The 139,076-nt window shown below is 58.5% G+C and overlaps 2 protein-coding genes across 6 annotated transcripts; both read left to right on the plus strand.

Moving 5' to 3' along the window:
* The first annotated feature begins 29,883 nt into the window (after positions 1 to 29,883).
* PMEPA1 (prostate transmembrane protein, androgen induced 1) lies at positions 29,884 to 96,744 on the plus strand. 4 transcript variants are annotated; one of them, XM_076010847.1, is made up of 4 exons: positions 29,884 to 30,034; positions 90,608 to 90,762; positions 94,801 to 94,854; positions 95,238 to 96,744. In XM_076010847.1, the coding sequence occupies exons 1-4, from the start codon at positions 30,031 to 30,033 to the stop codon at positions 95,781 to 95,783; spliced, it is 759 nt and encodes a 252-aa protein (XP_075866962.1). In that variant the 5' UTR covers positions 29,884 to 30,030; the 3' UTR covers positions 95,784 to 96,744. The 4 variants fall into 4 exon arrangements, with proteins under 4 accessions (XP_075866962.1, XP_012625921.1, XP_012625924.1 ...); XM_012770467.3 differs by lacking the exon at positions 29,884 to 30,034 and adding an exon at positions 30,456 to 31,004; XM_012770470.3 differs by lacking the exon at positions 29,884 to 30,034 and adding an exon at positions 67,687 to 67,973.
* Positions 96,745 to 117,691: 20,947 nt separating this feature from the next.
* On the plus strand, positions 117,692 to 132,475 carry ZBP1 (Z-DNA binding protein 1). Of its 2 annotated transcripts, none has more exons than XM_020281938.2 (8): positions 117,692 to 117,965; positions 121,055 to 121,279; positions 121,866 to 121,931; positions 122,314 to 122,487; positions 123,642 to 123,842; positions 125,236 to 125,427; positions 126,335 to 126,556; positions 130,172 to 132,475. In XM_020281938.2, the coding sequence occupies exons 1-8, from the start codon at positions 117,932 to 117,934 to the stop codon at positions 130,447 to 130,449; spliced, it is 1,392 nt and encodes a 463-aa protein (XP_020137527.2). In that variant the 5' UTR covers positions 117,692 to 117,931; the 3' UTR covers positions 130,450 to 132,475. The 2 variants fall into 2 exon arrangements, with proteins under 2 accessions (XP_020137527.2, XP_075866963.1); XM_076010848.1 differs by having other exon boundaries at positions 117,693 to 117,965; positions 126,335 to 126,535.
* The last annotated feature ends 6,601 nt before the right edge of the window (positions 132,476 to 139,076 follow it).

Below are 139,076 nucleotides of genomic sequence, written 5' to 3' on the forward strand. Positions count from 1 at the left end.
TGCATTAGGAGTAAACAGGCCCGGCTGGGGGGGAGGGGGAGAGGTCACTCACAGGCCAGGCTGCCTCCGGCCCCTCGGGGATTACGCTGGCCTCCTGGTCTACCCAGAGCCTCGCCAGGGAGGGTGACACCCCGCCGGCAGCGCTGCGGCAGACCCTGAGGGGCTCTGGGCTTTGGGGTGGTCTGAAGGGGCCTGGGAGAGCAGAGAGCACGAGCCCAGCGGACCAAGGCACGAGGGCCTCAGGGTCCCCACCCGGAGTCTCAATCCGCACCTCCCCCCTGGGCACCCTCCCAAGAGAGGGAGCTTCCAACCCCGAAGGACAGCAAAACAGTTCCCTTCACACAGACACCCATTTACCCACGCCTGCGTTCATTTGATCAGCTATTCAATGATCACTGAGTGCCTACTGCATCCCAGGGAGGGTTCTAGGAGCTGCGGATACTAAGCGATGATGGCACTGCCCAGGGCCCTCGCCCCGAGAAGTCGGGATAGACTGTCACTGCCCCCTGGGCGCAGGGCGTTGCAGAGAAAACAAAGGCCTTCCTGAGCAAGTACACACTGTCCGTAGCCCCTCTCATCCGCACCGCAGCCCGGCGCTGGGGTAGTGGACACGCTCCCCACCCCGCGTGGAGAGCGGGCGCTGGCCCGGGCGCCCGGCTGGCACGCACAGGGCGGGTCCGACCCAGTAACAGCGATGGCCTCCCCGCCTCTACCGTGCACAGAGCCCCATCATCTCAGGGAGTCCAGAACCGCGCTGCCAGGCCCTCCTTGGATGTGCCCTTGCAATTAAAGAAACCGAGGCACAGAAAGAAACTAGCCCTGCTCTAACGCTGAGTGCTTGCCCAGTTCCAAACACGGCGGGGGACTTTTATTGGATCTGTGCCATCTGGGGAGGCACAGATATCTAAGATAGATGAGGAAGCCGAGGAGGCAGAGAGAGCCCGTTTTCTCGGGCGTGCAGCCGATACAGCCGCGCAGGGTGCCAGGCTCAGGGAGGCTCCAGGTTTGGTTCGATGCTCTGCTGCCCTGAAGCGCTTAACTGTCCAACAACGGGCTGCACATTTGCGTTCTGCGCGGGTCCTGCTCACAGCGATCGGGAACGTGAAGCAGAGCCAGACCCGAGCGCAGCAGCCAGGGCGCTGAGCCTCCGGGCCCCGCTGCCGCTGCCTGGGTTTCGGCGCCCAGAGCGGCCACGCGCGGACCCGTAGGGGCCTGAGCCACATTCTTGTTGCTTCAAGGACCAAGTTCCTCTCTCTGCACAGCCTGAAATGCGCTCCTTTAGAATGCGCACAAACCTTTCCCTGGCCTTTCTACTGAATTTTCCCAAGCTGGGCACAGCAACTCCTCTGTTCCAGAAGGCTCCAGAAGGCTCCGTCCAGCCTTCCAGCCAATCCCCCGCTCATTCTTTGGGCAAAGAAGAGTGAGGAGGCCTAATTGGGAGCAGTTTATGATAGGTGGGAATATCACTAAGGTACTTAAGAGGTTATTAACACCTTTTATGAACCTCATTGTTTAAAAGCCTGCCATGCTTAATCATTCTAGCGCCATTAAATCAGTATGAACAACAACCCCACTCTGCAGTGTGATAATGCTCATGAAATGCAGTGTCTTGGGAAGTCGAGGCAGAGTGGGCTAGCTCTCCGCTCTCCTGCAAACGTTTGTCCTCGGCTTGGCAGCCCCCAACTGAAGGAGGAAGCCTGCCCCACCACCCTGCGGCTCAGAATCTGCCCCCACCCTGCTTCCCAGCCTCCCCCGGTACTAGAGCCCTTCTTGCCCCGTGACCTTCCTGAGGAGGCGCATAGGAGCCCTCGTGTAAGGACACCCCTAGGAGGTGGGAGAGGCGTGTAGGGAGGACACAGGATAGAAATTATGCTGATCAAGTCATGTTTCGAGCTTTTCCACGCTTGTCAAACAATACAGACATTTGTAAAGTAAAAAGTGTTCATCTCTCTCTCCCATAGTCTGCAAAGACGCCTGGGCTCCAATCCCCGCTCTGCTACTTGAAAGCTGTGTGACCTTGGGCAAGTGAGTTCACCTCTCTGCGCCTTCATTTTCTCACCTGTGAAAAGGGTATCAGTCTCGTAAAATTAACGGAGAAAATCTGCGCCTTTGGCATCGTGTCTCGCGCCTAGTCAATGTAAAGCAAAGTCTACTACCTCTTAAATTCCAGAGGTGACATTACTGGCAGATCGGGGCGTGTTCGTGCAGACATTTGTTCACCTATAAAACACATCTGCGTGCACGTTTCTATGGCTTTGTCTCTCGCTGTCCTTCACAAACTGAGATCGTCCCATCTGTGCTGCTGCGCGTCCCCTCTCCCCTGCTGGTGTCTTCCCCACATGGCGGCAGGTCATGGAGAAGGTTCCACCTCGGTGTTTATTGACGTAGCCCAGGGATCAGCCAAATTCTTCTGAAAAGGGTCAAAAAGTAAATGTTTTCGCTTTGCGGGCCACATGGTCTCCGTCAAAACTATTCATCTCCATCATTGTAGCTTGCGGCAGCCCTAGACAACATGTAAACAAATGGGCGTGTCTGTGTGCCAATAAAACTTTATGTACAAAAACAGGCAGGGGGCCAGACTCGGGTGTAGCTGAGCCCTGTTCCGGCCCCACCCCTGGGAACGGCTCCTGGGCATCCACTGTGACTTGTGCTGCTACCCAGGGCCCCCTTAGTAGGCATTTAGGCTGTCTCCCAGGTTTGAGTTTCCCAACCACACTAGTGGGCCTCCTGCCCAGATCTCTGGGCACTTGTGCCAGGGGGGGACTCGTTTCTCCCCCTGGGGTTGCTGGGCAGGGGGAGGCGCCCCCACCTGAAACAGAGGCCTGTGCAGAGCAAAGGCTGAAGGGGACATCGAGGGATCAATTGCTCCTGCTCTGTTGTTTTCTGGACAAAGGCAGAGGCCATTCTAGAAACGCGACCTCCTCAAGGTCACGGCCAGAGATGGTGGGGAGTGAGGACGCATGGGGGGAAGCCCAGCCTTGGGCCCACGGACACAGCCGCCTTCCCGGGGCTCTCGCCCAGATAACCTTAACCGACGAACAGTCCTACAAGACAGGCGCTGGTGTCGTGTGTGTTGTGGATAAAGGGACAGACGTTCAGAGTGGTGACATCGGAACACACAAGTCACAGCCCACGGCTGGATCTGGCCCACAGGCCAGTCCCATCTCCATATGGTTTATGTTATTTACGTTTTTAACTGGTCGACAGAATTTAAACATCAGGACATTTCACACAAAAATCAGGACTTCAGCTTCTCTTGAATGCTGAGCAGCTCAGCAAGGGTGGCTTACGCCCTTAACGGGCACAGGCTGAGGCCTCGGACCATCCGCAGTGGAGGAGGCACTCTGCACTTACCAGCCCCACGCACTTGGCGAGCTACTAATCTCTCCGTGCCTCGGTCTCCCCGACAATCAAGTGGGCATGCCAAGAGCACATGTTTCCTCCTTGCTCACGCCGCTCCGGAAAGGGCCTCCTTCCAGTTTCCCAAACTCACCAAGGTCTCACCCACCCCAGGGCCTTTGCACATGCCAGAATACTCCCAGCACCTCAGCTCCTTTCCAGAAGTGACCCCTTCTCCTCTTGTCTTTCTCAGGGGTCTCGTCCTTCCAAATGGCGCCATGATCTGCAGTTATCGCTCATCTTTGTTCGCTCCTTTATTGCCTGTCGCTGCCTCGGCCAGCCTCCCCTGCCCCAGGGAGCCCTCAGCCACTGCACACCTCATCCTCCTGTGAAGAGGCAGAGCCAGGGTTTGAGTGTGGTCCCACTGACCCCAGGGATTCTTTCCCCTCCCTCCGGGTCCCCGGTGTCATGGTGGAGCCGGGGGCTCTGGGGCCCCACGGCTGTGTCCGGTTCCCGGCCCCACCTGCTCCAAGCCTCGGCACTGACCTGTCTGTACGGCAGCTCCTCCACCTGTGAACGGGGCAGCAGTGCCCGCCCCACTTGTGTAAGGACCCAGTGACCTCATCAAGGGCTCAGAGCGGCGCCTCGTGCATCCTCACGCTACCACAACTCTCCACTTCCCGGCAGGTACCAAGGTCCCCAGGGCACCTTCCCAGCAGGAAATCCGAACTGGCTGTCCCGGGCGCTGCCTGGCACCCGCCCTGCATGTCCTGAGCGCGCCCCGGCTCCCTGACTCTTCCCGGCAGCTCCGAGAGGGACATTCGGTCGTTATGCCCATTTTAGAGATGAAGAGACTGAGGCACGAGGACGCTAAGGAATGTGCCCCAGATAAATCCGGTGGTGCAGAGAAGAGCCAGACGCACCCCACGCCCTCGGCCCTAGAACCACCACGGGCTTCGTGGCAGGGACCACCCCGTGCGCACCCTTCGATGCCGCAGGTCCGCCTTCAGGACTTGATCCCAGGGCGATGCACGGGGATGTTCTCTGCGGCCCTGCTGACACGGTGACGAGAGACCAGAAACAGCCTGAGCGTCCACCGCAGGGCACGGCTCGGAGCGCGCGAGCCGCAGCCACACTCCGCCGCGCCGCGAGAGTGACGGCGCATCCACGCTCATTAGCATGGAAAGCTGCGATAGTTAAGTGGGAAAAAAGCAATCCACTAAACAGCATTCATAGTGTGATTCTATTTTTGCTTCCATATAAATTTAAATATACACACACACACACACACATATACCGTGTGTGCAAATATGCATAGGCATGAGGCTGGGGAGACGCAGGGCAGCGTTTGCAGGCGTGCTTCTCGGCAGTAGGCGCCTGGATCCCTTCCACGTTCTCTCCCTATACTTTTCTGTTTTCTCTATTTTTGCCTTGAGCATGCATTGCTTTTATAATTGGGGGCGGGCGAAGATGTAAAAAACAATCTCGCTATTTTCATTTTGAAAGATGTGCAACTTGCTTGCTGTACTTCAGGATAAACCGCAGGACCTTTCTAGGCCCGCAGGGAGAAACCAAACCCGTTTTGCCCCTGCTGCGCGGCACTCCGGAGCACGGGCGAGCCTGTTTATGCAGCCGTTCCCCCACGGGCCGTCAGGCTGGACGAGGCCACACCAGAAGAGCTTGGGAGCTGTCCCCCCCATTCCGTGAGGCAAGGGGGTGCGGCAGAGGGGAGGGAGGAGAGAGGCGGGTGTGTGGGAGGCTCAGGCCTCACCGCGGGGCCTGAATTCGGGGAGCGAGACCCCGCGGCCCGCAAGCTCGGTCCAGCGGACGCTGCCTGTCCACCTGGCCCTAACCCCCAGGGCTCTGTGTCTTCACAAGCCCTCCAGGTGACTCCAAGGCACACTGGGGTTCAGAACCACTGACGTAAACAACTGCTTGTGACTTTCTGTCTCTTCCATGCGACAGTTATCTTACCCAGATGCACGTTTGTTAAAATCACCTGGCGTATTCGTTATACCCGAAACTCCACAGCTCAAACCAGCGAACACCCGTTATCCCATGGTGTCTGTGGGCCAGGAGCTCAGGAGTGGCTCCATTGGGTGGCTCTGGCTCTCAGCCTCTCCTGGGGTCACGGTCAAGACGGCAGTCTTCCGAAGGCTCGGCCAGGACGGAGGATCCACCTCCAAGATGCCCCACTTGCACGGCCGATGGCAGCCGGCCCCGGTTCCTTGCCGTGTGGGCTGCTCCACAGGCGTAGTTGACTGTTCTTGCAAAATATCATCTGGCTTCCCCAGAGCACGTGATCCCGGAGGGAGCAAGGCAGAAGCCCCCGAGCCTTTCGTGACTTGAGTCTCAGAGGGGACACACCATCACTTCCACCGTGTTCTATTCCTTAGAAGGGAGGAGCCAAGTCCAGCCCACACTCGCAGGGCGGTGGTCGGGGGGATTCAGGTCTAGCCCTTGAAGGGAGCCATATCCAGGGACCTATGGATTTATTTCGAAAGCCATCACCACTGGGGAATCCTAACACTATCAACGCCCCAATTCCAACCTAAACTCCCCTAGACCAGCAGGGAATTTGTCAGAAATCCACTCGAGACCTGCTGAATCGGAATCCGATCTGAACAAGATGCCCCAGGGGTTCACGTGCTCACTGAGGTTGGAGAAGTGGCTTCCCCAGACCACGCAGGAACCCTCGGAGGCGGGGCCTGGAGCTCAGCGCCGCGAGAACCGCGCAGGTGCGTGCCAGCGTCAGCCACCGCCACCCTGCGGGTCCTCCGCATCTTGTGTTTACCGCGGTCTCCTGGTGCCTGGGGAGGGCCTGGCGCATAGGAAGAGCTTGGCACAGAGTCCCTTTTACTGCCCACCTTCACCCATACTGAAAATAAAACCGCGTTTATATGTGTTTATTTCTGTTGTTAAGGAAAAAAATCACCCAGTGCATCCTTGGCCGGCGTTTCCTCTTTGCAGTTAACTTGCAAGAAACACCGGGCTTCCTGGGGTCTCTCGACAGCCAGGGAACCCACCAGTGGGGTGACCCCGGGCAGTCGCTCCACAGTGCCTGGAGCAGGTTCGTGGGGCTCTTGTGCGTTCTGAGCGCTCCCCCCCGGGCTGAGCGCCCTGCCTGGACTGGCGCCCGGAATCCACAACCCGTCTTAGGAGACGGGCCCTGTTACTCTCTCCGCTTTACGGACAGGACGACTGAGACTCAAACAGGCGAAACGACTTGCCCAAGTCAGGCAGAGAAGTCTGGCTCAGAGGCCCGTGCACTTTCGGGGGGCCTCGAAGGGTGGAGAGGGGTCTACTCAGAAAGAAGGGAAAATGACAGTCCTGGCAGGAGTGACTTCCTGGGCAAACAGACCTTCACGTGGCCCCTTTCTCCTGGTGGTCACTTTCTTGGATAGTCCCCTCCCCTTGACTGTGGCTGGGACTCGTGACTTTCTGTGGACCAACGGGACATGCCGACGCGGATGCCTGTGGCTCCCGCCATGTCACAATGCAAGCCTGCTTCCCGCCAGGGGCTCCAGCGCCTCCCTCTCCTTATTGGCTTCGGGAGAAACAAACTCCAACCACAAAGAAACAAATTCTGCCAACAACCCGCGGGAGCTTGGACGCCGACTCCTTCCCAGTCCCACAGCTTGATTTCAGGAGAGACCACAGCCCCAGCCGATACCTGGGCTTCAGCCTGCTGAGATCTGGAGCAGAGAGCTCAGCTAAGCCACGCCCAGACTCCTGGCCCCGATAACAAACTGCGAGGCAATAAACACGTGTTGCTGTAAGCTGCTAAGTGTATGGTCATTAGTTCCACGGCAATAGACAGCTAATACGAACCCATTCAATCATTGCTCCAGCTCAGCTCCATGAGATAGGGTTGCCAGACTTCGCAAATAAAAACATAGGATGCCTAGTTAAGTTTGTATCTTATTAAACAAGAAATGATTTTTTTAGCTTAAGTATGTCCCTCGCAATATTTGTCACATATTTATGCTGATGAGTTATGTGCTGTTTATCTGAAATTCAGATTTAACTTGGTGTTCTGCAGGGTGTCTGGAAACACTGCAGCCCTGGTGGAAAAGACGCTCTGGGAGGTCAGAGGGCAGAACCCACCCCCGCTGTCCGCTGACAAGGCCTCGTGCAGCAAACCCAGGCTGCCGCCCGCAACCGACTCTGCAGGGCCGATGTGGTGAGGACAAACACCGCTTCCCACGCGTCTTCTTTTGGAATTCCTGATTTTCAGCACCACGCACGGTCTCCCAGCCGAAGCCCCCTGCATTTTGGGTCTCCTGGGCCAGAAGGTACCCCAAAGCCTCCGGGGCTCCCAGCCAAGAACGACGTCAGGCTCGATGCTGTCCTGCCGCACGCAAACCAGCCCAGCCCTCTGCACAGCTCGGGGAGCTCTGTGACCCGGCCGGCCTCGGCACCCCGTTCCAGAGGTCAGCACGACACGTCTTATCCCTCAAGGAGATTGTGGCCCAGACGGGGACAAGGAGGCAGAGAATAAGAAAGAAGGAAGGAGGGAAGGACTGAGGGAGGCAGGGAGAGAGGGAAGGGGAAACGGGACCCGACAGTGAGGACCCAGTCTGCCCACACTGCGCTGAGGCGGAGCACTGCGCTGAGACGGAGCACTACACTGCATTGCGCTGAGGCGGAGCACTGCGCTGAGGCGGAGCACTGCGCTTGCGGGAGGAGCACTGCGCTTGCGGGAGGAGCACTGCGCTGAGGCAGAGCACTGCATTGCGCTGAGGCGGAGCACTGTGCTGAGGTGGAGCACTGCGCTTGTGGGAGGAGCACTCCGCTTGCGGGAGGAGCACTGCGCTTGCAGGAGGAGCACTGCGCTTACTCTGAGGCGGAGCACTGCGCTGCGCTTACGGGAGGAGCCCACGTCCAGCCTGCAGATGGGCAGAAGCTTCCTGGAGGAGGGGACGGGTAAGCTGAGGCCCGCGGGATGAGAAGAACGTGGCTGGGTTGGCGACAAGGCAACATAACAGGCAGGGTGACAGGCTTTCCTAGTCTACATTACTGTTACTATCAGAAACAAAAAGAAAACCTTGTTTATGCCTCTGAGAGATGACAGGGTTTGCCCAGTCCAGCCTCCCTGTTTCACAGACGAGAAACTGTGGTCCAGAAAGGTGGTCATGGCAGCTCCAGTGGCGCAATCGGTTAGCGCACGGTACTTATACAGAAAGGTGGTCATTAAGCGTCTGTAAAAGCTCTGTAAGGCGTTGCGATTACGGTTTTGCTGTCCGTACCGCGCCATGGAGGCATACGGGGAAGGGCACGCTGGGTTACGTTCGCCTGCATTCCCTCGAAAGCGTGCAGAAGAGCGAAGGAGAGACGAAGCAAGAAGGCGGAGGGCGTCACAGCCGTCGGCCGCACGCCTGCGTCAGGCACTGTGGAGCGCCGACCCCGCGGGTCGGCGTGGACAGGGGGCTGCGGGCAGGGTGTCATCAGGATCCAAAGCCACACAGACACCGGAGACTACAGCCCGCAGTGGGGTGCGTTTCCGTGGGTGCTTTGGGCGTCGGTGTGACCTGACTCGAGGTCCACGAGGGTTTAAGCCGCAGTGCGAATGGGACCCGGCAGCTGAAAGCATCCCCGGGAAGAGGGCCAGAGGACCGGTGCCGGCGCCCAGGCTGTGCCCAGGGAGGGAGGACACCAGAGTGAGTGTCGGCACAGGGAGGACAATGCTGAGCTGGAGGTGCCCGCCGGACTTTCAAGGGTGGGTGTGAGCTGGAGAACAGGTGGGTTCACCAACCCATGGCGTGCCAAGGCTGCTGGGCATCCTGCCTGCTGGCATGCACCCCCAGGGCAAGAGCACTTCCGTTCTCTCGAGGACCCGCCCAGCACCATCAGCACGCTCCGTCCACAGGGTTCAGGTGGGTCTGACTCTCCATCCTGCCACAGCGGTGGGCTATGACCTAAGCCTGGCCAATCACAGTGCTTCACCCACATAGCCACAGTGATTGGTTCAGGGATGAGCATGTGACTCAAACCAGCCAATGAACACCAGCCCTGGGATTTTTTGCTGTAATTATTCGAAAGAAGCTCTCTTGTTTTGTACCTAGGTGTGTGTGTGTGTGTGTGTGTGTGTGTGTGTAAGATGGGCTTATGTGTTTATGGCAAGAGGACAGGGCTCTACATGGCCTTGGCTGGCACAGCTCTCCTCAGCCCCTCCACATAGTTCTCTGAATAACTATAAGAAGCAACATCCAGGACAGCCCATGCGATGCCTTCATTTCACCTAGATCAGGACATCCTGCAGTGCATGAGTGCAGCAATCCCAGTGGCACCCAGGCGTAAAACACAGGGTAGGGTGCTTGTGGGGTCCCTCAGCTACGTGTGATGCAGGACAAACGCAGACAAGACTCCATCTGCCTGGGCAGTTTTCTATTTTTTTTATTATTATTTTTTTGGCATATTATGGGGGTACAGATTTTAAGGTTTCAATAAATGCCCTTTCTCCCCTCCCCCCACAAGTCTGAGTTTGCAGCATGACCATCCCCCAGATGGTGCGCATCTCTGAGGGACCGGCTCGCCATGGATCCCAGGCTTCTGTTTGTTCCTGCCGCCTGTCTGAGTGACAAATCTGCTTTGCCTGGCGTGGGAGCGTTCTGTCCCGCCAGGCTCAGCCCAGAGGTGAGGGGCCTTTGCGCTTACGCTCTGCCGCTCAAGAATATCAGCTCCTCGAGGGAAGGGACTTTGGCTGTTTCACCCACTGCTCCAGCTCCAGCTTCCAGGCGCCTGGTGCAGCAGAGCGGCTCACCGCTCAATGACTGCGGAAACAAACGATGAGGTCAGGCTCTGACGGCGGGGACTTGGGCTGTGATTCCAACCCTGTCCCTCTTCCAGCCATGTGACCCTGGGTGACCAAGTTAACGTTGCCGTGCCTCAGCTTCTGCGTCTGGACTATGGGGTGATAGTGGCACCCACCGTAGGCTGTTCAGGGGGTGAAGTAGAAGGGAGGAGATGGGGTGTGCAGTTGAGTCGGGGGAGAGTCCGGGTGGGGAGGAGAGAGTGTTCAGCCGTGTCATAAAAAGCTTCCTTCCTGCAGGACTGCCCGGGGAGGGGGAGAGGCACACAGGGCTCAGCGTGGAATCTTGGAAACTCCCCGTTAGGAGTCTTGGGTGGTTCTTGACGACACCGGGGCTCACTGTGGGGCAGACGCTATCAGATTACCCTAGAAGGACCCTTTGATTATGCAAAATTCAAGCATAGACCTTATTCTAGAACAGACAAGTCCCAAGGGATGTGGCTGTCTGCGCTCAAACCAAGGTATGAGCTCGTCTTTGCTGCAAACGTAAGGGGACCCTGGAGCGGGGCGACAACACGGCTCGGCTGTTCCACACGCCCATGCCGGCTTCCACGTGGGAGGAGAAGGGACATACAGGGACCTGAGCAAAGGCTGCTGAAGTCCCCAGGTATAAATGGCGACCATGGGGCTAGGATGGTGGCGGAGCTGGAGAGTGACGGGGCGTGACGAGGCGTTTAAGAAGAATATCCAGTAAAACTGACCCTCTGCACACCCAGGGACCGGCAGCTCCACCAGCCCAGAAGAAAGGAAAACACAGACGCACAAAGCCACGCACGGCGCCGTTCACGTGAGCCTCACTCACCATGGCCAATGCTGGGCACGGCCCAAGTGTGGCCGGCAGGGGCACGGTGATGCATGGTGGTGACTCACGTGGCGGAACGATGCCCAGCAGCGAGAAGGGACACACGACCAGGACACCCAACAGGGTGAACTTCCCAGTCGCAGCATTGAGCCAAAGGAGCCAGACACAAAAAGAGAAGGTGCCGCATGACCCGTTCATGTGAGCCGTCAGCTTGATCCGCGTGTTGGAAAACAGAGTGGGGGCTGCCTCTGAACGGACGGGGTGTCTGGGCGCTGGTCATGTGCTAGTCACACAGACGGGTGTTCCCTTCATGAAAACCCACTCGTCTGGTCCACGTTTCACGTACTTTTCTGTAGGTGCATGACACTGCAATAAATAATCACGTTGTAAAACATAAAAGAGGTCGCTCTATCAACAGGTGGACGAGAAAGCAAGCCGGGGCACGTCCACACAACAGAATACTACTCAGGAATAAAAAGCTATGAACTGCCGATACACACAATAACATGCACAAATCTCAAAATAATTACGTTCAGGAAAGCAGCCAGACCCAAAAAAGTACATACTGTATGATTCCATTTATATATGAAACTCTAGGAAACACGAAGTCATTTATAGTGACAGAGAAGATCGGTGGTTGCTCGGAGGAGAGGGGGCGGGAGAGAGGGATCACGGGGGTGACTGGGATGTTCAGTGTCTTGGTTACGATGACGGCTTCGCAGTGTGCACACGGATCGAAACTCACCAAAGTGTACACTGTAAATACGTGCGGTTTGTTACATGGCAGCAATGCCTCAACGAAGCTATTTTTCAAACATAGGTAGAACTCCAGGACTTGCCAATAAGTGGGATGGAGGGGAGGGAGGGACCCGGGAGGGAGGGGAGGCCTCGTGGACCCAGGACGAGAGGGAGAGGTGGGGCCTTTTGTCACAGCCTTGTTCACTGCTTCCCTGTGGTTACTTGTAGACCGTCTCCCCTCCCCGCCTCGGCGCCAACTCCTGAAGGCAGAGCCCAGGCCTGTGCCCAGGCATCACTGTCCCCTGGTGGGGACACGGCAGGGCACAAGAGATTCCATGCCGTGGTGCTGGCCCCCGTGAGAAGTGGCTCTTCCCAAACATGCGCTTAGATTGCAGGCCACCACCGCCCACTCTTAGGGGTACGCTTGTTTCTCAGTCCAGTGGTCAGTTGCCCACGGGAGAGAGCCAGGACAAACAGCGGGACAAAGTAGGGGAAGAACCAGGTGGCTGAAAAGGGGCCCAGCTTGCATCCCAGAGGCTGCGGAGTGTGGCCTAAAGAAGGCACGTCAGGCCATGCCACGCGCTGCCACACGCTGCCTTAGCGCCCGGGCACCCTGGCAAGGTCAGCACTGACATTGGACCCATTTAACAGATGAAGAAACTGAGGCATGATGGTGAAGAACCCGGGCTCCAGAGCAGCTGTTCCCAGTGGGGAGCTCTTTCGCCCCCTAATTAGAACTGGCAGATTTAGCAAATAAAAATAAATGACACCCAGTTAAACTTGAACTTCAGTAAACAACCAATCATTCTTTGGTATAAGTGTGTCCCAAACATTGCGCGGGACGTTCTCATGCTACACGTATGTGTATATTTGGGACACGCTTACACTAACATGTGATTCATGGTTTATCTGAAATTCCTATCTAGTTGGGTGTCCCGCATTTTATCAGGCAACCGTGACCCCAGCAGACGTGTGGTGACATCTGGAGACATTTTTGATTGTCACATCTGGGGGTGCGGGGGCAGGGTGCTACTGGCGCGGGGGAGGTCCAGGCCAGGACGCTGCCACACAGAGCGGCCCCGCGACAGAGGGTTAGGTCGCCCCAAGTGCCAGCGACGGCGACGTCAGCGCCAGGGTCTGCAGCCAGGCCTCAGGGCTTGAGATTCGCGCCCTGCCCCGGCCGGGGAGAGGCGGCAGCGGGCCGGCAGCCGGGCCTCACGCGTAGGCCGCCCGGAGCTCCGGGCGCGGGAGAGAGCGCGCGCATGCGCACGCGCGCGCGTACCGGCCCAGGCACGTGGTCGGGCGCCGCGCACGCGCGTGTCCCAGGGGTGCGCTCGTCAGGGAAGTGTGTAAAGCGACACGCGGGGACCTAAAAATAATTAAATAAGTAACTAAAGAGGCCCAAATTAGCCGTCTGATGGTTTTAGCATGGAGATTTGGTACAGCTTGCTCCAAGCATCCTGGTTTCCTTGGATACGTTGGCCACGCATTAGCTGCCTCGGGCCAAAAATAAAAGACTTGCGAGAAGGAAGCCACAGGGCGGCCCGCCATTTTGCACGCCAGCCGCCCGGGCTCCCTGCGGAGGGGCGCGCTTCGCCCGCCCTGCAAGCCCGCGCAGGCGGGAGAGCACAGGACGCGGGCCGGGTGGTTCCGGACCGAATCCTGGCAGCTGTGGGCACGTCACCTGGCCTCACGCTGGGAAGCGCGGGCTCCTCTGTGCAGCGACGGGGAAGCCCCCTCCCGCAGGGTGGCACGTTGGTGGTGTGGGGCGCAGAGCCAGTGTCTGGTACCTGGGCCGCTCCTGAGCCCACCGGAGCAGACGGGCACGGACGGCCAGGGCCCGGCGCGGGCGAGAGGCACCTGAGACCGCGAGCTGCGGCTGGCAGGCCGGGGAGACGCATCCTGCGCCCGCGCCCACCTGCGCCCGCGCCCACCTGCGCCCGCGCCCACCTGCGCCCGCGCCCACCTGCGCCCGCGCCCACCTGCGCCCGCGCCCACCTGCGCCCGCGCCCACCTGCGCCCGCACCCACCCGCGCCCGCACCCACCCGGCCGGGGCCAAGCGAGAAAGAAGACCTTCGGCCCGGCCTGCGCCGTCTCCCTGCCCACGCCCCGACTCCATTCCCTCCTGCCCACAAGCATGACGGCCGCAGGCGTGGGCTCCGGGCTCCCCGGGAGGAGCCTGGCGCTGGTCTCCCCGTGGCCCTCAGGTGCCCCGACAGCGACAAAGAGTCCTAAGCCATGGCCAGCGCCCAGGGTCGTGCCCTCAGCCCTGGGTGCCCATCGGAATCTTCTGGGAGCTCTTACGGCCTCCATGCACAGGCTGCAGCCTTCACCAATCAAATCGGAGTCTCTGAGGCTCCCAGGTGACCCCAAGGTGCAGCCCAGGCTAGACGGTTGGTCTAGACCAGGGGCTGGCAGGCCTTTTCTTAAAGGGCCAGAGAGTAAATATTTTAGGCTGCGTGGCTGAAAGGTCTCTGTCACTAGTCACCACTGCCACTGTAGCTCGAAAGCCACCACAGACAATCTGTGAACAAACGGGCATGTTTGTGTTCCAATAAAACTGTTTTCAGCACTGGGACAGTCACCTGACAAATCGAGTATGTACATCGACATTTTCTTATATTTTTGTTGCTGTTATTACCAGAAATATAAGCGCGTGGCATCTTCATTTATCGCCATAGCCGTCCACCTTTTTGCTTCTTTTTGCACAAACACACTTGTGTCTCCCTCGCTCTTAGTTTCTCTCCCCCGGGTCGGTTTCTGACACTTCCAAGCCCACCCTCAGGTTGCACCAGCTCAATGCCTGCGTCCCCCGTGTGCCAGGAAGTGGGACTCTCATGCTCACCTCACCCCGGCTTCCCAGTGGCTGCCACAGGCGGGTCCTCGCAATGCTCCACTCCCCCAACGGGCTAAGAAAGCTGGAGCCACTCACCTTGTTTACGGGGCTGACAGGTGGCAGAGCTGTGTGGCTCACCCCACCTGGGCTGGTGTCCCGGGAACCTGGGACGTTGAGAAGCGGCTCCCATGTGTCCAGGACGCACCAACTAGTGTGATTTTTCAGAAGGAGGCGGCAGGAGAACACCAAAGGGTAGTAATTTTTAAACTGCCAACCAAGAACATTATTCAAGTCACTTTCTGCAACCAACATCATTTCATGTGAGTGCTCTGTAATATCAACAAAATGGAAATGATATTCATCTTTGCGGAAAGCCCGCATCGTCACATTGGCCTAATTCCACAGTGGCCTGGTAGAACTGTCATCCCAGACCAGAGGCGTCCCCACCCCTGAGCAAACTGGCTTCTCTGAGCCTCAGTGCTCTCATCTGCAAAATGGACATACAAGTAACCCGCTCAGGGTTGCCCAGTGAGTTGACAAACACGTAACTAGCACCTCCCTGGCACCTGGGCTGTGCCGGCCTCAGGAAGTTGCTAGCAGGTGAACCAAGACAAAGTACCTGAAGCTCTCACCATGGGCCTGGCCCAGGGCCAGCTCCCCCACCGGCCGTCAGCACCCTTGGTGTCCTTGCTGCTGCGGTTCTTATTCTTCCTTCCCCTCGTTTTCCTTCCACCCCGGCTGGGCCTTCTGATTCCAAATCCAAGTCCGTCCATTAATGAGCAAGAGTTTTAAAGTTTTAAAATTCAACAACCTGGATTCCAGTCCTGACTTCACCAACTGGGCGCGTGACTCGCCCTTCCTGGGCATCAGCCTGTACGTCTCTGTAACTCGGGGGCAACACTGAGGGCAACACTCGCAGGGTCCTCAGAAGAACCATGTGAAATAACCCAGGTACAGACCTGAGAGCGGAGCTCAGCACGCGGCGGGACTGGGACCGAGGCGCTGTCCCTATGGTGGTGGTGCTGCCCAGGTGAGCCAGCCCGCTGTCACTATGGTGCTGCCCAGGTGAGCCAGCCCGCTGTCCCTATGGTGGTAGCCGCTGCCCAGGTGAGCCAGCCCGCTGTCCCTATGATGGTGGCCGCTGCTGAGGTGAGCCAGCCCGCTGTCACTATGGCGGTGGTGCTGCCCAGGTGAGCCAGCCCGCTGTCCCTATGATGGTGGCCGCTGCCGAGGTGAGCCAGCCCGCTGTCACTATGGCGGTGGTGCTGCCCAGGTGAGCCAGCCCGCTGTCCCTATGGTGGTGGTGCTGCCCAGGTGAGCCAGCCCGCTGTCACTATGGTGGTGGTGCTGCCGAGGTGAGCCAGCCCGCTGTCACTATGGTGGTGGTGCTGCCCAGGTGAGCCAGCCCCCTGTCCCTGTGGTGGTGGCTGCTGCCCAGGTGAGCCAGCCCGCTGTCACTATGGTGGTGGCGCTGCCCAGGTGAGCCAGCCCGCTGTCACTATGGCGGTGGTGCTGCCCAGGTGAGCCAGCCCGCTGTCCCTATGGTGGTGGTGCTGCCCAGGTGAGCCAGCCCCCTGTCCCTATAGTGGTGGCGCTGCCCAGGTGAGCCAGCCCGCTGTCACTATGGTGGTGGTGCTGCCCAGGGGAGCCAGCCCATGCGACCGCAGGCGGCTCCACTCTTTCCCCAGCATGTCACAGTCTCCATGGACACCATCTGCCCTTCCCTCTCCCGCCCTCCAAGTCCATTTGGCCAAACCACTCCAGGGCCTAGAGGTGACAGGCTGTCTGTCCTTGGCCATGAGCACAGGGGCACTGGCCGTCCATGTGGGCTGACACAGTGTGGCTTCTGCACTGGCCAACTGAGACGTCCCCCTAAACAAAGGGAGCCCCTCCCCCTTACCCTCGTGGCACCAAAAAGGCCCCAAGCATCAATCCAAGAAAGCAAGTTGGCTGTTGGCTGGATCCAACAGAGAGACGTCGGAGCCTCTCCTCCAGCCGGTGAGGCTGTTCCCTGCCGCATGAAGCCCCACCGACCTTGGAGAGCTGCTTCCCATCCCCCACACTGCCTGTCCCGGTCACTTTGAAACCTGGGACGCCACCAAAAGGGGCCAAGGCAAACGGTGCTATAAACCGGGGTGTGATGAGCCGCAGCTGGCGACGGCCACACACTGGGCGGCCTCCTTGGGGGCCAGTCTGCCTCCACTCGGGGGAGGGCCCGTGTTCATCCGACAGTCAGCCTCCCCGAGGAGCCCGCCCTGCACTGGCTGCAAGCTGGGGTAACACAGCAAATGAGGCCGACGGGTCCCGGCCTTCCCTGGGGTTCCGGCTCAGTGAGGCAAAGGCGGTCAACAAGTAGTCAAAGGCACATGCTAAACACAGGTTCCTGCTGGTGACGCAAGGGAAAGAAGTGGGGGTGTGGGCAGGACATAACAGGGGCGGGGGAAGGCTCCAGGAGGCTGAGCCCTGAATGACGAGGCCAGGCCAGGCAGCAGGAGCGGCATGTGCAGAGGCCTGGCGTTGGGAGGCAGTGAGCCGCCCGTGGGCCCCTATGGCCGTGGGTCCCAGCCAGAGGGCACAGGAGGAGGCCAGGCTGGCCAGCAGGCAGGGCTGGCACGGCCAGACTGAGCACGCAGGGCGAGGGGCGTGGACTTGGACCGAAATGCCAGGGAGGCCTCCGGGCCGCAGCTGCCTCTCCCAGGGCTGGCTCTTCACCTGGCTGGCCCGGAGCCCCTTGGCTGGAGGAGGCCTTGTCTGTCTCGCAGACCGACCTCAGCCGACCCGGCCGGGCTGTCAGTGGGAGAAAGGTGATCTTCTTGTCCGGGGTCAACAGGTTTGGAATTTCAAATTGCTTTGTCGGGTTTTGGGTGAGGGGCGAGATTCACGATTCTGTCTGCAGTGGGTGTTGTTTTTCTGTTTTCCTCTGCTCGCAGAGGGTGAGTGAAGGGTCAGGGGGACACACGCTCCCTGAGGTCAGGGACAGTGTCTGTTTTGGGCATCACCAGATCGTCAGGGGCCAAACACTGAACGAATGGATGAATGAATGAGTGAAGGGTAAAATCCCGGTGGCCCCGTGGCTGTGCCGGGACTGTTGGAAGAAAACTTCCATTGCATTTCCCGGATTCTAAGACGCAATCGACGTGCCATTGATTCTGTAACAGCTTTTCCAGGAAAGAGAGCCTGGGCTGACCACGCACCTCCACCGTGACGCAGGCCCCTGGCAGCCACCGAAGAGTGACTCCTGGGGAGGGGTGGCATCGGGTTGAAGAGTGCACCCCCAGAATTCATGTCCATCTGGAGCCTACGAATGTGACCCTGTTTAGACACAGGGTCTTTGCAGATGTCATTTACTAACATGAGTCTTCCTGGATTTTAGTGTCCGTACAAAAAGGCCACATGAAGACGCAGAGACATGCAGAGGGAAGGCGGCCACGTGAGGACAGAGGCAGAGACTGGGGTGATGTGTGCACAGCGAGAAAGGCCGGGGCCCCCACAGCCACCAGAAGCAGGAGACAAGCGTGGAGACAAACTCCCCCCGCTGGAACCCCCAGAAAAACCCGCCTGTGACACCCTGGGCATGGACTTTGGGCCTCCTGAATGGGGAGAGAAGAAACTCCAGTTGCTTTAAGCCAGCCGGAGGTGGGAGCAGGGATCTGGGGTTTGCTTTTGCAGTTCTCTCGCCACTGCCCAGAACTGAGCGCGCCGACGCAGGGGCCTTGTGCACCAGACATTGGCAAAACCGGTCCCAAAACTCCTGCCTTCACGTCTGGGGCCGCTGTAGCAAACTCCCACACACTGGGGGCTTAAAACAACAGAAATTTATTCTACAACAGTTCTGGAGGCCAGAAGTCCAAAATCAGTATTGCAGTACCGAAATTAAAGTGTTCGCTGGGCCACACTCCCCCCGAAGCCCCCAGGGAAGGGTCCTTCCTGCCTCTTCCAGCTTTTGGGGGGCTGCTGGGGCTCCTGGCTTCTGGCTGCCTCACTCCAAGCCCTGGCTCTGTCTGCACGTGGCCTTCTCCTCTGCGTGTGCCGAACCTCCCTCCGCCTCCCTCTCATTTTACAGATGAGAAAACTGAGGCTTGGAGATTGCAACTTGTTTATCTGTAAAATGGGGTGATGATGGCAGCCTCCTAGGGCTGCTGGGCAGTTGACATGGAGCCTCTCCGGGTGCAAAGCCCCCAGCACAGGGCCTCCCTGCAGCTGGTGTGCACAAGGGTTGGGGGTTATTACTATTGTGCTTCTGAGATGCATTCTTTTCATATTTTAATCATTCAGGCATCAGGCTGCAGCCTACAATCACTATGTAACTTTAACATGGTCAAACATCTGTTCTGTTCCCTCCTCTCCTCCCCAAAGTTGTTTCTAAATAGAGCGTGTGACACCTCCCTGCTCGGTGCTCAGCTGGGAGAGATGAGCAAAAGAGCCGCCCACTAGGAAGGACTCATCCACAAGGAAGCCCCAGGGGCCTCTTCCCGCCTCGGGGTTCCCATCCACGGCACAGACAAAATCAGAGAACCCACACAACCCACACTCGTCAAGCCTGCAGGCGGCCTCCAGGAGTCTGGGAAGCTCTCGACGGTGGTCAGCAAAGAGCAGTAAATTCGAGTCTCGGCACCTGGCTCCCTTAGGTCAGTTGCAAAAGCCAAGGGTGACACCGGCCAGAATGGCTATGATTAATAAAAGTGGCAGGTCAAGTAAGGGTGTGAAGCGCCAGGAAGTCTCAGACAGCTGCCGGTGGGAGGAGTGTACGTTGGTACAGCCGCCTTGGAGGACTGTCCGGCAGTATCTACTAAAGCGGAACATAAGCCCACTCCTGGCGAAGTGCCCTGGAGAAATGGGGACATGTGTGTGACTGTTCACGACGGCCCCACCAGGAACAGGCGCACGCAGCTGGGAACAGCCCAAATGCCCATCCGTAGGAGAATCGACAGATCATGGTGCGTCCACACAAAGGAATGCTAAGGGGCGACAAAAAAGAACAAACCACTATTGCAACAGGAATAAATTCCCCGGACTTAATAGTGAATGAGAAAGACATAAGAGAACACATACTGTACCATTCTGTTTCTAGAAAGCCAAGAACAGGTGACACACCTGTGGGAACAGAAGCCAGAATGTCGGTCGCCTCTGGGACAGGTGGGCAGGACCCGGGAACTTGTGACGGAAATGTTCTTTGTCTTAATCTGGGTGGTGGTTACCCAGGTGTCAGCAACGTAAAAAGCCATCGAGCTACAGACTTTGGATTTGTGCACTTTACTCTCCATATATATTGCATCACAATAAAAAATAAGTCGAGGAGGGAGAGCCTGCAGCTGTGTGGGAGGTGGCAGGGCCAGTCCTGTGACCTGGAGTCCCACAGTGAGCTGCAGAGACAGAGCCCGCATCTGCAGGTGGCCCTCCTGGGCCTCGCTGGAAAATGCCCTCAGAAGGGGCCCTGCTCTCTGCCGTCACCATCTTGAAATTCTTAATGATTTCTGAACAAGGAGCCTACTCAGCGATGGCATCCACCACCAGAGTTCTCAGCTGTTCAAGCCACGCTCCATCAACAGTTCCCAGCTCCCGCCCTCCCTGGAGCAGTGGCGCCCACCATTCTGACTTCTGCTGCCGCAGATGTTTCACCTGTCCCCGACTTTCTAGAAACAGAATCGTGCAGCACCTGCTCTTTTGGGGCTTCGTTTTCAGTTTGCACTGGACACCACCAACCAGGCAGCAGGTCTTGCACGGAAGCGTGATCTTTAAGTCGGTCCTCTGTCTCTGAAGGAGTGTGGCATGGAAACAAGAGCATGTTTACGCTGCCAGGAGCAGGAAGTTACGGAAGCGACAAAGCAGGCAGACCTCAGCGTGATGTACGGAAGAATTCCTGCCAGTGACAATGGCTCTAAATGAGCTGCCTCCCAAAGAAAGAGCGCCCACTCTGTGCCAAGCGTTTAGCCTACATCATCTTACTCCCCACAACAACCCAAAGAAGAGGGAGGAGCTATTATATCCCCATTTTGCAGAGGAGGAAACTGAGGCTCAGCAGCTAGCATTAGCTTGCCCAGCATCACCCAGCTGGTCAGCAGTGATGCTGGGACTTGAACCCAGGTTTGACTAGCTCAGCCATGGCATCCACCACCACAGTTCTCAGATATTCCAGCTACAGGCTGTACAATACGAGGGGCTGGTGGAGGGTCTTTCAGCCTGGGAAGCACAGGACTTCAGATCCCAAGATGGAGATTCTGGCATTCCAAACACAGACAGGAGGCAAAGCAAGGAGTACCAGAGTGCTCACTGCACCAGCTGCGGAGGTGCCGGGCCCCACCTGGGGGCTCCCGTCATGGCTAGGCCAGGGGGCAAAGCTGCTTAGAGGCATTCAGGAGCAGGACACAGGAATGAAGCTGCACATGTGTGAGAACAGGGAGGGGTGGGGACTGTGGCAACTTATGTTAAAAAGCTTAGAAAATTTCCAACATCGTGTAGGCAAAACCACAAACCCTTCCGCAGGCTGCCCTTGCTGGTTTAGACTGCCAGCCCCATGAAGGCAGGGGTGGGTCTGCCACGCCCAGCACAGTTCCTGGCATGCAGTGTCCTGTTCACGGGACCTGTGGCTGCAGGGGCTGTCAGTCTGACAGCCCCTTCCTGATCACCACGCAGTGTGGCGGGTGGCAGGACCCCAGCTCACCGACGGCCTGATGCCTACTCCTCCCCTTCTCTCTCACTTCCCAACGGCACAGGCCTGACTTAGGAGAATTTGCTTGGAAGAGGAATGCTGAGAACGGGATACGCATTGGGATAGCGCAGAGGTTAAGAGCAAGGGCCCTGGAGGCAGACAGGCCTGAATGTGAATCAGGCCCCACCACCTCCTAGCCACAGGCCCTCAGAAAAGCGACCCAGTCTCCCTCTGCCTTGGTTTTGGCACCTACAGAATGGGAACCATGATAGTGCCAACCCTGTTTTTTTGCGAATATTAAATTAGGTAATACACGGAAAATGCCCAGAACCACATCTTACGCACAATACTTAATCAATACTAGCTGCTGTTCCATAGCGCATGGTAGCCACTTACCAAACACTTCCTGTGTGTTAAGCACCATGCTAAGAACTGGGCTTTGCAATAACTATTCAACAAGCATATACTGAACAGCAACTCTGGAAGCACATGGGTACCTCCACCCTGGAGCCTTGCAGCAGGGCAGGGCCAGGTGGGTGGCGTTGAGCATGTGCAGGCTGCCACGGAGACAGCAAGCGGAATTCCCGTCCCCTCGTGCTGCACCCCATCTCAATGCACCCCATGCTGTACCCCGTCCTTGCGGACCCTGCCTGGTTCATAGTAGCAGCTCCGTAAGTATCTGTGGACGGGGCAGATGCTCACAAAACCCTACTGATACAACCAGGCCTGGGAGGCTGAGTAACTTGCCTAAGATCCTGGCGGGTGCTGAAGCAACCATAGCCACACACACCCTTCTCCAGAAGAGATCCCGCTCCAGGGCTCAGCTGCAGCCCTGCAGGCTCTGGCCCTTTAAGTGCCGGGCTCCCCGCCCCGCCCAGCCGCCACCACGTGGATTTAAAACCCACGCAGCCGCCAGGCCCCGGCCCCTCTTCTGCCATTGGCCGAGGCTGCCAGCACTTGTGTCCAATAGAACTGGCTTCTTCCGGAATCCGAACTTGGGATTGGCCCGTCCTCTGTGTCATTTCGGGCTGCCCATGACGTCATCCGGTCTGGCACGCCCGCCTCCTCGTTGTCTTGACTGGTGTTAAAGGAGCCGCAAGAGAGAAGATAGGAGAGGCAGTTCAGAGGCGCTTTTAAGTAACCTTTTGAAAAAATGTAGAATTAATGTTCATCGGAGAGAATATAGCAAACACTACAAGAGAAAGGCACTGCATTTAATCCATTACACAAAGCTGACTGCTGTTAACATTTTGCCATACAACATTTCAGTCCTTTTTCTAATAATATAATTTTATTCGTATGAAGTTAGGATCAGTTCTGCAGCCTATTTTGAAATTGACTTTATAAAGGACTTTTTCTGTATCGTCAGATAATCTTTGAAAACAGGATTTGAACAGTTGCACTATCTTTGACCTTTATTTAACCATCTCCCCCCTTTTTTCTTAATTTCATTGCACTTTTGCTTTTACAAATGAAGAGAGGATCAACATACTTGTCCTTAAAGCTGTGTTCCAGTTCTCTGATTACTTCCTTAAATAATGTGGTAGAAATGGAGCCTCTGCATAAGGGTGCATGTACTTTAAGGGCTTAATCCCCATTGCAAAATTGTTTTGCATTCATTCATTCATTCATTCATTCATTCATTTAGTGAATGTTTATTGAGCACTTACACAGGGCAGTTGAGCTGTGGATACACAAGAAAAGGGGAGGAGACAGTGTTGCCCACGAGGCTGTCACAGATGTAATGCCAATGTTGTCACCTTTGAAGCCGGCTCTGGGACCCCCATCTCCAAACCCCATATCTGAGGACAGATTCGCCCAGCAGAAGAGCTCCCTGTGCAGATAGGACAGGACGGTATCTCCAGCCCTGGCACAGAGATGCAGATGAGGGCACAGAATGTGTTCCTGGTGCCACACTCGTGTGGGCACCGTGGGGGCCCCATTCCTCTGGATTCCAACAGTGCCTGCCTGGTGTCCTGGAGGCCTGGACATCTGCGCATGTGCTCCTAGGACCAGACACTGGGGATATGCAGGGCGCAGTCCAGCTGAGGTGACAGACATTGAACAAAGCAACTTTCAATCCCATTAAAAGTTAGAGTTGGGGCTAAGTTTCTCCAAAGGGGAGAAGTGGAAGGCAGCGTTCCATTGTATTTTGTATGGGACTGGGAGTCCCGGAGTGCAGAGCCTGCAGTAATAAGACTCCAGTAGACCCCACTTATCCAGGGGGAGGAGGTTCCCAGACGCCCAGTGGATGCCTGAGAACTTGGATAGCACCGAATCCTATATGCGCTATGCTATTTCCTATACATACATACTTATGATAAGGCTTAATTTATAAATTAGGCACAGTAAGAGATTAACAACAACTAACAATAAAATAGAACAATTATAACAGAATCCTGTAATGAAAGTTGCGGGAATGTGCTCTCTCTCCCTCTCTCGGTCTCCATGTCTTACTGTACCTAACTCATCTATTTTGGGCCACAGGTAACCAACACTTGGGAGGGCAAAGCCACCGCTAAGGGGGAGCTACTGTAATTAACTTTTTCCCAAGCCCGCCCCGTGCTGAGCGCACTGTGCGAGCTCCCAGTGAATTCTCCCAGTGGCTTTCGTGGGGGCTGAGCAGGGAAGAAATAAATGTTAGTAAGGAATTAAGGTAGTCAAAACTGTGATTTGTGTGTTCATGTGGGCAGATGCCACCCAAGCACCTTTCTGTCCTCTGTTTTAAAGATGAGGAGACTGGAGCCCAGAGTAGTCGACTAACTGTTCCAAACAAGGTCACGCAGCTGGAAGTGGTGGCGTGCGCTTGAGTGAACTCACGGTTTTCGGCCTGCCGAATTGGGCGTTGGGGCTGGGATCGGTGAATGAGAGAGCACCCCCACCCGAGAGGGAGCTCTGTGAGGCTGGGGCTGCCTCGCCACGGTCACCGTGGGTCCCTGGGCGGCTGCGGCGCTTGGCACACGGTACGGACTCGTCTCTGTGCCAGGCACTGGGACAGCACGGAGCCAGGCAGTCACAGCCCCCGCTGCGTCCTCCGACCAGCTCGGCCTTTGCCCCCACCCACCCTCCGACCTGCCTCCCTCACACCTCGTGGGGTGCCAGGGCCCGGGCTCGCCAGACTCCCTTTCATGCCAGGAGATTCACAGCTTTACATTATTAATTGCTCCTGACAACAGTAAAATGTGTTGTTCATGACAACAGAGACACAGAACATTTTTTTCTCGGGTATTTCTGGGCCATGAAATCAGCCTGAATGACAGACAGTTTTTTCTGGAAGTGCTTCAGACATGAGTTGAACATCTGGAACTTTCCAAACCCCTCTCAGGCTCAACCTGTGGTAGACAGGTCTGAAGACTAGGCTTATTAAGATAGCCAAAGGCCCTGTGGCACCCCACCAGCGGCAGCAGCTGGATCCTAGCTCAGCTCTGCCTTTCACCGGCATCTGGACCTCTGCCAAGTCATGTCCCTCTCTGGACCTCAGTTTACCCATCTGTCAGAAGCCAAGCTGGCTGTCATGCTCCCCTCTGCCCATCCCCCATCTCCCTGCCCGACTCCCAAAGCCCTGTCTTTTGGGTAGAACTCAGTTCCCTGCTGGAAATGAACACCGGACAGGAGAGGAGACTGAGGTGACTTCCTGGGTAGACAGGAGTATGTCACCTGGGGCCAGTTTAGCAGAGCTTCCTTGGCTTGCTGTTGAAGACCTCAACCATGTGACATTTGTCCAGCAGCTAAGCTCCTGTGTCACACCTAAACACACATGACACAACCAAGAAAACACAGTCAGATGGGCACGTTGCACACAAAACACACAATGCCCCCATAGCACAAAACTCACATAAACACCCCACACATTTACAGCACAACATGCACCCCCAAACCCATAACACGGACTACACACACACTGACACCACACATATACAAACACACCCTCACACACAGAATGAACAGGCATATGTACAGCCCAACCATATGTGCAACACACACACCCACAAACCCACAAACTACACACACACACACACACACACACTCATCATGCATCTTTATGGTTAAGCCTCTGGTGCTGGTTTTGGTACCAGGCAAGGACTTGCTGTTCTTGTTGGTAGGCACTTGCCCGGGTTACTGGCTTCCGGACTCTTGGTTGGCGGAGGGGCTGAGCAGGGAAGAAATAAATGTTAGTAAGGAATGAAGGTAGTCAAAACTGTGATTTGTGTGTTCATGTGGGCAGATGCCACCCAAGCATTCACTGCACAGAGGTTGCTGCACACCAGGCCCCGGCCAAGGCTCCGACGCAGCAGGAAACTAGCCAGACTGGCCTGTCCCCCAGGGCTGCCAACCAAGTGGAGGGCGTCTGCACTCACAAACGCTCGGGTTCCGGGGCTGCTGGTCACTGTGCTGAGGCCTTGGCACACTCCCCCCTCTTGCTGTGAAATGCTGTCCCTGCCTTGCTTAGTGGAGAGCAGAGGCAGGTTCGGGGCGGTGAAGCCACCTGCTGAGTCGCCCACAAGGACTTATGGAGCAGGTGGCTGGAGGGGCCCCTCTCACCACCCAGGCTCCAGCCGCACCCCTCTGCAGAAGTCAGCTGCCCTTCATTTCTGGAGATGAGGTTTTACGAACAAACACCACCGAGCACTGGGGCAAATGTGGGTCTTAGGAAGCCGAGGGGGCGGTGTTGCCTGAGTCCAGGATGCGTGGCCAGGGAGGCCCGGGGCAGATGGAGCAGGAGGGAGAAGGCTGCAGAAGGCACCACTTGCCAAGGCGGCCCAGGCACCTGCATTCACTTCTCGGCTCCACCTCCCTTTGTGGGTCCCGAGCCTCAGTGTCCCCACCTGTCAAATGGGAATAATATTGTCTTGGACCTCAGAGGGCCATTGTGGGGGTGCCTCGAGCTCATTCTGGCTGGCTGTAGGATCCCAGTGCATACTTGCTGAATGATTAAATTGAAGACTATGAGGTGGTGGGAACAGGGCCTGGCACACTCACAGTGCCCAATAAACATTAGCTCTTATTACTATTTAAAAGTAAAATAAGACAAACAACAACAACAAATCCAAAGATGCTTTGGGAACATTCACAGCCTCAGTGAACCACGGGAAGGACTGGAGGGAAACTGACTGGGCTGGAAGAGTTTCTCATCTGCAGATGGAGGCTGGGTCTGCAGGGGGAGGGGCCACACTGCCTCTGGGCGGCCCTCCCTGCCTCGTCCTAGCCCACTCTCCAGTTGGGCCCTTCGCTGGCTCAACCAGGCACTGCCCACCGTGCCCAGCCTTTGGCCAGTGGGCTCGGTCAGGACCTTGCCAGCCACCCTCAGCAGTGGCTGAAACTCACCCCTGGCTTCCACGGCATCACAGCGGGCAGCCTGCGCAGGCCTGGCACCGGAGCAGGACCCGCTACAGAATTTGCGGGGCCCCTTATTGAAAAATTACTAATTACTGTGAATTTCAAGATGGAAACAGCAGAGAATTAAGTGAAGCCCAAGGCCCTTCCAAGCGCGGGGCTGTTGGAGCAGGCAGGTCGCACCCCTCAAAGCCTCGGGGAGCAAAGCCTCCTTGTGGCTGGGACAAGACCTTTCCATGTCCCTCTGCAGGAGACCTGACCCACGGGCCCGAGTCCCTGAAGGGCCCCTCCCTGGCAGCTGCCTGTTTCACAACCTAAGTATTTCACACACCCGTTTCACAACCCGCGATGGTAGCCAGACTTCTGGGGACCGTGAGGGTCCCTTGGCTCCTCTTCCACCAATGTCTTTGGCCTTGGCACAGCTGTCCACCCCCCCGCCCCGCCTGGCACCCTCCCCGCTGTCCCTGACATGCCCACCCTTTGGACGCAAGTAGCCTCAAACCCTCTCTCTTTTATTTTCCCAGCTCTTGTCCCTCTCCAAGATGATCACTTGGACTCATTTGTTTGCACACATGTTGTCTGTCTCTCCTGCAAAAATATGAGCCCCAGGAGGGCAGGGGGCTGCCCCCAGCAAACACAGGTTGAGTACAATGTCACTTCCTGGGGAGGCCTCCCCATTGCACCCCACTCAGCATGGGCTCGCCGCCAGGCCTGGAACGATCTCCTGACCTTGCTCAGTTACAGGCTTGCGTGTGTGCCTACTGTCCCTTTGCCCCCAGCCATGTCACACGAGGGCAGGGAGTTTGTTTCTTCACTGTCCTGTGCCCAGTACTCAGGGCAGAGCCTGGGCACCGAATAGAAGCACAAAATTTGTTGAATGAATGAATGAACTTCCTCCCCTGACTGTGGCCTTCCTCCCGGGGACTCAGGCCTGCCAGGTAGTGGCGCCCCTCCTGCCCCCAGGGGCTCCTCTCCAGCAGAGCGAGCCCTCCCTCCTCAGCGCCTAGCACCCCGGGTGGAATCAGCAAGTCGTGAACTTTCCTGTGTGTGCCGTGTGCTGGGCCCAACAGGGGCCTGCCGCCCCGTGCCTGAACTCCCAGCACCACAGTGTCCGGCATATGTGGGGTTATAAGATCTAGCAAATAAAAACACAGGATGTCCAGTTAAATTTGAATTTCATTATAAGCAACACATGAATTTTTAGTGTAAGTATGTCCCAAATATTGCAAGGCATGTGCTTACACTAAATGTTAATTTGCGGTGTGCCTGAAATTCAGATTTAACCGGGATCCTGTGTTTTATCTGGCGGCCCTGGGCCCACGTGAAGCCCACTGTGGTGCAGGCGGTGCAGCTGAACCCCTGCCTAAGCAATCTTGTCCTTCCCTGCTGCCCACCTTGGCCAGGGCCCTGTTGGTGCCGAAATCGCCCATCCCCTCATCTGTAAAATGGAAAATAAAATGATAGCAGCTCCTCCCTCCCAGAGTTGCCATGAGGATTAAATAGCTTAGCAACTAATACGTGCTCAGCCCTCCTCGCGCACACTCTCAAGGCACCGACCTGGCATTCCTCTCAATCACAGCATGTGAAGGCGCCATTAGCGGCCCCATTTTGCAGAAGAGGAGACTGAGGTTGGAGAGGTGAAGGCACTCAGCCGAGGTCACACCACTGTGGCACGCTCATCTTCACATCCCACAGGCCTGACGCCCTGCATTAAGTCCCCAGGCAGAACCAACTTTGGAACTAGGCCGAGACCACTAAGCCAACCCCAGGTGACTCGGTTGGCACAGTGGGGTCACATAGCCACAGGGCCGCAGTCCATAAACAGTAGCTGCTGCTGTTGTCCCAGACAGATCAATGGGAGGTCAAGTGCTGTGGGGAGGTTTGTTTCTTTCTAATCCACTGAATTAACTGGTTATTTTTGCCTGTCGGCAGTTCCTCCCGGATTGTGTAAATGCTGCCTCATTTCCAAGACAATCACCAGTGCGGTTTCCCTGCCAGACTAGCCAGGTCTCCAGGAGAGACTTCCGGGAGGGCAGGGGCTGTGTCTGGCATTGCCTTTGCCCTGTCCCCTGCTCTGAGAACCTTTGTTGATTGGACGCAGGGGGATGACTGGAAGGAGGGGCGGCGGTGGTGGTCTCCTTTGGCCTAGGAAATGAGTGGGACCCTTGGTCATCTCCGGGCCCAGACAACATTTTCAGCGCCCCTCAAGAGCCGCCCCTGCCTCTTCTCCCAAGTTGCGAGGGCCAAATTGCAGCAAGATCTCCCTTGGTGAAGACATGCTGGGAACACTGCCCCTTCCCCAAGGCAGGGGCTGAGAATGCCCAGGTCAGAGCAGGGGCGCTGTCCCGTCCCTGGTGGGCCCTGGGTGCGGCCGCCCTCCTGGTCCTGGGCTGGGGCCCTGGCCCAGCGCTGGCTGTGGCTCTGAGTGAGCGTCTCCCAAGCAAATGATGGTCGGTACCTTTGAACCTCCTTCTGGGCTGGACACCATTGGGTTTCCCCATAAAGCCGGACCAGCCAACCATCCCTGAGCTTGAACCCTCCAGAAAAAGTGTCCCCAGCTTCCTGGGAGAGCTCTGGAGGCACCCCTGAGCCTGCCTGCCGCAGGGAGAGCACTGGCCCACTTCCTGTGCCGGCTTTGCCAGTTCTGCAGGAAGAATTTGCTCGGGTGTAGACAACTTCTTCCCCCAACTGCACCTTCACTCCCCAAATCCTAGCTTTTCCTCCTGGGTCCAATCTATTAAAAAGAAAATAATAATGATTTTGTAAAAGCTTTTTTTTCCCTCTGAATACACAGAAAGTCACAGCGCATCACTAAACCTCCAGGCATGACAGGAATACGTGGATATTTAAAGAACCAGAAATACCTGGGGGAGGGGGGACCCAGGTTGGAACTGGCGCTGCACCATGTGCCACCTTAGCAGGCCACTTCCCTGGCCAGCTTCCTGGTCTATAAAATGGGGATAATAATATTCTGCCTCACCGAGTTGGTGCCAGGTTGAGTTAATGTTTGGAAAGTTTCTGGCACAGGGCAGGCACTCCAGGGGTGCTTGTTAAATAAGTGGCGCTTTAGGAAAGGGCCTAAGAGGCGACACACCAAATTCTTGAGGGGTTGGAGTTGGGCCAGGGAGGGGAGGTCTCTTATGTAATATTTTAATACTTTTGAAATCAGGAGAATGTGTTCTTGTAGCACTCGTGTAATTAAAACTTAATGAAATGAAAGTAACGCGCCCCCCACCCCTTTGGAACTCCGGAGCCGCGCCCCCCCCACCCCGAGCCGGCGGCCCCTCGGGCAGCAGACAATGGGTGTGGATTCGCCCGCCCCGCCGGCTGGGGCAGCCACAATACACCGGTCGCGGACGTCCATTTACATGACAAGGGCTCCCGGGCGTGTCTACGCGAGTTCCAGTCTTTCCTAGCCGACCTCCTCGGGCTCCGGTTAAAGTGCGCCGGGGGCTCGAGGGGCTGCGGTCCTCGCGCTGCTGCGGGGCCGAAGGCGCGGAGTCTCCCGTGAAATCAGGCAATGGGTGAGTGACCTTGGGGGCTTCCCCCCCTTTCTCCAGTTTCCCTTCCCTGAGCCCCCGGGGACCTCCGGCTCCTAGGAAGATGGGCTGACCCCAAAAGCCTGGGTCAAGGACCCCAGGCGCGGGCGGCGGAGGGCGCACCGGCAACACGGGTGGGGCTGAGACCGAGCCCCCCTGCCCGGGACCCGGCTTGCGCGAGGCCGGCGTTGCAAGCTGACCCCCGCTGGGGAGGGGGCGCAGGGCCCGTCCTCCGTCGCTCCGGTCCCGGGTCTACGCGGGCCGCCTGGCTCTGGCCCTTTAAGAGCCCGCCCCGTTTCCCGTCACCCCGCCCCCCGGCCCGGGGAGGGGGTGCGGGGGAACCTCGGCGGGGATTGGCGCAGCGCGCGCCCCCTCCCCGGCCCCCGCGCGGTGGGAACTGGCAGCCCCGTCTAGCGCTGACGTCAGACCGTCTGCCTGCCTGCGACCGCGGTCTCGGAGCGAAACCCGATCTCCTTGGACTTGAATGAGGAGGAGGCGGCGGCGGCGGCGGCGGAGGCGCTCGGCTGGGGAGAGCTAGCGGCGGAGGCTCAGCCCGGCGGCCGCGCGCGCCCCGCTGCCAGCCCATTTTCCGGACGCCACCCGCGGGCACTGCCGACGCCCCCGGGGCAGCCGAGGGGCGGCCGGGGGGCGCAGAGGAGCGCGGCCCGGCGCACTGAGCCCCGCGGCGCCCCGGGAACTTGGCAGCGACCCGAGCCCGGAGAGCCGGGGCGCGCCTCCCCCGCCGCGCGCCTCCTGCATGCGGGGCCCGAGCTCCGGGCGCCGGCCGGAGCCCCCCCCGGCCGTCCCCGCGCCCTCCGCGCCCCGCGCCGCGCCGCCGCGCCGTCCATGCACCGCTTGATGGGGTTCAACAGCACCGCCGCCGCCGCCGCCGGGCAGCCCAATGTCTCCTGCACGTGCAACTGCAAACGCTCTTTGTTCCAGAGCATGGAGATCAGTGAGTGACCCCACGCCCCCTCCCCGGAAGCCCCGTTGGACTCGGACCCGGTGTCGGGGCGCAGCTGCGGGCAGGGGCCCCGGCCGTGCGCGCCCCTTCGGGCCGAACGCCCTGCGCTCCGACTGCGCCCGCCGCGCCCCGGGCGCGCCCTCCCGGCTCGCGGCAGCTGGCGGCCGGCCCGGCTTTGTCCCGCGGCGCTGCGAGCCTGGCACGGCCCCGCTGCCCGCGCCCCGCCCGCCCGGACTCGGACCCGGGGCCCAGCGGCTGCGCGGGCGCGGGAGGGCCGGGGCGAGCGGATCCGTGAAGTTTCAATTTTATTTCCCTAAGGGGCAGCGGCGATGGAGCAATTAGGCCGGCTCTTGATCAACTTTGGGCGGGGGGTGGGGCGCGTGAGACACTGTCTGGTCTGCGAGGTGTCTGGGCTCCGGGCGTGTGTGTCTGGAGTGTTCGTGGCGCTGTCTCGCTCTCTGCGAGTGGGTCTCCGTGCGTCTGAGGAGTGTGCGTGTCTGCGTGGCTCCGTCTGGGTCAGAGTCTCCGTCTTTCTCGGGGGTGTGCGAGTCTTCGACTCCGTGTCTCCCCCAGTCCGGGTCTGGGGCCGCTCTTGAGTGCGTGCCTGCCCCTGGGGGTCCGGTCTGGGTTCGGCCGGGTCTGGGGGCCGTTGGCGTCCAGGTGTCTGAATCCAGGGCTCAGCGCTGGTGCATCTGGCCCAACGTGGACCCCGAGTGTGTGTGTCACTGTGCCAGTGTCTGTGTCCCGACGCACCTATAAATAGCCTCTGTCTGGACAGCTTGGTTCTGTCTGGCCGGGACAGCGGTTACAGATGAGTCAAAGTTTGGGCTCTTTGTGCTCGGGACTGCCTTGCCCTGGAAGGGGCAGCGGACCAAGGGTGGGGAGCGGGGTTTTGAACCTGTGGCTGACGTCCACACCCTGTGCACCCAGAACTTGGGGCCAGTCTTGTCTCTACTTCCTTCATACACAGCTCACCCAGATGGACGTGTGGTTGGGTGGGAACTGAACCGCCACCCCTGGGTTCTGGCTTCTGGACTGTACCCTCTCCCAGCCCGCCTTTTTTGGGACATTTTGCCTCTTTGAGCTTCAGTTTCTCCATCCTCACCCCAAAGCACCCCAGCTGAAGGGGCGCACAGCCCTTCCCTGCTCAGGCTAGCCTTCCTCCAGCTGGGGCCAGGAGCCTAGGCAGCCACCTCCAAACCAGGGAACGAGGGCAGTTGCTGGGTGACTCATAAGCCAGTTTCCGCTGGCGGCTGCCACAGTTTGTGGCCCCTGAGCCTCCACAGTGAAGTGCGGGAGGTAAAAATAAGCAGCTGGCCGGGCTTTGGTGGTGGGTCCTTCTGTCCAGCTCCAGGCACTCCCTCCCACCCTGGAGCTGAAAGCCCTGCTCTCCCCCCACCGGGCCCCACCCCAGCCCAGCTGCCCTGCGCCAGGCCAGGCCAGCGAGGTGCCAGGAGAACCTGCCCAGAGCCAGAGTTTGCGGAACTGACTTGCCTTCTTCCCAAAGGCCCTTTGTGAGCTCTGGAGGCTAATGAGGTACACGAGGATATTATTAAAATATGTTTGCACATGTTTGGAGTCTCCCTGCTGCTGGCCGGATTGCTGCTTACGTGCCCTCAGTGCCGTCCTTTTCCCCCTTCACTCTGTAAAGCTGCCTTAGGGGACCTTCTGCCCAAGGGGTACACGTTGTTGTGTCACCCTTATTCTGAGGGCTGGGCATTGTGGAACATTTTGCTCTTCTCTTTATGTTCGGGACTTACTTTTTTTAATGCATCATTCTCATTTCTGTCCCTCTTGGGCTAATCAGCCCTTCATGATGTTTTGGCTGACACCAAGGCCTCTGTTTAAATTCCTTGTCTTCGCCCTGTGCACTTCCCCACCGATGGCATTTGAGTGGGACCCTTGAGGTTAGTGGCTGGAACTGGCCCTCTGGGTGCCCGGTTAGTCCCCTGCTCTGTGTATACACTACTTACTGGAAGGAAGCCACAAGACAGGAAGGGAGCCGGTCTTAAAAATGCAGGTACAGTGTAACAGTTTGTTGCAAGTGTTAATCAGATTTCCCTTAAAGACTGGGATGAGGAAGCCTGAAGTTCTGGGGTTTCCTGGAGTTTCTTTACACCAAAAGATAGGAAAGAAGGAGGGAAGGAAAAAGGAAGTAAGGAAAGAAACTGCTACTGGCTGCTGGATATTCCACCTGGTACGTGTTGGGAGTTGTTTGCAACTAGAACTCTGCATGCAGATGGGTTTGGAGGTGAGCCCGGGGCCATGTCCACACAGCTCCCCTTATATAACGCACTTTCTTTCTGCAAAAGGAGATTGACGACCCTGGGCCTCACTTTCCTCATCTGAAAAATGAGACCATGATATTTGAAATCTAAAATTCTAATCTTCCAAGATACGAAGTCTGGCTGGAGGCCTTCAGGCTGAACCTGGCCTCCTGCCCTCTGGTGCCAGCTCCCCTGTGTGGTCTTCAGTTGTCCAGATTTCAGCCCTGGGAGGAGCCTGGGCAAGCTTGGGGTTCGAGCCCTTGGTTTATAGTTGAGGGAGTCTGAGAAGGAGAGCTTTACCCGAAGTCCCCAATCCACACTGGCCCCAGGCCAGGGTTGCTTGTCCTAGACCACACTCGGTGGGCCCCCAGGGCAGGTCCACTTGGAACTTGAGGGCCGGAAGAAGCAATGGGCAGCACCCCATTGTACCTGGGAGGGTGGGAGCCTGGTGGAATAGCCTTGACTTTAAAAGACACTCCTAGGGCTCCATCTTTTCGGAGAGTCAAGGGATGAGGGTGCTGTCTGTTCCCCAGACATGCTACATGGGAAAATATGTCCTTGTTTTGAAAAGCTCCGGGCGGGTGGAGAGCGCGCTGTGCCTACTTTTGAGGAAAGGACTCCGCCCGGCCCATGGTTTTCCTGGCACTCTGCTTGACCTCCTGTCAGTTCTGCTGCGGCTCAGGAATTACCCATAGTCTTTCTCCTTAGGAGAAAGTTTGCCAGAAACTTTTTGGTGGGCAGAACCATGCTAGGTACGCTCTCGAGACAGACTGCGTGGCTGGGGGCCCTGGGAGGTGCTCCTGTCCCGGACCCACCTCGGGCAGTATCCACAGTCTGACTCCTCTTTTCCAACCTGTTCCTAACAAATATTCCAAAACATTCGAAACTCACAGGGCACCCAGTTTTCCATGGGTTTGTCTGGCACAGGCTCTTCACGGGTGACATTTGCTGAAATCTAGGGTATCTCATCCTCGGCACTGTGACGTTCTTTGTTGGGAGGGAGGGCATGGCTGTCCCGTGCACTGCAGGGTGTTAGCAGCATCCGGGGCCCCTACCCACTCGATGCCAATATCCTTCTCCCAGCCGTGACAGCCAGAAATGTCTCCAGGCTTTGTAAGCCGCCCCTGGCTGAGATCCACCGATTAATCAATTAGTGGTTTCTCAGAGGGGCTTGGGGGCCGGAGAGCAGCCCCTCAATTCCCTTAAGAAATCAGCCCCTATACAGGCCTGATTTGGGGCTCACTCTCCATGTTAGCTCCTGCTACTCATCCACTCAGCCTTTATTGAGCGCCTGTTGTGTGCCAGGAAGGGAAGATAGGGGCTCCCTCTTGAGATGAAGTTTCCAGTTTTCACCTTGGATTTGCATTTATAAGGAGTAGAGACTCTGGCATCGGTGAAAGCTGACGTTTCAGGATCCGTGTTCAAATATAGATGTCTGACACCTGCTATTTTCCCCCATGGGCCCTCTAAGCTGGGGCTTTTCACCCGCAGGTTTTCTGGTATCTGGGTTTCAGGTTGTGGTGCAGTAAGCGAGTTGAGTTCTGTGAGTGGAATCCTAGGTCGGACCGTTGGCCGCAGCGTCCCGGGAGGTCCGGGTTAACCCGGCTCACAGTGACCCAGGCGGTTGTCAAGATGCAAAATAAGTGATTGTTCCTGCACCGGCACACGCGACACACGACACGGGGGTGTTTGTGCACACACAGCTGCTACCTACCTCTGTCTGCCTTTCCTGCCAGCTTCTCCTTGGGCTCAGAATGTTTAAAACTTCTGGGCATGCAGGAAAGAAAAGGGGGAAAGTGCACATTCTCCCCTGTAAGTTGCGAAAAGGCGTGCACTGTCCTTTCGAGAGAGAAGGAAGGACGGTGCAGTGGTGCAGAGGGAGAGAGAGGCTGCCCAGGAGGCCAGGTGGAGGCTGGGGGGCCCACAGTGGGGGTGGGGGTAGGGGTGGGGTTCCCCAGGATGCCTGGCCTCTTGCTGGAGAGGCAAGGTGCATCTGCCTCCAGATAGCCCCAGCGCCTCGGGCTCAGGTGTGCCCAGACACCTGCCCCCACCTCCTCTCTCCTTCCAGCCCGGGGTCAGGGTGTTTAAATGTTTATGCTTTGGTCAATAGTTTAAAGGTAAGAAAACGTCCAAGGAGGGTGCTCAGGGTAGGGCCGAACCCAGAGGGTCTGCGTGGGTTTTTCTTTTCAGGTATTGTCACCCAAAGACAAAGTTTGCAGGCATCAGCGTCTGGGATCCTGCCCAGAGACAAGGAGCCCTTACAAATTGGATTTTGAAGGCTGTGCTGTTGCCAGCGTCGGGTTCTGTGTGGCGGGCGCACATGCTGAGAGGGGGAGATTGAAGCCGAGGGCCCGTTTTTTGCTTTCGAGAAGGTGTTGTGTAACGGAGCGTGGCTGGGGCACGTGTGGGGAGCCGCAGCCGGCACGCCTGCTCCTTGTGTGCCCTGAGAAGTGGCGGCACATGCGGCCCCTCGGGGGTGGGCTTGGGGCACCGGGTGTGCGTGCTGTCTGAAGGGGCCAGCGCCGCAGCCGGCCGCCATTGCCACGTGGGCCGCGTGGGGCCAGATCTTTCCGTCCTGAATGGCTAGATCTCGATGTAAAACGCCTGGGGTTTAAGGGCTGGCAATTCCCTTCTTTCCCCCTTTCACCAAGAGGCCTCAGAGAATCTGCCGCCAGGCCTGATCTGTCCCGGGGAGTGGCCTGCCCTGCTTGGGGTTAAGCACTGGGGCCCAAGGGTGGAGGTCCCAAGACGGGTTGGCTGTGCCCGTTTTGCTGTCACCCGGCGTGTCCGTGAAGTGGGCTGACAGTGGCTCTTGTGCCGAGGGTGTCGAGAGCATCCGGAGCGCGCCCTGTCGTGCGTGGTCTGGGGTGGCACACTGTGTGACACGGGAGGGGGTGACAGCAGTGGGGGTGCACTGGACGCGACCCTGTGTTCTGCCCGGCCCCCAGGTGGTCGCTCTCTGGCTCTTTGCCTGTGGGAAGACCCGCACCGGAAGAAGGTTCCCCTGTTCAGGGGCTGGTTTGGAGCGTTGGAATCACCCGGCCCATCTGGGGACCGTGACCCGGATTGTGGAAGTGGCCGAACGTTGTGTGATATCCCTGCCTCTGCCAGGCCCCCTGCGGACCCGGCTGGCAACAACCGGGGGCCCAGACAGTCCCCTGGGGCCTGCCAGCGGGGCTCCCCTAACCCACTGCCCGCCTGGGAGGACAGGCAGGGAGGGGGGCTGTGCGGCACAAAACTTGGGCCACGAAGTCCGTACCCCCTGACGTCCAGACACCCCACTGGGTCCGATTCGTGGGACAACCCGGGTGCAGAAAGCCCAGAGACTTGTGATGGTCTGAGGCTTTCAGTTTAGGAAATTTTTAAAATTTTAATTCCCAGTTTAAATTTTTAACAAGTGAGTGTACATGGAGGGCCAACCGTCAAAATAGTGAGGGTGGGGTGGGAGGGCCACGTCTCAGAGCTCTCCTGCCTGCCTGCGCCCCAGGGGGCCGCACCCTCCCTGCAGCCATGACAACTCGGGTACTGACAGCCAACCTCATTTTCCCCAGGTGACACTACAAAGCTGAACCCTGACACCTCAGGGGTCTCGCCAGGGTCTTGGCAGGCACTGGCAGAGTGTTTGTCACCAAGCTGGGGGAAAAATCCCAGAATGACTTGACAACCGGGGCGGGGAGGGTCTTCAGCACCCTGGGGTGGGCCCAGAAAATCTCGGGGCATCCCTAGGCGTGCTGAGAGCCGTGGAATGGCTTCTCTCTCCTGTTCCCAGGGCGACTGGTGGAGTTTTGCTTCCGCCCCTTTTCCTAGTTGGATGTAGAGAGATTATTATGTGCCAGGTACTAGTGACGCATTTTTCTAAATCTTCAAAACAACTCTGTGAGGGAGCTATTGCTGTCGCCAATTTGCAGATGCAAAAACGGGACCAGAGAGGGTAAGATACTTGCTCAAGGTCACACAGCCAGGAGAACCGCTGATGCTCAGGTGGGATTCAAACCCAAGCTCCCTGACCTTACAGCCCATGCTCCCAAGCTTCCTTCCCCGCAACACCCCACCAGCCAGCCCCTCAGCTCCAGAGTTTTCGTTGCAAGCCCATAGTGGACTGTGCCCTTAGGGAAGAGCACTGAGAAATGGGTCACCTCTCAGAGCAAGCAGTGGGGTCACCTGCTCGGATGGGACCCTGGCCTTGCCGGGCTGCCGTGTGGGGAGCGGGGTCTCTGTCTGCAGCTCTTCCCTGCGCCCCTGACGCCAGCACTGACAGATGCCGTGGCAGGAGCGTGGCTGGAGTGTGGCAGGTGGCCGGGGGTGCTGCTCAGGGACCAAGCCTAGACATGCCGGGGACCGTGGTGGACGGGGCACCCCTGGTGCTCAGGCACGCGGTGCATTTGTCATGCACCTGCTGCCCCGCCGGGTGCTCGGTGCGCAGGCCTGCCCCGAGAGCGGCCGAGCTCCCCCGGAGACAGAAGGGGGCGCAAGCTCATTTCGGGGTGGGGGCTGGGAGGAAGCACACGGAGGCCCCTCCAAAGCCTGAGTGGCCCGCGGCTTTGTCCTGTCACACTTGTCATGGTGGTCATTAAATATCTGTGTAATTAGTTGTGTCACGTCCGTTTACCCTCCGGCCACCAAGCGCCGAGAGTGTGGGGACCACGTTTGTTCTGTTCATGGTGTTCCCAGGCGCTCCGGAGAGGCACCTTTTATGCACTGGATGAGGTAAGGGGAGTGGGCTGGGCAGGCGGGCAGGTGAGCGGGCAGGCGGGCAGGTGAGCGGGCAGGAGGGCAGGTGAGCGGGCAGCCGGGCAGGTGAGCGGGCAGGAGGGCAGGTGAGCGGGCAGCCGGGCAGGTGAGCGGGCAGCCGGGCAGGTGAGCGGGCAAGAGGGCAGGTGAGCGGGCAGCCGGGCAGGTGAGCGGGCAGGCGGGCAGGTGAGCGGGCAGGCTTGTAGCAGACTGCAGGCAGGTAATTAGGATACGGACTCAGAAAACCTGCATGCTGGGGGCAAGTGTGGAATCCCTCCCGAGCCTCCTCTTGCCACTCCGTAAAATGGAAAGAACATCTGCGTCGCAGGGTTGTCAAGACAGTTGCCTGAGCTAGGAAAAGCACCTCTGGCACAAAATAGGATTTTTAGTGCTCTGAAGAAGTTTCTACTATGTGGGGGAGGGAGCTGTGCCTTAGTGTCCTGCCCATCATCTCTTCTCCAGATATCACAGCGGAAGGAAGGGCCGGTGCAGAAATCAACGTAGACCCGCCTTCCCCTTCCGCCCTGGTTGTCTGGGAGGTCAAGGCTGTACACAGCGATCCCTTTAGTGCCCCTACGGGCGTCGAAGTGACAAATGCATTGCCTTGGCCTGCCCTGCGCCCCAGAAAGGGAGGTTTAGGGCGATTCTTCTTCTCAGGCACTTGCTGGGGACTGGGAGCATTGGCGGTTACCGTCCCAGCTGTGTGGCACCTGCGGATGGAGCTTGCACGTGCTCAGGTGTGATGTTGCGGCGCCACATGTTGAAAGCTGTCGGGCTGTCATGACTCACTTTCGGAGGCATCAGGTGGTGAACGGATATTCCTGGTGTTCCAGCGAATTCTAACGTGTGTTTGTTTTTCACTGGGGCGGGGGCGGGAGGAATCAGTGGCTGCCATAAGTTTATGAGGATGTCAGAAAGGCGAGGAAATGTCAGGTATGATTTTCTTTCCCTTCAGATGCATTTTACCTGAAATCATTTATTATTGTATCAGCGGGTTTGGGAAATGGCTCTACTGGAGCAGAAAGAGTTTTAGTTATTTGTTAACAAGTTGAAAATTCCCGGCGTGTCTGGGGTCTGAATGCCGGATGAAGGTTGCTTTGGCCTCTGTGAGCTGACTGTTAGGGCTCCCCCGTGCATGAGCAGTGCCCCCCGGTTCTCCTGGGCAGCGGCACAGGGCTCCCTCAGGCTGGACGGACACAGCCAAGACCTCTGAACAGTCGTGCAGGTTCAAGATGCCATTTTAAGTTTTGAGAAATTGTCACGCATCCTTTGTCCCCAGTGTGGGCTTTTGGTGGCTGTGCTGGCTCCTAGTTTGCACTGCTGTGCATCCGTTGCATGAGCTTGACACAGCGTAGATCAGGGGTCCTCAAACTTTTTAAACAGGGGGCCAGTTCACTGACCCTCAGACCGTTGGAGGGAGGGCCAGACTATAGTTTAAAAAAAAACTATAAACAAAATCCTATGCACACTGCATGTATCTTATTTTGAAGTAAAAAAACAAACGGGCAAAAACACCCGCATGTGGCCCGAGGGCCGTAGTTTGAGGACGCCTGAAGTAGATGTTCAATAAACGGTTAGGCAGTTGGCAAATGAGTGAGTGTATGTGTCCCTCAGTTTCCCCCCGTGACTTGTTTGCTATGAACATGGAGTGATGTTCTGTAAAGTGTGGGCACGTCCTGGTGTCTGTCCATGGAAGCTGTCACCCTGTATTGTCACTGATGGGCTGTCGTTGATTCCCAGAGTGTGAGCCATGTCAGAATGAGGGACCGGAGGGTCTCGGCTGGTCCGAAAGGTCTCCAGGTGGGGACGCTTCCATCCCTGGCTTTGGGAGTGTGAATGTGACAAATCCAACCCTGAATTTGTTTGGGTGTCAGGGGCTCAGAATATAAGAATATGTATTTTTATATTTAAAACCACACATGTTTAAGTCTGTAAAGTGTGCGTATGTATTATGTGTAATACGTATAAACATAGACTCTGTAAACACACGTGAATTCCACCCACTGAGGCTGGGGGGCTTTTCCGAGCTCCCTTGACTGGAGTCCACCACGGTGACCCCGCCTCCCGCAGGTGTGCCCAGCGTGGGCTCAGGTGAGCCTGGACCTCCTCCCAGCTTTGCCCTGGGTTCCCCCAGGCAGGTGAAATCAGGTTTCCTGGGCTCTGGCGGCAGCAGAGGAAGTGAGAAGCCGAGTCAGTTTTTCAGAAATTTTGGGCGAAGCAAACTGCCCTTTCCCCCAGGAGGGTTTTCAGCAGTGGCTTCGGGTACCTGGCTGCCCCCCGCTCATCTAGGTGAGATTCCTGGAGCACCGCTGTGCACCCTGCCTGCCTTGCTTTGCTGGGGGCTGTCCAGGCAGCTGGTGGTCTGCAGGGAAAGAGACTGGGCGTGGAGGGAGGGAGTCGGAGTTCCCAGTGCAGCTCAGCCGCTTTCCAGATGTGTGGTCTTTGGGCAGCCACTTCCTCTTCCTCATCTTAGCTGCCTCATTTGTGAACTAGGAATTATAATTCCCGCACTGCGGCGATGAAATAAATTGTCTTTTAAGCAGCTAGCACAGGGCCGAGCACGTAGTAGGTGCTCAGTGAATGGTTGCCAGGGTGACGGTGCTGATGGTACGTGGCCCTGCTCTGCTGCCTGGGAGCATGAGCCAGTCCTGTGTCCCCTGTGTCAGGCTGCCCCTAGGGCTGGACATCCCGGACGTGAGGGACGCCCACAGGTGGCAGGAGCTGCCCGATAGGGTTCAGGTGCCCAGGCAACCAGTTTCACTTGGAGCCCTGTGGGCCACACTTCCTTTGGGAAGGCCAAGAACATGCGTTTGGCAGCCTCAGCCACCACCACTGCGTCACCAGCCTGAGTTTTACAGCAGGTGAAATGGCTTTGATCTGAGATACCCCGCCGAGGTCGGTTGAGAGAGGTCGGTTGAGAGAGACACGGCGTGAGAGTTTGGTTGTTGTCAGCGATGCGCTCCCAAATCCCGGTCAGAGAAGAACTCTGATGGTCTGTTATGGCTGCTGCATTTAAGGAATTAAAAAAATAAAAGTTAATACGGAGACTTTCGCCAAGACTGTGTGTATACGAGCTCCCTTCCTGTACATTGCTCATGCGGCTACACATTTTAAGGGTTTAATTAAAGTCTTAAATAACTTTCTAGAAGAAGGTAGAAAAGTGGAGGAGGAGGGCGGTTGGCTCAAGCCTGGGACCCCGTGAGAGCCTGGTGCACGCATGCCCAGCTCGAGGGGCTGATGTGCCGTGGCCGGCCGCAGCTCTAATTGCCTCCCTAAAAACAATTTAGTCGGTAATAATTCTGTAAACCTGTGAATCAACTTTGCGCAAACACCCTGAGTAATTTCTTTGTTCTTTTCTTTCTACTTTGTAATTGGTGTCTGCAAGAGCCAAAGGTCTGGTCTTGCGGAAAGCATGATTCATTTATTGGTGTCTGCGCTGCCTTGTTGTCATTCAGTCACTTCAGAACGCGTTGCCGTGGGCCCGGCGTGATTCATGTGGGGCTGGGCTTAGAAGCCGGCGGGGTCACGGCCATAGGAGGAAGCTCTTTTTCTAATCCATTTATGATATGGGAGAAAGAGGTGGGAGTATTGGGATGATAGAGAGGGTGTCAGCTACATCGGCGGGTAGAGCCGAGTGAGTGTCACCAGCCGGCCCTTAAACGCCGCTCCCTCCGTCTGCTGCTGTCGATCTGCCGTTGATCGTTGGGATAGATCACGCTAAGTGCACTCCTGTCTCCCCTGTTTATGGACCGCGATCTCTGAGCAGGCAGCGTGTAGGGGAGGCCCCGCAAACCTGGACGGGGGTTTTCAAGTCGGAAGCCACAGATGCAGGGAATGTCGCCTTTTAAAAACGTTTTTATCCACTGGGTCCGCCTTGGTACCATTTAAGTGTCCAGGCTTAAGTATAAGGGGGCCACTCCCCACCCCCTTCTCACTTCTCTAACAATGACGATTATTAGATGTTTGCAATCGTCGGCTCTTTGCATTATTCCGCAGAGCGTGTGGGCTTACACGTGGTGCTACTGATTTTCCCTAATTTTATTAGTTGCTTTGGGGCCTAAATAAAATTGTCACCATCCTCCCATCTAGAGGGTAATTAGAGTGGCTTGCCACATGGCCCAGAGGTGTAATTACGAGTCCGACTTCCAAGTGTCCCTATAAATCTAGGCTCTGCCTGCAAGTGCATCATCCAAAAGTTGCTTATGTGCAGTTGAGGGGTATTTCTTCCTGTGGGCTGCTTCCTTCCTGCAGTGCCTTCTCTGGTTGGTTCTGCGTCTGCCTAACTCCACTGCAGCCTGCACTCTGCGCCAGCTCCCAGCCCGGGGCCAGGCACGGAGCATGCCAGTTGGTGTCTGTCTGTCTGGTTCCTGGCTGGGTGGCTCCTCTCACGGGAGGAGAAGTTTGCTGATAGCCCTTTAGTTAGAGGAAAGTCCAGCCAGTATTTATTGAGCTGCTTTGTGACTTTCAAAGTATAGATCAGGGAGGTTGAGTGCATGGCATTTGATCCAGCGTTTCCTTTGCTGCCTGTGACAGACATTGCTAATCGATTGCACAGCCGTCCTTGCTGGGCTCAGACCCTTGCTGAGATGGTGTTCCTGGGGTCCACTCCCCGTCAGGGTTCAGAGTGGCCTTGAGTGATGACAACTGTTGGCCATGGAAGTTCTCTGTGTGGAGAAATGGCCTGCAGACAGAGAGCGGGGGCTGCAGAAATCCTGGCAGGGGAGGAATTGCCTCCTGTTCCTACCATGCTGTTTAACAAGTCACAGGTAGTCCCTTCCCCACGGGCGGATGGCCCAGCCCCAGCCTTCAGCTGCCGAGTCGCAGAGGCCTCCCAGCCCTTGGGTGCGGCTGCGTCCAAGTGGGACCCCAAGAGCAAGGACCTCACCGATATCGCGGTTGGATCTGCAGTAGGGCCCCACACGTCGCTCCTCAGTCCCCCGACAATACATCATTTGTCTTTATTAAAAATCAGGGTCACAAGCCAAAATTGGCACAGAAGCCTCCACTTCATCTTTTCAGCCTCTTTCCACTGAAGTCTTGCGCTCTACCCTAAGCACTTTGCAGCATTCCTTTACACTCTAGTGAGAATGAGCTCTGAACCCTTCTCCCAGAGTAGACTCACAGGCCAGTGGGGTGGGCTCAGGAACAAGAACAAGAACAAGAAAGTAGGCAGTGTTCAGGGCATGAGCCCAGTGCCCAGAGCTTTGTCTATGTGGTTATTTTTCTTGGTACTTGCCAGTGACTTTGGCTTTTCGAACCCTAGCTGTTCCTCCTGGCAGTGGCAGGTGCTCACCGAGCACTTTCCATGCGCTGGTCGTTAATCCACGTGGCAACCCCACTGGCCCTTGAGGAGGGAGAGCCAAGTCGCCCACCGGAGATCACGCAGCACAAAGCAGGGCAGGGTTTGCACTTGGGCTGCGGGAATCCGCAGGGTGGAAGGAAGAGCCCAGAGACGCAGGAGCAGGGCGCTGGCGGGCCCGTGGTCCAAGGGGGATGTGCCGGACACGAGGTTTTCCTGTGGTCCCTGCAGCCCCAGAGGAGCCCCGGCCACACCACGGTCCTTGTGGAAGCTGGTGCTTAGCGGGTCAGGCGGGGGTGCCCCCGCCCCAGAACGCCTGCCCTCATGCGAGGGTGCGGCTGAATTTGAGTCCTCCGCTCCGGTGTCCTCAGGACTTTTGCAGCTGGGCCTGCGTCCTCTTCACTGGGCTAGAGCCGTCCCCTCTCCACTCGCCTTCCTCCTTGGGAGGGTCACCGGGCGGGTGGTGATCCCAAGGCTGGGGCAGTGGAGAGCAGGAATTGTGTGTGTCAGGTTGCAGCCGAAGGGAGAGGGGGAGAGGGGTCGCTAGGACCTGGGGGGCAGGGCCCGGGCTCCCCAGGAGCTGTGAGGAGGGACCCAGAGAATATTAGGGCCAGAGGGACCTTCTCCAGCCCCTTCAAAGTGGCTCGGTCCTGGCGGTGTATTGCCACCACCCGGGCACTCAGGCTGCACCCCGGACCCGTTGCCGCAGAAACTCCCCGGGTCATTCCGGGTGTGGCAGGGCTAAGCCCACTGGGCTGACCCCAGCCCTAGCTTGCAGAGGGACACATCCAGGTGTAGTTGGGGGAAGGAGGAAACTCAAGCCACTTTGCAGCCACAGTGTCCCCGGGCTGCAGTCAGAGGGTCTGCTGGGCATACTGATAACGCTGTCCTCATAGGGCAGGTGCCGACGGGGCCGGTGCCGGGTGGCGTCCGTGGGCCTGGGAGCACTGGCACTGCCCTTGTCTCCCGGTGCGGAGGGCTCGGCCTCTTCTGTCATGTTTCTGCCCAGGTGCTTCTAACAGCGGCGACAGGAGACAGGCCCCTGCCAGCGAGGCAGGGAGATCGCCGGGTTTCTGTGGGCAGAGCTGGGGCCCGTGCGTTTCTGTCTAATTCAGGTAAGACAGGGAGGGTTTCGTCAGGATCAGGAGGCACTTGCGGCCTGCCGGCTCTTCTCTGCGCCTGGTTCCTGGTTGGGCGCGACCTTGAACCTGGGCTTCAGGTTGGAGCCGCCCCAGCCATTGCCTTCTGGGTTCTCGGCGACCCGTGTGGCTTTCTGCTTCAGTCGGGGTGGCATAATCACGTCTCCAAAGGCGTCTCATGGCGTGGGGCCTCGGGGGAGCACAGGGGATCAGGAACAGGGCACGGCAAGCCCGCGGTTGGGGGCGGCGTCCTGCTCCCCTACCGTCCCCTCTCCTCTCTTGTCCTGCCTGTGAAATGGGCCTGACCCACTACGAGCTCCCCAGGGGCGTCTGAACGCGGCAGAGGCCCTGCCTGACGGCCCGGCTTCCCTTCCTCTTCCCTTGGGGACCCGTGCGTCCCCTGATGTGACGTGTTTATGGAGGTGTGATTGACAGACGGTTAGAACGCACTGACCCAGGTGTGCGGACCACGGGGTTTGGCCCATGTGTGCGCAGCTGCTGCCCCGCAGGGCAGGCGCACCGTGGACTCGTCATCGGAGGTGACGCTTACCTTCCGCGGACTTTGCCCAGGTGGAATCACACCGTACGCTCGCAGGCTCTGTCTGGCGTCTGTCACTCGGCCTCACGGCTTTGAGATCTGCGTGTGATGCTGCATGTAGCGGCGGTGCCTTCCTATTTCCACTGAGTGCGGGGCCGTGGCCTGCAGTCTAAGCAGGGCAGAGGGCTGCAAAGGGGCCAGGCTGAGCCCAGAGGAATGACTCTGTCACCGTGGGACTCCAGGGGCCTCTGTGGGAAAACATTTTGTAACCTGAATCGGGGCCCATAACGGGTACCAGAGGCCCTGGGCGACTGTCCCGGCCAGGGGGACTCCTGCATTTCTGTCTTTGTGCTTTCTGTGGCGGAAGCTGGGAAGCCCAGCAGGCTCCAGCGCCTCTGGGGCTCGGACCCCCCTGCCCCCCTCCACCAGGGGCTGATGCCAGCCGCCCATGCCAGCCGCCCGCTCACCTGGCCCGCATTCCTTCTCGGGGAATGAGGATGTGGGTGACCCCAGACAGGCATGAATCATGTCTTGGGGAGGCGGTTACTCAGCGGCGGTGAGCAGCGAGCTGCCTTCCTCCCAGACAGCTCGGACCTCGGAATGGAGCCGCACGTCCCGGATGGGGACGAGGTCCCAGGGCCTCTGATGTGGGGCTGCGGTGCCTCCGTGGAGGGAGGCTGGCAGGCTGCGGTCACCTCTGCCGCTGTGCGGCTCCAGCCTCAGCGCTTCCTCTGCAAGGGGGTATCAGGGAGCCCCCTGGCAGCACCCAGTTCACCACCCTCGCTTGCCGAGTGCCCGCCACGTGCCAGGCACTGTGTGGCACGCCAGCCCTGCGGGAGCCACCAGACCCATTGTACAGAGGGGGAAACTGAAGCTCAGAGGACAGAAGTCCCGTTCCCTGGGGGGGTGCATGACTGGTAATTGGCCTCGTTGGAGCCGGAGCCTGTGGAACCCACCTGTGTCCTAACGCCCAGGCATGTGAGTCGAAGAAATCCCCAAACCCAGAGCAAATGGTGGCTGACAACAGCAGCCCATGGGCGCTGAAAATTTAATAGTTATGTTAATGTAGGCTCAACGTATGGTAGGCAAAATGTAACAAGCACCTTACTGATTTCATGAGTATTATTGTTTAAAACCAGACTAAGTAATACAAAAGGATCTATTGAATATTTATGTCAGTTGAAGAGAAGAATGCTGAGGAATTTGAATTCCTTTAGTGGGAAATTCGGAGGTGCCAGCAGTCAGCAAGGCTGAGAGTGACTGGGAGCCACGTCCTGGGCCCCGAGACCCTCGCGGGTCTTCTTACATAAGCAGCCACGGACCCTTGGCTGCTCCGGCATGGAAGCACTTGGCTCTTTGGCCTTCCAAGGTCACCCTGCCATACCAAGGTCGAAGGTCGGGGTCAACTCAATCCTAATGAGATCAAGGTCACAGGGTCGTGTCGCCTGAGGGAGTGGGGGTGGAGTTCTGTTGCGCAGGTTGTGGCCCTGCCTTGGGGGCGTGGAGACGGGTGCAGGGAAAGGGACTCCCGCCCTCACTCGCAGAGGGACAGCTCGGAGGGGCTCCTGGCAGGTGCTGAGACTCCAGCCTTAGTCTCAGCAGGGCCTGATGCCGGACATGCCGGCACTTCACTGAGTGCTTCCTGGGCGACACTGTCACCACCCCCCAGGGTCTGCAGCGGAGTCCACTGAGGCCGGGAGTGTCTGTGACCTGCCCCGGGTCGCGGCTGTGTGGCATCTGCTCTCTGAGCCTACATTCTCTTTCTGTGATGGAAAAAAATCCCCTCAGTTTAATTGCTCTGTGGTGTCTGAAATGGCTTGATGTTTTGCAGAATAGATCTGTGACTTGTTATCTAGTCCCCCTTGCACCTTTTAACTCTGGGGAGAGGGAGGCCCAGTTGGAGGCCGGAGGAGCAAATGGCTCTGGGCCTCGGGCCCGCCTCCCGTGTGCGGGCTCCCATCTCCCGTTCACCCCTGGGGAGGGTCCCGGTGTGGGAGGCGCGGGGGAGGTTCTGTCTGGCTTGTGGTTTGGCAGGCCTTCCTCGGCCCACGTCTAGGATCCTGGGCCTGGGTGTGGTCCTAAAAGACCTGGGGGGAAAGGTCAAAGAGGTGAGGCCCCCCGGCCTTCTGGCCCTGGCGTGCTGGGCTGGGAGGGGCCCGGCACCCTCTCCCGGCCTCTCCGCGCCCCGTGGCCTGCCTCCCACTGACTACCTGTCTAGGAATGTTTATTGCAGCCCACAGAGGCGTTGCAGGTTGGCTGGAATGCGAGTGATGCTGGCGCTGGGCGGCTGGGGCGGGCGGGCGTCAGACACACGGTGCCTGCCACCGGGCAGGAACGCCAGGCGGCAGCCCCCCGGCCTGCTCACAAGATAAGTGTGGACAGCGCGGTGCCCCTGCTTCCGATGTTTCTTTGTGCACTGATTCGGCTTGGTTAACTCTGATTAGATTTTGGTGTGACCACTTCCTGGGAGACCTTGACCCACGGCCAGTGCCGAGATAAACAGTGGACTGCGATGAGGAAGACAGTCACAATAGACACTGTGCGTAGGCAGCCCCGTCGTGTCCCCAAGACTCCGCAGAGAGCTGTCCTCCTGTGTGGGACCTCCCAGCACCCCTGGGAGCCAACTGTCGTGAGGCCCCTAGTGCAGGTGCGGACACTGGGGGCTAGGAGGTGCCTGCCGTAGGTCTCGCAGGCAGGTGAGTGGCAGAGAACCCCAGCAGCCCAGCCCTAGCCTCCGTCACCTGTCTGAGCATGGACTGTGTGGGTGCTGGGGGCCATCACAACAGCCCCGTGCAGATCTGTCAGCCTCACACTCAGCTGCTGGTTGCTGGGAGAGCCGGCGGCCTAGGGCCTCAGTGGAGGGGAGACGTTGCCGGGACGGACTCAGCCCCAAGCCGGGTGGACGGAGGGGCCTCGGGCTCCAGGCTGATCCGACCCCTGCAGGCCGCTGTGCCCCTGGTGGGGAGCCAGCGCTGCGGCTGTGGGGGGCGGGGAGAGCTGCCTCCCTCCTCTCCATCTCCTCTCCATCCTCCCTCCTCTCCATCCTCCTCTCCTCCTCCTCTCCTTCCTCCCTCCCCTCCACCCTCCTCTCCATCCTCCTCTCCATCCTCCTCCCTCCTCCTCCTCTCCATCCTCCCTCCTCTCTCCATCCTCCCTCCTCTCCATCCTCCCTCCTCTCCATCCTCCTCTCCATCTCTCCTCCCATCCTCCTCTCCATCCTCCCTCTCCATCCTCCCTCCTCTCCATCCTCCTCTCCATCTCCATCCTCCTCTCCATCCTCCTCTCCATCCTCCTCTCCATCCTCCTCTCTCCACCCTCCTCTCCACTCCTCCTCTCCATCCTCCTCTCCATCCTCCCTCCTCTCCATCCTCCTCTCCATCCTCCCTCCTCTCCATCCCCTCTCTCCATCCTCCTCCCTCCTCATCCTCCTCTCCATCCTCCCTCCTCTCCATCCTCCTCTCCATCCTCCCTCCTCTCCATCCTCCTCTCCATCCTCCTCTCCATCCTCCTCTCCATCCTCCTCCCTCCTCTCCATCCCCCTCCTCTCCTCCTCCTCTCCATCCTCCTCTCCTCTCCATCCTCTCTCCATCCTCCCTCCTCCCTCCTCTCCATCCTCCTCTCCATCCTCCCTCCTCCTCTCCATCCTCCTCTCCATCCTCCCTCCATCCTCCTCCATCCCTCCTCCCTCCTCCCTCCATCCTCTCCATCCTCCTCTCCACCTCCTCCTCCCATCCTCCCCTCCACCCTCCTCTCCATCCTCCTCTCCATCCTCCTCTCCATCCTCCCTCCTCCTCCCATCCTCCTCTCCATCCTCCTCTCCATCCTCCTCTCCATCCTCCTCTCCATCCTCCTCTCCATCCTCCTCTCCATCCTCCTCTCCATCCTCCCTCCCCTCCTCCCCTCTCCACCTTCCTCTCCATCCATCCTCCTCTCCATCCTCCCCTCCACCCTCCACCTCTCCATCCTCCTCTCCATCCTCCTCTACATCCTCCTCTCCATCCTCCTCTCCATCCTCCTCTCCATCCTCCTCTCCATCCTCCTCCACCCTCCACCCTCCACTCCATCCTCCCCCTCCTCCCTCCTCCACCCTCCACCCTCCTCTCCATCCTCCTCCATCCTCCTCTCCATCCTCCTCTCCATCCTCCTCTCCATCCTCCCCCTCCATCCTCCTCTCCACCTCCCCCATCCTCCTCTCCATCCTCCTCTCCATCCTCCTCTCATCCTCCTCTCCATCCTCCTCCTCCACCTCCCTCTCCATCCTCCTCTCCATCCTCCTCTCCATCCTCCTCTCCATCCTCCTCTCCATCCTCCCTCTCCATCCTCCTCTCCATCCTCCTCTCCATCCTCCTCTCCATCCTCCTCTCCATCCTCCCCTCTCCACCCTCCCTCCATCCTCCTCCATCCTCCTCTCCATCCCCCTCCTCCATCCTCCTCTCCATCCTCCCTCCTCCACCCTCCTCTCCATCCTCCTCTCCATCCTCCTCTCCACCCTCCTCCTCCACCCTCCTCTCCATCCTCCTCTCCATCCTCCTCCTCTCTCCTCCTCTCCATCCTCCTCTCCATCCTCCTCTCCATCCTCCTCTCCCCTCTCTCATCCTCCTCTCCACCCTCTCCTCTCCCTCCTCTCCATCCTCCTCTCCATCCTCCTCTCCATCCTCCCTCCTCCTCCTCTCCACCCTCCTCTCCATCCTCTCCATCCTCCTCTCCATCCTCCCTCCTCTCCATCCTCCTCTCCATCCTCCTCTCCATCCTTCCCTCCTCTCCATCCTCCTCTCCATCCTCCTCTCCATCCTCCTCCTCCCCCTCCTCTCCACCCTCCTCTCCACCCTCCTCCTCCACCCTCCTCTCCACCCTCCTCTCCCTCCTCTCCACCCTCCTCTCCATCCTCCTCTCCATCCTCCCTCCTCTCCATCCTCCTCTCCATCCTCCCTCTCTCCATCCTCCCTCCTCCTCCACCTCCTCTCCACCCTCCTCTCTCCATCCTCCTCTCCATCCTCCTCTCCATCCTCCTCTCCATCCTCCCTCCTCTCCATCCTCCTCCTCTCCATCCTCCCTCCTCTCCATCCTCTCTCATCCTCCCTCCTCCATTCTCCCTCCTCTCCATCCTCCTCCTCCTCCATCCTCCTCTCCATCCTCCCTCCTCTCCTCCTCCTCTCCATCCTCCTCTCCATCCTCCTCTCCATCCTCCTCTCCATCCTCCTCTCCATCCTCCTCTCCATCCTCCATCCTCCTCCTCCTCCTCTCCATCCTCCTCTCCATCCTCCCTCCTCTCCATCCTCCTCTCCATCCTCCTTCTCCATCCTCCTCTCCACCCTCCTCTCCTCTCCATCCTCCTCTCCATCCTCCCTCCTCTCCATCCTCCCTCCTCTCCACCCTCCTCTCCACCCTCCTCTCCACCCTCCTCTCCACCCTCCTCTCCATCCTCCTCTCCATCCTCCCTCCTCTCCATCCTCCTCCTCTCCATCCTCCCTCTCCATCCTCCCTCCATCTAATCTCTGTCTCTGTCTCTTTCTGTCTCTTTCTCTCCATGTATATATGTATGTATATATATGTATATGTATTATATATACATCTCTCTGTGTACATATATACGTATATATACGTATATATATGTATATAAATGCTCTCTCTGTCTCTCTCCAATGCTCACTCTCTGTCCCTCCTCACACCCTCCTCTCCATCCTCCCTCTCCCACCCTCCCTCCTCTCCATCCTCCCTCCCTCTCCATCCTCCTCTCCATCCTCCTCCTCTCCATCCTCCTCTCCCACCCCTCCTCTCCATCCTCCTCTCCATCCTCCCTCCTCTCCATCCTCCCTCCTCTCCATCCTCCTCTCCATCCTCCCCTCCTCTCCATCCTCCTCTCCATCCTCCCTCACTCTCCATCCCTCCTCTCCCTCCCTCCCTCTCCATCCTCCCTCATCTCCATCATCTCCCTCCATCCTTCCTCTCTCCATCCCTCCTCTCCACCCTCCTCTCTATCCTCTCTCCATCCTCACTATAACAATATACATACTCTCTGTCTCTCTGTCTCTCTCTCCGTGCTCTGTCTCGCGCGCGCGTGCTCCCTCTCCATCCTCCCTCCTCTCCATCCTCCCTCCCTCCGTCTCTCTCCGTCTCTCCCTCCCTCCCTCCATCTGTCTGTCTCCCTCCTCTCCATCTCCCTCTCCATCTCTCTCTCCATCCACCCTCCTCTCCCCCTCCTTCTCTTTATATATATATATATAAATATAAATATAAGTATATATATATATATATATGTATATATATATGTATATAAATATATATATATGTATATATAAATATATATTATTATATATATAGTATATATATGTCTGTCTCTCTGTCTCTCTCTTTATATATATATATATATATATATATATATATATATATATATGTATGTATGTATGTATGTATGTATGTATGTATGTATATATATATATATATATATATATATAAATGTATGTATGTATGTATGTATGTATGTATGTATTCTCCCTCTCTGTCTCTCTCTATCCTCTCTGCATGTCTCTCTGCCTCTCTCTGTCTCATAAAATTATACATCTGCCTCTCTCCATCATCTCTCCGTCCTCTCTCTGTCCTCTTCATGCTCCCTCCTCTCCACCCTCCCCTCTCCATCCTCCTCTCCATCCTCCTCTCCATCCTCCTCTCCATCCTCACCCTCTCCATCCTCCTCTCCACCCTCCTCTCCATCCTCATCTCCATCCTCCCTCCTCTCCATCCTCCCTCCTCTCCATCCTCCTCTCCATCCTCCCTCCTCCATCCCCCTCCCTCTCCATCCTCCTCTCCATCCTCCTCTCCATCCTCCTCTCCATCCTCCTCCTCTCCATCCTCCTCTCCATCCTCCTCTCCACCCTCCTCTCCACCCTCTCCATCCTCCTCTCCATCCTCCCTCCTCTCCATCCTCCTCTCCATCCTCCTCCTCTCCATCCTCCTCTCCATCCTCCCTCCTCTCCATCCTCCTCCCTCTCCATCCTCCCTCCTCTCCATCCTCCTCTCATCCTCCCTCCTCTCCATCCTCCTCTCCATCCTCCTCTCCTTTCCCTCCCTCCTCTCCATCCTCCCTCTCCATCCCTCCTCTCCACCCTCCTCTCCATCCTCCTCCTCTCCCATCCTCCCTCCTCTCCATCCTCCTCTCCATCCTCCCTCCTCTCCATCCTCCTCTCCATCCTCCCTCCTCTCCATCCTCCTCTCCATCCTCCCTCCTCTCCATCCTCCTCTCCATCCTCCTCTCCTCTCCATCCTCCTCTCCATCCTCCCTCCTCTCCATCCTCCTCTCCCCACCCTCCTCTCCATCCTCCTCTCTCCATCCTCCCTCCACCCTCCTCTCCATCCTCCTCTCCATCCTCCCTCCTCTCCACCCTCCTCTCCATCCTCCTCTCCATCCTCCTCTCCATCCTCCCCTCCACCCTCCCTCCCATCCTCCTCTCCATCCTCCTCTCCACCCTCCTCTCCATCCTCCTCTCCATCCTCCCCTCTCCACCCTCCTCTCCATCCTCCTCTCCATCCTCCTCTCCATCCTCCTCTCCATCCTCCCTCTCCATCCTCCTCTCCATCCTCCTCTCCATCCTCCTCTCCATCCTCCTCCTCCATCCTCCTCTCCATCCTCCCCCTCCACCCTCCCCCTCCATCCTCCTCTCCATCCTCCCCTCCACCCTCCCTCACCCTCCTCTCCATCCTCCTCCTCCATCCTCCTCTCCATCCTCCTCTCCATCCTCCTCACCTCCTCTCCATCCTCCTCTCCATCCTCCTCTCCATCCTCCTCTCCATCCTCCTCTCCATCCTCCCCTCCATCCTCCTCTCCATCCTCCTCTCCACCCTCCTCTCCATCCTCCTCTCCATCCCCTCCCCTCCACCCTCCCCTCCACCCTCCTCTCCATCCTCCCTCTCCATCCTCCTCTCCATCCTCCTCTCCATCCTCCCCTCATCCTCCTCTCCATCCTCCTCTCCACCCTCCTCTCCATCCTCCTCTCCATCCTCCCCTCCACCCTCCCTCCATCCTCCTCTCCATCCTCCTCTCCACCCTCCTCTCCATCCTCCTCTCCATCCTCCCCTCCACCCTCCTCTCCATCCTCCTCTCCATCCTCCTCTCCATCCTCCTCTCCACCCTCCTCTCCATCCTCCTCTCCATCCTCCTCTCCATCCTCCTCTCCATCCTCCTCTGCTCTCCTCTCCATCCTCCTCTCCACCCTCCTCTCCATCCTCCCCTCCACCCTCCTCTCCATCCTCCTCTCCACCCTCCTCTCCATCCTCCCTCCTCTCCACCCTCCTCTCCATCCTCCTCTCCATCCTCCTCTCCATCCTCCCTCCTCTCCACCCTCCTCCTCCATCCTCCTCTCCATCCTCCCTCCTCTCCACCCTCCTCTCCACCCTCCTCTCCATCCTCCCTCCTCTCCATCCTCCTCTCCATCCTCCTCCTCTCCATCCTCCTCTCCATCCTCCTCCTCCTCTCCATCCTCCTCTCCATCCTCCCTCCTCTCCATCCTCCTCCTCACCCTCCTCTCATCCTCCTCTCCATCCTCCCCTCCACCCTCCCTCTCCATCTCTCCTCTCCATCCTCCCTCCTCTCCACCCTCCTCTCCATCCTCCTCTCCATCCTCCTCTCCATCCTCCCCTCCACCCTCCCCCTCCATCCTCCTCTCCATCCTCCTCTCCACCCTCCTCTCCATCCTCCTCTCCATCCTCCCCTCCACCCTCCTCTCCATCCTCCTCTCCATCCTCCTCTCCATCCTCCTCTCCATCCTCCCTCTCCATCCTCCTCTCCATCCTCCTCTCCATCCTCCTCTCCATCCTCCTCCTCCATCCTCCTCTCCATCCTCCTCTCCATCCTCCCTCCACCCTCCCCTCCATCCTCCTCTCCATCCTCCCCTCCACCCTCCCCTCCACCCTCCTCTCCCATCCTCCTCTCCATCCTCCTCCTGTCCTCCTCTCCATCCTCCCCTCCACCCTCCTCTCCATCCTCCTCTCCATCCTCCTCTCCATCCTCCCTCCCATCCTCCTCTCCATCCTCCCCTCCCATCCTCCTCTCCATCCTCCTCTCCACCCTCCTCTCCATCCTCCTCTCCATCCTCCCCTCCACCCTCCCCTCCACCCTCCTCTCCCTCCTCCTCTCCATCCTCCTCTCCATCCTCCTCTCCATCCTCCCCTCCATCCTCCTCTCCATCCTCCTCTCCCACCCTCCTCTCCATCCTCCTCTCCATCCTCCCCTCCACCCTCCCCTCCATCCTCCTCTCCATCCTCCTCTCCACCCCTCCTCTCCATCCTCCTCCTCCATCCTCCCCTCCACCCTCCTCTCCATCCTCCTCTCCATCCTCCTCTCCATCCTCCTCTCCACCCTCCTCTCCATCCTCCTCTCCATCCCTCCTCTCCATCACCTCCTCTCCATCCTCCTCTCCATCCTCCTCTCCATCCTCCTCTCCACCCTCCTCTCCATCCTCCCCTCCACCTCCTCTCCATCCTCCTGCTCACCCTCCTCTCCATCCTCCCTCCTCTCCACCCTCCTCTCCATCCTCCTCTCCATCCTCCCTCTCCATCCCTCCCTCCTCTCCACCTCCTCTCCATCCTCCTCTCCATCCTCCTCCTCTCCCACCCTCCTCTCCACCCTCCTCTCATCCTCCTCCTCTCCACCCTCCTCTCCACCCTCCTCTCCATCCTCCTCTCCACCCTCCTCTCCATCCTCCCTCCTCTCCATCCTCCTCTCCATCCTCCCTCTCCATCCTCCCTCCTCTCCACCTCCTCTCCACCCTCCTCTCCATCCTCCCTCCTCTCCACCCTCCTCTCCACCCTCCTCTCCATCCTCCTCTCCACCCTCCTCTCCATCCTCCCTCCCTCTCCACCTCTCCACCCTCCTCTCCATCCTCCCTCCTCTCCACCCTCCTCTCCACCCTCCTCTCCATCCTCCTCTCTCCACCCTCCTCTCCATCCTCCCTCCTCTCCATCCTCCTCTCCATCCTCCTCTCCATCCTCCCTCCTCTCCACCCTCCTCTCCACCCTCCTCTCCATCCTCTCCTCCTCTCCACCCTCCTCTCCACCCTCCTCTCCACCTCCTCTCCCCCATCCTCCCTCACTCCTCCCTCCTCCCTCCTCTCCACCTCCTCTCCATCCTCCCTCCTCCATCTCCCTCCTCTCCATCCTCCTCTCCATCTCATCTCCTCTCCATCCCTCCTCTCCACCCTCCTCTCCACCCTCCTCTCCACCCTCCTCTCCCACCCTCCTCACACCCTCCTCTCCTCCTCCTCTCCACCCTCCTCTCCACCCTCCTCTCCAATCCTCCTCTCCATCCTCCCTCCTCTCCATCCTCCCTCCTCTCCATCCTCCTCTCCATCCTCCCTCCTCTCCATCCTCCCTCCTCTCCCCCTCCTCTCCACCCTCCTCTCCACCCTCCTCTCCATCCTCCTCTCCTCTCCACCCTCTCTCCACCCTCCTCTCCACCCTCACTCTCCTCCTCCACCCTCCCCTCTCCATCCTCCTCCTTCCTCCCTCCTCTCCATCCTCCCTCCTCTCCATCCTCCTCTCTCCATCCTCCCTCCTCTCCATCCTCCTCCACCACCCTCCTCTCCACCCTCCTCTCCACCCTCCTCCTCTCCATCCTCCTCTCCATCCTCCCTCCTCTTCCATCCTCCCTCCTCTCCATCCTCCTCTCCATCCTCCCTCCTCTCCATCCTCCCTCCTCTCCATCCTCCCTTCCTCCCTCCTCTCCACCTCCTCTCCATCCTCCTCTCCCATCCCCTCCTCTCCATCCTCCTCCATCCTCCCGTCCTCTCCATCCTCCTCTCCATCCTCCTCTCCTCCTCCCTCCTCCCATCCTCCTCTCCATCCTCCTCCTCTCCACCTCCTCTCCACCCTCCTCCATCCTCCTCTCACCCTCCCTCCTCTCCATCCTCCCTCCTCTCCATCCTCCCCTCCTCTCCATCCTCCTCTCCACCCTCCTCTCCATCCTCCTCTCCATCCTCCTCTCCATCCTCCCTCCTCTCCATCCTCCTCCTCCATCCTCCCTCCTCTCCATCCTCCTCTCCATCCTCCCTCCTCTCCATCCTCCTCTCCACCCTCCCTCCTCTCCATCCTCCCTCCTCTCCATCCTCCTCTCCATCCTCCCTCCTCTCCATCCTCCTCTCCACCCTCCTCTCCATCCTCCTCTCCATCCTCCCTCCTCTCCATCCTCCCTCCTCTCCATCCTCCTCTCCATCCCCCTCCTCTCCATCCTCCTCTCCACCCCCTCTCCATCCTCCTCTCCATCCTCCCTCCTCTCCATCCTCCCTCCTCTCCATCCTCCTCCCCATCCTCCCTCCTCTCCATCCTCCTCTCCATCCTCCCTCCTCTCCATCCTCCTCTCCATCCTCCTCTCCATCCACCCTCCTCTCCACCCTCCTCTCCACCCTCCTCTCCACCCTCCTCTCCATCCTCCCTCCTCTCCATCCTCCTCTCCATCCTCCCTCCTCTCCATCCTCCTCTCCATCCTCCTCTCCATCCTCCCTCCTCTCCATCCTCCTCTCCATCCTCCTCTCCATCCTCCCTCCTCTCCATCCTCCTCTCCATCCTCCCTCCTCTCCATCCTCCTCTCCACCCTCCTCTCCATCCTCCTCTCCATCCTCCCTCCTCTCCATCCTCCCTCCTCTCCATCCTCCTCTCCATCCTCCCTCCTCTCCATCCTCCTCTCCATCCTCCTCTCCATCCTCCCTCCTCTCCACCCTCCTCTCCACCCTCCTCTCCATCCTCCTCTCCATCCTCCTCTCCATCCTCCCTCCTCTCCATCCTCCCTCCTCTCCATCCTCCTCTCCATCCTCCCTCCTCTCCATCCTCCCTCCTCTCCATCCTCCTCTCCATCCTCCCTCCTCTCCACCCTCCTCTCCACCCTCCTCTCCATCCTCCCCTCCACCCTCCTCTCCATCCTCCTCTCCATCCTCCTCTCCACCCTCCTCTCCATCCTCCCTCCTCTCCACCCTCCTCTCCATCCTCCTCTCCATCCTCCTCTCCATCCTCCTCTCCATCCTCCTCTCCATCCTCCTCTCCACCCTCCTCTCCATCCTCCTCTCCATCCTCCCTCCTCTCCATCCTCCCTCCTCTCCATCCTCCTCTCCATCCTCCTCTCCATCCTCCTCTCCATCCTCCTCTCCATCCTCCTCTCCATCCTCCTCTCCATCCTCCCTCCTCTCCATCCTCCTCTCCACCCTCCTCTCCATCCTCCTCTCCATCCTCCTCTCCATCCTCCTCTCCACCCTCCTCTCCATCCTCCCCTCCACCCTCCTCTCCATCCTCCTCTCCACCCTCCTCTCCATCCTCCCTCCTCTCCACCCTCCTCTCCATCCTCCTCTCCATCCTCCTCTCCATCCTCCTCTCCATCCTCCTCTCCATCCTCCTCTCCATCCTCCTCTCCACCCTCCTCTCCATCCTCCTCTCCATCCTCCCTCCTCTCCATCCTCCCTCCTCTCCATCCTCCTCTCCATCCTCCTCTCCATCCTCCTCTCCATCCTCCTCTCCATCCTCCCTCCTCTCCATCCTCCCTCCTCTCCATCCTCCCTCCTCTCCATCCTCCCTCCTCTCCATCCTCCTCTCCATCCTCCTCTCCATCCTCCCTCCTCTCCATCCTCCCTCCTCTCCACCCTCCTCTCCACCCGGCAGCCCTCAGGGAGTTAGCTCCTGGGGCCAGGAGTGGCCGTGTCAGTGCCCTGTGGCCACAGGCAGGTGGAGACCCTGGCTCTTGGGCGGGGGCAGGGGCCGGAGCAGGGAGGGCTTCTGTGGGAGGCCAGGCCTGGGGTACCGGTGCCATGACTGTGAGGTGGGGCCTGAGCCCGGAACCCCCTGTCCCGGCCGCCCGTGGTGTCCTGCTGTGGACCCTGACAGCCCCGTCATCCACCCCTGCCCCGTCTCCGACACACGCTCAGGCCACACTCTGACTCAGGCCCTGACGCTGCGGCCTGTTCCCGTCCCTGGGGGGGTGGGAGGCCAGTCCGTGGGAGTCAGTGCTCTGACCCCCCCCCCGTGGGGGCGTGCACACAGGTGGCTTCTCCTCCCTTGGCTTCTGTTTCCTGCCCTGTACAGTGGGGTCGTAGTAAGGACCTGCCACCCAGGGCCGCCGTGAGCACCGCTGGAGACAAGGTGTGGCGCGTGGTCAGCGCGGGCCGGGAGCTTGGACGGTGCTGGAGACGGCAGCCTCTGCTGGTACTGAGACATCGAGGCCGGGCGCGGTGGCTCACACCTGTCATCCTAGCACTCTGGGAGGCCGAGGCGGGTGGATCGCTCAAGGTCAGGAGTTCAAAACCAGCCTGAGCAAGAGTGAGACCCCGTCTCTGCTAAAACTAGAAAGAAATTAATTGGCCAACTAAAAGTACATAGAAAAAAAAATTAGCCGGGCATGGTGGCGCATGCCTGTAGTCCCAGCTACTTGGGAGACTGAGGCAGGAGGATCGCTTGAGCCCAGGAGTCTGAGGTTGTGCTAGGCTGATGCCACAGCACTCTAGCCTGGACAACAGAGTGAGACTCTTGTCTCAAAAAAAAAAATTATATATATATATATACTGAGAGAGGCGCTGCAAGCCCAGACCACACGGTGGGAAGGTGACTTTAGAGTCGAGGCTGTGGGCACCAGCAAGGTGGGTCCAAGCCCCTCTGTGGACAAAATCTGTAGACCCCCAGGTGATGGCCCTGCCCTGGCCCTGGCCTGCTCTGGGAGGGGCGAGACTCACGGGAGGGGGAGGGTCCCACCTGCAGTCTGGCCTGCGTGACTCTCCACAGCAGAGGAGTGCTTGCCTTTGAGGAAGACAGTCCCCCTCCCCACCACTCTCCAGACCTCTCCAGGGGCTGCCAGCTGTCCCCCTGGGCCCCCACCCAGGACAGGCCCAGAGACCTTTGGGACAGTCCTGAGTCATGGCTGGGACCCACGATGGGCCCCGCACCTGCTGCTCCTCCTCCAGAGCCTACACGGGGACGGGCCCAGCCCCTCACCTGCAGGAACCTGGGTGTGCTCTTGGGAAGGAGGCTGCACCCCAAGTTCTGTGCTGAAGGGGTGCCGCAAGGCAGGGCGGCGGAACCCTCATCTGTAATTCTGCGCACACGTGGGGACCTCACCGGTGGGTGATTTTACTCGGTATTTCACCGCATCCATGAATTCATCCGGAGCATTTGTGAGCACCTACTGTGCGCTGGGCCTCGTGTGCTGGGAGGTGCCGCCCCGGACAGACAGACAGACAAGCCCTGGGGCCGCCTGGGGAGGTGAGTGGAAGCCCACGCAGGTGCAGCACGGCTGCTCGCGCGTCCTGTAGGAAAAGACCCGGGAGGCGGCGACCTGGAGGGCACCAGGCCCCCTCTCTCTGCAGACCCCACTGCTCCATCCCCGTCCTAAGCTGTGGCCCCAGATCTCGGGGTGTGGGTGCGTCGGCATTTGTGGGGCGCAGTGGCTCTTCACCCGGATGTGGAACTGAAATGGGGTGAGCTCAGGGCCCTGCACTTCACCAGGTTTTCTCCAGGAGGTCCAGATTCGTGGGACACATGTCCAGGTCCCCAGCAGAGTTTCTGGTGGACGGAGTCTGCTGGGCATTGGTTGCCTTTACAAAAACCGCAGCCGGGGCTCTGCCCCCTCTCCGAGCCCGTCCTAGGGCCCATCCCAGGCAGCAGCGTCGCAGGCTGACTTGAGTGTCTGTGGTGCAGGCTTCTGACACTCCTTTTTAAATGGCCCTGCAGATCCCAGGTGGGGTGTATGTCCCCCCACCCCCACCCGAGGGCTACAAGAGTCATCAGCATATTTCCCCTTTGCTTCACCATTCAAATAGCGTAGCTCTTCTGATGGTAAAAAGTGATAGGTCCTTATTCAACCAGAAATTCAAAGAATTTGATAAATGACCGACAGAAGTCAAAATGCCTGCAATTCCAGCAAGTGGAGGTGAGTTATTCACCTGGGTGATACTCTTAAGTGCATTTGCATTAAGGCTGATAGAGGGCTGATAGCAAGGGTGGAGGCGAGGGGCCCAGCCCCTTCCCTGCAGCAGTTTTTCTTGGCCAGCTGGGCTGGAGTAGCTTCCTCTCCTCCCTGGGACCTGGGTCCCATGGGCCTGTGCCTTCACACACCCCAGCCTCACCCTCCTTATCCGTGAAACGGGGTGACGCTGACGGTTGCTGCCTGGCAGAGCCGAGGGGAGGTCATGGTAAGCTGGGTGTGGGGAGCCCGGCTAGCACCCAGCACCCAGCACCCAGCGGGCCTCGCTGCTCCTGGGTGAGGGCCTCATCCGCCCGGCAGCGTGGCCTCTGCGTCCATCTGAGGCTCAGAGCCCCGAGTCAAACTGTCCAACACCAGCGGCTTCTGCCGGCAAACAAGCCCGAAAGACCAAGTGTCCCTACAGAAGGGGTCCCCGGGACCCAGAGAGGGCAAGTGGGGCTTGGGGTCACCGAGCCAGCCAGCTGTGGCCCCTGCCCCGCCCCGGGGCAAGGCCTTCCTCCTCCTGGTCTTGAGAGGCAAGAAGAGCCCGGGCGCCCGGTACCCCGGCCTGGAAGCCACAGGAGGCGTCTGGAGACCTTCGGACACACTTGGGTGGGCGCGGTGCCGAGCAGGGACCAGCGTGGAGTCCCGCGGGCTCCTCGCGCTAGACACGGGCAGAGGGACTCCCGGCGTCTCCTCTGGACACGGTGTGTCCGGTCTCTGCAAAGTCCCAGGTCCGGTCCCGGCGCTGGGCTCCGGCCCCGTCTCCGTATCGGGAGGGAGGAGCAGTGTCCGGTGCCCCAAAGGTGGACCCGGCCAGAGCCGCCCTCACCCCGCCCCGCCCCACCCTCCACCGGCCCTTCCTCGGGGCAGGCCGGGCCTCCGTCCCGGTCACGCAGTGCCCCTCCCCGCGTCCCCACTGGCGGTCTGGACGCTCATGCTCCTTTCGTTGAGAGGGTCAGGGCTTGGGGGCGGCCCCAGAAGGTGGGATTTGGGCCGAGACAGAGGGAAGGGGTGGGCGGGGGAGGGGAAGCAAGCTTCCAAGGTCGCGGCCTGTCCTCTCCCTGCTGCCCGGCGAGTGACCGAGCCCACCGGCCAAACCTGCGCAGTTCCTGGTGGTGGAGGCGGCTCTCCCACAGGGACGCGTTCTGAAACCCAATCAAGTCGACGCCCACTCGGGCCCGAGCGCCCAGCGCCGCGGAGCTGACACCGTCTAAATAAAACCCCGCGGCCGTGCCAATAAGTCTGGGGCCGGCAGCCAGCGGGGCGAAGGCCCAGAGGCGCGCTCAGCCGATCCGAGCCAAAGAAGCCTGGGGACAGACGCGGGAGCCGCGCTCCGCCCGCTCGGGACGCCCACCACGTCCGGGTGCGTCCAGGGGGCAGGGTGGAGGGAGCGTCCTCAAGGACCTGTGAACCCCAAAGCCGCCTCGTGCCCTGGCCCTTGGGGACAGGAGGCTCCGCCCGTGTGCCACCTGGGAGCCGGCGCTGGCCAGGGCGAGACGCGGGAGCCGCAGTCTGAGTGTCTGGTTCCAGGCTCGGCTCTAGACTCGCCAGGTCTGTAGCTCCGGGAGCCTCGGTTGCCTTGTCAGTAGAATGGGCCACGGACGGTGGCCGCACTGGCTCCCAGGGAGGGCAGATGCGAGATACTCAGATGGTTCTCGTTCCCGGCGTGGTGCGGAGGATTCAGCCCTGGCCGCCGGCCGTGCTCGGCAGCGCCCTGCGTGGGACTCCCACCCTGGGTTCTCAGCTCCCGCACAGCGGGACGTTGGCAGTGTCTGGAGATGCTGTTTGGTTGTCACGACGGGGGCAGGGGGGGCTGCCCTGGCGCCTCCCGGGTGAGGCCAGGGGCGCTGCTGGCGCCCATGCACAGGAGCGAGGTCCGCCAGGCTGAGACCGAGGGGCCCGGAGTTAACACGAGCGACGCCCCAAGACCCCTCCCCACCATGACACCTGCGTAGTTACTCAAGGGAGGCTGATAGCAGAGGTTGCACTGGCCTAAGCGGGAAAGCAGCAATCTAAGAAGAGGAAGGACACCCAGGCGCCCCTCCCCTGGCGAATCCAAAGCCGGCAGAGCCGGGGCCGAGGCCACTGCGAGGTGGGCAGGCTGCCGGTCCGAAAGAGAAGTACCTGAAAGTGGAGGGTGACATTGGGGCAGGAGCGTGTGTGGAAGCCGGTGGCTGAGTGGGGGCGTCCTGCCCAGGGTGGGGCTTGGCCCAGGTAGGACCGGCTGTGCCCCCAACTTTCTGCTGTGTGATGTAGCCATTTGCTCACCCTCTCTGAACAGCCTGTTCCCTCCCGGCTCTGCCATGCCCAGGGGAAGCCCCCAGAACTGAGGTGGTTTCCAGGCTCCCCGCCCACTCAGGCCCCCAGAACTGAGGTGGTTTCCAGGCTCCCCACCCACTCATGCCCCCAGAACTGGGGTGGCGTCCAGGCTCCCCGCCCACTCAGGCCCCAGCATCTGCTGGCCCAGCTTCAGGGTGACGATTCGTGCTGAGGCTGGGAAAAGCATGTGGTGCCTCGCGGTGGCTGCAGCTGATGGGAGAGCGGAGCCGTTGGACACGGGGCTGCGGGGACGGGCCTGACCCTGCAGGGTCGGAGGGAGCGTGGCGTTGACTCTGGGCACTGGGGAGCCCTGCACAGGTGTGGAGCGGGGGTAGTGGGCTGCTGCGTGGCTGGCTGGAGGCGGGGCGAGCAGGGCGGGGGCGTCCTGCCGTGGTCCAGGGCCCCGGAGGTGGTGGCTGCCCCCGGGGAAGGTGACGGGGAAGGTCGTGGTGAAGGGAGGCAGAGGTGCTCACGGCGCGGGAAGGTGGGAGACGCAGAACCCGGGGCGGGTGCGGGTCCGGAGCCAGGGTCAGATCTGCGTCCCTCGACGGGGAACCGCAGTGGGGAGAGAGGCGCCCACCCTTGTGAGTGTGAGATGCGTTTGGGGACTCGAGGCTGAGTTTGGGGCTGGGCAGGGCGGGCAGAGGCCGGCCGTGGCGTTGGCTGGACGTTTCTGTGGGTGATGCGACTGTTCCCGGCGCCCGGCTGCTCCTGCTGCTCGCCACCCGTCCCTGCTCCTGCCTGCCGATTGCTCCTCCTTCCTCTGGATATTTTGTCATTTCCTTTCAGGTCAACGGCTCCCCATGACTATATTTGAGGACGAGTTGGCCAATTGGCAAAAAAATTTAATTTGCTCGAGGAGCGGAGCCTTCCTGGGGCCCCGGGGAGAGGGAGCTCCTGAGGCCAGGGCAGGGCCCTTTGAGAAAGAGGGTGGCGGTTGATTAGTAATGTCTGCCCTGGTCGCCAGACCAGGAGCGGCAGCGGGTGTGATGTGCAAATGCAAGGAGTAACTGGTTCTTTCTGGTCCTGGCTGGGTCACGCTGGGCAAGTCCCATCCACTCTGGCCTTGGGGGTTAAATGGCAGGTGGACCTCTGACATGCCATCACTGCGGGGCTCAGACGGGCCCCAGGCCCAGGAGACCACCCCGAGAAACAGGAAGTCGCCAGGTGAACCCTGGGCAAGAGAGAACACCGTTCACAGTCCCGATTTCCTCCGCCTCCACGCGTCTCTCCCAGAGCCTGCGCTTCCGTGTCTGGGGCCAAACCAGAGGCTTTGCCCACGGGCAGCAGAGCCCATGGGCTGTTCACTGCAGGACGAGCGGAGATTAGGAGCAGCCTTCCAGAAAGCAGTTATTAACAATGAGCATGTCAAACCCAGAAATTAAAAAAAGGGGAGACTCAAGTCTCTGGTCCTCCGACATGTAGCCGGTAACTCTCCCCTTCCGTTTGGGGGCTGCCGTGAGGACCTGCTGGGAGAGGCTCTCTAGGGCTTATGTCAGCGGCATGATGCCCTTCCCGGTGCTTTGGTGTGGACGGCCCTGGTTTTGGTGGGGGACCCCGAGCTGAGCAATGATTTGTTCATGGAGTGCTCACCGTGGGTCCAGCACTGAGCTGTGCTCCTCTGTCCGCTCTGCCGTCTCCTCCTCCTCATTGCACGTGGCCGGGCAGGTCACCCCGCACACAGGTGAGGGTGGCCAGGCTCAGCGGGGGAGGCTCCTGCCCAGGGCCTCGCTGTGCAAGAGGCCGGCGGGGCGCTGTGCTAGTGGCTGGTGGCACCAGGGCCTTTAGTCCACACAGCAGTCTTTTGGGACAGGTGGTCCGGACCCCTTTTCACAGTTGAGGAAACTGAGGCTCAGAGAGGTGACTTGCCTTGGACTACCCGGCCTGAAAGTGGTGGAGCCCGGGGTGTGTCTAGCTCTGATGTCTGGACTCCGAGACATGTGAGCCAAGAAGGGAGGGAGGGAGGGCAGACGGGTCTCAGATAGGAGTTGCCATAACAGGGAAGCAGCCAAAGGCGGTCGCCGTTTGGCCGGCAGCCTGGCGGAGAAGGTGGCAGGGGTCGGTGGAACGAGCGGTCCCTCGCAGGACACCTGGCAGGCGGAGCAGATCTTGCACTAGCAAGTGACAGCCCCAAGGGGAAGAAACTACTAGAGACCCCATTTAGGAGACTCGTCCCTGTGGGCTGCCCCAGATTGTAACGGGGGGAGGGGTCGCTACACCGGTGCTGAGGCCCCGGAGCCCCTGGGTGCTGCTCTTCCCTTCTTTGAACTCTGTCTGGCTGGGGGGGGGGGCACTCCCTAGTTTAGAGGGTGTTTGGGGCCACCTGAGTGTGCCCCAGGAGCTCACCCTGGCGGCCGACCCACCTCGAACACTGCCCTTCTTTGCTGGCCAGGAAGGACGGCGGTTTTATAGTGACCCTCTGTACGGCTGGGGTCAGGACCTGCAGAACCCAAAGTCGCAGGTGACGAGCATGTTCCACCAGAAGCAGGTGGAGACAAGTTTGAACACTTCCCCATGCATTTTAGTTTGACCCTTTTTGCCACACACACCGCCCCCCTTGGAGTGCCCCCACCAGCTACTGGAAGCATTGCAGCAGGCGCTTCTTAGAGCAAGAAGAGCGAGAATTGCACGCTGGCCAGCCGCGCACAGCCCTATTTTCAGAGCGACCTGGAGGACAGCCCAGTCGCAGATGACGGTTTCCAGGTCTCCGGAACAGCCAGCCCCCTCCCCCCCGTCCACCAGCAGACCCCAGACCAGACCGACAACTTAGCATTTTCATTTAAGTCCATCTGACAAATCGTTTTAGACGGAGAAAGCAAACTGCATCTTTAAATGGCTACTTTGTCAGCGCGTCTCTGCGCGCTGTAAAAAGTCCTTTGTTATCTGTGTCTAGACAGCACGCCAGCGGAATATTTGGTCTGCGTGAGGGGAGAGAGATCTGACAAGGTTGAATTCATTTACCGGCTTATTTAAAGTGGGATTTCAAAACACTTGCTCATAAACTGCTTTCGGCCCAGGCTCCCCCGGCCTCCTCCTGGCCTACACCGGCTCTTCTTGTTTTCCTGATTTTTCACCTGCTCTGGCAGTGAGCACGGGCCGGGCCGGGGTGCCCTGGCGAGGCGAGTGCCTGCAGCTCCCAGCTTTCTTTCTGCTTTTAATTGTCCTCTTTATGACTGTCTAGACGTCCTGCAGATGTACGTTCTCGGGGGAAATGGCTCTTCCCTCTGGTTACGCTGCGCGGGGTGGGGTTGGGGCGGGGGTTGCAGACGCCACCCCCTGACCACTCGACCTCCCCCTCCCTAAACGGGTCTCCAGCGAGTCTCCCTTAACCGAAGGCGCTCTGCCTCCTGGCAGCGGCCTTGTGTTCATAACACGTTAACTTGACTGTGCTAATTTTATACCGTCATCAAAAAAAAAAACAGAGAGAGAGAGAAAAGTGACATTCCAGGTTTTCTCCTCGCTGAGGGTGGGCAGAAGACCTCCCCAGCCCCTCCCCGCAACTTCCTCCCCTTCTTCTTACCGCTCCTCCTTTTGTGTTTGTGTCTGTGTGTGTTTTGTGCAGAGACGAATAAAACACCACAGGTTGGCTTCTTTGCGATGAAAATATCAGGGCTGTTTGAGTGAGTCGGGGGTTTTAGTTCTGCCAGATAGATGCATTAATGGACCCCATTGCCCTGCTGCGACTAGGTCACTGTTGCCCGAGCGGAAACGGGGGGCAGGCTGTGGGGCTGAAGGGTCTCCCCAGTCACCTGTCCCCACAGGAATCAGGCAGACGCTGAATAGGCATTGTCCTGCCAGCCACCAGGAAAGTGGGCCCGCCCTGGGCTTCCTCTCCGCTCTGGAAGGAGCTCTCAACCTCCCCTCCCCTGTCGCGCAGCCCCGCAGCGCAGCGGGCTTGGGAAACTGCTCTGAGTTACCGGGCAGCTGTTTCGTAAGGCCAGGGGGCTGAGGGCTCCAGAGCTCCTTTCTGGAGTCAGGGCTCTGGGCTGGAGAGATGACCTTGCCCTGGCCACCCCCACCCCGCAGCCAGACCCCTCCATCTCCCCACCCCTTTGAAAACGATCGTCGTTGCTGTTGACCTGGCTGCAAAGCCATGCATTTCCACCTGCCGCCTGCAGTCACCCTTCTGCCTTTAGTGGTAGGGGGCACAAAAGGTAGGGAGGAGGGGCGAGGGGTGGCGGCTGGCCAGATGTCTCCTGGGATCCCAGCCTGCATCTCGTTCCTGCGGGACGAAGCAAACCCGGCCCGCCAGCCCACTCGCTTGCGGGGCACTGGGGGAGGCGGACGCCTCCGCTGGAGACCGGGAAGGACGTCTCCTAGCGCCTGCCTGGCTTTCTTAGCCTGATCTTTTTACTTCCGCTCCCGAAGCAGACAGCCCACAGGCAGGGTTGGTCTGTTAAAGGGCCACTCCCATCCTGCCAGGTGCCCCTGAGGCCGAGCTGCGGGGCTCTGAGTCTCCTTGGTGTCCCCGCCCTGGAAGCCAGCAGATCCCCCCAGAGGGAACAAGTTGGTTGTCTGAGTCTGTGATATTTTAAGTTGTACCATCATTGAGGTTTCTCTCCCTGCTGTCCCATAATTATAACATCTTTAAGAAGAAAATTTCAGACTGAAGTTATTTTGGGGGGAAGGAGGAAGGAGCCCTTAAACAACAACAGCAGCAAAACACAGAGGCCCAAACAGCGTCACCAAGTTTTCAGGCGGCAGGCCTGCTTCCGCCACCAGTTCCCGGGCAGAAATGTCCCTCGGGAAGGGTGGGCTCTTAAACGCTGGATCCCTCGGCCGGCGGGCGCGGCTGCGCTGTAATTGGGTCTGTCCTGGAGCAGTTAAAGGAGAATGATCATCGTAACCCGTCCGCGAGCCAGCGTGGCACAGGGGCGTGAGTGGCAGTGGCACTGGTGTTCCCCTCCAAAAGCCGCCGCTCTTGGCGTCTCAGAAATGCACTCTTGGCTTGGGGCACGGAGGCTCTTTTTTGTTTTTTGTTTGCAATCTCTATAATAGATGGTGTGTCTGTCTCCTGGTCTTCCTCTACAGAGCCGTGGGGCGTCCGTTCCCTCCCCTGCGAGCAGCTGCGGCCTGCCCGGGGCGAGCCGAGCTGAGGGAGGCGAGGCACAGATGCCTCCCGAGCCCGTGGCTTGAGAGCCGACACCGAGAAAAGTCTGTTCCCGAAGCTCAGATCGGGAGGCCTGAACTTCTGCCGCTGCTGCTTTTCCGAGGAGTTGGAGAAGCCGGAGTTGCAAGATGGTCTTGGCGCTGCCTTATTTAGGAGGCGAAGTGCTGCTCATTTGTCAGGCAAAACAGATGTGGGGGGGAGACAACATCTATTTTCATAATTCGAAACAAATCTGGCGCGCTGCCTTCCTTTTCAGCGGCTGCTCGCGCAGAGAGCCGGCCCCCGGCAGCGCTCGCAGAAATATTTATAGCTCGCCGGTTGAACTTTCCTTCCTCCAGGAAGAGTTGGTTTCTGCTGGCAGTGGGGACGCAGGCGCTCCGGATAGGGAGTGGGTGCTGTTTGCGGGATTTTTTTTTAAATCGAAAAACAAAAAAACGGGGAGGCGTGGGTCACAGCCGGTCGGCGCAGCCGTGCCTCCCCGTCGGCGGTCCTGTCGTCTCCCAGGCGTGCGGGGTGTCGGCCGGGGAAGCTGCTCTCTTTAGGGCAGCCGGAGGCTGGGCCTGGGGGACCGACTGGGGGCGAGTGGCTGACTCGCCAGGAAGACCCAGGACCGGGACCTCATGCTCAGGTTTGCAAGGGGAGCTGGCCGTCGTTCCCCCGTTTTATGGATGAAAACACCGAGGCTCTGAGAGAATAGCTTGGCTGGGGTCAGGCCCAGGAGGCGGAGCTGGTCTGCCTTGAGCACCAGGAAGATACCCGGGCAGCTGTCACTCCCGCCCGGAGCGTTTGCTACAGTGTAACCTTTCGTTAAATGCAGCGTGTGCGGACCTGCACTCGGATGGTTGGGGGGTGGGAGGGCTGGGGCCTGGTGTGCGGGAGCCGCCGTTGCCTGTTCATCTGTCAGGTCTCAGAGCTCCGAAGGGGCTGGAGACGGGCTGATGGGTGATGGACGGACGGACCTGGGCCTGCCCTCAGGGAGCTCGAGCTCTCCTTGGGGGAGGCAGGGGGCAGGGTCCCGTGACTGTTTACTTTGAGGGGGAGGGGCTCCCCACCCGTCTGCCAAGCCCACAGGCAGGGTTGGTCTGTTAAAGGGCCACTCCCATCCTGCCAGGTGCCCCTGAGGCCGAGCTGTGGGGCTCTGAGAAGGCCTCCCCGACCCGTCTGCCAAGACTTGAAGGATGAGGAACATCTGTGGGAGGACCTGGGGGGGAGAAGCCCAGGCAGAGGGGAGAAGCCCAGCCGCTCGGGGGTCTGTTAAGAGATGGGTGGTGACCATACCCAGTTCCCAGCTGGCTGTGTCACCGTGAGGAGGGACTGGCTGGGTCCCAGGACCCTTACCTGGAGAATGAGGACCGCTAAAAAGCAGAAGCTTCTAGTTCATCTGGGAGAACCACACTGTGAATAGTAGAGTTTGCAAGAGGCTACCATGGGGGAACTGGATGTTGGGTGATCTCCACTGTGTCTTACAACTGTACAGGAAACCACAATTATCTCAAAATAAGTTTTTTAAATGACAGTTCTGGGCGGTCCCCTTCCCTTCTTGTTGCCGGGACTGCCCAGGTACAGGGCAGTGCTGGCAGTCTCAAGCTGTCCCTCATCGTTTTCACCATCGTGTCAGGAAGAGAAAAACCCTGGAGAGCTTCTCACTGTCACCCGCAGATTGCAGGGTTGGGACGGGTTCAGGCAGCTTGCACACTGCCCTGGGTGCCTGGGCAGGGCTCTGTCCCTGGCAGGGCGAGGGCGGCCTGGGGATCTCAGGCAGGTGGCTGGTTTTGGGGCGTGGTGGGTGCTGGTGGCCGCGATGGAGGTTGGGGTTTCTGGTTGCCACCTGCGGTTGTTCAGCCAGAGTGGATGGAGCACAGTGGAGAAGCCAGGAACAAACAGGGCTGCGTGTCCCACACCTGCCCCGCTGGTGCTCAGGGCAGACATCGCTAATCAATCACTAAGCAACCTCTCGCTTTGCTGCTGGCTTGGACACAGCCAGACCCCTCAGACCCCTTCCCTACACCCAGCCCTGGGCAGCACACTGGGTGTGTGAGACACCCAGTCCCTGGGCCTGGGGCTTCGGGAAAGCCCATCTATAGCCATCGCCATGCAGAGCTGCCAGCCAGAGAACACAGCTTTGCAATTCCGGGGCCACCCTCCAGGCCGCCTGGGACCATTTCAGCTCTTTGCAAAGATCGAATGAAAGTACTTGGTTTCGTGAGGGCCTGAGCTGCTGGGGTCCCCTGTGCATTTGGGTAAAGAGGCTCCCAGTGACGCCCTTGTGCACAGGTGGAGGCGGAGGTTGTCCTAGACTCCTGCACGTCACAAACCCTTTCCCTCTGCTACTGACCCGGACCCCACGAGGCTGGTTTTCATCCTCCTTCCTCAGGGAAGAGCCTGTGGAGCAACGGGTAGGTCCTCGCACAGACTAACTACTCTCCCTCACTTTCCCTCCCTCACGCATTCATTTCACAAGCATTTATGAAGCACTGTGTGCCTGGCATGAGCAATGCCTCGGTGACCAGGGTAGCTGCAGCTCCAGCCTTCAGAAATTTTCCATCCAAGCGTGACATGAACAAGCACCTTTCCCTAATTGTTTGCTTTCGAATGAAAATTTTAGACTAGGTGGTCGTTATTCTGTAAACCAGTCGTGTGTGACTTGAGTCCTTGCTGCTGTCTTCATTCTGGGGCCTGGCTAGGTCGGCTGTGCCTGGCTGTGGTCACGGAGCGGGCCCTGTGGACCAGCACTGCGCTTTAGGTACTGGTCCCTGTCTTGTGTGACCCGGAGTTTCTCCACCTGGGCACTGTGGGCGTTCGGGCTGGGTAATTCCTTTCTGTGCGGGACTTGCCTGTGCCGGGTGGGATGTTCAGCCACATCCCCTCACCCACCAGGTGCCAGTGACGCCCCCTCCCAGTTGTGACGACCACAAATGTTTCCGATGTCATCCGATGTCCCCTGGGGGGCAAAATCCCCAATAAGAGCCACAACCTCGGCCCTAAAGCCGCGCTGGGTACAGCCATCTGGGTGTGTGCCGGCGGTTCACGCTCCTGCCTGTCTCTTCCTCTGTCACTCGTGGGCGGTGGCTGCGAGTGTCCCTGCTGGCGCGACTGAGCGTCTGACCGGCAGAAGTCATTTTCGCCATTCACTGATGCCACCAGGGTTGCCTGGGGCTTGCAGTAAGAACCAGGCTCTGCGCTGTGGACTGGTCTCACCTCGCAAAGACGGGCAAGGTCCCAGCCACCGCGACCCTCACCCTGACCGGGTGGGCAGCCTGTACCCGAGGGGCTGAACAGGCTCCGGCTCTCACCAGCTTTGCCCAGTTGCTCTGTGACCCCGGGCAACTCCTTTCCCCCTCTGGTCCCGTCTTCTTCTCGTTTGACCCATTTCAGGGGCTTCCAAGCCCCCCAGGCGCCAGACACCCAGCATCAGGGCTTAGTTTTCTCCCAGGGTTCCTCCCTGGGTCATTCACAGCCCTCATCACGCCAGGGATCTCTGAGCCACTCAAGGTGCCGGGTGACCTCCCGCTTCCTCCATAATCAATTTAAGTATTAGGCTCTAGCAGTCGCTTTTACATCCTGGGCCTCAACGTAAGGGTTTATTTGAACTAACGGTTCCTCCACTAAAGGAGTGAACGCCTGCCGCGGTCTGTCAGTCTGCAGCGGGGAGCGTGCAGGCAATTTGCTGCTGCAGGTCCCTGCACCCACCGCCGAGAGGAGTTGGTTTGGCCTTTTGGACGGGGAGCTCCCGTGCTGCTCCACAGCAGTTCTGATGCGTGGCCTTCTTTGGAGAATCACATTGGAAAAAGATTCCTGAATCATTTTCAAACTCACATTATCCCATTATCCGTGCTGCGTTTTCCTCGGATACACGCACGCAGCCATCCCTAGCAACTCTCCGTGCAAGTCTGCCCAGCCCCAAAGCAACCGCATCCCCCTCCTATGCCTGGAAACAGGCTTTCCTTCCCTTGGAAGAGACAAACATTCCTACCCCTACCCCAGGGCATTTGCACTTGCTGCCGTTTGCTCAGGAGTGTTCTGCCAGCTCCCCTCATCCTTCAGGTCTCCGCTTCGAGGTCACCTCCTCAGAGAAGCTGTCCCTGACCACACCATCTAAGCAAGGCCTCCCTTCCGGGCACTCTGTCACATACCAACTCCAGTTCAGTGTTCCTGAGAAGACGTGAGGACGTTCTTCGCCAGAGACACCCACGTGGCTCAGAGATCCCTGGGGCTCCTCACTCTTCTGTAGCTGAGGCGGTCACTGGCAGTGGAGTTTGCAGTTGTCTTGTTAGGAGTGATGTATTGATACTTTACAATGATACTTTGTCTTGAGGATATAAGGTCACTTTATACATTGTATTGGACATGCTCAGTTACAGGGGTGCAGTGACAGTTTGCAAGGATACTCTACATCGGCAATACATGATACGTGGATACATTGTATTGGACATACTTGATTGTATTGGGGGTGCAGTGACAGTTTGCAAGGATACTCTACATCGGCAATACATGGTACTTGGATACATTGTATTGGACATATTTGATTGTATTGGGGATGCAATGACAGTTTGCAAGGATACTCTACATTGGCAATACATGATACTTGGATACATTGTATTGGGCATACTTGATTGTATTGGGGGTGCAATGACAGTTTGCAAGGATACTCTACATCGGCAATACATGATACGTGGATACATTGTATTGGACATACTTGATTGTATTGGGGGTGCAGTGACAGTTTGCAAGGATACTCTACATCGGCAATACATGGTACTTGGATACATTGTATTGGACATATTTGATTGTATTGGGGATGCAATGACAGTTTGCAAGGATACTCTACATTGGCAATACATGATACTTGGATACATTGTATTGGACATACTTGATTGTATTGGGGGTGCAATGACAGTTTGCAAGGATACTCTACATCGGCAATACATGATACGTGGATACATTGTATTGGACATACTTGATTGTATTGGGGGTGCAGTGACAGTTTGCAAGGATACTCTACATCGGCAATACATGATACTTGGATACATTGTATTGGACATACTTGATTGTATTGGGGGTGCAGTGACAGTTTGCAAGGATACTCTACATCACCAATACATGATACTTGGATACATTGTATTGGACATACTTGCTTGTATTGGGGGTGCAGTGACAGTTTGCAAGGATACTCTACATTGGCAATACATGATACTTGGATACATTGTATTGGACATACTTGATTGTATTGGGGGTGCAATGACAGTTTGCAAGGATACTCTACATCGGCAATACATGGTACTTGGATACATTGTATTGAGGACATTGGATGGCATTGAGGACAGAGCGAGACCTCACACTGGGAACACTCACACTGCTCTCCCTCCCCGGGTCTTGTGTGCCCCTAGGAAAGAGGTTGGAGGTTCTTTGCTGACTTCCGTGAGGAAGACAATAGGGGCCCGTGCTTCCAGGGTACTTAAAATCCTCTTTCTTCATTTCTAAATTTTAAATGACGTGTTTAGAATTTAATCTTCAAACCTGGGAGCCAGACCTGCAAGTCGAGAGATGACAGCCGCGCGATGGTTTCATTTGGCTGGCGGCAGCAGCCAGATGGCAGATGCTGTGCTCGGGAGACGGGGGAGGCTGGGAGGGAGGGAAGCGGCTTCTGTTTCGGCTTTTCCCTCCCCCTGCAGCGAACCCCCTCCCAATGCCAGGCCTGGGCTGTGCCCTAGGGATCGCTTAAGGCTGCTGGCGCTGGGCGCTGCCAGGGTGATCCTAGTGACAGAGGGGGGCGGGGCTCTCCCAGACAGTTCCCTTTTTTAAAAAAAACAAAACAAAAACTTTTTATTTTGGCATCATTGTTGGTTAGCATGCGGTTGTAAGAAACACAGAGAGATCCCATGAACACATCACCGAGCTTCCCCCGACGGAAACATCTTACATAACTACAGCACAGCGCCATAGCCAGCAGTTGACATTTATTACAAACATCAACCTCATTCACATCTCCCCAGCTGCGCATGCGCTCGCTTGAGCGTGAGTATGCGTGTGTTTAGTTCTGTGCAGTTTTGTCACATGTGCAGATGTGTGTGGCCACCAGGGTTGGGACACAGCAGTCCCATCACAAGGACCCCTTCTTCTGCCCTTGGATAGCCTTACCCGCCCCCCTCAGCCCTGACAACCACTGATCTGTTCCCCATCTCCACAATTTTGTCATCTCAAGAATGTTACGTAAGTGGAACCAAGCGGTATGCAACCTTTGGAGATTGGCTTTTCCCACTCAGCGTGATCCTCGGAAGATGTAGCCAGGTTGCTGTAATATCAGTAGCACATCCTTTTTCGTTGCTGCGTAGTGCTCCAGGTGTGAAGCCACCATGGTCAGGTTAACCATTCGCCTGTTGAAGAACATCTGAGTTGCTCCCAGTTGTTGGCTGTTGCAAGTATAGCTGCTATGAACACTCACGCACAGGTATTTTGCGAACATTAAGTCTTCGTTTCTCAGGGATCAATGCCCAGGGCTACCACTGTTTACTTTTTGAAAGACCCTTCACTTGACAATCACACCGTGCTCTCCTCTGGCCTCTGTGTAGAGACGAGCACCCTGGCGAGCGGGCATTCGATGGGGATGGATGCCTTCTCCAAATGTTAGCTGAGAGCTGCCAGGTGGGGCGTCGACCACCATGGACTTAGCGTCCACGAGACAAACAGGGGCCCTCTCGTGGGGCTTTCTTGCTGGTGCCGGGAAACCGGCAAGGAACGGGCGAGCAATTTAACAGAGAAGGCGTTTCTCGTAGAAGCTGACACTCAGTGCTTCCCGCGTGCCAGGTGTTTTCTGGGTGCCTTGCAGTCCTCAAGCCACCCAGCCAGGTAGGGCCATCGTTCGCCCCACGGCACAGATAAGGCAGCAGAGGCAGAGCTGGTCCCAGAGCCGGGATAATCCAGGATCCTGATCTTACACTGCATTCCCCTCGTGGCCAAGGCGGGGCAGGAGAGGTGCAGAGTGAGGGGAGAGGTGTGGGTGCACTTGGGACGAGCCACCCAGGGAGATCGCCCCCCCCCCGCAGAGAGAACTGCACGTGCAAAGGCCCTGGGGTGGAGACAGGAAAAAGGCCAGGGTAGCTGGAGCGAGGGAGCAAGGGAATGAGGGGGGAAGCACGTGATGAGGTCGGCTGGGCCTCATGGGGTTTTATTCTGAGTGTGATGGGGAGTCAGTGACTCAGTGGATGTTTTTTAAGAAATTGCCCCAGCTGCTGGGTTAGAATAGACTGGGGTGTGTTTGCAACGGAGGGAGGGAGGCCAGGAGAACACGCAGCCTGAGCGGCGACCCCCAAGTGCCTCCCAGCCTGGGCCCCGGGGGCGTCCGCGCGGACCGTGGCAGGGCGGGGCAGCATCCCCCGTGGCTGGATCCGCCAGCCAGCCGCACTGCGAGCTCTGGCGAAGTCTGTCTCCTGAGGGATTTTCCCAGTTTCTCGCCTTTTCTCTTTCTCCCTCTCTCCTACCAGCTGTGAGCCTATAAAGTGGATTTACCTGCGCACTGTCGGCCTCGCCAGCTCGTGCGTAAACACGCGCCCGCCGTCCGTGCCGTATCCATCACGCCTCCCCCGTCAGGCCAGGCCGCCTGCTTTGTAATCGAATGATGGCCACCGTTTATTATGCACTTGCTGTGTACCCGCTAGTGTTTGGAGAGCTAGTTCCCATATATACCCGCTCAGTCCAACCTTTGGCGATTCTGTGGGGTCGATGCTGTTGGTGGTCCACGCTTTACCACGGGGAGGCTGTGGCCAGGGCCCGCGTGACCCCCAGGGTCACTCATACGAGAAGTGGCCGCGTCTGGATTTGAATTCAGAGCCGCCCGCCTCCCACAGCTTCGCTGGGTCCCCAGCCAGAGCTTGGAGAAAAGGCTCCGGCAGCCTCCCCTGCCTCCTCCGTAGAACAGTTGGTCAGAACCTCGGTCTCCTTGTCACCGGGATTTTCTGCTTCTGGAAGACGCTGTTTGGAAAGGAAGTGAAACCAGGGGCCAGAACAGCCTCACCCATGGGGTGGGGACAGGAGAGGCGGCTGGCGTCTGGGAGGCTTGCAACTTCCTTCTTGGAATCTGTTTGCCTGTTGCCTGAAAAAGAAAGAGGAAGAGACTCGTGCAGATGGAGGCACAGGGAGAGACTCGACAGATTTAGACCCCAGACAATCACACGGGAGACAGACAGACAGACGGACAGGCGCCCCGATAGGGGAGGACACAGGTGCCACACGCAGAGCCCTCCAAAAGACTTGCACTCGCCTGGCCGCTCCGCCCCCTGCAGGGGTGAGGTTGCCCCTCCCACCTGAGCTCCCCCGCCCGCCCCTGCGGGCCGCTGCCCTGTGGTCTGTCAGGGCTGCCCTGCGGTCTGTCCCGTCTGTCCGGGCTGCCCTGCGGTCTGTCCCGTCTGTCCGGGGACTGGAGGTTCCCAGACCCTCCTGCGCAGAACTGTGGAACAGACTCGCGGCCAGGGCTGCCCGACAGCGGCCAGGTCTTCCCCGCGACTCTGAGTCCCACGTAAATGTGGGGGCCGGGCTACCGCCCAGGGCGGCAAGTCGGCATGGAGGGGCCTTCCAGCCCCGCGGGCCCCGGTGGACCAGGCCCTGCCTTCCACCGCCCCTCCTGAGCGGCCAGAGGAGGTGAGGGGCTTCGGGCTCGGAGTTGGGCCGCGGGAGGCTGCTTTTCGTGGGCGCAGCTTCGCACGGGAGACGAGCAAGAGCGGTGGCCACAGCACAGGCTTCGGGCCCAGGCGTGGGAACAGTCCGGCCCTGCGCTCAAACCTGTGTGACCTTGGACACATTGTCGCGCTTCTCTGAGCCGCAGATTCCGTATCCCTGAAATGGGGTGATGCGAGGGCTGGGGTGCTTCCTGGAGCATGGCGGGGACGTTAAATGAGGTGACAGAAACCCCGTCTTGTGGGGCACGCAGCGTGGGAGCGGGTGACACACCTGTGGGACAGTCCCCGTTGTCAGGTGGCTTGGGAAGGTCCCAGGTGATCCAGAAGTGCGTCCATTCGGGTTTCTGGTCTAGTTGCTTTGCTCCAGAGAGGACCACCAGCAGGATTTGACGTGCCCCAGCTCCGGGGCGGGGTGGGGGCTGCCCCCGCTGGCCATGTCCCCAGCTCCAGGTGCAGGGCCTGGCCCATGGTACGTGCGCGATAAGTATGTGCTGCCGGAATGAATGAATGAATGCATGCATGAGTGATAGAGTTAGCAGGAGAAAATGTCTTTCTTAGAAGATACAGTCGGACGCCCAGGTGTCCCTGCTTGGGGAGGGAGGGCGGGGGGCTGGTCTGTCCCTGGGTGCAGCTGGGTCTCTGTAGGCCTGTCTCCGGGTGCTGGGGCATCCAGCCCTTTCTGTCTATGCAAGGGGGCTTAGACTGCTCGGGCTGCTGTAGTGTCAATAAAACACCACAGATGATGTGGCTGAACAACACACATTCATCCTCCCAGTTCCGGAGGCTGGGAAGTCAAGTTCAAAGCACCGGCAGACTCGGGTTCTGGTGAGGGCCTGCTTCCAGGCTCACAGAGGCCACCTGGCTGTGTCCTCAAGTGGCCTTTCCTCGGTGCACCTGCGGGGAGGGGGTGGGGAGAGAATGGGCTCCCTGGTGTCTCTTCCTGTAAGGTCACTAATCCTGTTGGATTTGGTGCCACCCTGTGACCTCTTTCAACTGTGATTACACCCTTAGGCTCCACCTTCAAATACAGCCATGCTGGCGGTTAGGGCTTCACTATCCAGAGTTGGGGGAACCAAAGGTCCCCCTTTCTTTCTGCTCCGAACAGAGAGAGGGTTGAAGGCAGGTGGGAACGGCCACTTCTGTAAGTGAGAACTGTTGCTGTTAGGGACAGCCCAACGGTGGCCGTCACTTGTGGGGTTTACAGCGAGCCTGGCACTGTGAGCCGCATGAAACTCTCGTGTCAGTTGCGCGGGTGAGGCACCATTTGGTCACCGGGTCTGACGGCGGGGAAGCGAGCCCAGATTGCTGAGGCCGCCACTCAGGGTCACACAGCAGCGGGTAGCAGGGCCCGGTCTGGGGCACAGGTGTGTGCTGCATCCAGATCCACACCTCAAGCCCTCCGGAGTGGAGGAGGCAGCCTGGCCATCACCTGTTGACCAACTGCAGGGCTCTCTGCTGCCTGAGCACCACTGAGGTTCGGGAGCGGGGAAAGACGGTTTCGTAGTCGGGAGTCCCACGTGGCAGTGGCCTGAGCATGGCATCCTAGGAGTGGGGGGTGCAGGCATTCCCCTCGGCTGGGCTCTGAGGGGTGAGGAGCAGTCTGCCGGCTCGAGACCGGTGGAAGGGCTCCTGCTCCTGGAGCTTGCGCCAGCTCTGAGAGGCCGAGGTACGAGAACGTCGCAATCTGACGGACCGGCCAGACCAACGGGCAGCAAGACGCAGACTGACGGAAGGCTACGTCGTGACTTATGCATTTTCTTAGAAGTCACAGCAGATGTCTTGGGTGGTATTTACAAAATTAACCGCCACATGGGAGAGCTTAAAACTGCCAGAGAAGGAAGTGCCCGCAGGGGCTGGGCAGTCGGTGGGGCTGGACGCCGGCCACCGAGGGCTGGCAGCTGGAGGGGGGGCATTCCAGGGGTCACCAACCCAGGCAAGGTTCAGCGCCAGGGCGGCAGCACTGGTGGCAGGGCAGCCAGGGTGCCCCGGCTGGGAGCCAGGCAGGCAGCCGGTGATGGAGTGGGGGCTGGGGCCCTGGAGGACGGGGAGGTGGGCCTGCGCGCGTGGCCCTCCTTGGGGACAGCTGATGTTCGCCGCCCACTTGACCATACGCCAGGTGCTGCTCGTGGCACTTGAAATGCATTCACTCCACCGCAGCAACCCGTGAGGTGGGTGCCAGTGGTTTTCCGCATTAACAGATGAGGAAACTGAGGCACAGAGCATGAATGATTCGCTGCTGCCACATGTTTGGCCATGGGGAGCGCTGGGGGATTGCATTCAGACAGGCCAGCCGCAGGGCTCCCACTGGCCACGGGACACCCTCCGCTCCCAGTGTCTGTGGAATCCAACTCAGTTCCTGGGCGCGAGATGTGGGGTGCCCGTCCAGGCTCTCGGTGCCCGTCCTTGGCCCGCAGCCTCGGCCCTGGGTGAGGCCAGGGAGCTCGGGCCCTCTCGCTCCGAAAGGCAGAGGCACGCCGGGTCGGCGCCGAGCCCCCTCCGGAGGTGCGCGTTGCGGCCGGCGTCAGGGCGGCCCCGCGGGATGAATGGGGAGCTTTTGAGAGGTGGCTAACGGCGGCCGCATTGTGCCGTCTGATTCAGAGCGATTCAGAGCGGCGCTTTTTGTCCGAGAGGCTTGGAGACGGAGCCCCAGTTCACTTCCCCTCCCCGGGCGCCGCCCGCCGCCGTCCTGGCTCACGTCAGGAAACACCAAGCTCTCAAAATCCAGTAATTGAGAGAAACATCTGCTGGTTTCCAAGGAGCTCGAGGTGCCTCCTGAGTGACACGGGCATACGTGTGCCCCGATGTCGGCCGGCGCTCGGAAACTCGCACGCGCGAACACACGCACACGTGGCCACGGGTGAGAGTCTTTTGGTATGTTATTAAGATTTTTAAAATTAAAGCTATCGATGCCTGTTATAAAAGATTTAATCAATACAGGAATACAGAAAGGAAAAGGGGGGAATAGTCCCCCTCTTCCAGAAGTAGCCATTAGTAACAGTTTAACTTTTTATCTCCATTTTTGCTATAAAAATGGATTCATAACATTTTTATTGTTTCTCTATTTCTGCCCCCAAATAATTGCTAACGTCATCCATCGTCAGACCCAAAGACCAGTGGTTCTCAGCCAGGGACTGTTTGCTCCCTAGGGGCATTGTCTGGTGACGTTTTGGGGTGTCACAAAGAGGAGGTGATGGTGTTTCTAGCACCTAGTCCAAGGACACTGCCGACGCTCCCACGGGGCACGGGGGGCTGTTGTCCAGCTCAGAACGTCAGTCATCTTTTTATCCCATTGCATCCCATAATAGGATGTACCAGGGTTGGTCTGGTGGCATTTAGATGGTCGCTGGTTGTTCTTTTTAGAAACACCCCTTGCAGCGATGCGTGTGTGTGTGTGTCTGTGTGTGTGTGTTTGGGCCCTTCTGTGAATATTCCTGTTAGCTGTGATTCTGAACGCCAAGTTTTCTGGGCTGGAAGGGAGCATGCATGTTCAGTTTTTGGCGGGCACTGCCCAGATGCCTTCCAGGAAGGTCGTGGCCACCAACGCGGCAGACAGACCCGCTCGGCCATGCCCACTGCCTCCCCGTTTGCCCCCTGCTCGCCTCAATGAACAAAACCCGTCTGGGCGATTCGAAATGACTTCCCGTTGCACCTCCGGCGTGTCCGCCCGTTGACGGAAGTGGCTCTCGCCGCGGACTCGCTCCCTTCCTCCAGTACCTGGAGCGGTGACTGACACTGTGCTGACCGTGGTGTTCACAGGTGTTCGGTGTGGGTGACAACGGGAGCAAAGTCCCATTAGCGCCTTCCGTTTGGGTGATAACAGGGAAGATAAAAGGCCCCGCTTTGTCTTTGCCTACTGAAGGAGTGTTCTGAGATCGGGAGGGTCTGAAATGGCGGCCCTGTGCTTTCCCGCAGTTCTTGTCTCCAGCCTAGTCTCCCCGGGCACGTTCAGACGCGGGCCCCAGCGGGCTCCTCCGCACCCACCGCCCGCAAGGTGACCTCGGGGCGAAGGCGCGTCTCCCTAGCTCAGGATCCCCCGAAGTCCCAGGAAGGAAGGGGGCTCTGTGCACTTTGCCCAGCGGGGGCTGGACGGAAGCTCGCCCCTCACCTGGGGGTCCTTTGCAAACTAGCTCCAGGTGCAAGTGAAAGGGCAAGCACGCGCGAGCAGGGCCCCTGCGGTTACTCTGCCTTTGCAGTCCTTCCAGCCCAGCTCCTTGCTGTCTCAGTAAGGCACCGTGACTGCCTGTGGTCCCTGAGGGTGTCCTGACGCCCGCACCTCCACTGGGGCAGACTGGCGGGAGCTTTCTGTGTGCGGCTCGGTGCTGGGCCCCCACAAGCCGAGTCAGGCGCACCCGTCCGGGACGCTCATGCTGGGGCCGGGCTCGGAGTAGGAGTTCCCGTGGGGGCGTGCGTGAGACCGGAGCGTGGGTGGGGTTAGAATGCAGTCTGGGTCCTAGCACCTGCTGTGGAGGGAGGGAGGCCGGGAGGGCGGGTGGAAGGACAGGAGGAAGGATGTGCACTCAGCCAGGTGAGGGGTGGGTGGACGTGGCCTCCAGGCAGAGGGAATGAGCGTAGGTCCTGCAGCTGGAAGCAGGATGGTGGAACTGCCCTCAGAGCCATCCTGCTCCTCTGCAGCACCGTGGAGGCCCGAGATGACACCGTGCTCCCTGGAGGGGCCCAGTGTTAGGGACAGGCACGGGGCCACTGAGTGTCACAGGGCTGGTTGGAGGCTCTCTGTCCCTGCCCACCCTCAGTCCCGAACCCCTCCAGCGGTCCCCGCCCCCCGGGACGACAGCACCTCTGCACAGAGACCACCTGGGAAGCCTCAATTACGGCAGCAGCCTGCTGTTGTGGACACCGACAGATGCTCTTAAATCTTTCTCGTTTTTACTGTCAGTGTAGTTGTATGTGCTCACGAATGCTGAGGATGCAGAAGTGCGTTACGTGGGAGGGGGTGCCCCTCCCCTCCGTGGGCTGTGCCCGGGGCACCCACAGCTGGCGGCGTCCTGTGTACCGTGCTGGTCCCTGGCTTGTGCAGATCCAGATGGGCACCTGCAAGTGTAGGTGTGTGTCGGAAGAATCCACCTTTATGTTTAAAGGTACATGTTTGTTCTTTCTTTAACCCAAAATGAGTTCATCTTACTTGATGGCTTCCTGCCGGCGCACACAGGTCTGTGGCTGTGCCTCCCTGTGTCACGTGGCCCCGCCGTGGGCCTGCCACGTCACCTTTGCACACGGGGACGGACGTTTATTGGGTGCCTGCTCAGGAAGGCGCTATACCAGGCGCTGGGACACCACAGGATAAGCCAGGTCCACTCTGGGGCAGGAGACGAGCCAACAGACGGGTTGTGTGCAGCATTCCGCGTTAGTGCTGCAGAGAAGGAGAAAGCAGCACAGGGCATGGGGGCGCCTGGCTTGGGGACAGGGAGCTCCGGGGTCCCCTCGCTGAGGCAGCAACATGGGAGCAGAGGTCAGAAGCAAGCCCCCAGGAGGTTGGGGAAAGATCATTCCAGGCAGAAGGCATGGCATGTGCAAAGGCCCTGAGGCGAGACGGCACGTGCCTGGCGTTTGACAGAAGAGAAACAAGGTGCTGAGAGTGGAGTGCACGAGGGGGGACCCCGAGAGAATGCGAGAGAGAGAATGGGGAGATTGACACCCCGAAGCTGATTCCCCAGGCTCAGGCTAAGGGCTCACACCGAAAGTGTCCGGGTCTGCTATTTCATCTGCAGGGAGCTGCAGCCTGCGTCGTTCTGCGCTGTGGGGCAGGCAGGGGCACCTGCTCGCTCAGGTGGGCCTTGTCCACATCCACTCAGGTCTGTGTGGGCAGAGGGGACAGGCATGGGGGACCCAGCCCCGGGCTCAGGAGGACCCCTGGGAAGTTAAGAAGTTCTCTCTGTGGCTGGCACGGTGGCTCACGCCTGTAATCCTAGCACTCTGGGAGGCCGAGGCAGGAGGATTGCCCAAGGTCAGGAGTTCAAAACCAGCATGAGCAAGAGTGAGACCCCGTCGATACTATAAATAGAAAGAAATTAGCCGGACAACTAAAGACATATAAAAAAAATTAGCCGGGCATGGTGGCGCATGCCTGTAGTCCCAGCTACTCGGGAGGCTGAGGCAGAAGAATTGCTTGAGCTCAGGAGTTTGAGGTTGCTGTGAGCTAGGCTGATGCCATGCACTGTAGCCCGGGCAACATAGCGAGACTGTCTAAAAAAAAAAAAGTTCTCTCTGCCACCTTGTCAAGTGGAGACTTGGTTGACTCCGTCATTTCCCCAGATGGGGACACCGAGTGATTTGCCTACGGTCACAGTAAGTGGCAAAGCTGCGATTTGAACCCAGGGCTACTGGGGCAGCCCTCACACCCGCAACCTGTACCGTAAGATCCATCCAAGAGCAGCAGGGTAGGGAGCTGCCTCGGCCCCAGCCCCCGGCTGAGCGTGCGACCCCCTGAGCATCCACTTCCTCCCCAGCGCGGGGAAAGGGTCTCAGCGTTCCCCGTCGGGGTGCCAGATGCCCAGCTGTGCACGTGGCCAGGAGCAAGCACTCAGAACGCAATGGTGGCGGCGGTGCAGTCTGTTTTTAAAAAGGAGAAAACTGGCCTAGATTTGCCAACCACCCCCCAAACCTCCGAGAGGCGACAGAGCAATTTTTTTTTACCCATAAAAGGTCTCACCCTAAGAAACAGACGTGCCGTCGGGGGTGTTTGAAATGGCACCGGAGCGATCAGAAAGTTATTCCTTTGACGTCTGGTTTGATTTTACTTGAAATTCGGTGGGGTGGGGGGTGTTCTTATTCAAATGTGGTGGGGTGGGGGAAGGGCTGGAACTTCAGGCCGGCGGGGCTCTACGGAATGACTACGGAATGGCAATGAGGCCGCCGCCCGCGGGTCTCATCCAGGCAGGCCTAACGAGATTAGATTTTCATAAATTTCAGACAGCGCCAATTCCTAATTCCTCGGTGTGCGGCCAGGAGGCCAGACAGGGCTGCATGCACGGGCTGCTTGTTAACCAGGGAGGGCGAGGGCGGCCCTTCCCCCGGGACAGACGCGGTGGTGGGGGTGGGGAGGTCGTCTGGTCTGGAAACTTCCCTGGGGCTGGCGGAGCCAGGTGGACTCTGCCCTGCTCTCCAGCTGAGGAAGCGGACAGGAGCCGCAGCTCCCCACGGTCGGGAAGCTCGAGCAGTCTCGCACACTCCTCACACCCGTCTGGGCTGGGCGCATTCCTGGCGCACCGAGGAACTCCGAGGCAGCACCCTCCCGCACCCCCATCCTCATCTGGGAAGTACCGAGACAGGGATTCGAACTGAGGCTCTTGCTCTGCTCCAAATCCAGGTCCAGGCCCCGCCACCAAGAGCTGGAGCCCCAACACTCGACGGGAAAGAATTACATCTTCACCCTCGCTAAGCTCTCACTGAAACGCAGGCAGCTGGCCACGGCCACCGCGGTGGCAACCGCTGGCTGCGTTCCACACTGGCCACGTCTCTGGCAAGCACCACAACTGTGATTCCCGTGGGCCCCGGGCCACGGAGAGTCCACTCAACGCGATTCCGTTCCTGCGTCGCACAAACCCCATCCCGAGAGTTGTTCCCGTGTCCCAAGTCTGGTCAAGAGTTCGATGACCGCATTTCAGTGTCGCCGGCTTCTGTTTTGTTTTTTTTTGTTTTTTTTTCCTTTTTTGTATTAACTAATCAACACCTACCCGGCTTCTGTTTTTAGCGCGATGTATTTTGTATTAAAAACTGTATTCTGGGCCGGGCGTGGTGGCTCACGCCTGTAATCCTAGCTCTCTGGGAGGCCGAGGCGGGCGGATTGCTCAAGGTCAGGAGTTCAAAACCAGCCTGAGAAAGAGCGAGACCCCGCCTCTACTATAAATAGAAAGAAATTAATTGGCCAACTGATATATATATAAAAAATTAGCCGGGCATGGTGGCGCATGCCTGTAGTCCCAGCTACTCGGGAGGCTGAGGCAGAAGGATCGCTTGAGCCCAGGAGTTTGAGGTTGCTGTGAGCTAGGCTGACGCCATGGCACTCACTCTAGCCTGGACAACAAAGCCAGACTCTGTCTCAAAAAAAAACAAAAAAAAAAAAACTGTATTCTGGTGAAGCGTCCGCAGGCTGCTGCGCCGCCAGGGCTCGGGGCAGGGAGAACTCGGACGCCACAGGCCCGGTGCTCAGGGCACTGTGATCCTGGCACTCTGGGAGGCCGAGGCGGAGTTTGAAACCAGCCTGAGCAAGAGCGAGACCCCGTCTCTACTATAAATAGAAAGAAATTAATTGGCCAACTAATATATATAGAAAAAATTAGCTGGGCATGGTGGCGCATGCCTGTAGTCCCAGCTACTCGGGAGGCTGAGGCAGGAGGATCGCTTGAACCCAGGAGTTGGAGGTTGCTGTGAGCTAGGCTGATGCCACGGCACTCACTCTAGCCTGGGGAACAGAGCGAGACTCTGTCTCAAAAAAAAAAAAAAAGAACTCGGACGCCGCAGGCTTGGGGCCGTGCTGGGGTGGGGCGGCTCCCGCCTGCGACCGAGGCCGAGAGAATTGTGAGGAGAACAGGTCCTCGGAGGGGGGTTGGGCACACGGGAGGTGGCCGTGGAAATGGCAGCTGTCGGTGCCCCTGTGCCGCGCCGTGGGAGGTGCCCGAGCCCCAGCACGGGGGCCCTTCCGCACGGAGTTCTGGCGGGAGGTGGGCTTCACCGTCCACAAATCCCGGCGCGGTGGCGTGGGTGCTCCAGGCATTTCTGATCCGGCCGGAGGGTCGGTCACACTCAGTGCAAGCTCTTTGCTTGAACTGGACCTGCTCGTGGCCTTCTGGGATCGTCACACTCAGGGCTGCTGGGGGTGGGGCGGTTGGCCCAGCCTAGCCACGAAAGCCCTGGCCAGGGGCCGGGGAGCCTTGGTTCTGGGCCCCTGGGCTGTGTGGCTTTGGGCCAGCGGCCTCACCTCCCTCAGCCTCAGTTTTCTTGTCTGTAAAGCGGGGGGTCATGCCCGTGTTCACCTCGCAGACTGTCAGTGAGCAAACGGGCGGTGTGGGTGAGGGCTGGCCCCCGTGCCCGGCGTTGGCGGGGCCCTGGGCTCACAGACCGCGCCCCCTGGTCTGACGTGGGCCGGGAGAGGCCCGGCCACGTGCACACGTCTCAGCGGGACTGCGTCTGTCTCTGGGCGAGGATGCAAAGCGGGGGGCGGCCACTCCAGTGAGGCGCACGAGCCTGTTAATTTGAAATTATTCACAAGGAAAGAGGACACTAAATTAAATTAGAGTGGCCTTGTTGTGCATGTGGAAGATGGGCTTGGTCACCCCTGAGAGCCTGCTGCGTTCATCACCCACCCCAGGGAAAAATCACCAAGGAAAGTGGCCGGAGCTGCTCCCTGGCCCTCCCGGTGTGTGTCCCTTTCCCTGCAGCCCCCGTTCGCACAGCCAGGCCCCCCTGGAGCCTGGCAGCCTTTTGGGGCTCCCTCCTAGCTCAAACCTCTGACCGGGGGCCAGAGGCCGGCAGGCTTTTGCTCTACAGCCTGCCCAACCTCAGCATTTCCGGGACATCGTTGGGGCGAGGGATGCTTTTTATCCCCCAAAGGGTGTCAGCCATGGTGACAGTGATGACGGTGAGTGCCCCCGTCTTCTGCCCTGTTCTGAGCTCTTACGTCGTTATTTCACACCCCGGGTCCCCTAGTAGTTCCTTTGCAGATGAGGGACTTCAGCTCGCAGGTGTGCCCGGGCTCACGCAGCGACGGGCTGGCAGGTGCCAGAGGGGAGACCGGGCCTGGGTCAAACCGCACCCCCAGAGGTTCCCAGGGCACGGGGAGTCCTTCGGGAGAGCTGGGAGAATTTAGCAGGAGAATGAAGCCCTCTTCCCTTCTTAGGTCTTACCGGGGCGGCTCTGGGTTCGGGGCTCAGCCCTGCTCTTTCTAGTTGCACAATCCAGGGCAACTTCTCCCTAAGCCCTGGTTTGCCCATCTGCAAAATGGGGACAGTGATGGTCCCTGAGCTGGGGGTCCTGGGGCATGTGTTGTTGCTGTCAGAGTCATAACACTTCTTACGATGATGGTTGCAGTGAGCCTGGGCTGTGGACCAGACCACCTGCCACCTGCCCTGTCCTCGGCCTGTGTCCTGTGGTCACCGGACAGTTGAGAGCTGAGGTTGGGGACAGTGTAGAGCCCAGCCCTGCATGTGCCACACTGGGCATTTGGCCTGGGATGTCTGCTCCAGGCCCAGGTAAAGGAGCGGTCTGTCAGACCAGGAAACTGAGGCAGGGTCAGTGTGGCTCCATATCTGTGGTTAGTAGCTGAGCGACCCTGAAGATGCCTTGGGTTTGGCCTGCTCGGCCCTTTTAAAAGGTTTTTTTTTTTTTTTGGTTTTTTTTTTTTTTTTTTGAGACAAGGTCTTGCTCTGTTGCCCAGGCTGGAGTGAGGTGGCGTCATCACAGCTCACAGCAACCTCGACTCCTGGGCTCAAGCGATCCTCCTGCCTCAGCCTCTCCAGTAGCTGGAACTGCAAGTACATAACACTGTGCCTGGCTAATTTTTTATTTATTCTTCTTGCTCTAATTGCCCAGGCTGGTCTCAAACTCCTAGCCTCAAGCATTCCTCCCACCTTGGCCTCCCAAAGTACTAGGATTACAGGGCAGCCCTTCTTAAAACTTGTGAATGAGCTGCCAGCCTTGAGGCCAGCCAGCGCCATGGACAGCTTCTAAGTTCTCGGGAGAGGTCAGGGATGCGGCTGCCCCAGGGCCGCGCGGCCCGAGGCTCCCTCTGGCTGGCGAGAGGCACCGGGGTCTCCCAGCGTCCCGGCCGCCCGAGCTCGCCCCTCTGCAGAGTGGGTTCCGCCATCCCCGCTGCGCCCGGGGAACAAACGAGGGCGCACGGGAGGATTCCGTGAGCTGTCTCGGGTGCAGAGACGTGTTCAGGTTGGCGCTGCTTCGTGCAGGTGTCGCGTTGCCGACTTGACTCCGAGGACGGAGGGTCTCCCTCCTCTCCCCGGGGCCCTTTGCTGATCGGGCAGTGGTGCCCGTCCAGGGGTGTGGGCTGGCTGGGTGGAGAGCTCGCGCTTGACCGACGCCGCCTGCCCCGGGCACGGAGTGAGCGGTGGAGGAGGACCAGGACTTGCCAGCACCCGGGCAGGGCCTGGCAGGTAGTGTCGAGGCGTGTGGCATGCCACGGCCCACGTGGGGCCCGGAGCCACGTGGACGGCACAAGCCTGTGTAGAGGGCGGCCGCTCCCAGCTCTGTGCCTTTAACGCCAGGTGGGAACGCGGTTGGGCCGGGCATCGTGGGCGCGGTGTCCTTGGGCCTCCAGTGTGCAGCCTCTACCAGCAGGTGCTGGTTGGTCCGCGAACCCCACGGGCGGTGTCCCCGGAAGTGGCACCGTGGGCACGAAGGTGCTTGGGGGGCTGCTGTCGGGGGGCAAGAGCCCCTCAACGCATGGCCAAGGGCGGTCGGCGGTGGGTCCACCCAAGGGCCCCTCCTGGCAGTGCTGGTGCTGGGCGGGGCTTGATGAGACCCGGACGGGGGGTCTCGGGGCCTCCTTGGCCAAAACACCCAGCTTAGGGTGTCCCCTTACTGATGTGTGGGGGTGCTGAACTGCTGGCCACCCCGAACCCCTCCATGCCTCCGCAGCTGGCGTGCCCTGCTCCCACCCTGCTCTGCTGCCTCCCGTGCACGCGGCCTGTGCCCTTCGTGGCCTGTGCCCTTCGTGGCCTCTGCCTCCCCCTGGCGCCAAGGCTGCGGCTCCTTCAGGGCCCCCTTCCCGGGCCTTTGTCGGACACTCCCCCGTGAGCACAGAGCATTCGGTCGTCGCTCTTTGAGGGCTCCTGTGCCTGGGCTGCCCTCCTGTGAGCTCCCGCCGCCCATGTGCAGCATCAGGGACGCTCCCGGGCTGAGCACGCCACGCACGTCGTCCACCCAGGCAGACTGTGACGGGCACAGAGGGCCACCCCGAGCCAGGCCGGGACACGGACCCTCTGACCGACCGAGCCGCCGTGTCCCCTCCCCACCCCAGGGCCCTTGACTCCAGGCCAGGCCCAGCGCGCCTCCGTAGCAGTCTCCTTCTTCCGGGCCTGTGCCTTAACAGTGCTGGTGGCCCAGGGACCTGGGTGGTGACGTTGCGTGCCTTAGGGTGCCCCGTGATCGTTGCTGGCAGTGATTTTGTCAGTCTGTGGACACACACACACACGAGCCAGATCCTCCTGCCCTCTGGCCGGCCTGGCAGGGTCTGTCCACACCCGCTCTGCCTGCAGTGGCCTGTCCATCTTCCCCTTGGCCCTGCCGGCCCCGCCACCCCAGCTGCTGTCTCGCCACCACTGTCTGGGTCCCGTGGGCTGCCAGGGCCCGGGGCAGGGACAAAGGCGGCCGCACCCCTCCCTCCCTGCAGCCTGGTGTGGGCAGGGCCCCTGGAGCCCGAGGGAGGGGTCGCTGGGGTGAAGAGTGCGCGGGGCTGGGGGCAGGGCATCGCAGGCCCTCGGAGGAGGGGCGTGGGTGCCACACAAAGCAGGCCCTGTCTGTGCCCTGAATGCCCGGCTTTATCCCGGCCTGCCAGACGGACTGGGCCCTGCAGAATCAGGCCAGGCTGCCCCGGCCCTGGACCTGCCCCGTCTGGGAGACAGGAGGTGTGGCGTGGCGACCTGGCCCCGAGGCCTGGCCCCGCCCGAGCCTCGCTCCACCCCCCTGGCAGGAGGGTGCCGGCGTCCCAGGGCAGCTCCGGGCTCGGGCCCGATTCGCAGCGCCCCGGCCTGCTCGGGGCTGCGGAAAATCTCCCCACAGCCCTTGGCCAGTTCATCCAACCCCCGGCCCTGCCTGGGGCCCGGCAGCTTTGCGCTTGGGGACTCGGTGCGTCTGTCACTTTACCTACTCACCTGTGGAACCGGGATGATGAAAGCACCTGTTCTAGGTGTGCCTGCCCCGCCCCGCCCGACAGGGATCCACAGCCGGGGACTGGCGACCGGGCCCTGCTTTGCCGCGGGGGCGGCCCTGGGCAGCGTGGGGTGTTAAGCAGCATCCTTGCCCCCCACTAGACGCCAGTAGCACCCCCGTTGTGGCAGCCCAGGGTGTCTCCAGACGTTGTCACGTGTCCCTCGGGGTGCAGCCGGGCCCGTCGAGAGGCGCTGACTCAGTAGCCGTGCGTGCAATGGCATTGCCGGGCAGCTGTGCCGGGGGCCGAAGTGTCGTGGGAAGGCGGGAACGGGGCAGGCCGGGGTGGCAGGTGGACATGGGGCAGGTGACTGCCTCAGTGTGGGGAAGCGTCCACCACTTCATAAACGGTGAATGTCCCGTCACCTCCCCCTGGGGGAATCTGAGGCTGGTGGCAGGAGACGGCGGCCCTCCCAGGGCTGGAGTTTGTCTGGGAACGTGTTCCAGGCCCCACCTGAGACCTGCCCTCCGCAGCGCCCCCCCCCCAGCTGGAGGCCTCCCTCGGGGGGAGGAGGAGGAGGAGGAGCTGAGTCGGTGGCACTGGCTTGGCCGTGACCCTGGGCGTCCTCTCCGGCACACCAGGTCTGTGCCCCATGGGCCGGGCATCCGGCTGGGGAGGGGCAGCTCTGCCGCTGCCGCCCGGCCCGCTCCTCGCGCCCCCTCCAAGGGCCCCGGCGTCCGCCCGCCGCTGCGGGCTCTGCTGGCACCGGCCCGGCCAGCTGCCGCGACGGCCTCGGCACGCTCGCCTGAGTCAGCAGGAGCCGCCGGCTCGGGCAGGATCAAAATAACCTCCTTCCTTTTCCAGCACTTGAGGGCTTTTCCGCCTTCCAGGGGAAAAACAAACCACCACCACCCCCCCAAAAAAAAAAACTGTAAAGACGAGACGGCCGCACTTGCAGCCATCTGGACGGTGGGCCTCTCCGCCGAGGGCAGGGGCCTCACCACCCGTCCTGTCGGGCGGCGAGCGCGAGTCTCGCGTGTGCTGGGCGTGGCCCGTGCGGTGCGTGTGTCTGCGTGCTGTCTGCTTATTTGCGTGCGCTGCAGATGGCGTGTGGGCTTGTGCACACACGTGCACACGGCTTCCCTTGGTTCGTTCCACCAAGTTCCAGCGCCGCACCTGCTTCCAGCACCCCCTCTCCCCGCTCTGGGGGCCCTCTCCCCGCTCTGGGGGCCCCTCTCCCCACTCTGGGGGCCCCTCTCCCCGCTCTGGGGGCCCCTCTCCACGCTCTGGGGGCCCCTCCTCCCCGCTGCCCCTCCCAGGCTCCCCTGGACAGGTGACAGGGCCGGGACCTCTGCCTGAGCCCTTGCCCGGCACAGGGGCCACGTGCAGGCCTCTCTGCGGGTCACTCCTGCTGCAGGGACAGCCGGGGAGGCGCTGGGAGCAGAGCTGGGGTCCTCCGTGCCGGCCCCCAATAATGCTTGGGTCGATCCCTACAAGTGGGGTGTCTGGGCCTCGGCTGTCCCCCCTGGGTCCTCCCAGCTGACACCGCTTCCCAGGACAGCTGCGTCCCCAAACACGCCAGCCCCGGGCACCGTCAGTGACCTTGCTGGGAGGAAGTGCCTTGGCGTGGCGCCCCCGGGTCTTGGTGGCGTCCTTGCTCTGCCAGGAGGTGTGAAGTTCACAAGGGCTGAGCCCTGCGCCCAGCGGCCCACGGGTCTGCCTCCAAGTCTCACGTGCTTCTCTCTGTCCCCACAGCGGAGCTGGAGTTTGTTCAGATCATCATCATCGTGGTGGTGATGATGGTGATGGTGGTGGTGATCACGTGCCTGCTGAGCCACTACAAGCTGTCCGCACGCTCCTTCATCAGCCGGCACAGCCAGGGCAGGCGGAGGGAGGACGCCCTCTCCTCGGTAAGCGGGGCCCCCACCCCCGGGTGCTTGCGGGCACCTCGATGCAGGCTCTGAGAAACCCTCTGCTGTCAGTGTTCCCCCCCCCCCGCGCCCCCCACCCCCGTAGGCAGGAGTGAGACACCTGCCTGGGCGACCTGTCTGAGCCACAGAAGGGACAGGACGAGGAAGTGGGCGGCAGGGAGGGCTCAGGGTCGTCATGCTCGGTCGGCTCCTGAGCATCTTCTGCCTCGGGCGGGACACCGTCCTGGACTCCGGGGCTCGTGCAGCACCGACAGGGGCTTGCTGTGACGGAGCCGACGTTCGCGGGGAGGTGAGGACAAGAGGTCGGGGGTGACGGTGCTGGGTGGGGCGCAGCGAGGGCTGGCCTCTCTGTCCCTACCTGGGTGGCTGGGGCCGAGCAGGGACAGGGCCAGGGGTGCTGGGGCGGGCAGTGGGGACACGTCGTGGGCACAGGCAGAGGCCTGCGGGTGAGGGCAGGGCACGAGGACGTGGCTTTTGACTCTGCACCCAACGGGGCGGTGCGGGGGATGGTGCCTGCTGCCTTCCTGTGGGTCCGACACCTGCCCTCGCGCCCGGGCCCTGCGGGTGTCTGGCCCCGTGGTCAGTCCCTGGTCCATTCCACTTCCTGTGTGTGAAAGGGGTTCGTGGTTGTTCCACCTCCCGGGGGCCTCGGGGCTCAGCACAGAGCGAGGCCGGTCATTGCCGGCTGCGAGAGCACTTCCGTCCTGTGGCGCGTCCACTCCGTGGGCCGCCGCGGAGCCCACACGGGTGCCTAGGACGCCCCCCTCCCCCGCGCTGGGGGTGGCTGTGAGCCAGTGCCGTGGGGCACGGGGCGGGGGCTGGGAGGGGCAGTGGCGCACCTGCGGGACGCCCCCGGAGAGCTGCTCCTAGGCCAAGCGCAGAAAGACGAAGGGGGATGGGCGCCGCGTGGAGGACCTTGCTCTTCGGGTAACCCCAACTTTGATGTTAGTGGAATGGTGAGCGTGGTCCGGCGTTCTGGAAACTCAGGAACATCCCCCCAGGACTCCACAGAGTCAGGGGCTGAGCACTGCAAACACCGGGCTCCTCCTCGGGGCACTCTCTGCCCTGCAGCTCGTGTCCTCCCGCAGGTGGGCGGGAGGGAGGTGCAGCCTTAGTCTCCAGGGGCCTGGCGCCCAGGTGCGTAATTTGACAGTGAGGGGCAGGGGGCAGCCCCGGGGCTGCAGGCAGGCTCGAGCCGGGCGTGCCAGGTGTGGGGAGGACTCGCAGAACAGGCGGCGCTGGGCATGGCCTCCTCACTGCTGGGGACACCTGGGGCTGGTGGCAGCGCCAAGCCCGTGGGCTGAGCCAAGTCGGCCGAGGAGTCTGCTGGCTGCGGCCCGAGCCGGCAGGCTTATCCCTGGCGGGTCTGGGCGTCTCCGCTTGCGTCAGGCCCCAGCCTCAGTGCGTCACCGGGTTGTCAGGGCAAAGGACATCTGCCCTCCAACAGGCACGCCGGCACCCCAGCCCGAGGCCCGTGTCGTGTCCCCGCGGTGTCTGGGGGCAGACTCTGTGTCTGCTGCTCCGTCTGCTGCTCCGAAGGAATCCGTCGCGTGGAAGCCCAGGGCTCACCTGCCTGTTTGTTTTCGGTTGCTGTCGCCCAGCAACAGGGCCACTGTCTGCCTGGGGGTGAGCCACCTGCCTGGGACCTCAGGGCTCACCCACTTAGAGGCGGAGCTGGCATCAGAGAGGCAGGACACTGGCCTGAGGCTACAGTGCTTGGTGGTGGTGGTTTGAAGAGACCGTGGCCCCCTTTGTCCTCCTGTGCTGGGGGGAGCGGAGGCAGATGAGCCTTGGGAGCACGGCTGGGGGAGCACAGTCTGGGAGCACGGCTGGGGGAGCACAGTCTGAGAGCACGGCTGGGGGAGTACAGCCCAGGGAGCACGTGCTGCAGGCTGGGCCGGCTTGGCCCTCGGAGCCTCAGTGTGTGTGTCTGTGGGTTGGGGTGAAGCCAGCACCTCTCTGCCCACCCTGTGCGGGCCTAGGGCCCCGGGGAAGGTGAAGCTAGTCTCGTGCCAGGGAGCATGCACGTGCCCAGGTCTGGGCAGGAAGGGCCTGGCCGTCGCCAGGCAGGTAGCCCTGCTTTAGCAGCCGGGGCTTTGCTGTCGGGGAGGAGGGCGGGGTCCGGCTCCCTGGACACCTGAGCCTGAGCCTGATAGAAAGTCTGTCTACCCAGCCGCCCGCACAGGCCCCCGGGGAGGCCCGGCTGGGTAAACACAGAGCCCTGTTATACCGAAAGCAGAACGCGGCGGCCCCCCTGGGGACCCCCTGCCAGACAGGCGCGTCTGAGGAGTCTCTGGGCCCCGTGACCTCCCACAGAGACCCCAACACAGCTGCTGCCTGCCTGGGCCCAGCCGGCGTCCCACTGCTCACCTGTGCCCTGCACCTGGCGTGGCTGTCCTGTCTGAGCCCCTTTGCAGGGTGACCCCTGGGAGTCCTCGCCTCCCCGTGTCCAGCCAGCGGCTCGTGCCCCACCTGCCTGCCCCTCACGGGCAGGTTGCCCCTCCCGTGACCCTGGATGTGCTCTGGCCCGTCACCTCACCGAGTGACACTGGGTCAGTGTCTACCTCTCAGTTGCCACCTCCCCACTGGTCAGACAGGGTAAGGAGGGTGGCCAGAGGGTGAGGCTCAGGTGTAGGGCAGCCCCTAGGCACAAGGTGAGTCCGTCCTGACGGGACAGTCTTGAGAGCCACAGAGGCCCCTAGTGGCCATTTGGGGAATTGCCGTCCTCTGGCAGTTCCCACCTAGGCTGCAGGTAAGACACATCCCACCTGGGAACCCTCAATTAAACGTGCCCGCAGGGAAACTTCTGGAGTGATGGATGTGTTCGTTATCTTGGTTGTGGTAACAGGCTCTTGGTAGATACATATCCCCGGACTTACCCAATTGCAGACTTTGAATATGAGTTATTACATATCGGTTATATCTCACTAAAGCTATAAAATGAACAGACATCCCTTCCCCGGGGCCCAGGGCTCTCCCTGGTGGCGTCTTGGGCAACTCAGACACCTTGATTGCAGCATGGGGTCCCCCTTTCCTTGGAGGAGCTACAGCAGGGGACTCAGCAGGGGCTGGGAGCTTCCTGCGGTGGTGCTATGCCCGTGCCACCGGCCCAGAGCTTGGCACAGAAGTGACACCGTATTCCGCGTTTGTTGGTGACCAAACTGTTGTTTTATGGCAAAGCATCCCCCTTGGGCACTTCAACTCTCCTCTGTTTCTCCACCTATAAACTGGGATGTCAGTAATTACAGGTTTGTTCATAATTTAGAGGGAGAGATGGACTGTGGAAAGATAAATAAATACACAGGCAAGGTGGCTGCAGATAGGACAGGCGACAGGCTAGTTCATGGGAGAGCGCCTTTAGATGATGGCGTCAGAGAGAGTTCACAGGAGACCCTGGAACTGAAAACAAAGAAGGAGCTGGCCAGGCAGCGAGGCAGCCAGTGCAAAGGCCCTGCAGCACATGCTTAGCATGTCGGGACACCAGGGAGCTGGTCGTGGTGGCTGGCCAGAGTACAGTGGTGACACCCAACACTCTCATTCCCTCCCTTAGGGGCACGTGGGCTCCACGTGTTTTTTACGTTTGACCTGTTAAGATCTTTAACCCCAACAGGCCAGTACTGTAGTTATTCACATTTTCAGATACGGGAACGGCAGCATCTGAGTTCAGTAACTTGCCCCAGGTCACACGGCCAGCAGGTGGTCCAGGCGGGGAGAGTCAGACCAGGAGGGGCGACCACGCTGGGCTTTGTTGCAAGCCGTGGGAAGCTGCCTGGGGGCTCTGAGAAGGGGGACCCTCGAATGGGTGCATGTTTTGGAAAGGGTGAGTCCGGTTTCCAGGGACAGCAGCAAGAGCTGAGGGACGGGTGAGGAGGCAGTTGTCTTCGTGTCCTCCAGATGTGGGGCAGGGAAGCGCAGGGGTTCAGGACCCATTCCCTGGGCGACCGGGCTCAGAGCCACAGCCGGGCTCTCCCACCCCCGCCCACCACTGACCCTGCCTGTCCCTGTCCTCCCCTGCAGGAAGGATGCCTCTGGCCCTCGGAGAGCACGGTGTCGGGCAGCGGGATCCCAGAGGTAAGAGCCGGCGCTGCCTCCCCTCCCCTGCCCCCACCGAGCCCTGCCCCTCTGGTGGCCCTGCCGGGAGAGCACTGGCTGCCAAAGGCTCTTACTCTCTTCCCTGAATCGGTGTCCTTGCCTAGCACTGTAGACTCCCTGTCCCCGGAGGGTGGGGGCACGAGTGGGCCGCCCCGTTTCAGGGGGGCTGTGCGGCTCTGCCTTGCACGCTCCAGGGCTCCCGGGGGACAGGCGGAGGCCGCGTCCTTGCTGGGCCCCTTTCCTGCCGCCTCCCGCTGCCCAGGGAGCCGAGTCAGTGCAGCCAGCCCCCCTGTCTGAGGATCTGCGTCTGGGGGGGGCGGCCTGAGACAGCCGCCCTCCTCACTGCCCTCTGCTCCCTCCAGCCGCAGGTCTACACCCCGCCCCGGCCTGCCGACCGCCTGGCCGTGCCCGCCTTCGCCCAGCGTGACCGCTTCCACCGCTTCCAGCCCACCTACCCGTACCTGCAGCACGAGATCGACCTGCCGCCCACCATCTCGCTGTCGGACGGGGAGGAGCCCCCACCCTACCAGGGCCCCTGCACCCTGCAGCTGCGGGACCCCGAGCAGCAGCTGGAGCTGAACCGCGAGTCGGTGCGCGCGCCCCCGAACAGAACCGTCTTTGACAGTGACCTGATGGACGGCGCCGGGCCCGGCGGCCCCCGCCCCCCCAGCAGTAACTCGGGCATCAGCGCCACGTGCTACGGCAGCGGCGGGCGCATGGAGGGGCCGCCGCCCGCCTACAGCGAGGTCATCGGCCACTGCCCCGGCTCCGCCTTCCAGCACCAGCAGGGCAGCGGGCCGCCCTCCTTGCTGGAGGGGACGCGGCCCCCGCACACACACCCGGCGGCCCTGGAGAGCGCCGGCCTGTGGAGCAAGGAGAAGGAGAAGCAGAAAGGACACCCTCTCTAGGGCCCGGCCGCCGCGGCGGGCGGGAGGCAGAACGCTCTAGAACGCTCTGCACCTCTCTCTGCACCTCTCACGGGAGGAGAGAGGGGGAGGCGGCGGCACACGGAACACGCAGCGTGTGGCCGTCCTCTCCCGCCTCTCTGTGTATAAATATTTACATGTGATGTCTGGCCCGAATGCACAAGCTACGAAAGCTTGCAGAAAATCCACGTTTCTTTGTCGAGATGCGTCTTGAAGGCAAAAGAGAAAAAAAAAATTCTACAGTAGTCTTTTTTTGTTTGTTTGTCTCTAGTTGAGCTGCGTGCGTGAATGCTTATTTTCTTTCGTTTATGATGATTTCACTTAACTTTAAAGACATATTTGCACAAAAACCTTTGTTTAAAGATCTGCAATATTATATATATAAATATATATAAAATAAGAGAGACTGTATGTGCGAGGGCAGGAGTATTTTTGTATTAGAAGAGGCCTATTAAAAAAAAAAAGATGTTTTCTGAACTAGAAGAGGAAAAACAAATGGCAGTTTTTGAGTGCCAACTCAGAAAGTGTGTATTACCTTGCAAAGAAAAAAAATTACAAAGCAGGGGTTTAGAGTTATTTATATAAATGTTGAGATTTTGCACTATTTTTTAATATAAATATGTCAGTGCTTGTTTGACGGGAGCCTCTCTCGCGCCTGCCGGGACCGCAGGGAGAGGTGTGGGGATCTCGGAGCCGACGCCGGCAGGGGTGAGGTCCCGGCTGCGGGGGGCGTCCCGAGGGGCCGCTTCCCTGCCGCGTGGAGCTCTGTCCAGCGACAGGGTGTCGGCGCCACACATTCCCTGCCGAAGGAGGCACGTCTTTTTCCCCGTGGGCCAGACAGCCCCGCGATCGCAGACGGCATAGGAAAGCCCCGCGGAGGCGCCCGGTCCCGGGCGGTGGTCTTGCCCCTTCCCCAGATGACAATAAACTGTTACCGAAAGAATCCGCCTTTCCTCTTATTTCCAACCGTGGAGGTCCCCGTGGGGAGGAGCGGGCCACTCCCTGCGCACGTTGCCGGGGACACCCCGGGACACCCCAGGGCGGAGGTGCAGGTCTGCGCAGGCGCCCGGCGGGTCGGTGGTGGCGCTGCCGGGAGGCTGGGCGGCTGGGCTCGCCGGCAGGAGGAAGGACCCGAGCTGTCAGCGGTCAGGCCTCACCCGTCTGTCCCCCCACCCGTGTATGGACTCCCACACGAGAGGCCGGAGACAAAAAGGCGACAAGCCCGGGTTTCCCCCGGGACGTGGGGAAGCGTTACAAGGGGCAGAGCAGGCGAACCGGCCACCGGGCCCCGGGCTTTGGGACCAGACCTGTCTCCCGTCTCCGTTCCCACCCGTTCGGTCCCTCCCCCGCAGGAGCAGTGGTCGGGCGTGTTGTGTGTCTGTGTTGTCACGCGTGTCGTTGTCATCGCTTGCCAGGTCTGCACTGAGCAGCTCTGGGGTCGGCGGGTGCCCGGCTGGGGGTGTGCAGGGGCGCAGCAGGAGGGGCAGGTGGCAGGAGAGAGCAGGACTGGGGTCCCTCCCGGCCCTGCTGTGGGCTCCTGGCCACCGCCACCCCCATCCCATGGAGGCGTCTGTCCTCTGCTGGTCCACGTAAAAGTGGACCGACGTAAAAGAAAGCCGTGAGAGGCAGTAACTCGGGCGTGCAAGCCACCTTGCTATTACTTGAAAACAGAAGTCTGAGGGCAGCCTTGGAGTTCTGACCGTGTAAACTACTTATGCATGTATGCATGTTTTGAGCACATGGCAGCCAAGAGGGCATGCGGTCTGCACGCTGACCAGCCTGCTAGAACCTTCTCGTCCCCGGGCAACAGCAGGACCTGTCGCTCCCTGGGGTCTTGAGCATAGAGTCTGCTTCTCTCTTGAAGAGGGTGTTTTGAAAAGATCGTGCAGAGAAGTCAACCTAGTTTATCCTGAAAGGAAGAGGGACACACTTACAAAGCTAATTTAAACGTATCCTTATGAGACGCGTCGCTAGTGCCTTACCGAGGAAGCAGTGGCCCTCTTGTCGTGGGCGGGGGGGTCGTGGACAGCGCCTCGCTCACTCGGGACTGGCGTCCCCCCCGGGGTCCGCAAAGAGTTTTGCTTCTTTTCAGACGCCCCATTGCCCACTCCTGGCCTCGCCCCCTCCGCCGTGGATGTGCCCGGCTGCTAGGCGAGCTGCCCCCTGCTGCCCCCGGCCTTTTTCATCAAGGACTGAGTGTGACTCCCGTCTGGGTCAGAAACCTAGGCGTGGACCCCGTGTGTGCAGGCGGCGTCAGCCAAAAGCCAGGACACGTCCCCCTGTCCTCTGGAGCCAAAGTGTTGGAGTCTGGTCGCTTCGTGGATGGTCTGGATGTGCTGGGAGAGAGGAGGAAGGGGAGGAGCGGGCGACTGACCCCAGCCCTCCATCAAGCCAGTACTGAAGTCCAGTGTCCCTGGGCTCCAGGCCCAGTGGGTGACAGTTGCACTGGGGAGAGTGGCTTGTGAAAAGCAGGTGCATCCCCAGAAAACCGACAGGGCGTCTGTCTGGACACTACGACCAGAGCGAAGCTCTTGGCGGCTCTGCTTGAGCCCAGAGCTCTGGGGGCTGCACGCGTTCCTCTAGATGCTGGTTGTCGTGTTGTCTTTGAAAAGCCTCGGACCCCCCTTGGGAAGCCCCGATCCAGGAGGCAGCTAGGCGGGGTCCTCGGAAGTGGCTGGGTGGAAGGAGAGGGAGAGGAGGGCAGGCTGGCTTCGGGGTTCTGCTGTTCCACCCGGGGCGGGAGAAGGTGGCCGAGTGCCGCTCCTGCCCTCTCGATTCCCGGCGTGCGGCCGCCACCTTCCCTGCGGAGGAGGAAGGTCGTCTCCCCTGCAAGGTCGGCACGGGTGTGTCAGATTGTACCGAGAGCCACCCGTGTCCCCCAGAGCCCAGAGTTTCTGCAAAGAGTTAAAAGTGACCCCACGTGTCGCAAAAGCCCGGTCGGGGCGAGACCCAGACGCCGTCCCTGTCCTCGGTCGTCCTGTGTGTTGTGCGTTCCAGAGAACCGTGTTTTCCCTACGTGTGCGACACACGCCTTCCAGAACCACAAAACATCTTGGTGATAAGGAAAGAAAAAAAAAATGTTTTTTTCCAGAAACAGTGCTTGAAGCTTTGCTGTACTATAGAGCGCAGAAGGCCACAGCCCGCTCTCCGCTGCCTGCCTGATTCCTGTCGCTGCTGCTAAGAGGCTGCGTTCCGGCGTGGGAGCGCCCTGCCTGGCAGCCCTGTTCGCCGAGTTCTGTTGGAGCTAGACTCATGTCAGCTCTGCGCGGCTCGCCCGCTGCGGCGCCCACGGTGCTGCCGCCTGCGACTGTGTCTGGATGCCAGTCCACGGGCCTGAAGACGTTGCTTGTTGTGTGTCGGCACTCATTAGTGGCAATGACGGCATTCTGAAAAGCTGCAATACTTACACAATAAATTTTACAATTCTTTGGAACAAGGCGTTTTCACTTCTTTGGCCATGTGTGGCTTTTCTCGCCACCCCTTACCCGCTCAGCAACAACCCCAGGGTGCCTTGAGCGGAGAGGAAGCGATTCCTCCGGGCTGCTGGGCCGCCTCAAACCATGCGTTCAGCCTCTCTGTTTAGTTCAGGCAGCATTCAGAGAGCGCAGTGAAAACACTTGCTCAGGCAGGTGGTTCCAATCAAAGGGGAGGTATTGGGGTTAAGTGAGTTTGCAAAACATTGCGTGTTTTTCCTCCCTCTTGGGAAAACATCATTCACCATAGCATGATGAAAGCTCTGATAAGATCTGCAAGAAAAACTGTCTTAAGTGGGGGCCTTCCAGAAGTAAACCCTGTGATGTGCATTTGTGTGCAAGGGGTGTATTGAGGATGCGCTCCCAGGGAGACAACTAAAGGAGTCGGGGGAGAAGACCTAGGAGGGGGAGAAGCTAGAGCAAGGGGGACAGTTTTAGGCAAAGTCCCAGCCTTAGCCTGATCCCAGGGGCCTGTGGAGAGCTCTGGATTAAGTTGCACGTGGGAAAGGCATGCTCAGACCCTCCTGCCTCTTGGTGCATAAAAGTGGAGCAGTGAGGCGTCCCAGCAGCCCCAGAATGGTCCTCCCAGGTGCCAGCCATTAGCAGCAATGCACAGGGAGGCTGGGGGAGGGGCGCACAGACCTCCAAGGGGGTTTCAAGGGGGGTTGTGGGGCACCCACACTGGCCACTACAGAAACTCTCACTTATTTTGCTAAGTATACTTGAGCCTTGAAAATGTGGCTTTTAAGGCACACTGTCCCCCACCCTGCAGTCAAAAATCCACATATAACTTTTTGTTCCCGCAAACTTACCTACTTACTGATAGCCTACTTATTGACAGGAAGCCTTGCTGATACCATGAACAGCCGATTAACACATAAGCATCTACATATAGTTTGTGCCTTCACAACAAACCCACTTCTTCTTAATTTTTCTATATTTCTAGGCCATGTGGTTCAAATTGTCACACTCCAAAAATTTTCAAATATATTTATTGAAAAAAAGTAGATGCGAAAGTGGACCTGCATAGTTCAAACCTGTGTTGTTGAGGGTCAACTGTAACGTCTGACCAGAGTTTTTAAAGAGGCCCGTAGTAACCCCGTAACCCAGGGGGGACCGCTGCTTGGCCTCAGTCCCCGAGTTTCCTAAGCGTCTGCACCGCAGGGCCCGAGAAACACCTCGCACGCTTTGGGAGATGCAAAAGCTGCAGCCCGCTGGATTGGGGCAGAACTCAGTGCCCACCTGTGCCCTTTTTCTGCTCGAGAAAAACCTCAGCGAATACAAAGAATTGGGCAAACCCAAGACGGCCCGTGACTCCTCCGTGGCCAGGGCAGGGGGCCCGGTGCTGCGTCCCAGCCGGCTCCGAATGGTTTCCAGTGGTCATTCCCGTCACAGACCTCAGTCACCTGGTCTGTAGAATGGGTTAACTTCGGCGCCCGTGAGATGCTCGCACCGGTGTCCAATGAGCTCAGGCAGGGGTCCTCAAACGTTTTAAACAGGGAGCCAGGCTGTTGGAGGCCGTTGGAGAGTGCGGTGCACGTTCCACACATGGGTACTGTGGGCCCGGGTCGAGCCGGCTGCTAAGCAGGACAGGCAGCGGCGGCAAAAACACCCGGAGGACCGGATACATGTCCTCGGCGGGCTGCACGTGGCCCGCGGGCCGTCGTTTGAGGACGCCTGAGCTGAGGCCTGCAATGTCATATCCCAGCAGGTGCCAGGCACAGGTGAACATCAGAGCCTCCTACTACTAACACGGGCTGCCAGGTGGGGTCTCCTGCCACCACCAAATGCCCTTGAAAGATGAGGAGGTCTCATCTGTGACGCATCCGGGACATCTTCCGGGCGTAGCTGCGTGTCACCGTCCCGGCTGCTGGGAGAGGCCAGCGTCCCGGACCCAACCCCCCGAACCAGAGAACTCGCCTTTGGCTTCGCAGCCCCAGACGCACACACGGGCCCGCCCGGCACCGCGCGAGGGCGAGGCGAGCGGCCGTCGGGGCGGAAGGGGTTGCGAGGCTGAGCGCGGGCGGGCGCGGGTCTGGGTCAGGCCGGCCGGCGATGAGCATCGGCTCCTCTGGCTTAGGAGCGTCACGGACAGGCCCGCAGACCGTAAGGGGGGCGCAGGTGCCTGTTGGATCCGCCTGCTGAGCCGGCACCACACGCGCTGCGTGCCAGACGCAGGTGCCAGGGACACGGACCACACAGACGTGTCCTCACCTTGCAGCCCGCAGGCTGGTGTTGGCTACAGGTGGCAGGCAGACCCTCCCCGAGCCCTTCCCAGATCTGGCATCAGTGGAGGTGGTGGCCCCGGGGGGTGGCCTTGGGGCCCCTTTCAGTCCATGGCACATCACACCTTTGCTTGTCCTGATCAGGTGTTACCTGAAAACCAACAGGTCACCTGGTCTGGCCTCCTCCTCCCCCTCCATACAGCGCCAGGCCTCGCGGTTGCCACCTTCTGAGAAATTTCTGGAATCCAACCGGAGCAGCAGGGAATTTCCTGAGCTTGCTCCTGATGGTGGCTGTTGTACACCTGGCCGAGCTTCCTGTCCTCCAGCCATTGCTCCTCCTGGACACCCACCTCCCGCTCTTCCCTAGCCCATGGCTGTGCTCGCTGCTGCCCCTGCTTCCTCTCCACCCAGTGCACCCTGACCTTCCTGTAAATGCCAAGACCAGTCAGACAGCACCTCCTCCAGGAAGCCCTCCAGGATGCCACCAGCCCCTCCATGCCAGCTGTACTGGCACAGTGACTGCATTGCACGTGGTGTTCATGTCTCGTCCCCAAGGACACTGAGCTGCTCGAGGTCAGGGCGGGACTTGCATGCATTGTCCATGGGGGATAAATGCATGTTCTCAGGAGTGACTGGGCCTGTTCTTCCCAATTGCTTCCGTTCTCACAACACCCCATCCTTCAGGTACGGAAACAGAGGCGCGGAGAGGCCAGCTGGCCTCCCACGTCACCTGCTGGGAAGTGTTGGGGCTCTCGCCCACCGTCCCACGCCGTCTCCTCCTCCGACCTCCCAGACCCTTCCACCGCCAGACGGCCGGCAGCAGGACGCGTAAGGTCCAGCTGTGCAGCCCAGGACAGGAGGAGCGCGGGGAGGGTCTGCCCCGCCCGCCCCGGGAGGAAGCAGGGGTGGGGTGGGCACGGGAGCCAGCCCGACACGGGTACTGCTTCTGGCCCCTAGTAACAAAAACTAAGCAAACAGTGATTCAAGTGCACGGGAATGTATGATTTCTAAAGCACGATGTTCCAAGGAGTGTCAGGGCCCTGCTGGGCCCCTGAGCTGCTTGAGTCCACCCTCTAGACCAGGGTGCAGCGAACCGCGGCGCGTGCGCCCATCCCCAGCGGCCTGTCTTTGTAAACAGAGTTCCACTGGAACACAGCCATGCCGATTTAGTTACACATTGTCTACGGGTGCTTTTGCCTACAAGAGCAGAGCTGAGTAGTTGCTGAGTAGTTGCTACCAAGACCATGGGGCCCACAAAGCCTAAAATATTCACTATCTGATCCTTTCGGAAAAGTTTTCTGATCTCAACTTTAGACCCCCACACGGCTACAAGGTAGCTGCTACAGCTCCCGTCATCACATCATGTTCCAAGACAGAAAAGAGGGCCATTCTTCTTTGTATCTTTTTAAAAAAATAAACTTTAAAACATAGACTTTATTTTCAGAACAATTTTATATTTACAGAAAAATTGAGAAGAGAGTAGGATTTCTATATATCCAGGTTTGCCCATGATTGACATCTTAAACTAGTGCGGTGTATCTGTCACAATTAATAAATCAATGTCGATACATCATCATTAACTAAAGCTCAAACTGTATTCAGATCTCCTTAGCTTTTTTTCCCCCATTTTCTGTTATAGGGTCCCATCCAAGGCACCACATTATGGTTAGTTCCAATCTCCTTAAGCTCTTCCTGGCTGTGACAGTCTCTCGGAATTGTCCTGTTTCTGATGGCCTTGACCGACAGGAGTGCCGATCGGGCGTTTTGTGGAATGCCCCTGGATTGAGCTTTTCTGGTATTTTTCTCATGATTCGACTGGGGTTGCGGGATTTGGGGAGGAGGGCCACAGAGGCAAAGTGCCCTCCATCATACCCAGGGCCCATGCCACCCACGTGACCTACCACTGTTGACGTTGACCTTGACCCCCTGGCTTGAGGTGTTGGTTAAGTGTCTCCACTGTAACGATCCCCTTTCCCACTCTGCTCTTGGGAAGCACGTCCCTACGCACAGTCCACACTGAAGAAGTAGAGGGTTGCGCTCTGTCTCCTTGAGGGTGGAGCATCTACACAAGCTGTTTGGAAATCTTCTGCACCAGGGATCTGCCTCGTTTATTTGTTTGATTATGCATTTGCACCAGTGTGGATTCATGGATGGCTATTTCGCACTTTGAGTTACAGTCCAATGTTACTTATTCATGTTGCTGCTCAAATGGTTCCAGCCTTGCCCAGTGGCCCCTTTGTTCCTTTGACGTGGCCTCCTCATTGTTTAGCGCTTTCTTGCTTTCTGGCACTATAAGATGCTCCAGGCTCATCGTGTATACTTTCTGCCCCAGCCCTGGAAGCAATTGTTTCTCCAATGACTCCTGGTTCCGTCTGTTGGAGAATGGTTTTAGAAACCAAGATCTGGGCTCTGGGTGTGCTTGTTATTTCTGGGGTGTCATCATTCCTAGGCCCTCACAGCTGACTCAGCAAGGAAATAAATATGTGCTTGCTAACCCATGTATATACACATATCCACACATATTTTTTAATGTAACCATCTGTATTTAAATTAAACTAAACTTGAGTTCATACTGATGTCTCCAACTTCAATCCGTCGCTACATGGATTGAGGTGGGAACCTCTTCTCTGTGCTTATCTGTGGTCTCCCACTCCAACAGGGAGAAACCTGGGTCCCCTCATCCACCATCCATTTATTTAATTATTCGATTCTAGTGTACATGTATAGCAGCTTTGGAATTGCTAACTGGTACCCCCAAGGGAAATGATTTTATCTACTAGAGTCCAGTGCTCACGTGCAGCTCCTCTGCCTGTCGTCCTACAGACTCTGCTCGTTTCCAAAGTCACTGAGCCCAGCAGCCTCTTCCCTTTTAGTGAGGTTGTTTCACACATTTGTAATGCAGTTGGGTTGTTTGATCACATTCTGCATTTCATCCTGGGACACTGCAACTTCCTAGTTTTTCTTAAATTTACCTACACTAAGGTACCTTCTTTGTGCTGTGAAGTTCTATGGGTTTTGACAAATGCATAGTGTCATGTCTCTGTGGTCACACTATCATTATGGGATAGTTTTATTGCCCTAAAAACAACCTCCTGGGCTCCCCTTATTTAACCTCTGCCCCCACCTGCCCAAGCCCCTGGCAACCACTGATATTTTCACTGTTACTATAATTCTGCATTTTATAGAATGCCATACAATTGGAACCATACAGCAAGCAATCTCAGGCCGTCTGCTTTCATTTAGTGACATTCATTTAAGATTCATCCATGTCTCTTCATGCCTTGATAGCTCCTTTCCATTCGTTACTAATAACATTGCATTGTAGGGATGGGCCGCATTTGGTTTATCCATTCACCTGTGGAAGGAAATTTTTGCTGCTCCATAATCACGAGTCTGTGATTATGAACAGAGCTGTTCAAACATTCACGTGCAGGTTTTGTTGTGGGCATAAATTTCAAATCTGTAGGGTAAATTACACAGAACCACGGCTGCTGGGTTATATAGTAAGACGCCGTTTCACCTTGTAAGGGGCTACCAACTGTCGTCCAGAGTGGCCGTACCATCTGGCATGCCACCAGCAATGGACGAGAGTGCCCGCCGCTCCGTATCTTTGCCAGCAATGGCTTTTGTCAGCTTTTTGGATTTTAGTCTTTTGTGTGTGTGTGGTAAGGTTTCTCCCTGTCACCCAGGCTGAAGTGCAGTGGCAGGATTCATAGCAGCCTTGAACTCCTGGGCTCAAGAAATCTTCCTGCTTCAGGCTTCCAAATAGCAGGACTACAGGTGTATGCCACCACGCCCAACTAATTTCCCTCCCTCCCTCCCTCCCTCCCTCCCTCCCTCCCTCCCTCCCTCCCTCCCTCCCTCCCTCCCTCCCTCCCTTCCTTCCTTCCTTCCTTCCTTCCTTCCTTCCTTCCTTCCTTCCTTCCTTCCTTTTTTTTTTTTCTTGTAGAGACAGGGTCTCACTATGTTGCCCAGGCTGGTCTTAAACTCCTGGCCTCAAGCAATCCTCCCACCTCAGTCTCTCAGGGTGTTAGGATTATAAGCATGAGCCACCAACCCTGCCTGGCCAAGATTTTAGTCATTTTAATACATGTGTGATGGTAACTTGTTTTAATTTGAAATTCCCTAGTGGCAAATGGTTTTGAGCATCTTTTCATATGCTGATTGCCATCTGTATATATCCTTTGGTGAGGTATCTGTGCTGATCTTTTGCCCATTTTTAAATTGAGTTGTTTGTTTTCTTATTGTTGAGTGTTACAAGTTCTTCGTATATTTTGGATAGAAGTCCTTTATCTGATAGGTGTTTTGCAAATATTTTCTCCCAGTCTCTGACTTGTCTTTTTACTCTCATAACACTGTATTTCACAGATCAGAGGTTTTTAATTTTAATAAAGTCCAACTTATTAATTTTTCTTTCATGAATCATGCTTTGGTGTTGTATTTGACAAGTCATCAATATTGCAAAGTCACCTAGATTTTCTCCTTTGTCACCTTCTCAAAGTTTTATGTCTCTGTTTTTACATTTAGATCTATGATCCATTATATGTTCCTTTTTGTGAAAGGGTAAGTTTGTGGTCTAGGTCAATGTCTACTTTTTTGCCAATACCAAACTGTCTTGATTACCATAGCTTTATGGTAAGTCTTCAGGTCAGCTAGTGTGAGTCCTCCAACTTTTTTCTTCTTCTTCAAGACTGTGTTGGCTATTATAAGTCTTTTGTCTTCCAATGCAAACTTTTGAATCAGTTTGTCAATATCTACAAAACAGTTTGTTGGGATTTTTATTGGGATTGTATTGAATCTATAAATCAAGTTGGGAAGAATCGATATCTTAGTAATATTAAATCTTCCAATTCATGAACACAGACTAGCCATTTATTTAGATTTTCAATTTCTTTTATCAGGGTTTTGTAGTTTTGGGCATATAGATTTTATACACACACACACACACACATATATATATATATATATATATATATATATATATATATATATATATATGTATACCCCAAGTATTTCATTTTTGGGTGGTGCCATTGTGAGTGGTGTTACTTTTTTTATTTGAAATTTCAATTGTTCATTGCTCGTATATAGGAAAGCAATTGACTTTTGTATTAACCTTGTATGCTGAGACATTGTTATAATTACTTATTAGCTCTGGGAAATTTTTGTTGATTTTTTTAGGATTTTCTACATAGACAAATCATCTATGCACACAAGCAGCTACATTTATTCCTTCTGTATCTATATAGACTTTATTTCCCTCATTGCCTTATTGTCCTAGGGAGTGGGCCTTTGACTTCCAGTTCAATGTTGAACAGGATCAGTGAGAGAGACATCCTTGCCTTGTTCCTGATTTGGGGGGGGGGGGGGGATCCAGTTTCTCGTCATTGAGTATAATGTTAACCGTAAGATTTTTGTATAGATGTTCTTCATTAAGTTGAAGCAGGTCCCCTCCTGTCTCAGTCTGCTTGGGCTGCTATAACAAAAATACCATAGATTGCACGGCTTATAAACAACAGAAATGCATTTACTACAGTTCTGGAAGCCAGGAAGTCCCAGGTCAAGGTGCTGAAAGACTCAGTGTCTGGTAAGGGTGCTCTTCATGGTTCATAGGCAGCTGTCATTTTGCTGTGCTCTCACATGGTGGAGGAGGTGAGAGATCTCTCTGAGATAACTTTTATTTTATTTGTTAATTTTTAAATGGGTGGGGAGCTGTGAGGAAGGGTGTTCGGTTGCCTTCTTTGCTTTTGTTGAGACAGAATCTCACTCTATTGCCCTGGGCAGAGTCCAGTGGAGTTACTGCAGCTCTCTGCAACCTCCAACTCCTGGGCTCAAGCGATCCTCCTGCCTCAGCCTCCCGGGTAGCTGGGACTACAGGCATGCGCCATGATGCCCCGCTGGGTTTTGATTTTTCCCTTTCTTTTTGATAGAGGCTGGGTCTCTCTCTTGCTCAGGCTGGTCTCAGACTCTTGAGCTCAAGCGATCCTCCCTACCTCAGCCTCCCAGAGCGCTAGGATTACAGGTGTGAGCCACCACACCCGGCGTGAGATGTTATAGTTTTATAAGGGCACTAATCCCAGTCATGAGAGCTCTGCTCTCACGGGCCCATCTCCTAATACCATCACCTTGGAGGTTAGGATTTCAGCCCCCTCTGACAGTCTGATGCCTTTAAAGGTCCAACAGGGGGGCACGTGCCGGGGTGCCCTCGTTCTAGGGCTGCTGGGGCGAGGTCTCGCCCATGGGACACTCTGCCCTGTGCCCGGCCTCCTCTTCTCACCCTCTCGTAACCTGACGTGCTGCACCCCAAGACCCTCTTTCTTCTGCAACCTCAGGATGATATAAAAGCACCAGCCATCTGGCCATTTCTTTAGGTTTTCATGTTTTGTGTGACTCCTGTACACATATGCACAAAACAAGTCTGCATGCCTTTTTTCCCTGTCAAGCTACTATCAGGGTTTATGTTTGTTTATTTCAGACAGGGTCTCACTCTGTCGTCCAGGCTGGAGTGCAGTGGCGTCACCATAGGTCACTGCAGCCTTGAACTCCTGGCCTTGAGCCCTTCTCCTGCCTCAGCCTCCCAAAGTGCTGGGACTACAGCCATGCGTCAACACACCCTGCCTACTATCAGTTTGTTTTATAAACTCAAATTATCCAACCTTCAGGAGGAAAATTCACACTGCCCAACAGCATCTAGACTTCCTTTCTTGTTCTGCTCTTGGGGACAGTGTCTCCAGACTGCCCGGGTTACCAGCCGAGAATCCTGTGCGCGCCCCCCTCCCCCCCCACCCCCTCCCTCCCCCCCCCCCCCCCCGCCCCCTGCCTCCAAGTCATGGCTGCCTCTGTCCATTTCACTGTTGAGCCCAACTCATCAAGACGAATGACATTCGAATTCTGTGCTGTGGCACAATGAAAGTATCTGTGCTTTGTCTGTGAGTTGTTTCTAAAACCAAAATTCAGTAAATGGTGTTTACATCGCTGTGACTATGCAGATAGTTTTCATTGCATTGCCAAGTCCCATGCAATACACATAACTGAGTTCTGCTATTATTTTTATTGCACGGTGCTATGGACTGGATTGTGTCCTCTCCAAATTCCTATGCTGAAGCCCTAAACCCAGTGTGATGGTGTCTGGAGTTGGCGCGTTTGGGAGGGAATCAGGTTTGGATGAGCTAGTAAGGGTGGGGTCCTCATGATGTGATCGGTGTCCTTGTAGGAAGAGACACCAAGCAGCTTGGCCAGTCTCTCTGCACCACGCGAGGAGACAGCGAGAAGGCATCCGTCCGCCAGCCAGGAAGAAAGAGAGCCCTCACCAGAACCCACCGTGCTGGCAAATTTCCAGCCTCCAGAACTGTGGGAAATACACTTCTATCATTGGAGCCACTCAGGCTATGGGCTATGGTGTTTTGTTATGGCAGCTGGAGATGACTGAGACACATGGGTGATCCGTGTTTATTACAGAAAGAAAGAAAATATAGAATACAAGTCACCTATGTACCTCTGATAGATCATTCATACTCTCTTGGCATTTTTCTGTGTTATAGATAATTATGTATATTTTTAAATGGAATCATACCATAACTTTATTAACATTTTTCCTTAATATCTTGTAAACACTTTTCCATATGAATAAATACTATTCTATAACCCATTTTTTCATAGCTTCAGAGCATTTCATTGGTATAGATTTTTCTAATTTGTTTAACCGATCCCCTTTGCTTGGATATCTAGGTTGTTTGCACCTCCTTCGCCTTTATAAACAATCCTGTGATGAATAGCACATGCATACATCTCTGTGAAAAGACTTTTATCTTTAGGATAAAAGAAAGAAACCCCTAATATTAATGTTGCTACAAAACATGTAGTGAGAGGCCCATCACCGGGGGTGAACAAGCAGAGACCACGTGCCAAGCATGTGACAAAGGGATTCTTTGGACTGACTACACTCTCTCAAAGATACTTTCCATCCCTAGATGTTCGCCCAGTGATCTTGAACCACTGAATCCAACATTTTGGTTTTCTGTCTGATAAAATGAAAGTTTATGTATCGGTTAATTCTTTCCATAGGAAGTGACCCAGACCTAACTGAGACTGGCTTTAGCAGAAAAGGGGAGTGTGGACTCACACAACGGAAAAGCAGCAGGCTGGAGCTGTCTAGATCATATGCCGCCGGATCCAAATATGCACACGGTGATGTGGGAAAGGTGTGTGTCTCCACCATCAAACTGCTGTTCTCTCTGCTTATTTACAGCTCGGACAGACGCTCCTCTTCTCACACTATCTTTTCTCCAGGTTCATTTCCTAATGCCTCTAAGTCTGGTCAGAAGCATTTCCCAAACTTTCCAGCAAAAGTCCCAGAGCTGAATCTCATTGGCTTGGCTTGGGTCACGTGTCCATCCCTGAGCCAGCGGCCACAGCCACAGGAATAGAATGCTCTGACTGGCCAGGTTTGAGTCGCATGCCCTGCCCTAAACCTTGGAGGTAGAGTGGGCTCCCTCCCATCCACCTGGGGTGAGAAGGGGGGCTCTCCAAAGGAAAGTCGGGGTGATTTGACCAGAAGAAGGGGTTGGGTGCTAGGTGGCTAGGCACAGCTGACTCCCTGGCACTGGACAAGTAAGCGCGTGACCGGTGGGAAAAGAAGGGCTCTGATAGCCACGTCAACACTGTCGCACCGTGCGGACCACGCGGCTTCCTTCGTGCAGGGCGCCCAGCGGCGGAACCAGCCCTTCCGTTTCCCACTGCTTCGAGCCGGTTTTAAGTTGATATTTGTTGAAATCGCTTCAGCATGTGTGTCTGGCTTCCTGTCTCAGTTGCGGGCGAGACGGGACGTTCCGCGTGCGGGAGAAGGTGGGAGCCAGCGAGTGAGACGGGACACGCGGGGATCCGTGCCAAACTCGCTTTGGCGCTTTGTACAGTTGTTCCGAAGTAGCAGAACTGTTTCCAAAAATAAAACAAAATATTATAAAAGCTTCACGATCAAACAATTTGGAACAAATGATCCATTTAAATGTGCAAATACGTTTTACAAATGAACACACATCGGCGTGTGTGCGTGTGTGTGTGTGTGTGCGCACGTGTGTTGGGGGGCACGCATTGCCCCCCCACCTGCACCCCCCAAATCCCTCTCCCCTCCCCGACATGCGGGATGGCCCTGAGAGCAGAGGGCTGAATCGTGATGTTCAGCTTATTAAAAGGCTTCTATTGAGCTCACAATAATCACATTTGACTCTAAAAGCGTCTAACTTGATTGAGCGAGCGAGTTTAAAAATGAGTTTTCTGAATTCCTAGAGTTAAGCTCCTGCGGGCCTGTACAGCAACCAGCAAGCGCAGCAGAGGTCGGCCTCCGGCTTGGCAGTCGCTGATCTGGATTCAAATCCTGCCCGCTGCTCCTCCCCAGCTGTCCGCCCCAGGCTCGCTGTTAATAGTTAATCACTCCTGGTGGTCCGGTAGGAATAACCCGTGCAGGACACGCTGTCAGGGACCCCCCTTGGCCCTTCCAACGTCTATCCCTGTGGGTCCGACTTCCAAAAGCACCCGTGTCTCGCTGCCTGAGGGTTCCTCTGGCCTCCGGAACCTTCTCTGTCCACCATGCATCGGGACAGAGGTGCTGAGGAACGAAGGTCCTCCAGGAGTGGCCTCACCCGGTGACGCTGGGAGTAGGGGGTAAAGACCCGGCTCCCTGGCCCCTCCCTCGGGTGGGGTGGATCCCTGGGAGGCGCGTGCTCCACCCTCTCCCGCCTGCTCCAGCGGGATTAGGCTCCAGCTTTGGTGCCCGCCGACTGGTCTCCCTGCTTCCTGGGCCCCCCCCACTGCCCCTCCCCAGCAGCACTTCCTGGGACCACCTCCCAAATATCCTACTTGCACTGGAATCTCTGCCTTGGGGAGGGATTCTGGGAGCCCCTGGCCTCAGGTGACAAACCAGAAAGTGGCGGTTGGCAAACTGAGTCAGCCGGGCGCCCTGGGGAGAGAGGGCTGGGGAGGGCAAGGCACAGGGAGGGAGTGGGCGCGCCTGGATCAGCGTGGACTTGCAGCCGTCTCCTCTTTACTTTTAGAGACCCCAGTGATATTTTTATTTAACCCAACATATCCCAAATGTCATTTCTACGTGGAATCGATGTGAACCATTGTTAATGAGGAAAAAACATCTTAAATACGGGACCCTTCTTCTAACTTGTCAGCTTTCTCTTCTTTGAGTGCTCAGCATGATGTCCTGCTCCTGCAGGCACAGAGAACCCGAGAAGGCGACCGACAGCGGCGTAATCCCGCTGCCGGCCCCGAGTCTCCGTGGGCAGCGGCGCAGCCTGGCGCGGAACATGCAGCTTCTTATCCTTGCAGAACTGTGGCAACGGATTTGTTCCCAGCAACACTCAGCATCACAAAGAGCCTGGGTTCTAGCGTCTGCTAGACTTGGTCACTCACTAGCCCTGGTAGATTTGACATTCGTGGCCTACCGTATAGGATTGCAGCCAGGATGCAATGAAACAATGGAAAGCCCTGGAAACCTGGTACACAGTAAGCTCCAAATCAATGTAAGTTGCTGTTCAGTTACCAAATCAGTTTTAAGATGGGGTCTCGCTGTGTTGTCCAGGCTGGACTCAAATTCCTGGACTTAAATCGATCCTTCTGCCTCAGCATCCTGAGTAGCTGGGACGAGAGGCACACGCCACCAAGTCTCTTAGGGAACATCTTTGGGTTGAATTTCAAAATAGGGTACCCATTTTAAATTAGAAGAAGTCGCACACTAGCGTGTGAAAGCACCTCCTCTCGCCCCGTCTTCCATCCCACACCCAGCAACACACACGCCAGCCCCGTTCACCCCAGTCTGCATTTCCAGAAGGCCGGAGGCCCTGTCCCTTTGGGCCATGCCTCTCCATTGCCCATCCTGCCTGCTAGGGATGAAAGTCTTAGAACCTCAGGCCTACGGACACCTCAGGAGCCTCTGAAAATATCTGAGCTCCAAAGTGCAGAGGAAAAAAGACCCCACTGCAAAATCAAAATCAATAAATGTTTAATTAAACATCTAGAAAGCCTAACATTATGGCAAGTTCATTAATTGCTCCATGTAGTCATAAAAATTTCATTACACTTCATTATAGTTGAAAAGAATTTATAGGTGAAATCTTCTCATTTTGCAAGAATTCCCAAAAATAACACTGGGTGGGGAGATTGCGGCCAATTATAATTAAATGAATTTCTTATAGGCAAATAATTTTGGAAGCAAAATTATAAAAAAAAAGTCTTTTGATTATAAAAGTTAGATGTGAATCCAGTTCGGTGCAGTTGTTGGGGTACGGGGAAGGAGAGCTGGGGTGGGGAGGAAGGGAGTGATAGCAGCCCTGGGCCCACACATCCTTCTGCCCCAGATACCACAACCCCACGCGGTGCCTCCTGCTCCTTGCCCACCTCCTGCCACTGCTCCCCCAGCTGCCTGAGCCGCCTTCCAGGTCCCCAACTTGCCTCGGATGGAAATCCTCCCATGGACCTTCTTTCTCTCCTGGGTAAAACCTCAAGTTTCTACCTCGGCCCTAGATGCCCTGGCTCCTGCCCCCTCCCCTGACCTCATACGCACCTGCTGCTGGCGGTGGCGGGCACCCCGAGACTTGGCCTGAGCCCCCCTATCCCTCCCGGGACCGGGCAGTATGACGTCTCCTGCAGCCAGAGTGGGAGGCGCAGTCGGGAGCCAGCAAGGGCCACTGCTGTCGTTTGGACGCGTCGAAATGTACTAATCATTGCCGCTGCGGCAGCACTGAGAGATGGGGCCTTTTAGAGGCGATTAGGTCACGCGGACTCTGTCCTCACACAGGGAGGAAGGCCGTTATTGCGGGAGCGAGTTAGTTATTTCGGGAGTTTGGCCCACTTTCTCTGTCTCGCGTGCCTGCTGCCCTCGTGTCTTCCACCTCCCACTTCCGCCGCCGCAGGACAGCATGGCACGCCAGATGCAGGTGCCACGCCCTTGGACCTCCCAGCCTCCAGAACCACGAACACGCATCTCCTCCCGTGTCCCGCAGCGCCCAGCATGTGGCCTGATAAAAGGAGGCACGTGAAATTATTTGGCAAATGACCCGATGAAAAGACAGGGCTGCACGGTGACCGCAGAGAGGGCCAGCGGAGGGTCCCACAACGGCCATACGTCTGGCTCCTGTCCACGGAGCACGCGCGTGTGCTCAGTGCTCTGCTGAGACCCTTCGAGGCATGATCTCATGTAACCTTTGCAACCACCCCGTGAGGCAAGTGCTACTGGGACCCCCTTTGCCAAAGGGAGAAACAGAAGCTCAGAGAGAGAGCTGTGATTTGCACAAGCACAGAGCTAAACAGGGGGGTGCCGGGAACAGCCCCCCAAGTCTCTTTAACTCCAGCAGACACGTAGGAACCATGGGGCCCCGCCACCAGCTCTGCCTCGCAGGGCCGGGAACTGGGCAGGAAAGGCCCCTCTGGGGCTGAGCTGGAGAGCCCACTGCCTGAGACGCACCAGCTTGGCCGCCTTCGATCCTCAGCCCTGCCGATGACTCCCGTGACCGCGGGCAGTCCCCGTGCCCCTCTCCAGCCACCTCTGGCTCTCCGACCTTCGCCCCTGACCGACGAAGACACACTGCCGTCCACATTTGGTGCCTCCCCTCTTCCTCCCCCCGGGGTGAATTCACAGAGGAAATCTGAAAATAAAATCCAGGCTGCCTGGTAGAAAGGAGACTTGGGTTTTGCCAACACAATGTGCAGTAAAAATATCTCTCTTTTAAAAGGGAGAGAGAAAAATTTAAAGACTTGGGATCAGTAACATGTAATTATCATCTGGTTTGGGCGGAGAGTTCTAATAGTTTCCAGAAAAACACGAGCCATGAAAAAGGAGTCTGCTTCCCAAGGCACAAGGAGGCCTGGGCCCCGGCGGGCAGGGCGCCATCTTGGCAGTCTCACGGCCAGCCCCTCCCCAGGCGGGTGAGGGCGCTCGGCTTCCCTGCCTCGCTTCCCTCCCCTTCGTCCTGCCACTCCGGCCAGCCGGAGGCTCTGGGAATGCAGACGCTGCCTTGGGACTCAGCCTCGTGGGGCGGAGCACAGTCATTGTCACTGCTGAACAAACAGGCACCAGTGCACAGGCGCCCGAAGGGTCTTTGCCCAGGAGGTTCCCTTGCTCCTTCCCTGGGGGACAAGAGAGCCTCAGGCTGGCAGGGATAGCTAGGTCTCTGCCAATATCTGCGGTGCCCAATTTTGAAGTAACAGAGCCCCACTTTTAGTGGGCCCACGGTGGCCTATGACACAGACCGCCTTTCCAAGCCTCCTTTGCAGGCAGGGCCACGGGCCCACGCTCTGAGCAATGGGACGTTGGCGGAGTGCATGTGCATCTTGCAAGATGTATTCTTAGAGCAGGGATATCTGCCTTTTGCTGCTTCCTGGGGGAAGGAATGCAGATGTGATGGCTGGAGCTCGAGCGGCCACCCTAAACATGAGCAAAACCGGCAACAGAGGCCGCAGACGGCGGAGCAACAAGGTGGAAGGAGCCTGGGTCGTCAGCACCAGACCTGGACTGCCCGCCAGACTGCCCCGGGAGAAAGAATGGCACGCCTGTATTGTTCAAGCCACTGACGTTTGGGCTTAGCGACAATACCTACAGTCAAAATTGGCTTAGAAATCTGTTAAATTAAGAGGAGGAATAAAGATAATCCAAGTCTTTGAAAGCGAGAATCGCGCTCAGCGCGGTGAGATGCTCACGGCGGGTTTCTGGCTTCACGTCCAGATGTGCCGCTGGACGCAAGGAAAGGCGGAGCCCACCCGTATTCAGTTGTTTTCTCTTTCTCGTTCTCTCTTGCTCCTTTTGCTCTTCTCCTAGTGCCTGAAGTTATATTGTGGAGACACGTCACATCGTATTTTCTACCTTGTGCAAAGTTTGTGAGCATGCACTAAGTGTCAGATAGCAATGCTTTTCCATATTTATTATCTCTGTTTTATAAAGAAACTGAGGCTCAGAGAGGTAGAGACACAAAGCCGAGGATGAACAGGTCGCAGCTTGAAGAGGACAAGACAGAGCCCGTGTCCGGGCGACCTCCCAGGGTGCTCCCCTGGGACAGTGCTCCTGCTGCAGACTCCTAGGAACGACTAGAGGCAGTGCAGGGGCTTCCTGTGTCTTCAGGATGGGGGGACGGGGACTGGAAGGGGTCACCCAAACACTGTGCAGGGGCGCTGGCCTCACCACTGCGACGTGAGTGTCTTTCTAGAAGCAAAGCCTAAGTCCCTCAGCCTGACCTGCGAGCCCACCAGGGCCCGGGGGCAAGGCCTGGGCCTGGGGCCTCCACACTAGGAGGCCAGCGGCATGTGGGGGCCCAGCCAGGGACCGGCAGCCGAGGCCAGGGAGGAAGAGGAGGGGCTGGGGGAGGGGTGGAGTTAGATGGAGACAGGGTCCCTGGCGGGGGACGGCTGGTTGGCTGCAGGAAGGACAACACGGAGAGGCCAGGTTGGATGAGGATGGAGAGCTGACATTGAGGTTCGGCCAGAGAACCAGCTGGGATCTGCCTCCCTCTGGGAAGATGAGAAAAGGAACGATGTAAGGACAGAAAGAGGGGGAAAAATAAAGGATGATGAAGGAGGACGAGTTGGGGTGGGTGGGCTGGGCATGTCTTGGAGCCCTGAGCCCTCCCAGTCTGCAGCCCACCCATGGGTGGGTGTGGGAGCCCCTCAGGTCCCAGGGCCAGCCCCAGCTCGGTGTCCCAGCGCCTGCGGGGCTCAGCTTTCGGGGAGCCCCTCCGGAGGATGCCCCCGTCACCTCCCTGCCACTCCCAGCGACCTGGCACTACAGGGCAATATTGTTATTTCACACGGAGATGAATGTTTCTTCGGGTTTAGAATAAGGGCACCCTCGTGCTTTGCTGTTTTATGACGTGCCCCACATACCGGCTCTGCACGGGGAAGCTGAAGGAATCATGTGGGACCCGACACATCCCAACCTCCCAGCGCCACCCAGAGCCCCAACTCACTGGGTCTGGACGTGGCCAAACCCCTAACGTGCAGCCAGAGCTCGCTCTGCAAAGAGACCCTCGCTTCGGGACAAAGCCCGAGGTGCCATTTCTGTGCCTAAGCCCCACCTGTGCAGAAACGCCGGGGCAAAGGGGTCCGCCAGGAGCGAGGACGTCGGCAAACCCTCCCAGCCCTCTGCCTCTGGGACCCGGCTCACGAGCTCCAGACCCCAAGTTCAAGGACTTCTGGGCTGAGTTCTCGACCCCCTTGGCCATGGCCTGGCACAAGGCCATTCACCTCTGTGGGCCTCAGTTTCCCCTCTGTAATCAGGAAGAGCACAGTGGCTCTGAACTGTTTGGGGTCACCGGCCCGAGTGAGAATTTAGAAGGAGGATGGCTCCTTTCTCCAGAAGCGTGTGGGGGCTGCTCCGCCGCGCTCGGGGCTGGGGGGCCCTGGGGGTCTGGCCACATGACTCAGCTGGACCTTGCACTTTAGTCCTCACCACCACCAGATACTTTGAGTAACCCCATTTTACACACGAGGAAACTGAGGCACTGAGAGGTTAAATAGCTTGCCCCGGGCCATGCGGCTGGTAAGTGGTGGGGGCTGGGTTTGAACCCAAGCACCCCGTCCCGTCCGGGGCTCACAATCTCTAACCACAAAGCAGCAGCGGTTCCCAGCTGCCCACCGCGGGCATTTCTGCGAAGGGCGCGCGGGAAGCAGCTTTCTGACCTCCGGCTCTGAACGTGCAGAGCGAGATCCACGGCGAGGCTGGGAATCGGGCGCGGTCTGTGGCTGGGGGTGCCTCCCCCGCGGCTCCCAGATGTTACAGGTCAGGAAACACGGCTGGGAAACAGACAGGACTGGCTCTGCCACTGACTCCCCATGTGGCCCTGGACAAGCCACTCTAGCCTCAGTTTCCCCTCGGGGAAAGAGGACGGCACCAGCCCCTCCCCTGCAGCCGACCTGGGGGCGCACGGGGGCTGGGAAAGCAGGGAGCGGGCACTCGCTGAGCAGAGTCATCGGACGCACCCGGAAACAACGGCAGGACACCCACCCCCCACTGGGCGGGCCTTTGGGTGGGGTCCGCGTGGCCGCACTGGGAGCCGGGGGGGTGGGGGAAGCCCCTGCCCCGAGACCTCTTCCGAGGACGCTCTGGTCCCTTCCTTCCTGCCACCACCCAGCCAGGCACGTCTGCATGCTGCTCGTCAACTCTGCTTTCAATCTTGTTTCTGCCGAAACCCTCGCACAGGAGTTTCGCTTTCTTTCTCTCCAGGAGGCCGGTGTGCCCGGCTGACCGGGCGCTGGTTTCCGGGTGGAAGCAGCTGACACCTGCCGGGCTGAAGCCGGCAGCCCCTGTCCTGCGGATTCAGAGCTTCCAGGAGCGCCCGCTGGGCCACGTAAGGACACTCGGCCTCGGCCCAGCCGCTCGCTCGAGACCGTGCGGGAGCCGGCGCTGCCCCGAGTCTGCCGGGCTCCCGCAGCTGCTGCCGGCATGGCCAGGGCGCCTGCCGCCCCGGGTGAAGGAGGTATGGTCCCTCTCCCTTCCAGGAACGGCTACTTCCCTCCCGGGCAGGGCTTCTGCTGCTCTCCGGCTCTTTCCTCCGCCCGGATGACAGCAGCCAGCGGCGATGGATGGCAGCAGCAGTGCCCCGAGGAAGAGCAGCTGTAACGGGCAGGAGGGGATGGCAAAGCCACCCTGGGCTTTTTGTTTTTGTTTTATGACACAGTTCCACTCTTTTGCCCAGGCTGGAGTGCAGTGGACTCATCATAGGTCGCGGCAACCTCAAACTCCTGGGCTCAAGCAATCCTCCTGCCTCAGCCTCCCAAGGAGCTGGGACTACAGGCATGCGCCACCATGCCCGGCTGGTTTTTTTCTGTTTTTTGTAGAGCCAGGATCTCACTATGTTGCCCAGGCTTGTCTTGAGCTCCTGGCCTCAAGCTATCCTCCCTGCTCAGACTCCCAAAGTGCTAGGATTATAGCCCTGAGCCACAGCACCCACCACCGTCCTGTTTTGAAGGCTAACCATTCCCTGGGCACCTGGAAACTTGCTTCTCATGCATTTCACGATGGCCCGTGGGGACAAGTGCAACGATGTCCCCATTTCATAGATGAGATAACTAAGGCCCTGAGAGGTGAAATGACTCTCTCAGGGTACCACAGCTGCCTGGCATTTGTGCCAGGGTCTGAACATGATCTCGTAGTCATTTTGAGAAAGGAAGCAAGTTGCTTTGGTAACATATGCATGTGCCTATCCCCACCCCCCGCCCCTGTCGTGTTATTTCCTCAATTAATGTCTCCCTCCTGGAGGAGCCGCGCCAAGGCTGACCGGCTGCTGAGCAGCTGCTGTTCTCTAGGGGCTCCGCTAGGTGCTTGTGAGTTGTGAGCAGAGGGTGGTTTTGTGGTTTTTTTGGTTTTCTGCCTTGTCTATTTTTAACCTTCACCGCAATCTTTAAGCAGCTACCGTTATCCCCACTTCGCAGATGGGGAAACTGAGACACAGAGAGGTCACGTAGCTAGTGATCTGCAGAGCTGGGGCTCAGACCCAGGAGGCCGCCATTAGAGAACGGGAAAGAGGCCAGGCGAGTGCACCCACGGGGGTGACGTCAGCACGTGGCCCAGAAGCCCTGGCTGGCGGCCAGGTTCCTGTGACACTTCCTCCACGGGTGGACACACAGCCCTGGTCAGAGGGCCTCAGTGACCGGCTCTAACTGGCTTTTCCTGCCTTACTCCCTGGCTGATTTTACTCTGTGACCCACTGGTCAGCCACACCTGCTTTGTTTCATGACTTCTGTTTTCAGACATGGTAGCCGGGGGCTCGGGGACTCGGGGGCCAGGGCAGCCCGCCCCTCGGGCTAGCCCTCCACCCACATCTCTGACTCCCCTCTCCTTTGGGGCCGGCAGGGCGGGGCTCCCTGTGGGGCAGACTGTTCGGAATCACAACTCTGTGGGAGGAGGGGAAGAGGCCAGGTGCGAGGCAGCCGGGCGGGGCCGCAGCCGCAGGGCAGGTTGGCGGTGCGGCCGGCGCTGCCAGGTCCTGTAACTGCTCTTCGCCCGCGCCCGCACCCGCAAGTGCTCCAGCCGTGCGTGCGCCAGGGCTGCCAGGGCTGCCAGCCCCGGCCGCGCATCACAAACCAGCCGTCCACTCCCCCACGAACCCAGACGCCCAGAGAACCCTCTGATCGGGAAGGAAGCCCAGACGGCAGAGACTGGGTCACTGTCCCGGAAGGTGACCCAGGTTTTCCTGGAAAGGCCCGCTGGGCACCCCCTCGGGGTTCTTGGCAGCAGAGTCTTGCTGGTGACAGGCTGGGCCACCTCTCCCCGGGCGCTGACTCCCAGCTGCCGCCTCTACCCTGTGCCCGCCCCTCCTCACCTCCTGGCACAGAAGCTGGTTTCCAATTTTTTTAAAATTATGTGACGTGATGGTTTTGATTCTTGAGAGCTTCCCCGGGAGGCTCGGTGGCCATTTGGAGCGTTCTTCCTCGAATTTCACGGGGTCCCACCAGGGGCTCCTGCAACTCAGACCAGGAAACAGACGCACATGCCGACCGGCCAAGGAGGGGCTGTGCCCCGCCCAGGTCAACTGGGCAGACCTCTGTCCCAGCAGAGGACAAAGCCACCCATTCATTCATTCATTCATTCAGCCAGTCACTCATTCAACTGCCATTCCCTGAGCACCTACTGTGTGCCTGGCACTGTGCTAGGCACTGAAGGTGTGACAGTGAATGAGGCAAGCACAGCAGGGGATCCTTGGGGACATTCTGCGGGGGAACCCCACACTAGCAGCATCCTGCCCACTCTGGGACCTGGAGGACAGCTTCCCAAAGGAGATGGTGTCTGAGCGAGACCTGGAGGTTGAGTAGACGTTGGACAGGTGGGGCGGGGGGAAGAGTGTTTCTGACAGAGGGAACAGCATGTGCAAGGGCCCTGGGGTGAGCGGGACCAAAGGGAACACGGATGGGCTGGCACTTAGGGAAGCTGGGGTGGGTGGAGACGAGGCCGGGTGGTCACATAGCCGGGTCTGCCGCTGAGCGCAGGGCTCCCTGGAGGGAACCCGACTGGAGCTGGGGCTGGTCGCTGCCATCCGGGAGATGGTGAGCGGAAGGGGTGGTGGGCAGAGAAGAGGGCAGTGCAGGGTACAGAGAGATCCAGGAATGGTTTTCCAGGACTCCAGGATCGGGCATCGGGGAAAGACCTGTTTCTGGATGTCTGTCAGGTCCTGGCTTGGACAAACGGTGACCCCACCGGGCTAGAGGCCGGAGGGCGGGTGGGCAGATTCCCGGGGCGGGGGGATGGGAGGACACAGGGCAGGCGTCCCGCAGGACCTGGCCTTGCTCTCCCGGCCTCTCTCCATCGTCCTGCTCCGTCCTTCCACCCGCTACTCCACCTCCCTCCCATTCCCACACCGGGAGGCTCGCCAGGCCCAGCACCTCCTCTGGCCGCCAGCCTGTCAGCCAGGGTCCCTCCCGCCTACCCAGGCGCCCCTCTCTGCTGCTGCTGCCGGCGTCTGCTCCGGACTTTGCCCGCCTCCTCTGCCTTCCACAGCCTCCAGCCCAGGCTCCACCTTGGGGGCCCTGGAGCCCCAATTCCTCCCTCTGCCCCCTCTCCCTGTCCCAGGCCACCTTGAACAGAAGATCCTGCAGGTGCTACGGGAAGCCGGGTCCCCTGTGAAGGCCGCCCAGCTGGTGAAGAAATGCCAAGTGTCCAAGAAGGAGCTCAACCAAGTCCTCTACCGAATGAAGAGCGAGTCGAAAGTCTCCCTGGCGGGCCCTGCCACGTGGCGCTTGGAAGAGGCTGGGGCTGCAGACACGGCCCTTGCACTGCTGGCCCCGCCATCCCAGGGTAGGTCTGCCCCAGCAGGAGCCATCCTGGCCGGGGACACGCCCAGAGGGGAGCTTGGGTCTGCCACTTGGGGACACATGATGCCTCCTCGCTGGGCCTTGGTCTCTTTTTCTGGCTAACGGGGATGGCGACAGGGCTACTTTGAGGGGCTTGCTGAGACGGTGGCTGCACAGGGCTCTGCCCAGCGCACACGGCACGTAGTAGGCGCTCAGCAAACACTAATGACAGAAAATGATGATGACGATGATAGAACACACTTAGTGTCCCGCTAGGCCCCTGTTCCAGTCTTAGAGCCCACAGAAAGAGCTGACACTTACCCAGTACTTAAGGGGGCGGGGTGCTGAACCCGGGCCCACCCGACCCTCACACAAGCCCGGGAGGCAGGGGGTGCCGTCCCCCCTCTTTCTACAGAAAACACGATTGAGCCCAGAGAAGGCGATTGACGGGAAGCCGCACCGCAGGAGGGGGCAGAGCGGGATTTGAAGACCCCTGTTCAGCTCTGGCGTCTGCACCGGGGCCACCACTGCCCCGCAGAGGCCGGGGGCCACCTCCTGTTCCCCACCCCGACCCGCCTTTCTTCCTCCAGCCAAGAGCCCCCCGGAAGGCGCAGCTGGAGTTCCGAAGAAGCCTGGCCCTCAGCTCAGTGACCAACGTAAGCGCCTCCTTCCACTCAGCATCCCCACCGCCCCCGACCCTCCCCGAGGGTGAGAGACGGCACAAGTGTCCGGGGGCCGTGGCCCCCACCCAGAGGCTCCTGCACAGTGTTGAGAGCCAGACTCCGTCCTCACGGGGGAGGAATCTAAATGGCTGAGAGATTATTTCTCCGCTCAATGGTTGGCCCTCGAGGGACACCTACCTCGTGCCAGGCACATGCAGAGCACCTGTGCTCATTTCTGGTCCCTGTTACCCTTGTTATCATTACGCCCATTTCTCAGAGGAGGAGACTGAGCCTAGAGGGGCTGGGTAGCTGTCCGTGGAGGGGCAGATTCCAGCTCTGGGGTCCTCCTTAACCCCCTGACCGCCCTGCCCTCCAGAGGAAGAGATCTACAGGTTCCTGGAAGACGAGGGACCCCACAATGCCCTGGGCATCGCCCAGGCCCTGGGCCTGAGGACCGCAAAAGATGTCAACCCAGACTTGTACAAGATGAAGAGCAAGCACCTTCTGGACTTCAACGAGAAGTTAAAATTGTGGGCGATTTATCGACCAGGTAGGCCCTTCCCTGCTGCCCGCACCTGGGCCAGGGCAGCATGGCCGAGCTGCAAAGAGAACTCTGCTAAGCCTGCTCCACCTCGTGAGAACCTACCAGAAGCTTGTGGGGGGGTGGTCCTGCTGACGGTTCACTGGGGGGGGGGGGGCGCGTCTGGGAGGGAAGGGCATGGCGGGATTAACCAGGGACGGCAGTTGCAGAAAGCAAGGGGCCGGGAGGGAGGGAGGGCCTGCTGCACGTTTCCTCGGCTCTGGGGTGCGGGGCTCAGTCCGTAGCGGTTTTCTGCGAGCACTTTGCCTGACTTGGGGCTTGGCGGTCGGCGGAAGAGCCGGCCAGGCTGGGCTCAGTCCCCGACGGGTGGAGCCCGGGGCCGGCTTATCCGCTAGGGCAGCAGGCACAGGCCCCAAGCCCACGGCACTGCTTGAATTTTCATTTCTTCTAAAATCAGAAGAAGAGATGGATATCATAAACATGATGAATGTCTACAAACAAATCCAGCCTGGATTATGTCTGTCATTGTGCCAATGTGGTCAGAAGATGTCATGTAAAAGACTTTTTAGGGAGGACGGGGCCCACTCGGGGAGTTGGGCAGGGGCCTGTCTCGGCCCACACTGGGCGGGCTCTCCCCTCACAGTGCCAGGGGGCTCGGCATTGTATGGTCACTGCAAGGAAGTAATAATGGGTGACAGCGGCCAGATTTTAAAGACTGGTGACAAATTCAAATCCTTACAAGTGTCTCGTGAGCCCCCCACAGCTCTTCAGGCCATTGCTCAAGGGGGAAGGGGCCGGTGCCCCCGGGTCAGGGCAGTGGCTGCCCCCAGGGAGAGGGCCGGCAGGTGGGGAGAGCTGTGTGGGGCCCTGTAGGCCCCCAGCAAGCCCTCATGGTGGCCTGGCCCTGGGGCAGAGGAGGACACACAGGCAGGGGACTTGCCGTGGTCATTTCCAGGCAAGGCTCCATCCGGGACACCTGTGGTGTCAAACAGACCGGTTCTTGGGTCCCACCTGGGAGCTACCACCTCCCAGCCCCTGGGAGGGGCACCTGGGAATCTGTGTTTTCACAAGCTTCCGGAGAGAACTGGGCACTGCCGACTGGTATTTGCAACCCCTGACCCTTAGAGAGGTGCAAAGGGATAGCATGGAATATTAATTTGCAGAAGATTCTGGAAGAAGAAATCAGCTCACTGCAAGAGATTCTGGAGGGAGAAATCAGTCCACTGCAATCATGAAGCAGCAAAGCCCGGTCATCATGATCCACCAGCACGGGATGAACAGCCACATTTCCATTGCGAACTCCCACAACACTCAGATCGGATATGGGAACGTCATAACAGGAGGGGTTGCCCCCGGGGAAAGCGGTAAGTCGTCTGAGACACTCAGGACAGGGGACCCTCACAGGGCACCCACTCCACCTGGGGTGGGGGGGAACGGGCGGAGTCCACCTCCAAGGAGAGAGGACCACGTTCCAGCCCCCCCCGGATCCTCCTTGATGGCCTCCCTGAGAATGAGGAAGCCTGGATCAAACCTCTCCTGATTTCCTTTCATCCTTTGGCCTCATTTTCAAGGGGATCTGATATTTTTCCATTGGAAATAACTGGATTCACTCTCCAGCAGCAGAGTGTCACAGGGGGCTTACTGCAGCATGTCATTTGTTCTGAGACGCATTACTTTCATCCACAAGTTAATAGGTTGGAAATTGGGGTGCATCTTACCACTGGGTCCCCCTAGTTTTGATGAAATACAGTGCGGCACACTGGGCACTCCCTCCTGCCAGTCCCTCTGGCAAGAAGGGACCGGCCACCTATCAGTCCCGCCACGTCACCCATGAGTGACAGCATCCGCCCAAATGTTGGGTCACTTCCATAACATTGGGAGAGCTTTTCCCCACTCTGGGCCTCAGTTCCCCCAACTGTGAAATAAAGAACTTTGCTCTAGAATCCAGATCATCGCTCCCCCGATTTTAATCCTCTCAGCTTCCCCTTCCCAGTTTTGGCCACTCCCATGTCTAATTATGTAAATAATGTTATTAAATGGTTCACCCTTTTTTCTACTCAAATTTATTTTTTAAAATTTTTATAGCATTCGTTAGGTTGAAAACTATGAAGACCACCATAAAAATAAATGCTGTGAAAACAAAACACTGAAGGAGGCCCGAGCCTTTGGTGTCAGGCTAAAGATGTCGTAGCCCCAAAGGGGACTTTGGCCCGAGGAGGTCAGAAGGACTGAGAATGACTGAGAGTCAGGACAATGTGCTCATTGTTTAGGCCTGCAGGTGTCCTAGCAGCACCCTGGCACCAGCACAGTCGTGACAAACTGGGGACCCCAAGACGAGGTGTTCTGCTGGGTCCTCCTGCTCCCCCTTCAGGGCCTGAAATGACTGGCTCCCAGTCTGATGGTGTCTAGGAGGGGTTCAGAGGCCTGTCCCTCTGTCCAGGCAGGACTTTGCCCGTGGGGATGTGTGTGCAGGTGTGTGTGCATATATGTGTGTGAATGTGCACGTGTGCATGTGTGTGCATGTGTATGTGTGTGCATGTGTATGTGCATATGTGTATGTGTGTGTGCGCGTGTGTGCATATATGTGTGTATGAATGTGCGTGTGCGCATATGTGTGCATGTGTGTGCATGTGTGTGCGTGTGTGTGTGTGTGTGTGTGTGTGTGTGTTGGCTGGTGAAGGATGGGGGTGGGGGTCAGAGGTGGAGGAGGAAGCCTAGAGTCACCCCCAGCAAGGTGGTGCTGTGTTCCCCCGCCAGGTTCCACGGCTCCCCGATACCTCCCTCCAGCGGCGCCAGGTGACTCCTCGGCTCGCGGTGCCTGGGCGCCCCAGGACATCCACATGGAGCGGTCCGTGCTCAGACAGGTGCAGCTGGGACACGACAACGAGCTGCACGTCCACAGCACCCCGTCTGAGGGCTCCAACCACATCCCCTCAGGCAGCCCCCCAGGTAACTGGGGCCTGGTGGCCAGACCCCCACCCCCGCCCCATTCTGCTCCCCTCTGGGAGGAACTGGTGCAGTCTGAGGGGAGAGGGGCATGATGGGAAATTCCTTTCCTTCCACCGGGAGTCTGGACCACAGAGTAGAACAGGTGTGGCTTTTGCAGCTAGCACTCTGGATGCCCACCCCCACCACCAGCACAGGAAACCTCAGTTTCCTCATCTGTAAAGTGGGCAGACCTCCCTCGGGAAGCAGAGGCTGGGCCCTCTGACACAGGGACAAAGGCGATGGCTTGAGACTGGAACGGTGCCTAAGGAGGAGGGAGGACAGGTGCCCTACTACGCGCTGCGGCCACACAGTGACCAAAGGCGTGGGCGGGCCTTCCTGCACTGGTAACCCAGAGGCTGGAGAGGAGGGAGGAAGCAGGGACCCTGCGCGAGGAGTCCCCAGAGAGGGGGGCAGTGAGCGTCGGGAGGGTCCAGGTTCGGCAGCAAGGGCTGGTGTGCCCCTGGGGGGAGGGGCGGGAGGAGCTGAGCAGTGGGGGCAGGTGAGACTGAGTGTGGACGTCTCCCGTCGGGAGCTTGGGTGGGAAAGGAAGGAGCCCGATGGCAGGGCTGGGCCCGTGAGAAGTTCACCAGAGGTGGGAGTGCCCGAGTCCCAGAGGAGGACACTGAGGCCAGGTCGGCTGGGCTGGGCTCGGGGCAGACCCTGCCTGCGGAGAGAGACGGCGCCCCGGGCAGGAGCACGCCTGGCAAAGGTGTGGCAGCGGGGTGGCCAGGCCAAGGCTGCCAGCTGAGTCGGCGGGCCCTGGGAGGGAGGTGTGGGGACCAGTCAGCCATGGGGGACCTGAGCCAGGTAGGGTTCAGGGCTCAGGGCCATTGTCCCACGGCCACACCTGTCTGTCTGTGACCCACAGTCGCTGCCACCGCCGAGGGCCCGGGAGCTTCATTTGAAGCGCAAATGCCCAGCCCAGGACCTCACGCCCCCGAGGGGGAGGCGGCCCAGAGAGTCCACATCAGGTCCTGCTTCCTCGAGGCCGCTGCCATCGGCAACAGCAACAGAATGACCGTCAGCCTAGTGGCGGGGGCCAGAGATGGGGAGCCGGAGGAGGACGCAGGTGAGCCGGAGGAGGACGCAGGTGAGCCTGGCCCCGTGGTTCTCTCCGCCCCACGCCACGCGTTCACACATTCGCTCACAGCCATTCACTCGCCGCCTGTTTCCGGAGTCGGCGGCGATACAGGGCAGGAGCTCTGGAGTTGTGCATGCGGTCACGCCCTGCTAGCGAGGGACTTAACCCAGGTCGTTTAACTCCGAGCCTCTGCTTCCTTACCTGTAAACCGGGCCTGGCGAGAACAGCCTGCAGCACCTCTTCCGGTTGTCGCTAGGCTTGCGTAAAACACGCAGGCAAAGCGCGCGGCACTGCACCGGCCCTGCGTGCATTCAGGCAGCGGAAGGATGATGATCATCATCATTATTATTTTAGGCCTAGAGAGAGGCTCTGGGACGCCGCAGGAATGGGCTCTACCCCAGGGAGCAGGCCAGCTGGCCTCGAAAGAAGGATGCAAACACAGTGGCTCCCGCGTCTGTGCCCGGGAGCAGTCCAGGCTGCCCCTTGAGGTCACCCACAACAGGGTTCCTTCCACCCGGTGCCAGCTGTCCCTAGCGCTCTGTCCCTGTCTGTGGGGTTGAGCTAGGCACCAGCAAGGACAGGGAAGAGCAGACTCAGAACGTCAGCGTTGCCTTTGACCAAACACACCCACGACTGCTCAGTCCAGGCCCGGCACCTGGCCGCCAGGGGCCTGGGGAATGTCACCTGTGTCAGGGCACTCTGAGCCCAGCTCAGACGCAGGGGAGGGGAGGGGACTCTGCTGCCGAGAGGAAGAGAGTGGGAACGGACACCAGCTCAGTTAGCAGTCCCAGCCCCGCAGGGCCAGGCCACGGCGGCTCTGCAGCAGGAAGCAGGGCAGCCTGGTGTGGGCACAGGTGGCCCGTGGAGGTGGCTGAGCGTGGCGAGCAGGCGCAGAGCCTGGCGGCAGTGAGAACGCTAGAGTTGATTCTAAGGCATCAGGAGGCACGAGGGGCCCGAGCAGGCGAGGGCCGGGATGCGCTTTCTGCCTTCGGTGTGAGGAAGGGATTAGAAGGAGCCTTTCAGCTCCTGGACTTCGGAGACTTGGAATAGGGGGTCACGACCCATCCCACCAGTGGTTAGGAAGCCCAGGTGGGCTGGCAGAGTCTCGTGCACTGGCCAGAATTGGGTGGATTGTCCTGGCTGTCGGGAGGGTCTCCTCACCCCGACGGCCCAGCCCAGCACAGCGAGGAGACCCAGGCCCACTCCGGCCTTCAAACTCCCCCTCCGGGACCCACAGCGTGGGCGGTGTGCGGAGCCCTGTGGGGCTCACCCAGACCAGCAAAGGCTCTCCTTTCTGGAAAGAAACACAACCCTGGTTTCGAACAATGCCCCAAAGTGCCCTGCCGTTCCCCGAGGTTCCTGCAGGGGAGCTGATGAGGGCTTAGTGGCCCTCACCCTGCCCACCCGCCTCGCTCTGTTCGCGGCCTTTTCACCGGGAGTGGATTTGATCTCAAGAAACTACCTTCTTTGCTTATCCACGAGAAGCAACTTCTAATCTGTCCAAGTCTTATCACGGGGTTGCAACAGTATAGTCACATCTTCAGGCTCCACTTCTAACTCCAGTTCTCTTGCTATTTCCACCACACCTGCAGTGACTGACTTCCACTGAAGTCTTGAACCCCTCAAAGTCATCCACGAGGGTTGGAATCAGCTTCTTCCAAACTCCTGTTAACGTTGATTGATATTCCCCCCCATGAATCACAGATGTTGTTAATGGCATCTAGAGTGGTGGATCCTTTCCAGAAGGTTTTCAATTTACTTCGCCCCAATCCATCAGAGAAATCACTATCTATGGCAGCTGTAGCAGCTAAGGAAATGTATTTCTGAAATAATAACACTCGAAAGTTGAAATTACTCTTTGATCCACGGGCTGCAGAATGGATGCCGCATCAGCAGGCAAGAAAATGGCATTTGTCTCCTTGTACATCTCCAAGGAAGCTCTTGGGTTACCAGGTGCATTGTCAAAGAGCAGTAATCTTTTGAAAGGAATCTTTTTTTCCTGGGCAGTAGGTCTCAACAGTGGTCTTAAAATATTCGATAAACCATACTGTAAAAAGATATGCTATCATCCAGGCCTTGCTATTCCTTTTATAGAGCACAGGCGGAGTAGATTTAGCATAATTCTTAAAGGCCCTGGGATTTTCAGAATGGTCAATGAACTTTGGCGTTAACTTAAAGCCACCAGCTGCATTAGCACCTAATAAGAGAGTCAGTCTGTCCTTTGAAGCTTTGAAGCCAGGCATTGACTTCTCCTCTCTAGCTATGGAAGTCCTAGATGGCATCTTCTCCCAACAGAAGGCTGTTGTCTCTACATGGAAAATCTGTTGTTTAGTGTAGCCACCTTCATCAATGATCTTAGCTAGATCTGGGTAACTTGCTGCAGCTTTTATATCAGCACTTGCTGCGTCACCTTGCACTTGTAGGTTGTGGAGACGGCTTCTCTCCTTAAACCTCATGACCCAACCTCTGCTGGCTTCCAACTTTCCTTCTGCAGCTTCCTCGGCTCTCTCTGCCTTCACAGAGCTGGCGAGAGTCAGGGCCTTGCTCTGGATTAGGCTTCGGCTTAAGGGAATGTTGTAGCTGGTTGGACCTTCTATCCAGACCACTAAAACTGTTTCCATATAAGCAAGAGGCTGTTTTGCTTTCTTATTCTTCTGCTCGCTGGAGTAGCACTTTTAATTTCCTTCTAGGACTCTTCCTTTGCATTCACAACTTAGGTAACCGTTTGGGGCAGGAGGCCCGGCTTTCAGCCCATCTCAGCTTCCGGCCTGCCTTCCTCACTAAGCGTGATCATTTCTAGCTTTTGAATTAAAGTAAGAGCTGCACACCTCTTCCTTCCACTTCAACATGTAGAGGCCACTGCAGGGTTATTAGCTGGCCTGATTTAGCTACTTCTGGGTCAGGGAATGGGGAGGCCCGAGGAGAGGGAGGCAGATGGGGGCGTGGCTGTCACTGGAGCTGCCGGGACACACACAACAGTTGTTGGCTGGCTTTGCTTCCTTCTACAACACAGCTCATGGCACCGCAAAATAACAATAGTGAGATCAAAGATCACCGACCACAGGTCACCAAAACGGACATATTGTGACAGTGACCAAAATGTGACACAGAGACATGAAATGAGCACATGCTCTTGGAGAAATGGCGCTGACAGACTCGCTCAAGGCAGGGTTGCCGCAAACCTTCCGTTTGTAAAAAACACGGTGTCTGGGAAGCTCAGTAGCATGAGCGTGCCCGCAGCTCCCTCCCGGGTGCGGGCAGGCCCTCATCCTGAGAAGTGCGGCTGGGGTGTCGTGTCGTGTGGTGTCGTGTGTGGGCGTTGGCCAATCAGAGACTGTCAGTGCTAGAGAGAGCTGGGCCATCTTTGGGGCCCCGGGGCATGGGGGAGCCCTGGGACGGGGGCTCCTCCCTGTCACTGCGGTGAGACTTGCACAGGACTGGCCAGAGACCCAGAGGGCCCAGGGCAAAACCCAAGGGCAGGGCGCCCTGCTCGAGACTCAGCAAGAATTTTAAGGCGACAACAGCAAAGCATTAAACTGGGCTCGGGTCCCTCCGAGGGCGGGTCCCTGTGGGTTGTCCCAGATTCCGGGCCGTGGAGCTGACCTCCGTGCTCTCTTCCCGCAGAGCCTGCTCCCGAAGCCTCACCCTCCGGGAGTGCTTTCCGTGGAGACGCGGGGCAGGCCGGCCCTGGCGTCGTCTCGACGATCACCCCACGGCTGGAAGCTGTGACCCTCGGAAACAGAGACCCTGAACCCGCAGAACGCAGTTGCCGGGTGGCGGAACCCCGGGCTGGGGGAGCCAGGGAGGGGACGGGGCTTACGGCAGACGGCCTGGGGCCGGACTCGCTCAGGAAGAGGCCAGGCCCCGGCGAAGGCAGGGCACCCTGGCCCGGTGCGCTCTGATTCCGGGCGGCTCTGGGGCCTGCTTGCTTCCCGACCTCAGCCAGCAGGAGTGGCTTTCAGGGCCGGGCCTGCGTGGGCTGGGCTCAGGCCCGGACTCCTGGTGACCGGGCACGGACCTACAGGGGCCGCCTTGGGGGACACTTGGTGTGCGGAGAGGAGGTGGCCAGGCAGCAGTGGCCTCTCTCTCCTGCCCGGGCCCGGGTCCCTGCCCTGAGCTGCCTTCCACTGTGGCTCCCGCTGTGGTTTGAATGTTGGCGTCCCTACAGAACTCACGTTGCAACTGATCCGCAGTGCAGGGACGTTAAGAGGGGAGGAGATCTGGGAGGCGATGACCTCTGCTCCCATGAATGCGGTGGGCGCGCTTACCAAAGGGCTGGGGGCCGGGGAGCCCCTTGCCCCGCCGCCCTGAGGACGCAGCAGCAAGGCGCCTTCTTTGAAGCTGGGGCCTGCTAGCGCCAAACATTCACGCTGCTGGCACCTGATCTTGGCCTTCGCAGCCTCCAAACTGTGAGCGGACGGTCCTGCGGTTTGTGAGTTACCAGGCGGGAGGCATCTCGCCACGGCAGCCTCAGCCGAGGACTCTGCCCGCTCTCCTCCGCGCTCCACGCCTGACTTCCCCAAGGCCCCTCAGGGCCTCCCCACCTCTTTACCACCTGGCCTTTCTAGAGTCTTCTCTCCACAGTCTTGTTCTCTCTCGGGATTTCTTAGCCCCGCTTCCAGAGAGCGAATTCCTCCCCCACCTCCAGGCCCTGCTGGAAGTCACGGGCGGGCCCACGGGTCAGGTGACCTCCCCTGGCCAATCAGCAGGGAGCACTTGCTCCAGCCCGGCAGCGATGCCTGTCCTGAGGCCCCCAGGAGGGGTGCGGGCTCCTCGATATTTCCAGAAGTAGGGGTGGGGGTGAGGGCCTGGGGCGCCTCGGGGAGGGTGATGGGAGGAAGATGCAGAAGGATGGAGGAAGGTGGTGATCGCCAGGCAGGGCGGTCATGGAACAAGGACGGCCTCCTCCCTGCACACGTGCACACACACGTGCACACACGGACAGACATGCATACACATGCACACACACGCACGTGTGCACACACATGCACACACACGTGCACACACAGGCATGCACACACGCACACATGCACGTATGCACACACGTGCACACACACGCACACACACGCATGTGTGCACACACACAGGCACTCCGTCTGCTGGCCTCCCAATGCCACCCCCACTCCTCAGGTGGCCCTTCTCCCCCTCCCCGAGTCTCCTCCACGGACCCTGCGCCCGGGGGCTCACGTCCACCCCGGTGGACAGCGGCTGGCGGCTCATCGCTGGGCCTCAGCAATAAAGGTCGTGAAGCCACTTCATATCCCCTTTCCCAACGGGAGGGTCTCGAGGGCGGAGGCGGTGACATGCTGGTCACCTAGACCAGCACACAGAACTCACACCTCGTCCCTTAGCATTGGAACCCGGGCCTCAGTCACTGCTGACGCGGGGTCTATCCGTGCACGCATCCCTTGGAAGAGCTGACACGTCCCCTGGGCACCAAAGCCAGCGCCCTGCGTTTGCCTTTCCCAGCGCAGCTCGCCCCTGGAGACCAGGGAGCGGGAGGAGGTGGGGTGGGGTGGGAATGGTGCTCCGGGCGGGGCACGGCCAGGGCGGAGGCATGAAGGTCAGGACAAGATGAGTCACACGCAGAGCCACAGCAGTGTCCGTGCTACTGGAGGGCCCAGTGCAAGGAAAAGAGGCGGGGGTGGCTGGAGAGGGAAGTGGGCCAGACCAGGGGTCCAGCGCTGCACAAGCACCGCCCGCAGGGAGACCTGGACAGGCCCGTGCAACAAGGTACAGCCGTTGGAGTCATCATGGGGAAACGAGCCTTGTCCCAGGGGCTGGGGTTGCCCAGGACAACGGGAGCAAAGTTGTGTCCGCCACCATGCCGGCCTGCCTGGGGCCCCCAGATCATTTCCCAGGGGATATTCTGTTGAGTCACCAGGTCTGAGAGATTAAAATCGGGTTTGGCTCACTGGGCCTGTCTTCCTCCTGTGTCAGCTGCAAATCAGTTGCTTGCCTCAAAGTTTGCCCAAGGGCTGTGGTTAACCAGGCCCCATGTCAGCGGGGAATCGAAAGGCAGCTCCCAGCTCCAGCCCAAACCAGAACAGTCATTTTCCCATCAAGATTTTCCCTGTGTAATTAATTTGTCATAAATACGCTGACAAAGCGTCCCTGGCAGTTAATGGGGGCTGGAGGTGAAGGTCAATGCTGGTCTCCTTGGGAAGGAAATTAACTAGCTACCATTAAAAGCAGAGAATGATTAAGTCCCACCATCCGCCAGCCCTCGCTCTCACCAGCCCACCCTCCCACGCGCCCCCTCCCGCAGTGGTGTGTGCAAACGAACTAGCGGCTCGCAGAGTTGGCTGCGGGGAGGAGGGATTCGCTCCATGAGTTGGAAATGATTTTCCCAACCACCGACCTGCTCACAGATGCAATTCTATGTTCTCATCCCAGCTGTGCTCCGCCTCTCTGGGTGAGCCCAGACAGGACTCCTCACTTGTGGAATTTAGCAGACAGCCAAAATTGGAGGCTTAGAGCAGGAAGAAGAGTCTAGGGAGTAACTCAGGAGCATTTCAGCTTTAAGTGACAGACACCCAGCCCACGCAGGCTTAAGCACAAAGCGGGGTTTATTTGCTCATGCAACTGGGAAATCAAGGGATACTTAGGTTCAGGAATGGCTGAATCCAGGGGCCTCAACTCTTATTTTCAAGCTTCTTTCTTTCCATCTCTCTGAAAAAACTCTCCCCACTGTGGCCCCAGCCACCCAGGGCTTATGATCGGCCAGTTTAGCAACTCTAAGCCAAATACTGCTGGTAGAATGTCCCGAGGAGGATTCTGATTGGCTGTGCATAGGTCACATGCCAATCCTTGAACCAATCAGGGAAAGTGAAGTGTTTTGATTGGTTGCTGTGGGATCAGATGTGCTCCCCCAGGCGTTGGGGGTGGGGGGGAAGATGACGTCATCCACGTGGGATGTGCTACCCAAGAAAGAGCGGTTCTGTTATCAGAAGAGGCAAAGGGATGCTGCACTAGCAAAAATCAGGTGTCTACTTCAAGAATAGGGTATGAGTATTTCTTTGCAGAATTATCCAAACACAGAAGGACTTTCTGTAGGGAAGGAAAGAAAAACCCTTCATTTAAGGGACAGTTGTGAGGTCTGGCCCGGCATGGGAGGCTGGGTGAGTGTAGGAATGACATTTCAAGTGGAAAACATGAAACCAAGAAGATTTTTTAAAATACAGTCAATGCTCCACACCTGTGCATTCCAAGGATGGAAAGTATTTGGGGGGAAAATGCATGATTGCATCTGTGCTGCACGTATATAGACTAATTTTTTTTTTGAGACAGAGTCTCGCTTTGTTGCCCAGGCTAGAGTGAGTGCCGTGGCATCAGCCTAGCTCACAGCAACCTCAAACTCCTGGGCTCAAGCCATCCTCCTGCCTCAGCCTCCCGAGTAGCTGAGACTACAGGCATACGCCCCCATGCCCGGCTAATTTTTTCTGTATGTGTTAGTTGGCTAATTAATTTCTTCCTATTTATAGTAGAGACGAGGTCTCGCTCTTGCTCAGACTGGTTTCAAACTCCTGACCTCGAGCAATTCGCCTGCCTTGGCCTCCCAGAGTGCTAGGATTACAGGTGTGAGCCACTTCGCCCAGCCTGTATAGACTTTTTTCTTCTTATTCCCTAAACAGTACAGCATAACAGTTATTTACATGGCATTTATCTTGTATTGGTATTTTAAGTAATCTAGAGATGGTTTAAAGTATATGGGAGGATGTGCATGGCTTATATGGAAATGCTGCACCATTTTGTATCAGGGACTTGAGCATACAGGGATTTTGTGGTTTGCAGCGGGTCCTGAACCATGGATACCAAGGGGAGACTGTATGTTTGGGCATTTTTTAAACCATGCGGATGGAATATTTCAGATCTACTGTACTTTTCAATCCAAACAAAAAAGCAATGCTTTTACTTCAGGGTGTTTGTCGGTTCTTGCAAACAAGCAGAGTTTAGGTAAGGCCCCATCCGGCAGCTCAAACAATGTGGCGAAAGACCTGCTGTCCCTCCATCTATGCTTGGCTGCCCACAGACTAAGCTTTCTCAGCGTCCACATGGAGACTGCCCAGCCACAGTGAGTTATACCTGCTGGTGACAAAACAGCTGCTGTGGTTCCAGACCTCACATTCCCCCAGGGGACAAAAGCAACTTCTAAACCATGCCAAGATTCACCACCTCCAATTGGCCATGGGCGTGAGAGTCTTTAACAGTACCTAGTCCAGCCCCACCCCTGAATTTGGGGGACCTTAGACTCACGTGGACCTGCAGTGCCCAGGGCATTTCCTAAGAATCCTTTAATCCTCCTCTTAAGTTGATGAGGAAATTGGGGACAAGGTGGGGTCAATGGCTTGCCCAGGGCCACACAGCTGGGAAGTGCAGCCCCTGCCCAACCTTCCAGAGTGAGAGCCAGGTTTTTCCAATCCTGCTGGCCAACCCATCACCCAGGGTGTAACACTCCCAGCTCCCAGGCTGCGAGCCCTGATGGATGAAAGCGGAATGCCACCCACCCACCCATGGGCGCCCTGCATCGGGTGAGGAGGGCCGGTGGGACCGGCATTTTGCATTTGATGAAAACGCTCCCCTGCGAGAGGTCCAGTGAGATGCGGGTTCCTTGGACAAACAGGCTGTGGGTACCCGGTGCGGCGTGGTCACCCTGGGTGGTCCTCAGGGAGCCCACGGCCCAGGGGTCACCTGAGGTTCAGGGAGGTTAGACAATTGCCCAAGGGACAGAGACAGGATTCCACCCCAGGCCGCCAGGCTGCTAGGGCAGTGCCCTGGAGCACGCTGCTGAAGAAGCCACCCGGGACTCATCGCCGCAGCCAGGTGCGCCTCACTTGCGCGTTCCCCGCCGGGTTCCCGCCCCGGGTCCTCTGGCCTCTGCCGCCCTCAGCCGAGCGCCCACCTGGAGAAGCAGCCGGGCAGGGAACAGGCCCCAGAGCCCTGACAGCAGGAGTGTCAGAGGGTGGGCGGGCCCAGGTGGCCCCTCTCCCTGCCCGCCCAGCAGGGGACAGGTGTGTACCCCCGGGTGCCTGGAACCCGGCTGCCAGATCCTCGTGGCGAATCTTGTTCAGCCCACCCCCCAGCAGCCGTATTCCTGCTCTGAACCCCGTCTTCCTCTCTCACCTCCTGCCTCCCTCCTAGAGGGACCCCAGATGGCCCTGGACCCACCCCGTAAGCATGACCTCCCTGTCTCCACGTCCTTAACTGCACACTCAGCAGCCTGCGTGGCTCCATTTAAGGTAACAAGCTCCCGCGTTGTGGGGAGCAGGACGTGGGCACGGTCGGGGCGCGTCAGTCCGCCGCATTGCTAGACGTCCTCCGGTACCCAGACAGCCCCACCCCCGCGGCACGGAGGTGTCTAGCCGGAGCGTCAGCAGTGCAATGCGGCTGCTGCCGTCACTGTCGCAAGACACGAGGATGAACGGGGCTTGGCTTCGCAGCCCTGCGCGTGTGCACCCTGAGCGTGACTTCGGGCAAGTCCCAGCACCTCTGAGCCTCAGTTTCCCCCTCTGTACAATGGGGCAGAGATCAGGCCAGCGCCTGCCGCATGGGAGCCCGCCGTTAGGAGTGAGGGAGATCCTGCCGACGTCGGGGCCCACCAACGGTGCTCCCGCGCCGGGGCGCTGGCCGGGGCTCCCTCGGTGGGCACGGCCTGGGCACCGCCTGGGCACCGCGCGCCGGGCGCCGAGTCCCCGCCGGCCGCGCCACCCTGCGGCCGCTCGCGCTGCGCTCTCCGCGTCCACAGCTTTGGGCCGAGCGCCACCTGCTGGCCGAGCGCCGCCTGGCACCCGCGCTCGGTGCAGGGCTGGTTCCCGATGGCTGGCCCTTCACAGGCCGCAGGTTAAGTTCCTGCACCGACCTCCCAGGGGGCCCTGCCAGCGCCCCAAAGCTGGGGCAAGGAGTGCAAACCCAGCACTCTGCAAGGGATGAGTTTCTACCCTCTCGGGGATCGCCCCCGCACACTGGGTACCCCCCTGCTGCAAGCCCCCAGCCCAGCTCCTGCAGGAGCCCGGAAAACCTTCCCTGCAAGCCCACCTGCAGCATGCAGCCCTGAGCCCCCAGCGCTACCAGGGAAAAACTTTTACCCCATTCCACGAGGTGAAAAAAATGACAGAGAGGTTAAGCTACTTGCCCAAAGTCACACAGCCAGCGAATGGCCCACTAGCATTCAACCCAGGGCACAGAGTGAGTGCAGACAACCCCCAGGTGGGGAAGCAAACCCACATCACGCTTGGGAGATGCCTCGGGTCTGCCCTTCCGCGGCCCCTTCCTCCCCCTCAGACTCCTGGTCTGGCCCCTACTTTTAAGCTGACAATTGCTGGGGGGGGGGGGGTGGAGTGGATTCAGAGGCCGCACCAGCCCACGTTAGCCCGGCCCGGGCCTGGGAGACGGCAGCGTCACCCTCTGTGCTGTGACCCGCCACTTTGGACCTCAGCAGCACCCCACACCCACCGTCAGCACCCAGGCAGGCCGAGACCTCCAGACAATATCACACACACACACACACACGCACCACGGCCACACCCTGCTTGGCAGCACCTCCTCCCACCGAGCCCAGAGGTTGTGGGGTCACTGACATAAGACAGAACCCCCCAAACCTCCCCGAGTGGCAGCCAGGCCTAGGCCCCATAGGGCTCGGCCACTTACCAGATGTGTGATGTTGAAAGAGTTGTTTAATCTCCCTGAGCCTCAGTTTCCCCATCTGCAAAGCAGGGGGTTAAATGAGACAATCTGTGGACTTCAGGGGATGTGGCTGTGTCGTCACCGTGCCCCTGGCTCCCAGCCATGGCCTCACGCACAGCAAGCGGGGGCGAGAGCAGCCCCAGCCCAGGGCAGGTGGGGCGCGCAGGCCTGGGTGCCTGTGGGCCCCTGAGAGGTGACAAAGGCTGACGGTCACCAAGGGCCGGCCAGGGGCTGAGTGCCTTACGGAGACCACCTGCTGAGTCCCCAGTGCCACAATGTGTGTCCCCGAATGTGGATTTATCGAAACCCCCTCTCACCAGAGCAACGACGGCTTGAAGTCCCAATCTTCCTCCAGGGAAGCGAAAACAAAAGCAGAAAACTCTGGAAAGCTCCATTTGTTCCTAACCAACCCACCTGAGGGGCTCAGGTGGCCGGGATCACTCTCGGGCCACACCCGGGCGCGCACAGCTGCGAGGGCTCGTCGGGGCGGCAGGCATGATTCACTCTTTGAATTTAAAAGTGTCTGCACGCGTGGAGAAAAGTCTAGAAGGAAATCGGCACACACGTGAAGGAAGGCTTGCTCTGGGTGTGAAATTTCCAGGCGTTTGGTTTCTTTTGGCTTTACCTGGCTTTGCTGCCTTACCTGCCAGGTGTATGTATTGCTCTGGTAGCTCCCGGCATCTACCTAAGCAGAAGTGACCTACGGGAACCGGCCTCCGGAGCCCCGGACACTGGGGACCCCAACCTGGGCCCAGGTGGCCACGGCTGCAGCTCTGGCCACCAGGTGGCGTCCCTGGTCTTCTTTTTGCCAATAGAGCCCAAACTTGGGCTTCCCAGGGCGGGAGGGTGGGGGTCGTGGACGCAGCCCTCTGCCTCCGAGTCACACTCCGGGTCACACTCAACACCGCTCGGGACCCGGGAGTGGGGCTGCTTCCCAAGGTCCCCTCCAGGGTGGGAGATTCTGGCTCTAACTCCCCCAACCCCACTTTCTCTCTGTGGACCCCTCAACCCCCACCTTAGACGGTTCCTCTGCAGAGCATGGGTGGTCACCCTGCACATGTGTCCCCTCTGCCCAGGTGTGTCCCCTCTGCCCTGAGGTGTATCCCATCTGCCCAGATGTGTCCCCTCTGCCCAGGTGTGTCCCCTTTGCCCAGAGGTGTGTCCCCTCTGCCCAGATGTGTCCCCTCTTCCCAGGTGTGTCCCCTCTGCCCAGAGGTGTGTCCCGTCTGCCCAGGTGTGTCCCCTCTGCCCAGGTGTGTCCCCTCTGCCCTGAGGTGTATCCCATCTGCCCAGATGTGTCCCCTCTGCCCAGGTGTGTCCCCTCTGCCCAGAGGTGTATGCCCTCTGCCCAGGTGTGTCCCCTCTGCCCAGAGGTGTGTCCCATCTGCCCAGATGTGTCCCCTCTTCCCAGGTGTGTCCCCTCTGCCTAGGTGTGTCCCCTCTGCCCAGGTGTGTCCCCTCTGCCCAGAGGTGTGTCCCATCTGCCCAGATGTGTCCCTTCTGCCCAAGTGTATCCCCTCTGCCTAGAGGTGTGTCCCCTCAGCCTAGATGTGTCCCCTCTGCACAGGTGTGTCCCCTCTGCCCAGAGGTGTGTCCCCTCTGCCCAGATGTGTCCCCTCTTCCCAGGTGTGTCCCCTCTGCCTAGGTGTGTCCCCTCTGCCCAGGTGTGTCCCCTCTGCCCAGGTGTGTTTCCTCTGCCCAGGTGTGTCCCCTCTGCCCAGATGTGTCCCACCTGCCCAGGTGTGTCCCCTCTGCCCAGAGGTGTGTCCCCTCTGCCCAGGTGTGTCCCCTCTGCCCAGGTGTGTCCCCTCTGCCCAGAGGTGTGTCCCATCTGCCAAGATGTGTC

This window comes from Microcebus murinus, chromosome 16, assembly GCF_040939455.1.
Source record: "Microcebus murinus isolate Inina chromosome 16, M.murinus_Inina_mat1.0, whole genome shotgun sequence".
Lineage (NCBI taxonomy): Eukaryota > Metazoa > Chordata > Mammalia > Primates > Cheirogaleidae > Microcebus > Microcebus murinus.

What these genes read in the sequence shown, in the direction of transcription:
- PMEPA1 (XM_012770467.3), top strand. Translation starts at nt 30,896, where the DNA reads ATGCACCGCTTGATGGGGTTCAACAGCACCGCCGCCGCCGCCGCCGGG. An exon ending in GGGAGGACGCCCTCTCCTCG is followed by an intron (nt 90,763 to 94,800) that starts GTAAGCGGGGCC and finishes CCTCCCCTGCAG; the next exon opens with GAAGGATGCCTCTGGCCCTC. An exon ending in CGGGCAGCGGGATCCCAGAG is followed by an intron (nt 94,855 to 95,237) that starts GTAAGAGCCGGC and finishes TGCTCCCTCCAG; the next exon opens with CCGCAGGTCTACACCCCGCC.
- ZBP1 (XM_020281938.2), top strand. Translation starts at nt 117,932, where the DNA reads ATGGCCAGGGCGCCTGCCGCCCCGGGTGAAGGAG. An exon ending in GTGGGCGATTTATCGACCAG is followed by an intron (nt 122,488 to 123,641) that starts GTAGGCCCTTCC and finishes ATTAATTTGCAG; the next exon opens with AAGATTCTGGAAGAAGAAAT. An exon ending in TGAGCCGGAGGAGGACGCAG is followed by an intron (nt 126,557 to 130,171) that starts GTGAGCCTGGCC and finishes CTCTTCCCGCAG; the next exon opens with AGCCTGCTCCCGAAGCCTCA.